This window comes from Cajanus cajan, chromosome 5, assembly GCF_000230855.2.
Source record: "Cajanus cajan strain Asha chromosome 5, NIPB_CcT2T_4, whole genome shotgun sequence".
In the NCBI taxonomy this organism is placed as follows: domain Eukaryota; kingdom Viridiplantae; phylum Streptophyta; class Magnoliopsida; order Fabales; family Fabaceae; genus Cajanus; species Cajanus cajan.
Window position 1 is genome coordinate 56,659,770 of NC_138521.1, and position 120,833 is coordinate 56,780,602.

A 120,833-nucleotide genomic window follows, 5' to 3' on the forward strand; every position below is an offset into this window, starting at 1 on the left:
TGTCGTCTCCATAACTCGCCATGATACCTGCACATCATTAGTCAAAATCAATGATAACGTAAGAATTTAAACAAGTAAGAAAGCTACTATACCGATTAACTCTTCTGTCACGTTAGCCGACTCAAACAGTCGAACCAACGGTCGGCACGGCAAAGGCCGAGGAAGCTTCTCCAAAAAATTCAAGCTAGACCGCTCCTCCGGGGACATTCGGGACTTCGACACCGTATCGTATTTGCGCGGTTTCCGGGTCCAGTAAAGCGGGAACATCGGCCTCTCCTCAGCATCAAAAAAGTATTTATTTCCCGTCGTTGGCCGAATCATTACCTTGATGAACCCTACCTTGAACTTCTTATAGGAAGTGGTAAACGGCTGTAACAAACAGTCCGCGTGCCGAACCAAAGACAACCACTTAACCTTCTTGGTAGGCCGAGATGAATAGAAGTATAGGAATAGGCGAGGAGTGGGCCTGATGCCGAGAGCCAGACACAACTGTCTGAACCCTTGCATCGCGACCCAAGTATTTGGATGGAGTTGGGTCGGAGCCACGTTTAACAACCGAAGTATACCAGCAAAATACTCGCCAAACGGCAGCGTTACCTTCAGATCGCGAAACATGTAGTCGTATACATAAAAGAAATGATATTTACAATTCCCTTGATTCAAGAAGACGAAGTCTGGATTCGGCCCGCCATCGCCTCGGCACGGTTGAAAGAAAATCGGAGAAGGCTCCTCTTCTTCGGGGGAAGGTTAGAAACTTCACAGCCGAAATGAAGAGCGCAATATAGTTCTTGTCAGTATACCGAGAGTGAACACTGCCCTCCTCCCCATGCACCCATGAATAACCAGGAGTCTCGATGGGCGCAAACTGCCTAGAAGCCGTAGTCGGCCGGCCATCTGAAGCTACTACAGATGAGGAGTCACCCTCACTTGCTGTGCGCCCCGACCCCGAAGCGGATCCCGCGTCGCCTGACCCGTTGGAAGCCGAAGTCGATACACGGTGTCGGTCCGATGCTGCTCCTGACCCGGCGCCTGCAGAGTCACCTGTATCCCCAGAGGAGCCGATATGAACAACATTAACATCTGCCATTACGTGCCTAAATGTGGAACTTAATCGGTGTTGAAAGATACTTGAACGCTGCAACTCAGTTGATCTCAGCTCGGAGTAGACAAGTTACATTAGGGTCCCCCCCACCACGCCTATTTATAGGCCTTCCTTGCAATCATTTCAAACGCCACACCCCCTTGAACACCGTTGGATCAACTTGATCCAACGGTCTACAGCGTGCAACCCTTCGTATGCGTCATTAATGCCCAACGGTTACAACCCTTAGCATTCCACGAGCAGTTGTAACCTCTCGCACGCGTCATCAATGCCCAACGGTTACAACCCTTGGCATTCCACCAACAGTTGTAACCCCTCGCACGCGTCATTAGTGCCCACCAGTTGTATCCCAAGAAACACACCCCATGGTCACGATTCCCCACATTTTCAAGCAATTCTCGTGACCGACACATCCTATTTACCCTTCGCGTCGTTCCACTCCTAAAGGCTGGGGGCTTGTGTACCGGAGGGATCCTATCGGTCACATGGACCAACACGTGCCGTTCCGTTAGACACCCACGCGAATTGAACCACGCCCCCACGAACCTCGACGTTAACATCGGCTCGGCATACAGCCGAAGGCAGAGAAGAGTTCGCTAGTAACCCCGGCTCGGCTGAAGACCGATAAGAATAGCACCACGATGCGTCTCCATACGCTATGTATCGGCTCGGCCGAATGCCGATAGAGCTTGGCTAACCGAACAAATGCCTGTCGGCCCGGCCAACGGCCGAAGACACCCAGCAACCCAAGCATTTACCTGTCGGCTCGGTAATGAGCCGAAGGATAAAGCAAGGATTACGCCAATGATCACGATCAGCAAGGACAAATACATGATTAAGGCATAATCAGCCGATTAACATCGTATTACCTAATTCGGTAAGTGTCAGAGAAGGCCCACCATGTTCAGGCCCATGTCAGGTATTATAAATAGATCACACGTAACGAGGTATGTCACTGTTCAATTATTATCCTAGAAAATCGTGCTTGTCCTGACTTGAGCGTTGGAGTGCCTTTTGTAGGTACCTCCCCTCTCTGAAGAATCCACCTGAAGCTCCCGTTCGGCCCTTCACCACAGAAGATTACGAGTGTGCCCTCAGACAAGTACAGTATAAAAGACTATCAACATATTTCACAATTATTAAAGAATAATCATAAATTTTTAATTTTTATATTAAAAAAATCATTTACAAATTTAAGTTGATATTCTAAACAGTATTTTTAAACACATTTTTTTATTGGAAACCACTGAAATGATTGATTTTTTTTTTCGTTTCCCATACATGTTGTATATCTACATTAATTTTCCGTTTTATTCCTATATATGAAATATTGTTTTACTTTATACAGAAATAATTTCTTATCTTTTAGTATCAATTGTTAGTTTTTTCTAACGGAGTAAAATTACTATAAAATAGAAGCACAAGGATTAATATAATTTTTTTTATACGTGTAAGAACTAATATATAAAACTTTTAAATATATATAAGAACTACAACAAAAAGTTAATACAAAATTAGAAAGTAAACATGGTTGAAGAAAAAAAAAATTTAGTTTTGGCACACGTGTGGTCCTAAAATACTTTGGGTAGACACGTTCGATCTGGTGTGGTCGCCAAAAGCCATAGTGATAAGAAAGATATTTGGCAAGGCACCCCGCACCTGACCCGAGTAGAGTGACCATCTCTTTCCCGCTTCCAGCTCAAGTTGTAGAAAGAGCTCCTTGCAGAAGCAGAACCCCCCAACGCCTCTCACCATTATTAGGGTTTTCATTTTCAACTATCAAAATTGCACTCTCTCTTCTCTCACCCTATCCTTAACACAATGGCCACTTGCACTTCTCTTTCCCTCTCTCCTCACACCTTCTGTTGCCGCCATCGCCCTTACCCTACGCGCCGTTCCCTTACTTGCTCTCTCTCCTCTTCGCCCCTCCCAGGTACTCCATCTTCGCCATTTCTCTTTCCTTTTGAACAAACTTTGATTAAATGGATGCGGTTCCGTTGAGGTCTTTTCCAATTAAGGTTTTAACCTTTGAAGCGGGATGGTTTTTAACTAGGAGTTCTAATGTATGACGTGAGAGTTTCCGAGACACTAAAGTGTGATATTAGCACCTTTGAGAGAGGTTTTGTTTTGGTTTGGAATTCGGTTTGGCTTAAATGAGTATAAATGAGTGATACTGCAACCAACTGAACCAAGCCTGTTGGTCCGGTGGTTGTAAGTTTTGTCTTAGCAAGGATCGACCTGTTGCTCTCAGGTATCGATTCATGCAGCGATAAAATAAGGTTTAATCAGCATAAGTCGTGAGTGTATATTAGTCATTGATTGTTAGTTTTGAGATACCGTGATTACTCTGTAGACCATGTTTATTGACAAACAAAATTTGAGTGATACTGCAGGCATCACTCTGTGTAGATGTGGCTTAAGCTTAAATCATAATTTTGTTTCTTTTCTATTCCTTCCAGTAAATAGGCAACTATTTTAGTCTCGTGTTTCATTTGTTTTATCATTAATTTTAATCTTATGCTTGATCTTTATACTATGTTTATGCTGCTTTTTTATGTAGATACGGATGGACCGAAAGTACTACGTAAAAGATCAAGAAGAACAGAAGGTCCTAAAAAAAGCATGGAAGACTCTGTTCAACGCAAGATGGAGGAATTTTATGAAGGACGGGATGGGCCACCCCTCAGAGTTCTTCCTATTGGCGGGTTGGGTGAAATTGGGATGAACTGCATGTTGGTTGGCAACTACGATCGGTATATCCTCATTGATGCCGGTGTCATGTTTCCAGAGTATGTACAATTCTTACCCCATTCTCCACTGCGTGTTTGTCAAGCATACTTGAACTGTTGTATAGAAATTTTGTTATGAAAGGCTTTAAAAATGTAAATATTAATCAAAGTTGGCATCTCGTTCTATAGTTGAGAACAGATAATCTTTTCTATATGAAATCATTTGAAATTTTAAATATCTTTTAAAGTCATAATCAAATTGTCAATGCACAATTGTTGTTTGCTCTGATTTCTTTTTCTTTATAGGTGAACTGACCTTGATTTATGCATGAATTGCATATTCAGCTATGATGAGCTTGGGGTCCAGAAGATCATACCTGATACAACATTTATAAGAAAATGGAGACACAAAATTGAGGCAGTTGTTATAACACATGGCCATGAAGATCATATTGGTGCATTGCCTTGGGTAATGCTTTCGTCTCCTAGGAACTGCTGGCTTGAAAAATACTCTTTTGTCGACTAGTTCTCTTTGATGGATTCCAATATATCTGTTTGTGTATTTGTAATGAGATATAATAGCCCCGTGTTTTATGTATTCTGCTATAATAAATTGAGACTGAACTTTAAAGAAGCACCCTCAGTTTCCTGAATGAATCAATATCTGGTGCCTTTGCTGCTATGACAATTAAAAGGTAATGTTTGAAAAATTTGCCACCATTAAATAAATCAGTTCTTTAATTCGTAGCTTTCAGTTTGTAGCAGGTTTCAGGACTAACTAGGGCTCCTGGATACATTGCTGACTATTTTGTAGTATATTTTTTCACTAGCTTTGGCATATATGTGATGTAATAGTTGAGTGTACTTTCTTTTGCCATGTTTGGCTGTTTTCCTTGCTTGTAACACTGACAGAAACTTAAAACAGTCATATGTACAAATCCTTTGTGGAATAGGATTGCTTCAGTTCTCCATGCTTTTATTTCTTATTGAATCTAAAGAGTTATTTTTTTTAATATAAAAGTATTTTGATCTTACTGTTTGTTAACTAGTACTCTATCTTTAATTTTTATTATTTTTATTTTTTATATCTTAACATTTAATCTAATTCATTATTATTTTATTTGGTATAAAATAGTATTTTGTCATTTTCTTACATCTGCTCATGCTTTAACTTTGACTTGGTCCATCAGGTTATCCCAGCATTAGATTCTCATACGCCAATTTTTGCTTCATCCTTTACAATGGAGGTAAGTACAATTTTTTCAGTCTTAATACTCTGTTGGTAACATGCCATTTTTCATTTGGTTTGTCATATGAATCAACAATGGGGTCCACTAGTGATATGAGTTAGATGGTAGTGTTAACATATTTTGAACCTGAAGTCAACTGATTAATTCTTGAACTCTTAATTTTGTTACTGTACTAGTATTTATTGTAACAAAAATTGGGGCACAGTTTAGCTGTCAAAGTTTGTTTGTTCTTTGCGTTGCTTATTTTGTTCATTGCAGTTCAGACTTCAGAGGTGAAACTTTTTTCTTCTTTACAGCTTATAAGGAAACGTTTGAAGGATCATGGTATCTTCGTTCCATCTCGACTCAAAGTATTTAGAACAAGGAAGAAGTTTGTGGCTGGGCCATTTGAGATAGAGCCTATCACAGTGACTCATTCTATTCCTGATTGCTGTGGACTAGTGCTTCGCTGTTCTGATGGTACCATTCTTCATACCGGGGATTGGAAGGTTAGTATCTTCCTTTATTTTTCAATGTGTTTTCCCTTTCTTCTGCCTTGAATCTGTTGCTGAGCAAGTTGATTCAACAGATTGATGAAACACCATTAGATGGCAGAGTTTTTGATCGTGAAGCTCTAGAGGAACTCTCTAAAGAAGGAGTCACATTAGTGAGTCACCTGTTTCTTTGAATTTTTATGATTTTTCTCTGTGATACATAAATAGTCCCTTTTATGGTGAATATAGCTTTTATTGATCACTGTTATGCTTATAGATGTGCTCAAAAGGGTCACATCTTTCTGCTTCTTTTAAGTTTCAAGTTTTAGTCTGTTCAGTGACTTGCTTAGAGAGTTTTTTCTTTTCAAGGATACCAATTGAGCTACAGCTTTTATTTGAATTTGGGCTTGACCCAATGTTTTACCTGACCTGACAAGGACTTTTCTTGGAGATATTGTGGTGGAGCTCAGGAAGTGGAGGGTTGGGCCAATAGGGAGATATTGCTGAGAGGGTTGGGCCATTCAAAATAACTGTATTGTGATTAGGGTTTCATTGTTGAGTGGCTACTCATTGTAACCTTCTTTGAATATAGTCAGTTTTCTCTTTATTTTTTCCCATGGACATAGATCTGCAATTCGTTGTTGGTTGAACACGCATGCTAAACTGTGTCTGTTTGTTATTCTTTTGCTATGTGCCTGGTTATGACAATATATGTTGCCTTTCTTCTTTTCTCGGATATTGACAAAGGATAGAAAAAACCAATGCTTTGTGTTACTTTTCAGATGATGAGTGATTCAACAAATGTACTCTCACCTGGAAGGACAATCAGTGAATCTGTTGTGGCAGATGCATTATTGAGGAAAATTTCAGCTGCTAAAGGAAGGGTTATAACGACCCAGTTTGCATCAAATATCCATCGTCTTGGAAGTGTGAAAGCTGCAGCTGATTTGACTGGTAGAAAGTTGGTATGTTCATCATTCTCCCAAACTCATATTTGAACTGATAAACAAGTGTTAGGGCTATAGTTTCATAACTTCATTGCTATTCCATCAGGTATTTGTTGGCATGTCATTAAGAACATACTTAGATGCAGCTTGGAAGGATGGAAAGGCTCCAATTGATCCATCTACTCTGGTAATAAGCATTTGGATACTTTCTCTGTCATTTTGCTTAATTTGTTGTATTTGATTACTGGACTTGTTTTTTATACCTTATTTTTTTAATAATATAATGTTAAGACAAGAGTTAAGTGATTGACAGATGGAAACTAGAGGTTGGAGAAGTCTAGTTCTGATCAGCTGGTATTGTATTATTTAAGGTGTTAGAGGAAATTCATTGCAATTTGCAAGTAGGCAAAATACCAGTTATGAATTTTGCTTTGTCATCTTTTGGTCCTAGTTGGCCTTACTTTATACTACTGCACCTGCAGTTAGTTTTTATAGTGTCTGCAACATAGTTGTACCTTGCTTACCAACCAGAACTTGTAGGTCAAGTGGTTCTTTTACACATTTCTATCTTGAAGTTTTGAGATAATATTTAGCGTTTACTTCTACAAATGTGAACCAATATTTATTTGTCTAAATGTACAGTTGTATCTGATTTGTTTTTCCATTTATTTTAGTAGTTAATTGTTGGATTTATTTTTTTTGTTTCCGCCTTTTGTCACTATTAGTATTTGTTTCTAAATTTTAATGATACCTGTATATCCTTGTTTGTGTAAGAGCATATGTAAGTCTCATATATGTTACCTGCTCTTGATTATTTCTAAAATTTCAAAGGTGAAAGCGGAGGATATTGATGCTTATGCACCAAAGGATTTGCTTATTGTAACAACTGGCTCTCAAGTAAGTATTTTTATGGTCCTTTAAAGGATGTCTAGTTCCATTGACTTGCTCAAGTTTATGGCATTTGACCAAATATGTGCTATTGTGTCAGGCAGAACCACGTGCTGCCTTAAATCTTGCATCTTATGGAAGTAGTCATTCTTTCAAGCTGACAAAGGAAGATGTTGTTTTGTATTCAGCTAAGGTATGCTACATGTTTGCCTTTGAATTTATCTAAAGCATGTCTAGTATAATTGTAGGCTAGTTTAGGAATGCTTAAATTCTGGGAAATAATTGTATTCTTTTTAAAATCTATCTCAAGAAGCTAGCAGAAAAGCAAATAAAATGATTATTTCCTTAAAATATGCTCATCTAAACATGCACAATGCAGTAAATGAACCCTCTGCTAATGTACCAATAGCAGTATATGAACTTACAATTTACTGTTGTTACTTTCAATTTTCAATTTTTCTGCATGACATTTTGCTTGTGTCAGATTCTGAACAATTTTCCACGTGAAGAAAAAGATAATTCTGAAATTTTCTATCTAAAAATAATGTGTTGTAAGGCCATCCTTTGCTTTTTATATCACTGTTATAGGTTATCCCGGGTAATGAGTCTCGTGTTATGGAAATGCTAAACCGCATATCAGAGATTGGATCAGCTATAATTATGGGGAAGAATGAATGTCTGCACACATCTGGTCATGGGTATCGTGGAGAATTGGTAAGCTTTTAATTGCATATATATAGTTCTTTTTTTCATGTTACTCATCCTTGTTTATTAAATTTAAGCAAGATATGCAACGTCATCAATTGAAAGAATATCCTTGATTTCTAAAGTATGTGAACACATTTACATTTCAAAGTTTTTTATCTTTTGTGCCTTTTTTCTACCTGGTTATTGCATTAGATATTGAGATAACAAAATGTCACATGGATAATCAAGCCTTTTCAAACTAATTACTTTGTCATGATGCCTTTTAGTTCACAATATATAAGCTTTCTCTTTTGATATGTATCCCTGTGTATGGTTTTTGTCTTTGATATGGCATATTATTGAAGACAACGCATATTTCTGCAGGAGGAAGTACTTAGAATAGTGAAGCCACAACATTTTCTACCCATACACGGAGAACTCTTGTTCTTGAAAGAGCATGAATTACTTGGGAAATCAACTGGCATTAGGCACACAACTGTGAGTGATTGCCTCGTTATCCAATGTTCTTATGTGATACATGAGAGACTATTGGCCCTTAACAAGATTTAGATAAACATGGTATAAGAATTGTTACATAAAATGTTGAAGCAACTGATGAGATTTATGCACCAGGTTATTAAGAATGGAGAGATGCTTGGTGTTTCTCATTTGAGAAATAGAAGAGTCCTTTCAAATGGTTTCATGTCATTTGGAAAAGAGAATTTGCAGGTTGGTGTCTAAAAGTATTATGGTGGCCTCTTTTTTAGAAATTTATAATTCTGAGATTCCCTCCCACTTTTTCATGCAGTTGATGTATAGTGATGGTGAGAAAGCATTTGGTACATCAAGTGAACTCTTTATTGATGAAAGAATGAGAATTGCGTTAGATGGCATCATAGTGGTTAGGTAAATCTTTCAAGTCCTAAATTAAATCTAAGCCAAGTATAACATGTTTAATAACATGCTAATATTCACCTCTTTACAGCATGGAAATATTTCGTCCTCAAAGCCTAGACAATCCGGATGAAAACACCTTAAAAGGAAAAATAAGAATTACCACAAGATGCCTGTGGCTTGACAAAGGGAAGCTGTTGGATGCACTCCATAAGGCTGCTCATGCTGCTCTTTCAAGCTGCCCTGTAAGCTGTCCACTGGCTCACATGGAAAGAATTGTGTCTGAGGTGTTGAGAAAAATGGTGAGGAAGTACAGTGGCAAACGGCCTGAAGTTATTGCCATTGCCATAGAAAATCCTGCAGCTGTTCTTGCTAATGAAATAAACACAAGGTTGTCTGGAAAATTCCATGTAGATGGGATATCACCATTGAGAAAAGTCGTGGATGGGAAAGAAAACCTGAGAACCAAAAAGCAAATAAGAGGTAACATCAATTTACATTTGAAGAATACATATAGAATTGTGGAGATCTGGTTGGTATGCTTTTGTTCGTTTATGTGCAATTGTGCTTCTTATATGAAGGTGAATAGGTCATGTTAATTGTATGTTTGCATGCTTCTTTTGTATCAGTTTTCTAAAAGAACTGGATCAGATTCAGAACAGAGGTAAACAATGCAGTGTTAATGATCAAACAATCCTTGAATAATAGGCATTAGTGATTCACAAAGAGATTGAAAAACAGGATAGAACAATAGGAATGCAGAATCTCCTTCTCCTGTTATTCGAGAGACCACGGCTCTCCCTCCTACCACAGGCATTCACGAGACCTGGCCTCTCTTTAATCTCAAAGCTGATCACTATTGTTTCCCTCCTATTATTTATACCCTGTTATCTACTCATCCCTAATGCTGACTTCCCACGACTTTAGGGATTAAAAGGTCTGCTAGACCAGCCTCAGAGAGGCAGACTCTGATACCAACTTTTGAAAGTTTTAGACATTATGGGAATGAGTTTTTTGAATAACTCGAGTTACTCAGCTGATCTAGTATTTATATAAACTTGGTAATAATTACAATTTTGTGTTTACAAATTACAATAGATTAATGATGATTCTAATCCCCAAGTTCATATATTGTATATTCTATGTGAAAGAATAGCTATGCACATGAATCCAAACATTAATTGCTACAAATTCCAATAGCCATTTAACTACTAATTCAAACAATGTCAAAACGCAATGAATCTCTGGTTTTTGCTGTATCATTATGTGTCTCCCTTTCATTTTTCACTATATTTGCTCTAAATATTTGTGAATTTTATTTTAACTGATATATTTCTTCTGCTATATTTTTTAATCTTTTTTCCTCACCCTAGTTTTATTAATTGATGCATATCTCATTGATGTAGATGGTCTACCACCTACTGAAGACATCACTATCTCAAGTGGATATGAGGATGACTTGTCTGAGACAGGGGATTCAGATGCAATTTTGAAACCATTTGTTGAATCATCTCCAGTTGAGAAGTCAATTAAAGCTAACAATGGTTATGTTCGACGAAAGGAAAAGTTGTCCCCACTGAGGGATGATGGTTCTGAAGACACTGAAGAATGCAATTCTGTAGATACATCAAATTCTGAACCTAAATCTTCAAAATCAGCAAAGAGAAATAAGTGGAAACATGATGAAGTTAGGAAGCTGATTGGCATGCGTGGGGAACTGAATGATAAATTTCAAGTTGTGAAGGGCAGGATGGCCCTATGGGAAGAAATATCTCAGAATTTGTTGGCTAATGGGATCAGCAGAAGTCCTGGGCAGTGTAAATCTCTGTGGACATCTTTGTTACAGAAATATGAGGTTTGTTTCTTCATCTAAGTGACTTGATTTTAATCTTATAAAGCAAATGATTCAATCCCTAGAATTAGAAATAATCGTTCTTAGTTATTGTTTTTTATGTTTAAGGAAGCCTCTACATTGGATGGTGTGGAAAGGGACAGAAATCCGTCTTCTTATTTTTGCTGCCATTTTTAACTTGTTTAAAATTTTGTTTTTCATGATACTCATCCCTGTATGTCCAGACAACCTATTCTGAAAAATTAATATAATTTTGCACCTGTCTGTTTTGGATGTCAATATGGTTACACCACATTAATTTATGATTATTTTTTTTTTCTATTCTGATAGTTAATATTAAATGCATTATTTGTCTTAACATTTTTATTTTTGCTAGCGATTTTGTTCTACCAACTTTCTTTTACAAAAGTCTGAATTCTCAGACTTATACTATTCCGAAACAATGTTTAAAACAAAGAATGAGGATTATTACACTTGACGTCTGACTGTCTGAGTACCTTAAATAGAAAGGGTTGCCTTGTGAATATAGCCTATAATACAATTGTGCAACTATTATGATCATGCAAAGGATGTATAAATGCTATTAAATAAGACCGCTACGTTTTCAACAATTGACATCTTTATTTATTTTTTTATTTTTTTTTTTTAAAGCAGGAGGTCAAGAATGTCAAGAGCAAGAAAAAATGGCCGTATCTTGAGGACATGGAAAGGATTCTGTCTGATAACGAAGCACTAGCAACAAAATGATTATAAAGGTGATGGATCAGACAAGAAAATTTTGCAAGAGTTTTCTGCATTAAGATTGGTATATGTCTGAGCATGGTCGCTGGGAAGGTAATCCATCAGTTGCATAATTCTTTCTTGCAACTTGAACTCGTTCATTGGATATCCATAGTTTCCTGAGGAGATTAACAGCATTAAAGGCCATGGCATTTTACATTAACACAAGTTAATGAGGGAGACTACGCTGGTTCAGGGGATGATTTATCCCCTTCCTCAAAACTCAAAAGGCAGCCATCCACCAAATGGCAGCACTTTAGGGTCATTTTGATGGTATTGATTGACATTGCAAAACTATTTTAATGATAATGAAGGGTTGATAGTAAACTCAAAACATTTTGTTATTTATCATAATTAGTTTCATTATTTTAGTTAGTGGCACGCGTTGATATGAAACAACCATGTTGGCTACATACGACAGTAAAAAGTGAGTCTTGATGCTTTTACTTATCATTTGCCCGCCTGCAACTCGTAGACTATCTCTTGTAACAGTTTTTGGGTCTCCCATTTAATAAAAAGAAAAGTAGAAAGGGGACAAATTAGCTCAAGCTTCATACAGAATATTTTTTATTTTTTATTTTTTATTTTTGGTTCGTCCCTTGAGTATCCACTGTCGATAGCGGTGACTAATCTCCTCGCTACATTAGAGGCACCTCAAAGGGTGAGATAGCTGGTCCCAAGATTTAACGGTATAAATATATATTTATATTATTATTTAATCATGTTATATGTGATAATTTTATAATAGTTATCTTAAAAAAAATTCATGATGGTTTATTATTAGTTGGAGGCGTAAATTTGTTCATTTAGACATTCATTCAGTACATAACAATTAAGTTTAGATTTAGCTGTAATTTTGGCAATTATATCACAGCCAATGGGAGATTTTGGTTTTTTTAATAATATTTTATTTGAATTTCGTCTTTATTATTATTTTTTATTTATAATTATTATAACCAAGTTGTTATGTCACTTTTCCTTTATGAAAGTTTAAAATTTTTATTTTTACTCAAATAATTACATGTTTAGGAGAAATTTGAGATGGCAAATTTATATGGTTCAAAAGTTATAAGTTTAACTTTTGAAAGATTTTGAGGGTAAAAATTGAGTTATTTTATTTTATTTTTTACTTTTTATTTTATTGTGTGGGTGAAACATGATGTTTTGTTGGAAGACTTTGAATGAAACAAGATTTGAAATGGTTTTATATTTTTAATCTGTGGAAATTATAAGAAAATGGTGTCATTTTAAAATTAACTAATTTTTAATTATATTTATTAAAAGTTAAAGGATTATTATAATTAAAATATAAAAAACAAATTCAAGAAAAAGTAGAGAAAATATAACATGATCCAACGTTAAAGGAAAATATGATATGTAAATTTGTTTATATATGTGTAAAGTTATCCTACATCCAACAATTTACTGTTTACATTACATTATAACTATTTATTCGTGAAATTGAAAATTCTTATTAAATATATCGTTTAGAAGTTTTTTTTTTTTTAATTTTAAAAATGATTTGATATTTCATCTCTTTAATTCAAATTTGACGTATTAAAATTAATATATATTCACATACACTATTTAATAATATTATTTTATGTATTATTTAATTATCATTATTATTTTATTAATATTGATTGAACCATATTTAGACTATTAAATTTTGAACTATCTTGATTAGTTTGATTCTAAAAAAGCATTGATCTTAACTATTTATTGTCTTAGTATCTTCTCTATTACTTGCAATAGTATCTTTTGTTCTCACAATTTTCTATTTGTAGCTTTGATATCATAATTTCTAATATAATATATGATCTAAATAGTTGTGTCTCTAATGATAAATAAAATAACTTAGTGATGTAATATCAATTAATGATATTTAATTTTGCAAGCATATACTATATGATTGTCCATTCACCAATTTAGTCTTATTTAATGTTATATAATTTTTATCATATTAAGACATACTTATTTCATGTTAAACTTTTTAGATGTCTTTCTCCTATTATATAAGATATCATTTATCTTTTATCATATCTTGATATCTTTTATCTTGATTTCTTGTATTATATATGACATTTATAATATATCTACATTTTTTTCTAAACCGATGAGAATGAAGGAACAACGACAAACCTTAAGATAAGTAGATATAGGTCTAATATTCACATTTAATTCACCTAATCATATTCATGACATAATTTATGATAAAATTATTTTATCATTAATTTATTGACATCCATAATTCATTTATAGATAGAGACACATCTTAAGAAATTTAGGAGCTATTAGATAAAAAAAATATATGTAATTTTCTTTATAAATTAATAAACATATGGGGTAAGATGTAAAGAAGAAAAAAAATTGATTGAGAATAGAATCGCCTTGCCCAAATATTATTGAAACTTATCTATTTTTTTCTTTTATAAGGAGTGTTCCCATTGAATATAAGGTCTAATTTTCTCGGAGGTAGGAAATGCGTAAATCCCTCTTAATTAAATTTGTTCCATTCACAAGACGTGAGAATCACCCGTAACTAACATTTTATATCTTATGAAAAAAAAACCAAAAACTTTATTTTCAAAGAACAACGACCATCTACAATAGGAGTTGCTTACAAGTAATTCTTATCCACTTTAAATAGATTTCACTGTGTCACATCACTTATGAGTAACTCATACTACATTTATACAATTTTTGTTTCAATGAGAGTTGTTTATAAGCACCTCCACTTTTTGACAATTCATACTACACTTTTTGATAAATTTTAAAAAATTTAATTTGGAGAACAAATCAAACCTCTCCACGTGGACTCAAGCAATGTGTTTTAGAGAAGATACATATCTTAATTTTTTAGCAAATTTCATTGTCATGTCATTCCACTCCAATGAGAGTCTGTAATAATGGACAATGCTTAACTTTTACGAACTATCTAAGCACTCTCTGCTGAAGGTGCTCTTATCACTCATGCGAATTTGAATTTGTTGTTCGTCTTCATAATTATCAAGCTGAACATGAAAAAAATACTACACTTTTTGATAAATTTTAAAAAAAATAATTTGGAGAACAAATCAAACTTCTCCACGTAGACTCAAGCAACGTATCTTAGAGAAGATACATATCTTAATTTTTTTAGCAATTTTCATTGTCATGTCACTCCACTCCAATGAGAACTTGTAATAACGAACAATGCTTAGCTTTTACGAACTATCTAAGCACCCCGTTAAAGGTGCTCTTATCACTCTCGTGAATTTGAATTTGTTGTTCGTCTTCATAATTATCAAGCTGAACATGAAAAAAAAAAATATAAGACAGAAGAAATTGTAAGTAAAGTGACTTATTTTATGCCTTTTGCTAGGTGTTCCTACAATTAAAGCCGTAAGTTGTAACACTAGTTCTCGGTATAGTTAAGTAGAGGAATTTTGAATCCCTAAAATAAATTAGCTTTTTTTAAGCATTAAGAGCAACTTCAATGGGAGTTGCTTGTCCCATGAAGCAACTCAAGTTCCGATTTCTTGTCATTGGAGGACTCTGACGTGGCAACATGAGTTGCTTGAAGAAGAGAGAGAGTTGTTTCCTCAAGCAACCGTTCCTTACTAGATTTCAAGCAGATCTTATTGAATATATTTGAGAACATTTCAAAAATAATAATGATAAAAATTAATTTCGTATAATGTTTATGTATTTATTATTGCTTTATTTTATTTTTAATATCTACTTATTATGTATTTTTTTTCCGTAATTTATTTTCTTTCATTGTAGTGCAATTATCCTTTTTAATAAAAAATTAAACTTGGTTCATAAATGATTAGAAAAAAAAATTATAAAAGTTAAATTTCTTAAAATTTCTTACCATTGGAGTAAATTTGTGTTTGAGTTGCTTAATGCTGACATAACACACTAGGAACCACTTTTTTCATTTTTCAATGCATGAAGCAGCTCAAATGAGTTGTTTCCATCAGAGATACCCTAACAATATTTTTCGCCAAAAAAAATACATTAATGATATTTATTCCTATAGTTTAAGATAGAAATTCCAATCAAAGAAATAAAAGCATAAACTGATCCGGTTCAAAATTAATTAAAAAATCTTCTTAAATACACATCTATTAATTAATAATAGATACCCTTTATCCTTTATTTATTTATTTCTTAAATATTATTTTTTAGAAAATTATTTTTCAGAGAAAAAATATACTTTCAAAAAATAGTTTTTGAAATACAAAAAGTACATTTATGAAAAGTACGTTTTAGATCCAAAAACATTTTCTGGAAGTATATAATCTTTGCTTCTACAAATTGCTTTCTAGAAGATAAAAATATATTTTCAAATAAAAATTTTTAGAAGAGAAATATTTTTACTCCTTAAAAAAATACTTTCCATAAATGTGTTTTAGCACCCCCAACTTGAAGAGAAAAATATATTAATAGAAAATATTTTTTGAAAAAAAAAATATATACTTTTGGGACGTACTTTTTGGAAGATAAAAATATACTAAGGAGAAAAAATATATTGAAGAATTTTTTGAAAGAAAAATATTTTTACTCTTCATAAAAGTACTTTTAAGAAGTATAGTAATGATACAAATATATTGTTTCTAATCAATAATTTATTATAAAATCAACAAGTCATATTTTTAGAAACGTCTTCATAAATTTTATAACTTTGTATCTAATATACATATATATATATATATAATATTAAAAATAGAGTAAAAATTAGAGTTTAAAAATATTAAAATTAAAATGCAAAAAAAAATAGAGTTTAAAAATAATAAAGACAAGTCAATGAATATTGTTGAAAAAAAATTTAAAAAAAGAAAAAGAGGATAGCTTGAAGAGTAATTAGAGAGATGAAATAGGAAAATAAAATGAGTGAAAGAATAAAGGGTAAATGAAGAATATAATTTTATTAAAATAAAATAAATTAAAAAGTATTTAAGGAGATTTTCTTTTAAATATTGAGAAGGGTACAAGGCCCAAATTTTGCAGCCCAACTAGAAATCAACAAAAGCGTGTTGTTGTCTAACAAAACCAAACCCAACCTATTTGTTTGTAGCCTAACAATTCCCTCACATTTCAAAACCCGACCCACATTCCCGATCCGAACCGACCCATTTCCAAAAGCAATCATCATTTTGTTCCTTCTTAAACCCTAAACCTCGGTAGCCGGTAGGCCGCAGCAGCTTCCTTCAAATACCTTTTTCTTCGGATGTATTTCAGTTTTAGGGTTTGAGTTTAGGTCTTCTTCCATGGCCTTGTTCTTGCTCTACGAATCCGCTTCCGGCTACGCCCTGTTGGAAGCTCATGGCCTCGACGAAATCGGCCAGAACACTGAAGCCGTTCGGAACTCCGTTTTGGACCTCAACAGGTTCGGCAAAGTCGTCAAGCTTCGTTCGTTCAATCCTTTCACTTCCGCTCTCGATGCTCTCAAGCAGTGCAATGCCGTCTCCGAAGGTAACCGACCACCGTCTCACCATCACACTGTTATTCTCTGTTTGCATCTCCATGTTACTACGTGTTTTAGGCGTTATTGAAGTTGTATGTTATAGGGATTCAACCCGTACCAAGTGTTTTTTTTTTTTTTTCGCCTTGTTTTTCTGCCATGTGTTTATTTATTTATTCATTTTTTTTTTGCGTATTGAGGGTTGCTAATATGCGTGATATTGGTTGACATTCAGTAAGGTGTTGTTTAGATAAACTTTTTCACGTGTGCATATAGGAGAAGAAAGTAAGAAGGTAAAATGGATTGAACTTCTCTGAAGTTATAAGTTGATTTTAACTTCAGTTCTTTTTACCTTCTTATTTTCTCTGGAAAAGCTTTATTGAAACAGGGCCTGAGTTCTAAATTTGTCTTGTGAACTTGGATTCCTTTTGTCTGCTTTTGTTTGTTGCTCATTTGTTTTTGGGTGTTCAGGCATATTAACTGATGAGCTGAGGACTGTTTTGGAGACTAACTTGCCTAAAGTGAAGGAAGGCAAGAAGTCCAAGTTCAGTTTAGGTGTGTCTGATCCTAAGATTGGTTCACAGATATCTGAGGTGACTAAGATTCCATGCCAAAGTAATGAGTTTGTGAGCGAACTTCTTCGTGGGGTGCGATTCCATTTTGACAAGTTTGTCAGTGATCTCAAGGTTAGTGTTTCCTCTGGCCTCCTTTTGTATTTCTGTGGGTTGAATTATATTTATATCATTAATTTATGTAAACTTTTTGTCCTGTTTGATTTTCACAGTCTGGAGATTTGGAAAAGGCACAACTTGGTCTGGGGCATAGTTACAGCAGAGCTAAGGTGAAATTTAATGTTAATCGGGTTGACAACATGGTTATTCAAGCTATCTTCCTTCTGGATACACTTGATAAGGATGTCAATTCGTTCTCAATGAGAGTCAGGTAGTGCGTTTCAACATTGGATACTCAATTAATTCTTGGATTTTGCATTTAAAATAATTTGTTTCCTTTGAGAGAATTTGTAAGCTTGAAGAATTCATTCTCTATTGGCTTGTCAATTATGAACAGAGAGTGGTATTCATGGCATTTTCCTGAGCTGGTGAAAATTGTAAATGATAATTATCTGTATGCCAAAGTTGCAAAATTTATTGAGGACAAGGCAAAGTTGACTGAAGACAAGATTCCAGACTTAACTGACATTGTTGGAGATGAAGATAAAGCAAAGGAGATTGTGGAAGCTGCCAAGGCCTCCATGGGTAGGATTCCAATCCTTTTTAGGTTTAACTTTTGTTTCATTCTTTATCTTATTCTTTTTTCTCATAATCTTTTCAGGGCAGGATTTGTCGCCAGTGGATTTGATCAATGTCCAGCAATTTGCCCAGAGGGTAATGGACCTATCTGAGTACAGGAAGAACCTATATGATTACCTGGTTGCTAAAATGAGTGATATTGCACCAAATTTAGCCTCTTTAATTGGTGAAGTTGTTGGTGCTCGTCTGATTTCCCATGCTGGTAGCCTTACAAACTTAGCTAAGTGCCCCTCTTCAACTCTTCAAATTCTTGGTGCAGAGAAAGCTTTGTTCAGGTTTAACTTCACCTCTTGTTTTGAAGTTTTTTAAGTTTGAAGTAGCAATTTGTTCATAGAAACCAAAACTAGATGGCTTCATTTGTGAAAGTGAAACTGCAAGAATTTGGCATTTCCGTTGTTGTAGGTTATGTGTTTTATCAGGACAACAGCTAAAATGGTCTAATATAACTATTTCTGTGTGCTCACTGCTAATTTATATTGTATTGCCTGCTTTATTCAGGGCACTAAAAACACGAGGAAACACCCCCAAATATGGTCTGATATTCCACTCTTCATTTATTGGTCGGGCATCTGCTAAAAATAAAGGCCGTATGGCTCGTTATCTTGCAAATAAATGTTCAATTGCATCACGGATTGACTGCTTTTCTGGTTTGTTGCTTACATATTCTATTTAGCAACATCTCGTGGCTTGTTTTTAGCACCTTTGTCATGATTTTGTTGTACTTCAATGCAGAAAGGGGTACTACTGTTTTTGGGGAGAAACTCCGTGAACAAGTTGAGGAAAGACTTGACTTTTATGACAAGGGAGTTGCCCCTCGCAAGAACATAGATGTCATGCAGTCTGCTATTGAAAGTGTTGAAGACAAAGGTACGGATGCAGGGAAACGAACTGTCCCTTTTTCTTGTTTTCCTTGAGAAGAAAGATATAAACTTTTTTGTGATTGTGAATGTATTGCAACTTATGACTGACCACTGTATGAAAAAACTATTTCTTTTTCTACTTCAGCTGAGGTGGTGGAGAGTTAGGTTTGTTTTAATGTTAAGAAGCATATATGTTGCAGTTCCTAATTTGTTTTTGGTCATGGGGTGGAAGCTGATGTATACTAATTATTGCAGATACAGATATTGAAGCTTCAGGCAAGAAGGCCAAAAAGAAGAAACAAAAAGCTGCTGCTGCTGCTGAGGGTGATGACATGGCTGTAGATAAAGTTCCAAATGGTGATGCGGAGGATCTTAAATCAGAGAAGAAAAAGAAAAAGAAAGAAAAGAGGAAATTGGAACAGGAGTTGGAGATTCAGGATCTGGCTGAAGATGATGGGGATGCCAATGAGCAAAATGGAACAGCTAAGAAGAAGAAGAATAAAAAGGATAATAACGGAGAAGTATTGGAGGCTGCTGACGAGTCTAAGAAGAAAAAGAAATCAAAAAAGAAGAATAATGAGTAAATTATGATGTATTTCTTTTAGCTTTTAGTGTCGAAATCGAATTTGTCATGTTATAGTTTCGGACAATGTTAAATTTTATTTGCTTGAACTTAACCAATTGTTGCATGTCTAGATTTATGTTGACTTGTCATTTGACGTACAAATTTTGTCCTAGTAAGTTTCCCCATAATTTCTGTATTATCGCATGTTTTTAATCTACTCTTTATTCTTGAACCGTTTCATTGCATCAATCCTGGGTTGGTTTAAGCAATTATTAAAAAATAAAATATTATATTGAAATTATAAAAGTGTACTAAATGATTTATTTTACATTTTTAGTAATTTAAAACGAGTGTTAAAGATTGGTGACAGTTCATATCTATATAACTGTTGTAGTTAAAGAATTGTATACTTCTATGATCTCATCAGTTAATGCCTGAAATAGTTTTTCCTTAATCACGATAGTTGAAATTTAAGTACTACCGTCGTGGTGAAACATTATTAAAACACCAGGTTTCGTTTCGCTTTATGGTTGATAAGATTTTTAGTTGTGTGGCTAACGAGCTACAAGCTTGGGTTTGCACCTCCAGTATACTTGAAGTCGTGTCTATTTGATGGCATACCAGATTTATGGGTCTCACAAAGAAGTCTACACATCTAAATCTGGATTAGTTGACTTTGGAAACTAGAACTTCCAGAGAACTCTTAATTCTTTCTGTGGCAAATTTGTCATAGAACAATCCCAGTGAAGCAACTCCTTGTGGAAAAACATATTTCACAAACTAGCAACTGCCCACGATGCCTAGTGGAGGCTGAGACCATTAACCACTGCCTGTTTAATTGTTCCTTCGCTGAGGCAGTTTGGGAGGCCCTATGGATTTGCGAATCTAAGAGCCCCACAGGATGACAGGGACCTCACGCCTTGGCTGTGTGATACTAACCTGACTAATGCAACTCTGGTTCCAACAACTATGGCTCATTGAAATGCCCTTGTTTTCAACCATCAACCCAAGTTGGTATCGACAATGTACGTAACGATTGTTGCACAAACACATGTATTGGAGGCTTTTACAAATAATACTAATCATAATAAACTCCCGCTGATAATTAGTGGGGTTGCCCCCTCGGAGTCTTATTGGTTCTGGGATTGCTAGTATTGGTGGCCTATGCAGAGATAATACTGGTCGGTTCCTTATGGAATTTTTTTTTTTTTTTGAAAAAAAATGATGTGACTCATTAAAAATTTATGTTTAATTTAATTACCCTATTAATCTAATTAATTATTTGATAATAAAGAATTGTTATAGAATAATAATCAACTATTATGAATCATAATAAAAATATTTTTATTGATTTTTAATGGAGAAATTAATGGAGGGTTATTATGATAATAAAGTAAAAGGTTCCTTGTCTTATCTATAAAAAAAATTTGTAGTATATCATTATTTAATGAACTTGAGGAAGAATAAAAGAAAAAAAATTATTTCCATAAATATCTAAATATTTTATAACAATTTGATAATAATGAATACAAGAAGTAAGTTTTCGTTATTATAAGCTATATTATATGATTTTAGTTTTTTTTTATATATAATTTTGTGGTAAAGTGGGGACAGTAACTATTCTCCAAGTAGAAATTTGAGCCTTACTGAAAGGCCTTGAACTATTCTGGAATGTTAGGTAGCGATATGTGATATGTTACTCATGACGGTTGTTGAGGTGGTGCACAAGAGTGTTGGCCACCATCATCCTTACTCTAACGAGATCATGCTTTTAAGAAGGTTAATCCAAAGAAGTTGGACGTGTTCCGTGAGAGAAGGGAATATTTGTGCAAGTCCAAAGACACAAATGGCAAGCAAATTAGTAAAGGAACAAGTCATATATACGCTTTACCCAATGAATCGTCTAAAACCCAAAGAATCTGATAAACACCATATATTATATGCCATAATGCTTAGTGTCATACCTCAAATGAATCTAGATGACACCAAATGTTGCCATTGCCCTTACGCCATTATCCAATCCATGGTATCACAATCTAAAATTTGCATAACGAATTCCAGTACAATATATACTTTCCAGCATTTTTTTAAGTCTAAAAAATGTCAAAAGTACTACGATCGTCTGTAATCAAAGTGCACCAAGAACAGGAGAATGATGTACAAGCGTGAGAATAAAAACACCCTGTTAATTTCCTGTTTAAGTGTTATAAAATGACTTGGACAGTTGGACTTGTGTAGCAAAATTTAATTAAAGGGACAGAAAAGGAAACATGCTACAACATATTATTTTTGTCCATAAAAATCTTTCACAATGTCAAAAACTTCAAATGTGTTAGAACTACTAAAGTCATTCTAGTAGTAGGTAAATATTAGTCGATTTAGTTGTCATTATAATTATAATGAATTAAAAAAAATTTAAATATGTTTTTATTTTTAAAATTTATAATAATTTTTTTTATCTTTAATTTTAAATTATTTTTTTATAGTTTTTGCAATTTTTAAAAATCTTGTTTTAATCTTTTAGATCATTTCACGTGTAGTCCAAATTAAAAAAAAAAAAAAAACTCAATACAATTAAACAAACAACTTTTCATTTAACTGTTGTATGAAAAGTAATATACAATTTCTTTGTATAAGAGAAGCATCTTAAATTAAAAGAACTATTAAAAAAGAGCACAAAATTAGATTAGTTGGTGAATGGCAACTACCAACTGGCAAGTTGGGATGCAGATCTACAATTTTAAATAGAACTTCACTGTGTGCAGTCACATCTAACGGCCTTTGAAATAGTGTTTACAGTTTTTTTTACTAGCCTGTGTTTATTGGGCCAAAATTTAATCTCTATCAAAAGTTGTTTGTTACGGTAAAAATTAAATATAGGATTTTTTAATTAAATATATCATCTTTATAATTTTTTAACAGAAAAAAAAAGTACTTGGTACTCATACTTTATGTTTATTATTATTTTAAAGTTTTAGAAAGAAAAAAAAAACGGTTGTAAAAGAAAAAAAGTTCAAAAAAGAAGTATAGCTGTTATAATAAATATTGACGAACACAACATGCCTAATCAATATGTTTTATAATTTTTTATTGATTAAAATATTTTTTTTTATAATTTCACTTATTTTACCTTTTAATTTTTATAGTTTAAAATATATTTTTAGTCCTATATTTATCTTTTTAAATATTTTTTCCCTATAATATAAGACATAATTTTTTAGTCTCTATATTTATATATTATAATTTTTTTTAATTTTTATATTTTAAAATAAATATTTTTAATTTATATATTTATAGTTATAAAGTAAAGTAAGTGATATTGAGAAAAAAAAAACATTTTAACTTTTTTTATTTGTTCACAAACTAACTAAACAATAAACACTTTAATGGCCATGATTGGGTGCAGTTGATTTACCAACGGTTGGCGATCTGAAACGTTGCCCATCAAAATCATCTAAACAGATCAAAGAATTCTTCTAAAAACAATTTATCAATAATATATATTAGTTTAAAAAATGATTATACTTTTTTAATACTATATTCTAATTTTTTTTCTCACTAATATATTTTTTAAGATGGAACAAAATATACCACTTTCGCTATTCACTTTCTAAAATACGATTTTTCTTATATTATATTTTTTCTTACTAATTTGTCTTTTTAAGACAAAATATAAATAAATAAAAAAATTATCCACTCATTAATTTTTTCATAGATAAACTTATATTTATTTTAAGGAGGCACATAGTGATTTATTCGGCGTTAGTTTTTATCGAATCGCAAATAATTAAATAATATTTTAATTTTTTAAACTCTTAATATTGAATATTTAATGAGAATACAATTGGGGAATTGACATTGAAGAATATTGATTAAGCCGGAATAAGCGATGGAAAAGCAAGTTGGTAGAAAGTAGAAAGGGTTGGCGTCTGCACTGCACCTAGCGAAGAAAAATATTAAAATAATAATAAACGGTTGAAAGGAAAAGAAAAAAGAAGCAGTCACCTAATACTTGTTAAGGTTAGAAGACGGCCCAAAGTGATTCTCATTTCTCGTTTGTGAGCATCGGAAAGAACAATGGCCAACACCAACTTAGAAGATGTTCCTTCTCTCGATCTCATGACTGAACTCCTTCGTCGTTTCAAGTGTTCCTCCAAACCTGACAAGCGTCTTATTCTCATTGGTATCTCTCTCTCTCTCACTCTTAATTCAGATCCGGAAATGCTTCTCTTAAATACTTCGCTCTTTTCCTACTCGTTGGGTTCGAATGTTGATGCGCTTTCTAGGGTTTATTTCACGCTGCACTCGGTTGTGTTTGCTGTAATAGGGAAAACGCCCAGAAATTTTAGTGCTTTTAGCTCTGCAGTTCAGGATGGAGATACACCGTGTACTGGGAAATTTTTCACTTGCCACAGAAGAAAATGAGAGAGATTTACTTTTCAGTTTACGGATTTTTTTGTTGGTGTGTTATTCTGCTGAACTTTTTTTTTTTTAACTTCCTTTTAGTTTTCATTTGGTGCTTGTATGATTTTCGAAAGTGTGTGCTTGTGGGTGTTATGCTGTGAAGTTATTGCCTGGCTTGGTGCCTGGTGATTTGAACCCCACGAGGCATGGGGTCTTTCAAAAAGTAGTTCTTCTTGTCGCTTCTGAACTGATTTATGCTTGCCATTTGAATATGATTCTTTATATTGCCGAATCAACGCAAATCCATTCCTTAGAAAGGTTTGTGTTTGTGTTCCTTCATTTTAGGCTTGATAATTTTTGTTACCCGCCTCGTAAAATACTTGAGGTGTGTAAGCTTTACTTTTAGACAATAGAAACTTGTACGTCTGTGGCAAAGATTTTCTTATAATTTGATTGGATAATAAACTAGTTTAAAAGTGTTTCCAAATTCCTGTACAAATTCTTGTTTTTTTCTTTTTTACATTTATTCTAACTTTAGTTTGTTGAGTTGTCTGTGTACTCTTTGGTGGCTTTTTCTTTTTTGATTTGGTTTCAAGCAAGTTCTGTTGATTTTGTCTCTAGGACTTTATACTCACTTGATTATCATTTGAAATTGCACTCTTCCATAGAGCCTATGCTTTCTTAGCATGTTGCATCTTATAATTATTAGCAATTATTTTGCTACTAATACAATTTCAGTCATTTTGTGACACCTACTCTCTCTATTTGCTAAACAGAAAAAGGAAGCTCTAAATTGAGTTGCCCCATTGTACTTTCAAATTGAACCTGTTTATGTCACAAGAGTTAGGATAGGAAATTTAACGTGTGTATTCCTATAATCCTGTTATTAAAGGGAGGTTTCATCGATAATAGATCCTTGTCCTCCTTTTTTTATGCTGCTCTTTTATTTAGTTTGAAAAATAAAAACAGTGAAACACAGTAGTGGAGTATAACTTGAAAAAATGTGAATGCAGGCCCACCTGGATCTGGAAAAGGTACCCAGTCCCCAATCATAAAGGATGAGTACTGCTTATGCCACTTGGCTACTGGTGATATGTTAAGAGCAGCTGTAGCAGCTAAGACTCCTCTTGGTGTCAAGGCTAAAGAAGCTATGGATAAGGTAAGGCCTTTATGTATAGAATCTCGCCTGAGGATTTATTGCTTTATTATGTCTACTTTCTTGAGACATTGCTAATATGATATTATGTTGTAATTTTTCAGGGAGAACTTGTTTCTGATGACTTGGTTGTTGGCATTATAGATGAAGCAATGAAAAAACCATCCTGTCAGAAAGGTTTCATTCTTGATGGTTTTCCAAGAACTGTGGTCCAAGCACAGAAGGTATAATATTGTTTGACATCCGAGTTTCTTTTGTTTGAAATATTGGGCTTGTGTAACATTGAATTACTTGATTATATGCACTGTTTTACATGCTGTTCATCTACATCTTTTGAACCTGCATTTTCTTTCTTTGCAGCTTGATGAGATGCTGCAACAACAGGGAGTTAAAGTTGATAAGGTGCTCAATTTTGCAATTGATGATTCAATCCTTGAGGAACGAATTACCGGTCGCTGGATACACCCATCCAGTGGCAGAACATACCATACAAAATTTGCCCCTCCTAAGGCTCCTGGGGTTGATGATGTAAGTCTGCATCTTTATTTAAACCCTGCAAAATGTTAGTTGCCTAAATATGATTTCTGCGTATAGGTGCTACAGCATTTATGGGAGTTCTGTAAAAGCTGAGTATCATTCAAACTTGAATATTGTTAAGATGTCTAGCATGGCTATAAATATGGCCATGCACTTTTTATAAGAGTTGCGCAATTCTCCACTGTAGAACTTGCGTCAGAGATTGATTTTGGCACAATACCTTTTTAATATGAAATCAAAGCCTATTTGATCTTGATGTTACGCCACTTGCAAATGTCTAGTCACACAAACTCAAAGCTTGTGTCTAGTCTTGGGTGTGAGATGCCCCACATTGGCCAAGAATATGGCCATGATACTCCTCTAATAAGACTTGGGCTATCCTCTCCCCTTAAGCTTGTATTTGGCGAGTTAAATCCTAGTTCGTTTTAATTAATATAATAATGAGGTGCCATATTTTTTTGTTAAAATGTTCTATTCGGAAATGAATTTGGTTTTAGGGCCCTGCTGGTTTTAGTTGCTGGCAGTCCTGAATCCTGATAGTCTTTACAAAAGTTTTTTTGTTCTTTTTTTCTGTTGCCCATTTTGGATGAATAGAAATTTTAGGGGAAGTGGGGGATGCCTAGTTTTAAAGGTTAGGGCGTGCCACAAGCTTTGTTTTGTTAGCTTAAGGAAGCACTAGCCCTGAAACACTTTCATTGTTGAATTTGTTTTCCTCAGGTTACTGGCGAACCACTCATTCAGCGCAAGGATGACACTGCAGCTGTTCTTAAATCGAGACTGGAGGCATTTCACAAGCAAACCGAACCGGTATGATTCTGAATCCTTTTTCTAATGGACTTGGATTCCCTTATGTTGTTAAGTAACATTATAATTTATATGGTCATGTTGGAGAAAGAAAGAGAGACAGTTGTAATTAAATTTAGTGGGTCCTACCACCAATTATGATGGATCCTTGTTTGATAAAAATGGTCTCTTTTTAACTTTTCCATTATTATGTTACTTAACATGACCGGATCCAAATTCTTTTTTCAACTTAACAAGTAAAATTTCAAAGTTTGGACATACACTTACTGTCAGCAAGATAACGGGTTGTAATGTTCTTGGTTATACTTAGGTTTGATTAAAACTTGATTTAATTTCTCTCCTCTCACCATTTGGGCAAATTTATAGCATCGTTTCAATTTTTGTTTGTGTTCTGATGCTGGTTCTTTATGGCTATGGTAATTATTTGAGGAATTGTTTCTCATTTATCTTTTTTAGAATTTTCTTTGTAATTTCATGGGTCTTGATTGAAAATTTGCGCATTGAACATGCAGGTAATTGATTACTATTCGAAGAAGGGAATTGTTGCTAATCTTCATGCTGAGAAACCTCCCAAAGAGGTGAAAGTTGAAGTGGAGAAGGCGCTGTCTTAAATAGAGTTCACCTTGGATCCTCGGGCTCGAACTGCAATTGTTCTTTCGTTTTTCCCCTATAGGAAGACTTACATTGCTAATTTGTATTTTAATATACTCTGAAATCCGCTATCCTTTCAGCTTTACTGCAAATGCCGGCTGTTCTCAAACCCAGATTCTAAGAGCTACTTTGATGAATAAAAAGTCAATTGAATTTAAATTTTGTTGTGTTTATTTTTTTGCATGAATTTTCTCTCGACATTTGCAGGTGTTTTTGTACTCGTGGTAGGTATTGGTTTCATTAAAATTTGTTGGCAAAATTTGAGCTACGCACAGCATGTTTGTGGGAAAGCATTTCTGCTCATCATACTTGCTTTTGATGGTGTGAAACGGGATTTTGCGAGAAATTGTCGCATGTTTTGTTTTTCACAATCAAGTTTGCTCCTAACATGTTTGATTAAAAGCCAATAAATGTAGTTTTTACGTTGGGGTAGGATTATTATAATGAATTGCTGTATATTTTTAATTTATGATTGAAAATATTCATATATAAATTATTTTTCTATTATTCTAAATAAATAAATTTTGTAAAACTGAAGTGACTCAAAAATAAAAATATGATCGCTAATTTTGTATAATTCAGGTTACATTTATATTTTTTACTTAAAAAAATTGATATCATTTCCAGATTATAAAAATGACATTAAATGCATGTTCAGGTAATGGGTGGTAAGAACTAAAAATACCATTAAAAAAAGGCATGGAGCTTTCTAAAACCTATACCATCTATTTGTATGGGTTTACAAAAGATTAGTCCATGCATTGGTATGGAGCTTCCTCTAACCCTTTATGCCTGCCTAAACAGAAACCTATTTAGTTTTTCAAGCTGGTTGTAAACCTCTCTGAAAAAAGGGCAACCCGTGAAAGAAAGAGTAATAACCTTCCAAGAGGAAGTCTAGTTTGAGTATGGCTCAAGATATATTGGTAACTTCTTTCTTCTTACGACCATGTAGAACAAGTTTTATGTATGAGTCTGACACTTGTACATAAAACAAACAAGAGTCTTGTTAATCAGTATACTAATGACATTTATTAAAGAATTAATATGTAGAAAGTTTTCATTGAAAATTAAAAAAAAGTTACACAAAAAATAAGTAAATACACTTTCAATGAAAATTTACTATTGCTGATTTTTTAACCAGTGCACTAAATTTCCAACAAGAAATAAGGAGAGGAGGGATTCATTTATCTAATACTCGGAATGTAGTGAAATACTCTGATGCCATTAATTAACACTGTCATCATAGAACAGAAGATATACACACTCTTAATTACTGGGATAAAATATTGGTCAAAGCCAATCTCCAATACCGTATCCACTATCCAGAAGAGAATCCTAACAATGGCAATCACAGGTTTTCCCAGGATCTATCTTGATAGCTACCTCTTTTTTCCCTCATGGAATGAAAAATTTCCTAAGCTACAACAATATTGTTCGAGCTGTCTTCTAGGAGCAAAACTACACTTTCGTAATGATTTCTCTAAATCACATTACATGATAAACAGATGGCCCTATACTGGAAGATGCTGAGAGGATTTCCAATCTTGGGAATAAGGAAGATCAATGTTCCACTGATGTCCTTAAATCTCTCTTGTTTCTCAGACAGAACCTCTAATAACTTCTCAGTTAGCTTGGAAAAAAATAGAATGTAACCCGTGATAGCTGGTGGCTTTAAAGATCCCATACTACATACTACAAATCGGACCTCATCCTCATAGTCATGGTCCAAATCCTTCGAATAAAGCAAAGGAAACATCTTTGTCAACATGTGAGGCTGGCCTTTAAAGAACCACACTTTTTTATCACTTCTTTGCCCATGGGAATCCTAAATAGCTTTTACACAATTTCTCTTCCTTCTATCCACATCAGTTAAGAGGAAAAATTTGGTGTTACCATCACCAAGCTTCAAACAATCACACATAGCCTTATGATACAAGTAGGCTTCCTCTTGAGCGATAAGAAAGCTATACTTCTGCCAAAGACTCTTCTAAGCCTCTGTTTGTTTTCACGTCACTCTAAATACGTGGATCAACATGAAGCAATAAATACTTGCTTTGTATTAATTTGTCATTTTTTATTGGCAAACATGGATCCTGAAGGCCAGTGGCAGAAACCGGACATCATCTAGGAGTCAATACCAATATTTTATTATTTATTTTTTTGGGAGGGCTACAATATATTTTTATATACAAATTTTGGAGTAGACCATGATACCTCCAATCCCCCTAATCCAAACATGCACTAAATCTTCTCAAGATAATCTTCTAGCTATGCTTAGCTTGTTATTTATGCCTTCGAACTTGGCCCACACCCTTGAAATAAATTCCCATAAAAAGATAGTTTCAATTCAGTTGCTTGTTCCTGAAACCTGTTAACAACTTTCATCCATCATTGTCAACATTCCAAACATAAGCACAAGATGATGAAAGGAGGGGTCAACCAACATCCTCCAAGGTCCATTTGAGAAGACCCCTTATTATCAGACTTAAGAGAGGGTAAATGAAAAATAGTTGAATCCATGTCACTACAAATTGCAAACCCCATGATCCAAACTCTCTCCTTAACCCTTCTCCCCCTTCCCAAGTGAAATTTAATCTTCAACAAAATGTTTTTTTATATAACATGCTTCTTTCCATCTCTTTCCGCTGTATCCAAACACGGCATTTTTACCTCACTTTCTCCTCATTTGTATCCGTTCGTACTCCTGTGTTTATTATATATTTCTTATCTGTTTCGCTCATCTGGACGTATAAAAGTTTGTATGACACTGGTTCTCTTACAATGAGATCATGTAACAGATTGTCGTACTAATGTTTTAAGTTGAATATACGTTACTGTGAGACCCCCTTATTATTTCCTTCTCCCCCGAGGCCCATTCTCATTTCCTTCTTCCTTACATTGCTAACCCTCTCCTCTCGCTCACTTCTCGTTGTACTTCTCTGAGGCTGACTTTGTGCTCTCTTGCTGGTGCTCCACTCAAATTCAAGGTACCGACTAGGTGATTCTCTTCTGGATCCAGACCGTGCGGAGCTTCTCATTTTTCTTCTTCTTCTTCGTTTTCCTTCTCGAAGCTCGAATCTTCAAGCTAAGGTAAGGGAAGCTAATTTCTTTTGCAGATTAATTGCTGAAAATGAGTTCTAGTAGCTCATTGTTGTTTGAACGTTGGATGATTTGAGCTGAGGTTGATGAAAATGGATTTTTCCGGGGTTTCGGGGTTTGAGTGAAAATTTGGGGATTTTCCTTGTTTGATGTTGCATGTTGAAAAAGCTGGTACTTTTGGGTTGTTTGATGAAAATGTGATGTTTTGGACTGTTTGCATGTGGATTTTTGGTTGATTCTTGCAGGTTTTGTGAAATTTTCGAATCTGGGGGCAGTTGCAGTTTGAATTTGCGCCGGGCTCAATTTAAAGTCGCGTCTCTGTTGAGTTTTGAGCCGGGCTTGATATTAGCGCGCCGGGCGTGAGTATTTTGAATGTTGTAGCCTTGGATGTTAGCTTTCCAATGGCGCTGGAATCACTCAAAAAGGAGTTTTAGAACTCTAGATGTGGCTGTTTTAGTGAAGAGGGGTCGAGCTGTCAGCTTTGGTTATAGCTGTTGCGGTTTTCATCATTTTTAACAAGGTAGATGAAGGAATTTGGACTTGGTGTCTTAATGAGAGTTGTAGAAAATTTGATTATCTTTCATATGAGATAAGGATGAGCATGGTAGGAGTAGTATAACTCCCGATGCGCTGTTTGTTGTGATGGTTGCCATTTCACATTTAGTGATTTGGTTAAGTTGAAAGTTGTTTTAGGTGCTTAGGTGTACTTTTGTTGTTTGGGTGAGTAATTGGACAAGATAGATGAGTTGTAAATAAGATGGTTGGGTCGTATTAGGTGTTGATCATGTTGTTTTAAGCGGTTAGTGATGAATTATTATTGAGCTGAATGATGATGTTGATGTGATGCGCTGAGCGCGGCCCTTGTCGCGCCGGGCGTGAGACTCCTTGGGAGTCTCTGCCTTGTGGGCGCTGGGCGCAATTGGTATTGCGCCAGGCGTGAGTGAGCCTTGGGCTCTCTGGCTGGGTCCCGCCGGGCGCGGGCATGCTTGCGCTGGGCGCGCTTGCCCCCTGGTGCTCTCTGGTTGCACTGCGCTGGGCGCAACCACGAGTGTGCCGGGCGCGGGGATGTGACTTCACTAATGGATGTTAGAGGTTGTTTATGTTGAGTTTAAGGAGAAGCTGTTGATTATGATGTGATGACTAGCTGAAATTGCTGTTTGATGATGTTGAGCTGTGTTAGGTGTATGTTGCTATAAGATGCTTAGATGTACTGTAAGACGATAGGCTGTGCTGATTAATGTTGCCAATGTTGTATGATGAAAAGTTGTGTTGTGCGGTATGTTGTTAATGATGTAACGCTGGGTTGTGCTATGTGATGCTAATGCTAAACTTTATTATTTGAGTCGAACTGAATTATAGGCTGATCATTTTTGAATTTTGCTGTGATTGCTGAGCTGAGATGAAATTGATAAATAAGTTGTGCTGACTAGATGTAAATGTTGAAAGATGATGTTAAGCTGTAATAGATGTGTCTTGCTATGCTGAGCTGGGCTGTTATTGATGATTTTAAATGCTAATTTATAATATGGTTGTACTCTAGAATGATGAGCTGAGTTGTGAGTAGTAAGCTGTGTCGAATACTACTTGGCTGTGCTGTATGCTGATTTTGCTGTGCTGTGTTGTGAGCTGTTTTGTTGTGCTGTTTATTGCTGAGATGTATGCTGTGTTTAGCCACTAGTGTGGTGCTGTTATAGCCGCTATGTCGGTGCTGTTAGCCACTATCGTGGTGCTGTAATAACCGCTAGCTGGTGCTGATGTGTGCCTAGTAGAGAGGCCATTATAGCCACTTGAGGTGGTGCTGATGATTGCCGCTAGGCGGTGCTGTTATAACCACTTGAGGTGGTGCTGTTGTTGCTGTTCTACAGTGTTGATGTAGCCACATCGTGGTGCTGGTATTGATGCGTGATATAAGCTGTGCAGATGAGCTGATACTCATAATGATGAAATTTAATTACATTACTATGTATCTATTTGTATGCTGATTTTTAATTACACTAGCTTACCCTTTCACTTTTTTTTTTCCATGGTGTTTGGACTGCGATGATCATACTGTGTATGGGAGCAGAACAGGAATAGGTGGGCGTCTAGTGGTGAGTCTCCGGCGGACCTTGGAGCTGTTTTGCTTGTGTGGATATTTTGCTGGTAGCTACTTGGGATAGTAGCATTTGGTTGTAATTTTCTTTGGTACACTTTAACCCTAGTCAGACTAGAACTTTGTATATTTATATATTCTAGATCCTATATTTATATACTTGTTCTATCTGTCTGGAGTTTCTAGTGTGCGATGCCGTGTGTAGTAACTAGTCGGGTCGTTACAATTACCATTCACAGGGACGGACACCTGTGATAACACCCTACACGATCGAACCCAAGCTGAAACGGGTTATTTATTTTAGTATTCCACTATATATAATATGCTGTCCTATAAGAAATAAAATCTTAAATTAGTCCTCAAAATTATTATATAATTAAAGATTATAATTTCTGAATTTTTTAAAAGGCCCCATTAAACTTTTACTTCACAAAAACTTGACCATTTTAGCTAGCTATCACTTTATTTTAGCCATTCTACAAACAATGATGACGTTTTTATTTATTTATTGAAATTGTAATGACAAGGTTTGAACATAACACTAAAATCATGATAGGAGATTTTTTTTTCCATCTATATCTAAAACATAATTGTTAAAAATAGTTAAAATCTATTTGATTATTTATAAAGGTTTTTGAAAATATTTATGAGATTTTTAAGAATTAAAGATTTTTATGTTTAATTACAAAGTATATTTTTGGATATACAAATATTTTTCATAAAAATATCATTTATTAAAATAATATCATCAAATATATTTTATTACTTAAATTTTACTATAAATATGAATTAAATTATTTTAAAAAATTAAAATTATTTAAATACAGGATTCAATAAAATAATTAAAGAAAGAAAATGTTACATGATAAAGACTTTTTTTTTTAATATACTATTTTTTTTATTTAAATAACCTAAACTCAAATATATTTACCTAAATATACCACTTAGTTTTTTAGGTGAGAAATCGGTTACTGGGTAACTGATTTCTCAAAAGGATTTTTGCAAATTTTTGAAAAATCCCTTTGAGAAATCGGTTACCCAATAACCGATTTTTCAATGGGCCATTTTTTTTTTTCGTTTTGTGTTTTGTGTTTTTTTTTTTGAATTTTTTTTTCTAGATTTGTAATTTTATTTTTTTCGTATTTTAATTTTAAATTTTCAGATTTTTTAAATTTTTTTAGTAATTCTAAATAAAATAAATTAGTTAAGTTTTTAGAATAAGAATAAATAATGAAATAAATATTAATTTAAATTTATTAAAAAAAAAAGATAAAATATTTATTTAAAATAATAGTAAACAAAATACAACATTTGGAAGGTTTGATGACATTTTAAGTTTGGTGACTTGAACTCCCTTAACGATAAGCAAGGACGGAGCCAAGGGGGGACCTACGGGTGCCACGGCCCCCCCAACAATTTTAATTTTTTTTTATATACATATATATTACTATATGGCACCTCCTATTTTTAATATAAACTCATATGTATAATTAAATGAATAACCCAAATTTATTTTTTTATTCAACTTTTGGACTTCTGGTACGGCCTGCTATGTGGTATCACTTTGGAATTTTTTTTTTTTTAAAAAAATGTAGCGCCTCATTTGATCATTCCAATTCTCGGCCCCCCAGTATTGAAATCCTGGCTCCGTCCCTGACGATAAGGACATTTCTTCTTTGAGTGACCTACATTTCTGCACAGAGAACATTTTCTTGGTTGTCCTGATTCAACCATATCCATTTCAGTGTGTATTCTGGATGACTTTGGACGACCTTTTTTATTTCTAATTTTTTTCAGATTTGGTATGATTTGCGGTTCTTCACAATCCGGCCAATAAGATTCATTAGGCAGTTCACTAAATAATTTGTTATACACATTTGAAACATATTGTTTTGTGTATACCGGATCTATGTAAGATTTATAATCGTGGTGAACATGCTTACATGCAGTAACAACATGGGAGCATGACATGTGTAGCTTTTGGAATTTTCCACAGTCACACCAGTTGTCATGTAGTCTAACCGTGAAAGTTCCAGTAGGTCGTGTTTTCCTTGGGTTAATGGTCTCTTGCATCAGAAAACGTGTATTGACGATCAAATTCGAGGACATGATGACTATTTGCCTTTGATTCTGCATCTCTCATGGCCCTATTCACTATTTCCGTATAAACTTGGTCAGCCCTAAGTTTAGCATCGACTTCCTTCCCCCTTTGGATGAATAAGGCATTACATCTCTTATAAGTCGACATGATGATTGTAGAAATTGACAAATTTCTTATTTTTTTAAGAATGGAGTTAATTGCCTCATCCAAGTTGGTAGTCATGTGTCCCAATCGTCGTCCATCGTCCCATGCAAGAGTCCATTGTTCTTTTGGTATGGTGTTGAGCCATTCAATTACACCTTCAATTTTTGGTTCGCCCCTTAGCGTGTTGTAGTAGTAATTGAATCTTGGCTCAGTCATCCCATAAGCTGTGAAATCAGATTAGGAAAAAATAAACAATTTAGTAATGTTGAAATATGGTGAAACAAATTAAAGTAATTAATGATGCTAAGTAAGTACCCATATTGATGATTAATTTTTTCTGTTCTGTATTCTTGAAATGCCTCATGAAGTTTTGAGCTATATGGCGAATATAGAACACATGCACTGAATTCTCGGGTGTCCAACCACTGCCTTGTCTAGTGTAGGCATTTTTGATAGACTCGTGCCTGTCCGAAATTAAGCAAAGGTCATCTTGAGGGCAAACATGTCTTTTGAGATAATGTAGAAAGAAAAACCATGTTTCTACTGTTTCACCCTCAACAATTGTAAAGGCAATTGGAAAGATTTTGTTGTTACCGTCTTGAGCCACGACCACAAGGAGAGTTCCTTTGTATTTTCCATACAAGAATGTGCCATCAACTTGAACAATGGGTTTGCAGTATTTGAACCGATCGATACAAGGTTTAAATGTCCAAAATACTCTATGGAATTGAACATAATGATGAACCATCTCACCTTGTTGGTTGTATAGTGGCCTTGTTTGCTTCTCAACAACAAATCCATTAAGAAATCCACTCATGGCACTGAGCAACTTGGGTAAATCATGGTAAGATTGTTCCTAGTTACCATGTAAGTCTTCAATTGCCTTTTGTTTTGCCATCCAAGTTTTGCGATATGAGATCGTGTACCCTTCAGCACTTTTGATGTGTGCTATTATTGTTGGAATAGAAATGGATGGATCACTCTCCACCAAAGGAATAATACTTTTGCTAATATATACATAGCCAAGGTTAACATGATCTTGTGTAATAATAGGTGATGAACAAGAATGTTCACCTGATAGCTTACGAAGCTCCCATTTTTGGCTTTTAGTAATAAAAGCTACTATGCACCTCCAATCACATGTACTGTTAACACAGCGTGCAACAATTAATGTTGGTGACGATTTCTCCACCCTGTAATACAAACCTTTCTTTATATGGTATGCATTTAGAACATGTTAGACTTCCTCCTTTGTGTTGAAATTCATGCCTTGAAATAGGCTGTCAAGAGAGTACTCGACGTCAACATGGTCAAGTGCATGTTTATACTCTGGGTTGGTGAAATCTGTTTGCAAATCAACATTATGCATGTGTGAAGGAAAACTGAATGTGCTTACGTGCTGAGATTGTTGTACAAGACGATCTTGTTCATCTTGTTCATCGTCTTGTTGAAGTCTTGCATCATCTTCCCCCTCACTGAAAGGACCAACTTCTTCTTCAGGAACTCCAACTTCAGGGACTCCTTCCTGTTGATCTTCTTCCTAGTACAAAGCATTCATGCCTCTGCACAAAGCATTGATTTTTCTGACGCTCTGGGACAAAGCATTGATGACACTACATCAATGACACACTGCATCAATGACACTCTGCACAAAGCATTCATTTTTCTGACGCTCTGGTACAAAGCATTCATGACTTTGCACAAAGCATTTATTTTTCTGACGCTCTGGGACAAAGCATTGATGACACTGCATCAATGACACTCCGCACAAAGCATTAACTTTTTTGACGCTCTGGTACAAAGCATTCATGCCTCTGCACAAAGCATTGATTTTTCTGACGCTCTGGGACAAAGCATTAATGACACTGCATCAATAACACACTGCATCAACGACACTCTGCACAAAACATTAATTTTTCTGACGCTCTGGTACAAAGCATTCATGACTCTGCATAAAGCATTGATTTATCTGACGCTCTAGGACAAAGCATTGATGACACTACATCAATGAAACACTGCATCAGTGACACTCTGCACAAAACATTAATTTTTCTGACGCTCTAGTACAAAGCATTCATGACTTTGCACAAAGTATTTATTTTTCTGACGCTTTGGGACAAAGCATTGATGACATTGCATCAATGACACACTGCATCAATGACACTCTACACAAAGCATTAACTTTTTTGACACTCTGGTACAAAGCATTCATGCCTCTGCACAAAGCATTGATTTTTCTGACGCTCTGGGACAAAGCATTAATAACACTGCATCAATGACACTCTGCACAAAGCATTAATTTTTCTGATGCTCTGGTACAAAGCATTCATGACTCTGCACAAAGCATTGAATTATCTGACGCTTTAGGACAAAGCATTGATGACACTACATCAATGACACACTGCATCAATGACACACTGCATCAATGACACTCTGCACAAAACATTAATTTTTCTGACGCTCTGGTACAAAGTATTCATGACTCTGCACAAAGCATTGATTTATCTGACGCTCTGGGACAAAGCATTGATGACATTGCATCAATGACACTCTGCATCAATGACACTCTGCACAAAGCATTAATTTTTCTAACGCTCTCGGACAAAGCATTGATGAGTCTGCATTAACCATTAATTTTTTCCACTATATATGCACTACATACGATCCAACCCTAAACACACAACAAAAAATCAATTCTATTCAGCTATTGCACTATTGAATTTCGTTGCTATTGTTTTTCAAGAATGTCTTCTTCATCTTCAACTATGTTGTGGAAACAACACCTCCATAGGTCAAATGAAACTCATCTTATGGTAAGTTATTATACATTGCATAATGTTTACAACTAATATTATTCATTACTAACATTTCAATTCTACCATTTTCGTAGACAACAAGTGATCAAGTGATTCAATCTTACTATCATTCCATGCCTACACCTGACCCAAGAATTGAGAATTTGTTGGAGGTTGTTGGCTTTGGTGAGGTTGCGAAAATAAGACATTTTAAAATCGATGATTGTTTGATAACGTCTTTGATGGAGAGGTGAAGACCTGAGACACATACTTTTCACTTCCCAGTTGGTGAGTGCACGGTCACTTTGGAAGATGTCGCACTACAATTGGGTTTAAGGATTGACGAAAAACTAGTAACAGGACCAACTTTCTTTGACTGGATGAATTATGTTACGAGTTGTTAGGCTTCGTACCTCCGAAAGGGGAAGCTCTAGTTGGCTCAAGCATAAAACTAAAATGTTAAGAGACCATACAATTGCACTACCAGATGAACCCACTGAACAACAATTGCTCCAACATTGTAGAGCATATATCTTAGGATTGATCGGTGGTGTCATTATGCCAGACAAGTCAAGTAACAGAATTCACTTAATGTATTTACCATTATTGGCTGAATTGGAATGTGAAGGACGATATAGTTGGGGTTCTGCTTGTTTGGCACATTTGTACAGAGAAATGTGTAGGGCAATCTATCCATCCTTAAAGAAAATGGGTGAATGTTCTTTGCTTCTACAGTCTTGGGCTTGGTATCGCATGCCCTCAATCCAACCAAGAGTCCAACGGGATATTACATTTCCACTAGCATCGTGATTTGAATTAATTTTTATACCACTTTAATACATCGAACAAGTAAAATATTTAACCTAAAATTTTATAAATGTACAAATGTTTTAGGTGGTCAGGAAGAGGGCTAAGATTTTCAGGCACTCCCCATGGAGACTTACTTGGCTACAGATTAAGATATGACAACATGAACCATAACGAGGTAATACAATGTAAACTTCTCTCAAACATACTCTTTTATACTCAATTCATTCATACCTTAAACCTTTTTCTTTTCCAATTTCAATGGATGCCATATAGGGAATTTCAGTCCTCACTACCAACACGTGCTTATAAGGATTCTAGAATATGGATTGCTTGTACTGCTTTAACTTCATTTGCAGTTGTAGTCTGGCATCAAACTGATAGAGTCCAATTACAATTTGGATTATGGCAACCAATCCCCAATAAAGCTCATAATCTTGATAAAATGCACAAAATAGACATGAGAGGACATAGCGACACCAACTGGGCTGAACAACATGCAGACTGGATTTTCATTTGGAAAGACAGACGCAAACATGTTATTTTTAGGGAACCACTTCAGGGGCCTCTCCAACACACTCCGGAGTATTTACAATGGTTTCGTGCTAATTCTAAATTATTTCTTTGTAGCCAATATTCTTCATCACATGCATCCACTTCTAGTACATAACTCCCAACAACAACTGCAACAACATTCCCAATGGTTGGAGATAATCACCCACCTTATAGTGTGGAACAACATCCCCAGTCTTATCCATCATTTCATACGTACCATGAACAATTCATGTACACACCACCATCAACAACAACTCCAACAGGGCACTTCATGAGCAATCTTTTTGACGTCGACGTACACACGCCACAAAGTGCATATAATTACATACAAAGCATGAATTTCCCTTCATTTTTGTCTTATCACTCTGAGGTCGGTGGAAGTGGTTCATCAAATCCAGTCACCCATACTATTAATATAGAACATGACGAGGACCAAGTTGAACCACAACAACCACGCATTGGTCGTTGAAACCCAACAAGAAACCGACAACCTCCAAGGTGTGGAACGGGTGGGCATATACATCATTAAAGTTGGATTGTAATTTACTGGATTGTAATTTTGTTGTTCTTTTTTATTCGATCTCCTATTCCATTGTTGTATTTTATTTTTATTTCAAGTTGTTCATCTCAATTAATGTTTTTATCTAAAATTATCATTTATCATAATATTTTCATTTTTATATATTCTATTTAAAATTAATTTTATTCAATTTTATTCTTTAAATTTTATTTTAAATACATTTTTATAATCTAAAATAAAAAGAATAACTAAATTAATTTTTTAAAATTTCATTATAATTTTTTTTAAAATCTAAATATTTTAAACTGAAAAACTAAAAAAAAATACAAATCTGGAAAATAAATATTTCAAAAATCAAAAAAAAAAACACAAAACACAAAACGAAAAAAAAAAATGGCCCATTAAGAAATCGGTTACTGAGTAACCTATTTCTCAAAGGGACTTTTCAAAAATTTGCAAAAATCTTTTTGAGAAATCGGTTACCAGTAACTGATTTCTCACCCAAAAATCTAAGTGTATATTTAAGTAAATATATTTGAATTTAGATTATTTAAATAAAAAAAATGATATATTAAATAAAAAAGTCCATAATAAATGAGAAGAAAAAATATAATATAAAAAAGAAAAAGAAATAAAGATATAAGAGAGAGGGGGTGGAGAAAGGAAGAGAGACAGAGTGAAACTGAAAGAAAAAAGAAAAAAGAGAAATAAGAGAAAGGGAAAGAAAGAGAAGAGGGAGGAGGGGAGTGAGAGTGAAATTTTCACTCTCCAAAATAATAATTTTGAGAAAATATGTTAAAAATAATTTTCAGAAAACTACATTTCCAAAATAAAAAAATATAAATGATTATCAATCATGAAAAATCAAAATTCTTGATTTAAAATTTTTAAAGAAGTAAAATCATTTCACGTGTCAAACGCGATTAAGAGTTATAAAATCTCGTAGACTTGCTTGTCTGAAGGTAAGCTATGATACAGTTTAAATACATACATCCCTTCAAACGTAATATAAATTAGATTAAAAAAGGGCATATTGATATTAAATGTTTTACAGTCAACTCCTTTCAATGACAACCAAGGCACGAGAAGAAGTATGCAATGACCGCTCAATTGTGATAACAAATTCAATTCTTAGTGTATGGGGAAAACATTTAAGGATAAATTAAAATTCAAATAAAACTCAATAACTTGATTTAGAAAAGATTGTGATTTCTAATTAAATCAATGAATAATAGTGTTATATAGGGGTATTAAGAAGTGTCGGTAACAATTCTCCTATGCATAAATCGTAACACACGTCTTATTCAGACGAATAAAATTGTAAATCCGTCACCGGTATTTCTTCTTAACAAGACCACTCTGTAATTGAGAACTATAAATTACAATCACCACGGGAATTTTAATACGAAAAAACAAATGACCAACACAAGGGTATTTTAATACAGCAATTGCAGTGGAGTTCTTTCTCTCACCACCTTCTAGCACTGCCTCAGGAGCTCCACAAGCTTTATGCCTGGCTTCGCCATAGCTCAAACACTTCCTTCTAACCAGCCATTTTCCAGTATAAAAAAGTCCACAACCTAAACTCATTATCACATCGTTGTAATCTAACAACCATATTTTTGGAAAAAGTGAGGAAGAACATGGAAGCTGGCCCCATCCCCAAAATCATGCACACTATCATTTTAATTCAGCGACTAACTTTCGAATAGAGAGAAACTTAACTTCGTTACCTGTTGACCATGTTGAAAATAAAAATAACTTTGACTTGATTAATTTTTCTACAACAGCTACCAATTGCTTCGCGAATCAATGCACCCAAAGTTTTTCGGAGCATTTCCTGGCGTAAGAATCAAATGTAGGAGAAAAGAAAACAGAACTCAATAGGCCCCAATCAGTATTGTTAAATAGCCACTACATTCAAGGTTGTGCAACTATAGTGGCATGTCAATTTTTATTTGCTTACAACTTATATTTTAAATTGATATATATATATATATATATATATATATATATATATATATATATATTGTATATCTTAACTGTTATGCAACTTCCGCTGTTTTGAGAGACGCTATCAACTATGTGATATAGCAGATAACTGGCTTTCCGCCATTTTCCGCAATCTGCAATTGATAACACCGGTCCAATTAAATGAGACAACAAATCAATACTCTCGCATCTTCGTTAACTTAAGAACTATATTTTGGTTAAGGAGAATGAAGCATTGCCGCAAAATGAGAAAGAACATGGAAGCTACTCCCGCCCCAAAAAACACTTGAACACAACATTTTATTTCGGGAACTAACTTACAAATTGAGAAACTTTACAACGGTACCTGGCCCATGTTGAAATTGAAAATCCCTTTCACTTGATTTATTTTTCTACAACATCTACCAACTGCTTGGCGAACCAATGCACCCAAAGATGTTAGGAGCATTTCCTGTTGTAAAAATCAAATGTGGGAGAAATAACAGAACTCGAAAGCCCCCCGGTTAAATGGGCCAGCAATCAGAATAAGAACAAACCGTAGCCAAAATTGGAAATAGATGATGGCACAGGATAAAGACGTACCATAGCAAAAATCCATCACTTATTACTAGTTGTCCTGAAATATATGTACATTGTTTTGACCAGCTAAAGAGGATACATTTGAGTTTCAGTCAAGAAAAAAAAAATCAGGTGTAATTCCATACCTTCTCAGGTCTATACATCAATCTGCCGCTTCTAATTTTATAACAAACAAGAGCCTAATGAAGTCCATTATCCTGTTCCTTGCAATCATATCATTCTTTGTATATGATCATTAACAAGGTAAGACAATGTTGGAAACAAAGTAAAAATAGTATTGTTCTTGGTATTTCATGCATCCTGCAAGTGTACCTGACCTAGCACTGCCAAGAAGGAAAAATAGGCTTGAAGTCAGATTTGGGAAGTGGGGCTTCATGGAACCAATCATGAAGGAGGGCATCTTCAGCAGTTATCCTCTGCAATAAGTAATAAAGAAATTATATATATCCAGTTTCCTGTCAAAGAAAACCAATCAGAATTTATTCCATGAACAATATATATACCTTTTCAGGGTCATAAGTTAGAAGGTTCTTCAACAAGTCAAATCCCAGCTCAGATAAAACTGGCAAACCAGTGAATGATGTGGCTGGAAACTTCTTCCTTAGCATATTATACCTGAAATATCAATAACTTAAAGAGTCAAACAGTTGAAAAGTATAAAACCATCACCACCCATAACATTAGAATTCTAACTAAGAAAAAGAACACAGGCTTACGGTTGCTTAACAAATTTTGCTTTAGCCCCAGGTAATTTGGATAATCCTGGCCAAATTTTCTCATGTGGGGTACCCAAGGTTCGAAAAATCTACACAGTTAACAAACAAAGAGAAGTGTTACAAGGACAGCAGATTCATCACATAATATAGATGATTGTGAATAAAAAAAGTAATATACGAGTGATTTCAGTAGTAATAACCTTATCAAGTTGTTCCAGCTCACTTTTACCCCTGAATAGAGGCTCCTTGGCAATTAATTCAGCCATTATGCAACCCACTGACCACATGTCAATAGCTGTTGAGTATTCTTTAGAACCCAGCAAAAGTTCAGGTGCTCTGCACAAACCAATACACCATTCATGAGTTTGAGGCATATACTTCTCTCTACCAGTATAATTGAAATTTGCAAAAAACTAAACCAGATATATCTATAGAGATAATGTTAATGAAAACTATAATAATTTTATAATATAATGCTACTCACCTGTACCATAGAGTAACCACAACAGGAGTATATGGCTTTAGAGGGCTTCCATATTGCCTTGACAATCCAAAGTCGCATATTTTAAGCTCCCCGTCATGGTTCAGCAGAATGTTAGATGACTTCAAATCCCTATGGATAACCCAATTATCATGGAGATACTTGACACCTTCAAGAAGTTGCCTAATCAAGGATTTAATTTCACCCATGCTGAAGGGCTGCTTCTTGGCCTCCATCATCCCCTTAAGGTCAGACTCCATGTACTCCATTACCATAAAAGTACCATCAAAATCATCAACTACTACTTCTTTAACATTCACAATGGAGGGATGATTAAAAGACAAAAGAATGTTTATTTCCCTCAAGGATGACAAAGGAAAGCCATCCCTCTCTATGTTCATTTTCACCTTCTTCAATGCAACTACTTCTCCAGTCTTCTTATCCCTAGCTTTATAGACAATGCCATAAGTTCCTTCATTTATTTTCTTAATCATCTCAAACTCGCACACACTTCTGCAACTCTGAAGCATGTTTATATTTCTCTGCGCGTGCATCAAACTACCACTCTCATCCGAATCTGACGAAGAATCACTAAAATTACTTTGTTCCTCAACATCAACCATGGAGACAACTAAATCCTTTTCGGAATCGGTGTCATCAGTAGAAGGACCCAGATAAAAATCTCTTCCACTGCTTCCTGATGATCTAGTGACTGTGCTCTCCGAACATCCACTGCCATCATGGGATTCAACAAGTTCAGGACTGGAGCTCAATTTGCCATGCTTGCGTTGATCATCAGCACCCATCGGTGAGGGAGCATCACAAGCCCATCTTGACTTTTTGATGGTCCATCCTTGCACATCATTCTCTTCCTCCACATCGGGTTTAAAGCTTCGGGGCAACACATCAGAAGAATCTGGTGAAGACTCCTCCATAACATCCCCACCATAAACACGATTAGCTCCAGGACTGGTCGGAAGAGAAGCACGAGAGAGAGACAGATCAGCAATTTGCGAGATCCTACTCTTTGAAGCAGTCCTTCCCTCCCCCTCTGCTAGGTCCCACACAATTGGAGAAAACTTCCTTTTCTTCTCTGGCGGTGGCAAACCATATGAGTGCTCATATTCCCCATGCTCTTCAACACAGATCTCACCGGGCTCTGTCTCCTCTTTTCCACCATGAAACCCACTCTCTCCGGAACGAACGAAGTGATGGCTGCGATATCCACAACCTTCCACGGCCAAAGAGCCATTCTTAAAGTGATCAAGCACCTTGGTGGAACTATAATAGAACGAGTCTCTCTTCAGAGAAACACTTTTTCGCCCTGCCGCCATGTGATTGACAAGCACAAGTCCTCTCAATAAGCAATTAAGAACCGAAGAAAAATGTATGTCAAACCGAAACCCTCAAAATCCCCAAATTTCCAAACCCTAATCCTCCCAAAAAAAAAGATACAGAACAGGGATTCAAGTTCTTTTTTCAATGATTCACACAACCCTAATCAATCGAACAAACAGTAATAATATTTTGTTTTTCCTGGATACAATGAAGAGCGAACCGATGGAAAAGGAAAACAAAAGAGGGAAACAAAGAAGAAAGCAAACAGGCAAAGAAAAGAGGAAGAAAGAGAGGATGATGGAAACCCTAAAGGTGGCAGCGTCTGGGTAGGGTTCAGAGGTATCGAATGGCCTTACCGACGACGAAGAAAGCGAAAGCAGAGGATAGACACGAGAGAAGCCGCCTCCTTTGACGCGTATGGTGTGAGAGAGAATCAATTAGGGTTTCCCACCTAAATAATAAACACCTTTCTAACCGATTGTCGGCGATACCTTCAATTATTTGGTGGATTTCACGCGTTTTGACAGATTTTTTTTGCCCAATTCTCTTTTTAAATATCTTTTTTGTTTTTGTAGAGATCTTGCAATCGAGGAGTATTAAATGTTAAATACCATATTGAATTAAATATATCTGCTGATAAATAACCTAAATTATATTTACTAGTAAAGATGAGCTACTTTGTAACTCTATTAGATATAAAATAAAATAAAAATTAAATAATAAATATATATTAATTTAATATTATAATTAGTTAATTAATTTTAAGTCTAAATTTTAATAAAAATATTATTTTTTTTAATTTTTTAAAATGAAAAAATATAATAATCAATAAAATATAAAGATCAATATGGTTACTAAAAAGAATATCTCTTCTATATATTAATATATGATTTTAATTTTGATAAAAATATTATTTTATTTAATTTTTTTAAAATAAAAAGATATAATAGTCAATAAAATGTGAAGATCAAGAAAATTATTAAAAGGAGTATCCTTTTTATATATTAATTAAAATTTGAGCGGTATAAATAAATTTATTATCTCAATATATTAATCTTTTTTATCATCTCAATATACAGTTTATTTTGGGAATTTTATATATTTATAATATTATCTGGATCTGTTTTTTCATTAAAAAAATAGTAAAAGAATTATATTTTGTACTTCTATATAATTTATTTTCAAAAAATTATATAAGTAGTAAGTGAATGTAAATATAATCATTGATAAAAAATATCAGTGTAAAAACAAATTAGTGTAAAAATGAGAAAAAAAATATAAAAATATTTAAAGACAAAATCATCTTAATAAAAAGTAGTTCGGTTGAAAGTGTCTTTTTATATATTGTTATACATTTATATAAATGTTATAGACATTAGGATTTATTTTTTTCATTAAGTTGCGTGTTTTTTTCCTATAAATCTCGTACCTTTTATATTTTTTTATTCTTTGTAAATATTACTAGTATTATTTGGACTTGATCGTTTTTAATTTTAATTTTTAAGGCATCATTTAAAATTAATAGATTTTTTAAAATAAAATTAGTAGATAGAGATTATGTGATTTTAGTTAAATGATTTATAATTGAATTAAGATATATTTTTATAGTGTAAAGATATTTTATATAATTATTAATATATAATTATAAATTATTATATCATTAGTTTTAATGATTGAAAGTCACATTTTAAAACAAATTTTTATTTTTATTTTAATTACTTAATAATAAAAATCATTGAACTTGAATATTAAATTGAGATTTCGAAAGTTATGTATTTTAAAACTATATGAATAGAATTATTTTTTAGATTTTTTAAATGAATTGTTGTTAATATTTTGTAATTTTAATTTTGATGGATTTATAAGGACAAAATTATTTTTCAAAAAATTGAAAGTTTTTTAATGTATTAGAAAATGTAAAGATAAAATAAATAAAAATTATATTTTAATATATAAGATATTTATGACATCAGCCAACAAAAAGGAAGTAATTGAGGAATGTTATTCTTTCAAACTTGGAGGGATTAACTATGCATTACACTATGTTTGGCTAAGAAATCAACACACAAAATAACTTTCTAGATGTAATGTTTAATGCTATTGATTCAGTTTAAAGAAGCAAAAGTGATTAATCCTCTTTGTAAGCGTGTATTATGAATGAAAAATATCGACATTTTTCTTTTTTAACTTCAAGATTCTAATAGAATTTTGTTCACAAATAAGGTTGTGAATATTATCATGCCAAGCATTCTAAAGCCTATGAAAGATACCTAGCATTTTTTTTAGGCCGATAAAGACTATACAACAACCCAAAAAACCTAAAATTCTTTGTTTATTATGATCACAAATTATATCTTTAAACCTAACATCTCTCTAAGTTTTCCATTGAAGTATTGTTGATGTTCAATTTCATAAGATCTAGAAATACTCTTATTGTCTCCCATTTATTTATTTAGATGAATGTTGAAGCAAATAAATGTCATATAATAAGAGCATTTATAACGATCTTCATAGGCAACCAAGCTTGTTCTTGTGCCTTATGTTGAATAATCAGAGTTAAAATTTTCACACAATTAAAATATTTGAATAAACAATAGTAAAATTACTATAATTTTCCAATCTTTTAGCATATAATTGATATTAACTTCAAGTATTTCTAAATAACATTTTCCCATACATTTTAAGTTATAATAGCATTTGTTCATTAACATCCATTTCAAATTATGGTGCTCATTAACTATTATCATTGAAAATTATTCATTTATCAATTCAATTGAAAATTTTTTAAAACAATTATTTTTTATGAATAAAATTATGTAATGTTATACATACTAACATAAATTTAACTCGTGTTTTAATTAAAAATGAAATTTTTGATTTAAAAATTGCAAAGTGTGACTGAGAAATATCAAATATTTTCTAGATCACATTTTTTAAGGATACATTAAAAATATTGAACAATTCATTTCTATTTTGAGAGTATTTACTTATTACAATGACTGACAAAATCTTTTGAAGATAGGGCTTGCTTATAGGTTGCATAAGTAGTGGTTTCATAGCCCTATAGCCTTGATAGGGGAGTAAGGCTTTGATTACTTATGACAGTTGGGACCATGTTCTAGAAAGCATGAAGAACTAGATATGGCAGACTATCACGTTATGAAATATTAACTTTGTATATATAATTGTTGTTAATTAATTATTGAACATTTACTAACAAAATTGTTATATATGCAACTCACTTATGACACATCAAAGGAGGATGTTGCCAACAAGGCATCATTAGAGGCGTAACTATACATTGAGAACACCCCAAAGCAATTGGTGGCCATAGGTAAGTTGGGATCAACCATCCAACACTAGGTGATTCTAGATGATATGGTGTGGGTAGAGGAATAAAGGCACTAAGATGAAGCAACATTTGATAAACCAATTCAAACTAGGAGAACAGGAGATGTACTTAGCACCTTGTTTGATTGAAAATTACTTGTATTATATTTTATTTAAAGTTCATGGTAACTTAGTAATTTCTAACACTATTGCTAAATACAGTCTACATTGACAACTCGTTATAATTATGAGACAAATTGTTATAGTTCTCTCGTGTTCATTATACAAGAAAACTATTGATATACTTATCAGACACCTCATTGATTTGTAAGTATCTACTTTCAATCTTGTAATTTATTTTTCTTTTTATAATTTAATAAACCAAATAATAATTCCATTGTTTAACTATTTTTGATTTATCATTCATTTTTATAGGTCTTTGGATGCAAGCTAGGGCCAATTTTAAGGATAATTTGGATGTGCATCTGCTTTAGGGCCATCACTAAGATGAACCCAAATTTTTTTTGACAAAAATTATATAATTTTGAGATAAATTTTTATATTATTTTAGACTTCTAAAAATAAAATTATCTCTTATATACTTCTTTTTTATATCTAAATATAAATTTGTGATATGATTTTAAATTCTTGTTATTTTTATTATCACTTTTTCTATGTATTATATTCATTAAAAAGTAAAATATGTTTTTAGTTTTTATAGGATTTTTCAAGTTTGATTTTAATCCTTCAAAATTTTGTTCTATTTTGATCTTTCTAATTTGCAGACAAATCATTTTTTTATAAAAATAAAGAAATAAAAAGAAAATGCATCTCTTTTATATTTGTTAACGTTGTGTTGTGTATTTAATGTAATAAAATATGTTATTTTTAATTAAATCATGTATCTATTTTTATACTATAAATATTTATACAAGGGATCAAACTAACAAGTCATAATTTGAGTGATATTATATTCAATCACTTTAAATAAGGCATTGGTTAACCAACTATGTTTTGCAATAGATATTAATCATTAATGAAGCCCATGAATATCATATCAATAACATAGTTATTAAAAAATTATATAAAGGTTTATATTTATCCTTTTGCCTAAGACTCATACAATGTCGGGACCAACCCTGATGCAAGGTTGATCTTGTAGGGCTTTCTCGCAGCTCACAAGAAGCTTCGATATATAGTATTGAAATTAAGTCAAATGTCAACCTAATAATACTATAATTGAATAAAATATATTATGATTTATTTATGTTTTGTATTCACTAAATTATAGTGCCAACGTCAACCAAATAATCATGAGTACAATTATTATATGATGAAACACATGATCACCATTATTATTGACAACATTAAGGACTCGTAAAAAGGGATAATATATTTTTAAATCAATTTAATTACTTTAAACGATTATTTAACTATTTAATGATCGATTAATATTTAACTTATCTCTATTTGAAATTAATAGTACATATTCAAAAATCCAACTCCACTTATCCATGAAGACTTAATAGCTATTCACAAAAGATAGACATGTTTTTCTTAAAAGTCAATTTGAGGGTTGATTTATATTTTTCTACATTATTTTTTTTTTTTTTTTGTACATTGACTAGCTTACTTTAGATCCGTTGTTATTTGATAACACTGATACATTCTTATAATAATTATTCATTGTTATTAATTAATGACAGTTATTGTTAATTTTAACTTTATTGTTATCTCTTTTTGATTGTTAGGTAGTTTAATTTGTACATTATCTCAATTTAAATGATAGATATTATATTCGTATAAATGTTTGTATTTAACTTAACAATAATATGTTGTATTGAGCTGCTTGAATGTATTTATGTTGTACAAGTTTGAAAAAAATTCAAAAAATGAACAAAATATTAAAAAAAGTGCTTATTTTGTAGCTGATTAAGGTTTTATGGCAAGTAAGATTACAACTACCACAATATTCTATGATAAATATGACCACACACAACATATAATATTCTCTTTTCATGTTGTGTGTACACACTTATCATAAAATTTGAGTGACAATGTGATTAATAATTAATTTAGTATACATACTATGATAGACAGTTGACTACCAAACATAAAACATAAATTTTCTTTATTACATGTTGATCCATTATAAATTTTTTAAATATTTTATATCGTCAAAATTTATGTCACAAAAAACAGAAAATATAAATATAAAAAATAACTAATATAAAATATTTCGTGCAAAGTAGTATCTGTATCACAATCTTATTCCATACAAACTTAAAATCATAAATTAGTTTTAAAACATTAATGACATAATTTAATTTTTTAGTGACAAAATCATAAATTTCAAATTTTTTATATTATAATTTTATTTTCAACGATGGTAAACATACAGCACAAGTTGTATCCCTCCTTCAAAATAGCTACAATCACGAACTTTATTCTTTCTTCCACGCATAACTAGGAACGTCCCAAGGACGCAGGACACAAGACACAACGAACTGGCTTCTCAGTTCTGAGTTCAAAGCTTTGATGATTCGCTGGGGTGATGCTCTACTATGTAATTATAGGCCTCGAGAGTGAGAAAATCATCAAGCGTTGGCGACGTGCATTGCCGAGTGAAGATCTTGCAAGCCTCCATGTACATTCCCTTATTGAACCTCTCTGTCCCCACTTCCTTTTCAATCCTACCCATCTCTTCTTCAACCACTCTACCAAAGAGTTCTTTGCTCACTTTCACTCCAACCCCATCCCCATTTAGTTCCGCTCCATACTTGAGCCACTGCCAGTTCTGCACCCTGCTGATCTCAGCAGTGGCAGCATCTTCCATGAGGTTGTAGAGAGGCACCGAACCTGTTCCACTCAGCCATGCTGCCATGTACTGAATTCCCACCCTTGTGTTTAGTCTCAGGCCTTCCATGCTTCGGCCTCCTATTGGTATCTGCAAGAGGTCTTGTTCGGTTATGTTTGCAGCGTCTTCGCGTTTTGCTGTCTTTATCTGGTTCGGAGCATTGCCTATGTTGTTGTCGAAAACCTCCATGCATGCTGGAACCAGACCAGGGTGTGCTGCCCAACTCCCGTCGTGCCCTGCCTTCACTTCTCTTAGCTTGTCCTTCCTCACAAGCTCCAGTGCTGCCTCGTTAGCCACTGGGTCATCTTTGATTGGAATCTGTGCTGCCTGTTCAACAAATTGAATTTTCGTCAAACACATCACAATCTATTTAGCACCGGAACCTCGTGTTGGATCTCATTTGTGTACAAATGCCCTTCAAACTAGTGGCTGTTACAGTACAGTGAATGAGATAGGACTTTAGACTAGTAGGCAAGAATACTGCCCCCAATAAAAAGACATCTTCTATGTAAATTATTGAAAAAATAAAACAATGTTGTAGTTTGATCCCCAAGATCTAGATTGTAAGAGGTTTTCTCCTCTCCAACATACACCTCCTATACATTGAGAAATAGAGTATAAGATTTGAAGGATTTAACATCTATCCGTCACAAAAATCCAATAAATAGTTCGATAAATCCAACAATTCATAAGAAAAACTTCGATACTATCTTGTAATTTGATACTTCTCTACTATAAATATATAGTGTTTTCAAATAAAAGTTCTCAAGATCGTTTCTAAACTTATCCAAACAAGCTCTTATAATCAAAGTGGTTCTATTACATACCATTCCTCCCATAGCATGCACACCGCGTCTATGACACGTTCTAATGAGGAGATCGGAGTAACTCTTCATGAAGTGTTGAGTCATGCCAACCTGGACCCTGTCTGGTAGCAGGCGATCAGGGTGAGCCCGGAAGGTCTTGACATAACTGAAAATGTAATCCCAACGCCCACAGTTCAGACCCGCCGAGTGATCCTTCAGCTCATACAGAATTTCATCCATTTGAAACACCGCAGGAAGTGTTTCTATCAGAACAGTTGCTCTGATGCTTCCTCTTTCGATGCCTGCTACATTCTCAGCCTTCTCAAACACGCTGTTCCATATCTTAGCTTCCCTGTCAATCACAAGGTTCTCGTATTACACTTCTATAATATAGAATAAAACTCAGATGTAATTTCTTAATTAGTATCTCAGTATTATTTTTCAAATGTAGAGTTTTACCTAGATAATACAAGAGTCTTATATTACAATTTCAAAATATAGGACAAAACTTAGATTCATTTCCTTAAATATGTTTGACTCTGTTCTATGATCAAAATTAGAATTTCAAACTACAATTTTAATTAGAAAATAACATGAGAAGTGTTCCAACCTTAGGTTGGACTGCTCCAATTGAAGTTAAAGTATTGTCCATTTTAATATTAGTTGAATCATCATGAGTTTGTCTTTAAAAAGACTCTTAAGTGAGTTAAAGGATAAAAATGTTTTTAGACTTGACCTCAACTCTTAAATGATATATTAGTTTTTTGACATACCTAAACAAGTACTTAGAAGAGATGTATCTAAGTTTTGTATTTCATATATTAAACTACAAAACCGAATTCTAGCTTCCCATAAAAGCTTAAAACTAGTGAAACTACTAAAATTGTAGCTTTGTCCTGTGGCTCGTGTTATGAGTGCATAGCATAGTGCTTACCTTGAATGCTCCATTTTGGGAAGGTAAAAGAAAGGGCCAAAGCCAGCACCTTGAGTGCGCCGGAATGTTGAGTGATTGTGGTAGAAGTAGAGGCCAAAATCAACAAGGCAACCAGTTGCAGGTTCACCATCAATCAGAATATGTGCCTCGGGTAGGTGCCAACCTCTTACTCTCACAAAAAGCTTTGCTGTCTGATCATTGAGCTTGTAAACCCTGTTTCTGACCTTGTCATGGAAGCTTATGGTCCCAGCCACAGCATCCCTCAAGTTCACTTGCCCTCTCATAAGATTTTCCCAGCTCGGTGACAGTGCATCTTCAAAATCAGCCTTAAAATTCAGAAAAACAACAACTTTCAGTGCTTTAGTTCCGGGATAAACCAAATTCAATCAACCCTTATATAAGTAAAACCGAAAAGTTACATTTCCAATCCCTTTTCACAAATGTGAAAGTTTGATATCTTAGGTTCTAAACTTTTCAAGTATTTTCTTATTTTAAAATCAGGTCCTCCATCCTGAACATCCTCAATGGCAGATGAAATCAGGGAAGAAGAATCTGATTCTGAATGGGAGAAAACTTAAATTTTTAATTGACACAATTTAAGCTTTTTATGGACTTAAATCACATAAAAATACAAGTCTACACAAATTTTTTTATGGATTTAATGGTTATATATTGTTATTGTAATTAATCAGTTTTCTCAACCAATTACAAATCATTATGAGTATGAGTTTTAAAATAGTTATTGTAAAAGTCATCAAAGCATAGTCTTGTTTCTCATTTTTTGGTACATGTCTTAAGCTTAACTCAATCAACCTTAGTCAAATTACAGCATAGTAGTGTAGAGTAGATATACTAACCATAAAGGCTTTAGCTCCAGAGTTGAGAGCATTGATGATCATTTTTCTGTCAACAGGGCCAGTGATCTCCACTTTCCTATCAGCAACAGCTGGTGGAACAGGTGCACATACCCACTCATGCTCTCTTATGTGCCTAGTAGCAGGATCAAACCCTGGCACAGCCCCTTCATCGTACCTCCTCTTTGCCTCTCTTCTGCACTCTAATGCATACTTGATATGGTTCCTGAACTCACGTTGCAGGTCAGCAACGAACTTCAGAGCATCTTTTGTGAGGATTTTTGCAAACTCTTCATCGTATCTTCCACGAATATCCACTCCTTCTGGCACATCATAGTAAGAGTCGATCTTTTTCTCTGCTGGTGTAGGATTGCCATAGGTTCCCAGGTCCATCGTCTTTCTTTCTTCCTTCAATGGTCCTACTCTGTTACTCGTGTGAAAATAGATTGTGCTATGAAGCAAGGGCTGTGTAGAATTTATATAGAACAAGTAGCACAGAGTGATGTAATCTCTCACAATCACAAGAATAAAATTGTTACTTTGTTGTTATAATAATGACAATAAATATCTAGTGACAATCTTTACTACGTTGAACCATTGGAACACAATTATTAGGTCCAATTCGTTAAAAATGAATTGAATCGGATAAAAGAATGAAAAATTTTATAATAAATTAAAAAATATAACCCGGTTCACTTTTGACTCAATCCACCAAGGTTGAGTATGTAGTGGGTCAGAGTATCTTCCTAACCCAATTGCCATCCCATTAATCCAATTCACTAATAATCTACTTAACTATTTATTATTATTATATATGTATTATTTTAATAAGATATTATTCTTTTTATAAATAAAGATAAAATTAATGTTAAACAACATGAAATAAGTATAAATTTATCTATTAAAATTTTTAATAAAATTTAATATTAATGAATAATTACTCTCAAAAAAGAATTTTTATTTTTTATTTTAATTTTTTAAGTTATACATTTTTTAATTTAAGTTTAGTGTTATATGCATAATACTTAGTTTAATAATTTTTACTTTAAATTAGAAATTATTTTATATTAAAATTTATTTTAAATTATTATTTTTTAAAAAAAAATAGGTGAGTTGGTGGACCGATTCGTTTAGTCCACCAATCTATGATGGACCGGGTCGGATTAAAAAATTTTGAATAATAAATTTGATAGGTCAAACCAATTCAACTCACTTAAAAAATAAATTAAGATAGATCAAGTTAAATGAATCAAACTGACTCATTTTGATAACTTTAATAATTATAACAACAAAAGTGATGCTAACTTAATAATAGTATTTTAAAAGTTGTATTATCTTTTCATAACTTTTTTAATTGTAGAAAAAGTTTTGAAAAATGTTCTATAAATAAAATTCTTATTTCAAAAGTGGGAGTAGAGAATTGTCGGTGAAAATAATGCAACGAAAAAGTTTCTTAATATAGAGACCATATTTTCTCAGACAAAATTTACGCATCTAATTAGATTATTTATGGTTTAATTTTAAAAGAAATAGAAGAAAGAATAATTAAACGGTTTCTTTTTTTGTCTTATATTTTTTTACAGCTTCTTAAAAATAAATAAAATAAAAATGAAGTGTTTTTTTTATATCATTATAAACACGTAAAATGAAAATAAAAATATATTAAACAACACTTGTGTTTTCTATATATTTTTTTAAACAATATTATCTCCGCCTTTTGTCATTTTTTAAGAACTTTTTTATTATGTCATTTTAAAACTTCAAAATAGCATCGATCGCTAGTTATCTGATTATATAATATATAATTCTTACTAAAAGAGAGAGAAGCCGTAATACATGGAATGCTAAAGCAATAAATGAAAATTAAAAACATATGAAAAATTATATAATTTTAATATTTTTTATCATATTATTGATGTAAAATATTTATCTAACTTATTAGTGGTTATTTTCGTAAAAGAAAATATTGTTGATCACTTTAATGAAATTTTTTCTCCTGATCATTCCATTTATAATACATGAAACTGAATTTGGGTGTGCTGAAATTAATTACTTGTTGGTTTATAATTGTGATATAAATGATAAGATTAATTAGTTTTTTAATTCATATGATGAAATTTTAAATGAAGAGCAGAAACTGAGAGGAAAAAAAGTATTTTCTGAAAATGAAATCAGGGAAATTAACTTGAACTTTATATGGATATGGGCATTTGAAATTGAGGAGTGTATGGGTTTGTGTCATTGCATGCGTCAGATGAGCAATTGAGCATAACAAGACAATGGAGGATAAGAAGACGGAGGCGTTATTAAATCTTGTGAGTTGTGCCCTCCTTGGGTACTGTTCAGTCTGTGCCACACTGCCACTTACCATGCCTTTTTTTTTTTTTTTTTTTTTTTTTTTAAGTATTTCTAACAATTTTATTAAAATTTAAGCAACTCATAAATTTGATGTGGCATAATGTGATATTGAGAATTATTTATAAGAATATTTTTAATAAGGGTTACTTATAAGTAACCCCCTATATCATATCACTGTCACATCAGTTCTGACCCATTTTATGGATTGTTCAAATTTTTGCAAAGTTGCTTCTACCCTAAACTCTAAACTCTAAACTTTGCTAAAATTTAAGTAATTCATAAAGTAGGCCAGAACTAATGTGACAGTGATGTGGCACAGGAGTTACTTATAAGCAACCCCTATTACAGATGCTCTAAGCAATTTCACTAGAGAAGTTCTTAGACTACCTAATCATATATTTTTATCGCTACTCTTCCTTTTAAATTTATTTATATATAAAGAAAATAATATATTAAATATATTTAATTTTTATAATTTTATATAAAATATATATTATATTTTCTAAAATATTTTTTTTAACTATACTTATAATAGATTAAAAACATTAAATAAAATACTTCAATGAAATTTCCTAATAGTAGTGTTTAGCCAAGAAGTAAGAATTCGAGATAAATGTCTTTTTTATCTCATTTCATGTCTCATATTTTTGACGAATCAAGCTGACAAACAAAAATTCAAAAGCTCTTAGCTGGTTTTAAATTTGAAATTTCTCTTTGTTTCCTCTTTTAGATTCGTTTATCATTGTGAAAGATGATAATGCGTTGCTCGTCAGTTTATAAGGTATGTTTCAAAAGTATTAGTTGAAGAATTAATTAAAAAAAAATATTAGTTCCATTCTTTCTATGTACTTAAATTTTTTAAGTCCCGTACAACCAGTTTCTAATAAAGGAGCAGATATTGGGATAACCAAGCCCATATACAATAGTAGAAACAAAGCCCATAGCCATTTCATTTCATTTGGCCATCCAGTAACGTGGAAAATCATTGATAAAAAAAAAATGCAATACGCAAACTCTAAGGCGTTTATATAGCCCAAAAGGAGAGACAAAGTCCCTTTATTGGATCATGGAATGCAAAAAGAGAGAATAAAGAGTATTTTCTCACTAAATATTTAATATTATTATATAAGATAATAATAATTAACTTCTATATATTAAACAAAAATCTCTATTTTGAATGAAAATATTTTTATAATTTTTTCTTAAGTTTTTAGGATTTTTTTTTCAATTTTTATATAATTTAATTTTTATTTATCTTTGTAAAATAATTTTTTATAGTTTTAAAATAAATTATTAATAAATAAAAATATTATTGTATTATAATATAAATTATTTATTATAAATCTAAAATATAATTTATATATTTAAAATATTTATTTATATAAATTTTAAATATGATTTATACATTCAAACATAATACATTTTTGTATATATAATTATTATAAATTTTAATTTTTATATGTATAAAGAGGGATCCGTTTATTTCAAGAGTAAGTCTATTTAGACTTAGGGAGGTGTATTGAATTAGGATTTTAAAGGACTTTTTTCAGTTGAAAAAGGTCCTGTTGATTTTAAAAGACTTTGCAAGATTTTCATGACTTTTAAGATTTTGTAGGATTCCACAAGACTTTCAATCAGAATTTTAATGGATTATGCAAGACTTTTAAGTTAGAATTTTAATGGATTCTACAAACTTTGTGAACTTTGCAGAATTTCATAAATTTTTGACATAAGATAAGAATTCAAGATTTTTTTCATACATTCAAATTTAAAAAGAGTCAAATATAAAAATAAAAAAAAAACAATAATGTATGTATAAATAATAATAATTTTTTGTAATATCATGTCATTCTAAATAGAATTACCCACATATCCATAGCTATATTAGTCCTCCAAACATTAGTATCTTTTCGCTCTTGCTCCTGTGTTTTAATAATAGGCTCAAAATTATGATTTTCATTAACTAGTAATATTGAAGATGAAAGTTCGTCCATCACTTAATTGGAAATTCATCATAATGACATTCTTTACGAAAAAAGTTATGTAGTCCCACACATGCTAAAAATTATTCTAAACAACATTTCAATTTTTTTATAATTTGTGGTTTAAAATATTTTTATTTATAATTTTATAAATGACTAAAAAAAATAGTGGGACAACTACCCTACTCTCTTCTAAATATGTCCCTTCATTTTATATCGGTACTAAAGTAGATATTTACAAACATCAATTGGGAGAAAAAAAATATCTGAAATTTGTTACAGGTACAAAATATTTTTTTTAATTTTTAATTGTTTTCAATTATTCACTTGTGAAGAAATATTTTTAGTATTGAATTCTAAGATACTGCAATGTCTTATGTTAATTTTATTTTTTAAAATATAAAAATCTTAATTTCATAATATAAAAATTAAAAAAAATTCATAGTAAAAAAAGAAATAAAATAATTGTTGAGTCATAAAAGGGAAATGATAACAATAACAAATTCAAGAGAAGGAGAGAGATCACAGTTTTTATTTGAGAGGGTTCTTCTCCCAACTAAGATCCATTCTTATCTCATTCTATTTACAGAAACCCTAACTCAAATTCATTTTTTACACACACACACACACACACACACACACACATATATATATATATATATATATATATATATATTGTTCGAATAAATCTAAATTGATTACAAGGTCTTCAAGATCTATAGTTGATTATAGAGATAATGATATCAATTTTAGCTTTCACCTTTCCCTTTTCTTGACGCGTGTTATAAAAAAAATTACTACTTAAAAGTTAAAATTTCAAGTGTTTTCTGTGTTATATAACTAAGGAACAATCTCAATTAAATAGAGCAAAATAGAGCAAGTCAATTAAAGAGAACGGAGAGAAAAATAGAGCAAGTTAATGACACTATCATTTACGTATAGAAATTTCACCAAATAGGAGAATGGAATGAAAACAGTAATACAGTATTATATATAAGTAGTAGTGTAGTATTATTAACAAGAGAAAAAAAATGGAGAAGACATGAGCATAGAAAAAAAAATAAATGAAAAACCCACTTGAAAATTCTTAAAGCACTTGAAAAGTCATTTCAAACAATCTTCCAAAATCTTATGGGTTTGGATGAGATTATTTTATGAATTTGTTATTTATAGATACCACTAAAAAGTCCATCAAAATCCCTCTAATACAACAATCCTTTAAAATTCCTATATTTTTGAATACCAATAGATTATTTTTAAGTTGTAAAAAGTCTCAAATGAATACCAATGAATTTTATTGGACTCTTTAAAAAATCTTAAAAATCCTGATTGAATACCACTGGATTGTTTTTAAGTGACATAAAGTCTTGATTGAATACCAACGGACTTTTTTACTCAAAAAAGTCTTTTAAAATCCTATGAAATCATAAACCAATACACCCCCCTTACTCTGTTTAATAACTCATACTCTATTAAATCTTAACGATCAAATCATTGAATTTAAAGTTCTTCATACATAGATCAAATTTTAAAAAAGTTTGAAAATTATTTAATACTTCATTTCATTAATTCTAATTGACAGATAATATGTTTTTATGATTATCTGTCAATTTGAATTAATGAAATAAATTATCAAATAATTTTTATTTTTTTAAAAAAAATTATAAATTTGATTTATGGATTAAGAACTTTAAATTCAACGGTTAGATCGTTAAAATTTGATGTAGAATATAAGTTATCAAACGAAATAAATTTAAATAAACTTAGTTATAAAGTAAACAGATCCTTTCCCCCTCTCTCTTTCTATATATATATATATATACATATATATATATATATATATATTAGATAACTATAATATTTATAATCAAAAGTGATTAATTTTTACTAGAAATCATGATTATGAATAGATACAAGATTGATACTTCTTTTTGAATATAATTTATTTTATATAATATCATATTATATATAGTAAATATGTTACATGAGTATTGTATAGAGTAAAATATTAGTAATGGTTTAAAATAGAATTAAGTGGTAAAAAGAAAAAAAAAAAAAAGAGAGGCAGGGCAGGTAGTTGTGGTAGCTTGAAAGGAAGGAAGGTGGGTGTGTCCGTCGTTTTCTCTCTCTCACGCGCGCAGCAATTATAGCCGACAATCCCCAGTCAACTCGCGCCAAATTGCTTCATCCGTTGCAAAGCCAATCAATCATCAGCCACCTATCATCTTCTACTTCTACCCTTCCCAAAACCAAAACAACCAACGAAACTCATCAAAACCATTTTGACATTTTCTTCATTTCTGGTGCGCTAAATAGTGCAAATTAAATGGGATCTTTAGACAAAGGAACACACATCATCATCAAACTTCAAAATTCCTCTATCAATGATTCTAATTACAACAAAAGTGCGGCGTCAAAATGACATTAATTATTACTTTTAACAAAACACATAGGTATCCTTTCTTGTATCCATACGAAATTTAAGTAGTGAAACTTGGAATGTGGTACAAAAGTCACACTACAATCCTACCCAAAATAATGAGGTAAAGTTGAGTTATTATCTGAGCTTTAAGTAAAACCACGCCTAAGACCTAATTAAGATGATATAAGTCTCCATTATCAAGTTTTTTTTTATAACCAAGTTGATTTAATAATAATTTTCAGAGTTCAAATCTTAATTTTGAGAATAAAATAGACTACACTAGAAAAAAAAATATTTCTTTTATGTATGTTCATATCTCACGGTTCCCAATAAAAATTAATTATTATTTTTAATAATAAATATTTTGTATTAATATCATGATTATCTAAAAAATATTAAATTTTTTTGTTACACTAACTTTTTTATGCATTTTTTTTCTTATTAATCTTTTTCTTTATCAACATAGATGATAATCAATTGAATTCGTTAAGCATAGGAAAAGTAGAATAATTAAATTTGTAGCGCCAACTCATTTTTTAGGTAGGTGGATAGAGGTTTATACAAGTTAAAGCTGAAAATATTAAATATAAATAAAATTAAAAAATATTTTTTAATTATTAAGCGGATTGAACCATTAATCTACCAATAAAAAAGGTAGAGTGAAATTTTTAAACTATTTTTCTTTATGAGACAAAATTTTCCACGAAAACATGCTAATATGAATTTAATTTCTTAATTATGTATTAGAAGAATATTTTGTTGAAAGAGAAAAAACTCATTTTGATTTACACTTTGAAAAAAAAAATTATTTTTTTCAATTATTAATTAAGGATATCTTATATATATATATATAGAGAGAGAGAGAGAGAAAGGTTCAAACGACATCGATATAACTTTTATTAAGTGTTATACCGCTCAATAACTTTTATTGCATGAGTTATTTACTTGGAGTATTACACACACATACACGTGTGTTCTTACTGGGAATTTGTCATAGAGATGATCCTCCAAGTAAGATTGGTGAGTCTCCTTCGCTAGTACGCTTGATGTTCCAAGATGGGGGTGGCACCTGCAAAAGAGACTCCGATGCTAAAGTTAGGGTTTGTATGAGTAGGAATCTCGTATAAGTAATGCACGTACCTTAGTGTGAATTAGGGTTTCGTTGGGCCTTGGGCCCGAGATCAGTTATGATCTGTTTAACTGACGAGCTGACGTCACATAGTGCGTATCCAAGGTCGCCATGCGCTGCGATGCCAAGCTAGGAGCTCGGCTTTGTAGTACGGAAAGTACACTAACCCCCCGAGCTCCAAAGACCGTGGGTCGAGGAGTTAAGACCGAGCTCGTCAAGTGGCTGTGACCCTTCGCATATGCCTGCCTGTTGAGATGCCATGTGTCATAACTGGTCATTTCCGAAACGTGCAAGTGGCGCGTTAATGGGAGTGACGGTTATGTAATGATGGTTTGCCTTTGTCATAATGGTTTTCAATTAATGTGTCATCAGATGTGTCTCTCGGTTGACACGTGTCGTGACCGTTTTGAATTTTGGAGAAACCCTTTTCTCTCTCTCGCGCCTCTTCCCTTTTCACTTTACTCATTTTTTGCTCTTTCAACTTCTTGCGCACGCTGTTTCTCTCGTTTCTGCTTATCCTCCGTCTCCATTTTCTTCGTTTCCGTCGTCGTTTCCGGTAACCCAGTCATTGTTAGGGTTGTTTTCTGAGGAAGAGTACCAGGTACTTCCTTTCTACAGTTTTCTTTTTTCCTTCTTTCGCAATCTTCTTCGAGTCTTTCTTGTTTTCTCCATGGCTAGAGGGAGTGGTGCTGGTTCCTCCGCGCCTGCCAAGGGTAAAGGCAAGGCGCGGGGCAAGGCGACGGCTACTGGAACGGCCACCGCCGGGAAAAAGAAGGAGGTGGAGCCGCCAACGGACCTCGTTCCAGGCATTCCTGGGTACGACTGGGTTCGGCGCGAGATGGCGGAGGCCCAGAGCGTGTTTCGGTCCTTTCTTGAAGTTAATGCGATCTTGAGATCGTACAGGGTTTGTGACCCTTCCATTTCCTGAATGATCCGGCTTGAACCTTGTCAGGCTGGTGAGGGCGTGTATATGGAGAAGTCTACTGACCCTCCCCATTTCTATGTTTACCAATGCTTCTTCAGGAATTTGGGCGTTTGTCTTCCCTTCACACAATTCGAGTGTGACTTTTTAAATTTTGTCAACTCGGCTCCTTGCCAGTTGCACCCCAACAGTTGGGTTTTTTTGATGGCTTTTCAAGTCCTGTGTTCGGCCCTAGGAATAAAGGTGTCTCTTCCTATCTTCCTTCATTTTAACCAACTGAAGATAGGTGTTCCGCCTTATGGCGTTCTGTCTCTGAGTGGGAGTAGGGATGGGGGTTTATTCACTTTTTACTTCCAGTCATACAAAAATTATAGACAAGAGTTCTTCCGGGTTGCCCTCGTGGATGTCGACCCCCTGGAAGATGAGGCGTTCTACTTCGGCGGGTTGCCGAAGTTCCCTTTCTATTGGTGCCCCAAACCGTCTAGGTTTCACGGGATGGGCCAATTAAAATTGACGGCTTCGGAGGCGGCCGCCATTGAGAATCTTACTGTGCTTCCTCACCCGCTGGATTGCAAGCTCGTCCCATCGCTTGCGAATTCGGCGTACAAGGAGAGGGACTTGGAGAGTGAGTATCTCGTCCTCTTTAGATTGTTAGGGTTTGTGAAACCTTCTTTTTCTGATGTGTTTTATTTTCTGTTTGCAGGCATCATGGGGAAGAACAAGTGGCGAGAGTTAAAGCATCGCTACAATGTTGCTGAAATTGAGGTCCCCGAGCCTCAAGAGGAGGAGATTTCTCTCCTGAAGGTCAACCGAAAAAGAAAGAGGGGCGAAAAAGAGGTCGGGGGGACCTCTGCCCCTCATGGAACGGAGGAGGTGACCTCCAAGGCCGCTGATGCCGATGCAGTCGACCTCACTAGGAGCCCTCCACCTGGGGAGGCTCCCCAAACGGCCGCTGCGGCGACTGCTTAACAAGTTGCTCCTTCTGCCGAGGTTAGTGTCTTGTTTTCTTTAACTTTTCTTCTATGTCGGTTTTGCTTTGTTTATTGATGCGCTACTTCTCTTTGCAGGCAGGGATAGCTACCGAGGTGGAGGCCCCGGTTGCTGAGCAGGTCACCCAGGCCACCGTGGTGAGTACCTCGCTTTTCGTTTTTTCCTCTATCTTGTGTATTGTTCTTTTCCTTCTTCTTTTTTGACATGGCACTGGTTTTTGCAGGCAGGGGACGTTGTTGAGGTCTAGGTGCCTCCGAGGTCGGAGGTGCCAGGCGTGGATCCTCCTGTTGCTGAGTAGGGGACGCTAGTTTCTGCCTCTGTTGAGGCTCGCGAAAAGGGGCCGAGTCTCGAGGTCCCCCCAGCTACGCCTGCAACCTTTGCGGCGCCGTCAGGTTCGTCCCAGGGGGCTTCCCGGAGCCAATACATAGCTCACCGCTTCGGGAAGGACCTCACCCAGGTGCGATTGGACCACGAGAGTGCCTCGGCTGACATGAACTCACTGTGGAGCGCTGGGGTGACTGCCGAGAAGTTCTTCCCCCAAGGTTCGCTGAGCTTGGAGGATCAGGGGATGATCGAAGAGCTCGGACCCGTGGAAGGCTTTGACGCCGCTCAGGTTCTTCTGCAGAGGGCTATGGCCATTGTGGACCACTAGAAGCATAGGTGGTCCAAGCAGCAAGAGGACTTGGTCAGACTGAGGGGCCGAGTTCAACCCCTAAGGGACGAAAACAAGGTCCTGAAGGAGGAGAACAAGGTTCTTCGTGCCGCCCTCGGTGCAGCGAAGTTGCAGGGTGCCGAGCTTCGAGCTGCGAGGGGAGACTTGGCGAGGGTCCAGAAGTTGCTGGAGATTGCCCTGCGCTCCAATGAGAATTACGCCTCCCAGGTGAACGAGCTGCAGGAGCTCGCCGCCGCGTGCCGAGGTCGGGTGCGTTTCTTGGAAGACGAGGTGACGTCTTCCCGAGGTCGAGTTCGCTCCTTGGAGGATGAGGTGACCTCCCTGAAGGGCGAGCTGGTGGCGGCGGCTGAGAAGTGCCTCTGTGACGAGGTCGTCCTTGGCGGAAAAGAGGAGGAGGTCGCCGCTTTGAGAGTGGAGCTGGCGAAGCAGGAGGCGGAGAGGGTGGTGTTGGAGAAGAAGCTTGAGGAAACCGAACGATCTATTGTAATTGAGCATAAAAGAGGTTTCCTCAAGGAAGCTCGCCAAGCCAGGCTCCTTGCGCCGGGATTTGACCTCTCTGCCATGCACGTGGAGAAGGTCATCCACTTCGGGAAGCTTGTAAAGGAAGATGATGTCGAGGACAACTCCAACGAGGATGCCTCTGCGTAGGCCAATTTTGTAATAGGCTGGTTTAAATTTCTCTGCTTTATTTTTCTTTCTTGAATTCAAGTGTGGAACTTTGAAAACGTTGTTGTATATATGTGTATTTTTTGTCTATTCGCCGTTTCGCTTTTCTTTACCTTTGCTTTTTGGCTTGATTTTTTGTTGTTTGCGCGTTTTGAGACACACGTTCAATGTCTGTTGTGTACTTCTATCTTTTGTTTAACTCGACTTCGAGTTAACCATGCCGGGGTTCGAATTCGACCTCGGATTTTTGTTAGGTGATTCTCGCGAAGGTTCGTACTCGACCTCGATTTGATCATACCGAGGTTCGAATTCGTCCTCAGTTCTTTGTTAAGTAATTTTTTGTGAAGGTTCGAACTCGACCTCGAGCTAATCATATCGAGGCTCGAACTCGACCTCCGATTTTTGTTAAGTAACTCTTTGTGAAAGTTTGAACTCGACCTCGAGCTAATCATACTGAGGTTTGAATTCGACCTCAGATTTTTGTTAAGTAGTTTTTTGTGAAGGTTCGAACTCGACCTCGAATTGGTCATACCAAGGTTCGAACTCGACCTCAGATTAAAGTAGAGTGAATTGTACGAAGGTTCGAATTCGACCTTGTATTTTTGTTAAGTAATTCTTTGTAATGGTTCGAACTCGACCTCGAATTGGTCATACCGAGGTTCGAACTTGACCTCAGATTAAAGTAGGGTGAATTGCACGAAGGTTCGAATTCGACCTTAAGTGAGAGCGAAAGAAGTTGGTTCGAACTCGACCTCTATTCATCATAAGACATAAAGTGATGCAGAACTAAAAATATGAATTGAACAAAATGAGTCACTTTATTGATTATGTGCCTCGTTAAAAACCCTCTCAGCCAAAACCCACTTTTCTATTTTTTGAGATAAAAGACTGAGGCGGGAAAAGAGTGCACAGCTCATTCGTACTAAATTTAGCTGAAATAGAACTTGAGATGCGTAGCATTCCAAGTTCGCGGTATAGGTTTTCTGCTGAGCTCTTCTAATCGGTACGCTCCATTTTCCAAGTCTTCTGTAACTCGGAATAGGCCTCCCCAAGTGGGTGCAAGCTTCCCATCTGACGTGTCTTTCCGTGCTTCGCCCAGCAATCGCCACACCAAGTCACCAACTCGGAAAAAGCGAGGTCTCACTCGGGTGTTGTATCTTCGGGAAACTCGGAGCTTGCAGGCTTCTTCGTGGATTTGAGCTTCGTCTCTAAGCTCGTCAACCAAGTCGAGGTCAGCTGCTAACTCTCGAGCGTTCTGCTCGCTGTTGAAAACTTGGCGTCGATGGTACGTTTCTCCGACTTCCACTAGGATCATTGCGTCAGCTCCGGTCAGCCTGTAAGGCGTCTCTTGCGTGGTTGACTAGGGGTGCAATGATACGCCCAGAGGATGCTGGAAAGTTCATCGGGCCACTGTCCTTTGGCGTTCCCTAGCCGCTTCTTAAGTTCCCGGAGGATGACCTTGTTGGCTGCTTCGGCTTGGCCATTGGTTTGGGGGTGTTCCACCGAGGTCGGAAGATGCTTGATACCGAGCTCGCGGAGGAAGTCTTCGAATCCCTGTGCGATGAATTGTCGGCCGTTGTCAGTAACGAGGGTGTGTGGGATTCCGAATCTGTAAATGATATTCCTCCAGGTGAATCTTTGCACATTCTCAGTGGTGATTTTGGCGAGTGGGCATGCCTCAATCCACTTGGTGAAGTAATCGATCGCCACTAGGAGGAACTTCAGTTGACCTTTCGCAGGGGGGAATGGCCCGAGGATGTCCATTCCCAACTAGGAGAAAGGTCACGCCGACATCATATGGTGGAGAGCTTCGGGCGGTTGCCGGTGTGTGTTGCCGAACTGCTGTCACTCTTTGCATTTTTGGATGTAGTCTTGGCAATCCGACTTCAGAGTGGGCCAGTAGTACCCAGCTCGGAGTACTCTGGTCGCCATTGAGCGTGCTCCGGAATGCATGCCACATATGCCCCGGTGAATTTCCTCGATGACGTAGGCTGCCTGAGGCACAATCAAGCACTTTAGCAGTGGAGTGGAAACGTCACGTTTGAATAACTAATCCCCAATAATGACGAACTTAGCCGATCTCATCCTCATCTTTCGAGCTTCGTCCTTATCCTTGGGCAAGATTCCTTCTTTCAAGTAACCCCAGATGCTTGTCATCCATCCTAGGTCTTCACTGTCACTGACGTTGACGACTTTATCGTCCAAGCTGGGTGAGTGCAAGGTTTCCTGGATGATGGTTCGGTGCTGTCCAGGCCTTTTGGTGCTGGCGAGCTTGGATAGGAGGTCAGCTCGGGTGTTTTGCTCTCGAGGTACATGCTGTATGGTGAACTCGTCAAAGGACGAGATCTGGTGGGACGCGACGTGGAAGTACCGCTGTAGAAGAGTGACATTTGCCTGGTACGTCCCATTGAGTTGCTCCACCATGAGCTTCGAGTCGCTGTTGCAACTCACTCTTCGAGTTCCGAGGTCGCGGGCTAGCCTTAGTCCTACGAGGAGTGCCTCATACTCCGCCTGGTTGTTTGTCACCTTGAAGCTAAACTTGAGGGATTGCTCCAAAGTGACTTGGTTTGGCCCCTCTAATATGCTACCTGCGCCACCACCCTTAGAGTTGGAGGACCCATCAACGTGTAAAGTCCATACCTGGGGTTCCTCGGCGGTAGTAGGCGTGGCTCGGCTACGAAGTCGGTCAGGCATTGAGCTTTCAGTGGTCCGCGACTTTCGTACTGGATGCCGAACTCAAACAATTCTACTGACCACGCAATCATCCGTCCGGCGAGCTCGGGCTTTCACAGAATTTGCTTGATGGGGTAGTCGGTTTTGACTACCACTTGGTGACTCTGGAAGTAGGGTCGGAGGCGCCGAGCTGTGGTTACAAGTGCCAGTGCCAACTTCTCGATCATTTGGTTCCTCCTCTCTGCGTCTTAGAGGACTCGGCTGATGAAGTAGATCGGTGTTTGCACTTTTTGGTGCTCTTGTATTATAATTGCGCTGATGGCGCTTTCTGCTACGACCAAGTAGAGGAGGAGGTCGGTTTTGTGATCCAACCTCTGTAGGATTGGCGGAGTCGTGAAAAAGGTTTTGAAGCTTCGGAAAGCTTCGGAAAGCTTCTTCGCACTGATCTGTCCACTGAAAGTCTTTTGGCTTCCGTAGTAGAGTGAAGATCGGCCCTACCTTCTCCGCGAGTTTAGGGATGAAACGGGATAGTGAGACTAACCGTTCGGCTAGGCGTTGGACCTCTTTCACCGTTTACAGACTCTGCATCTGGATGATGGCTTTACATTTCTCGGGGTTGGCCTCGATTCCTCGGCTAGTGATCATGAAACCGAGGAACTTACCTCCCTGGACGCCGAAAACGCACTTCTCTGGGTTGAGGCGCATGTTGTGCCTCCTGATCTAGGCGAACACCTCGGCGAGGTCAGTAACGTGGTCTGTGGCCGAGGTGGTCTTTACTACATGTCGTTGACGTAGACCTCCATGTTCCGCCCAATCTGCTGGTGGAAAACCTTATCCATCAGCCGCTGGTAGGTTGCCCCTGCGTTTTTGAGATCGAAGGACATCACCCGGTAGCAATAGTTGGCGTGGTCAGTGATAAAGGACGTATGCACCTCGTCGGATGGGTACATCATTATCTGGTTGTACCCGGAGTAGGCATCGAGGAAACTGAGAAGGGCGTGCCCTGACGCTCCGTCAACCAGCCTGTCAATGCTCAGCAAAGGGTACGAGTCCTTGGGGCATGCTTTGTTCAAGTCGGTGTAGTCGACGCACATGCACCACTTCCCCGAGCTCTTCTTCACTAGGACCACATTCGCCAGCCATGTGGTGTATCTGACCTCACGGATGAAGCCAGCGTTCAACAACTTCTGTGTCTCGGTGATGATGGCCTCCCGCCTTTCACCACCGACCTTGTGTATCGCTAATTTGTGGTAGATGAAGTCAGTGTCTATACCTGGCATGTCGGCGCTGGACCAGGCGAAGAGGTCGACATTCTGGAGAATCTCAGCTTCGAGCTGCTGCCGCAAATCCGGGCTCAACTGCCTGCTGATTTTCATGCACTGCCCGGGAAGTTTCCCGATCTGGAGGTCGTCAAGCTCGTCATTTGGGCTTGGCCGCTCGTCATGGGAGTCGGATCTCGGATCAAGGTCAGCAATTTCCACGTGGGTGATGTGAGCCACGGTGGGGGGATCCTTCTTGCTTTGCTCGTCAGACGAGGACATCTTCAGACTCTCGGTGTAGCACTGCCAAGCTGTCTTCTGATTTGCTTTGACGGAGATGATTTTACCGTCTCTTCCCGGGAACTTCATGGTGAGGTGTGGAGTGGACACCACAGCTCTGAGCTGATTCAACGTCGGCCTCCCAATGATGATGTTGTAGGAGGTGCTGGCTTCCACAAGGAGGTATCGGACCATAATTCTCCTTGTGCCCGGAGAGGTTCTGAAGGTGGTCAGCAGGTCCACATATCCCCGAGTGTGCACTCGCTCTCCTGCAAAACCAACTAGGGGCTCTGTGTGAGGTTGGATGAGAGAGTGGGGGATGTCTAACCTGAGGAAGGTCGGCCAATACAGGACATCTACCGAGCTCCCCTGGTCTATCAGTGTCTTGTGCACCTCCCAATTGGCTACTTCCACGGCTATGACCATGGGATCATCCTGGTTGGGACTGACGCCGGCAAAGTCATCATCGATGAAGCTGATCGGCTGGGAGCTTTGATGCGAAGCCGAGGTAGTGGAATGGACGTTGTTGATATTCCGCAGGTGTCTCTTCCAGGCCGAGCTGCTAGCGCCTCCTCCTGCGAAACCACCTACAATTGTATTGATTACTCCCCGTAGGGGAGCCGATCCTGTTTCCTGGCTTACCTCGGCTTGCACAGCTCCGCTGGCATTTTGCTGAGAGCCAGAGGGTTGGTTCGTGCGAGCTCCTGAACCACGACCTCTTCCTCGTCCTTGTCCACCATAACCTCCTCGGTGACCCAGTTGTCGCTGGACATATTGGCCGAGGTGGCCTGCCTGGATGAGATCTTCAATACGGTCTTGAAGTGTGCGGCACTCCTTAGTGGTGTGACCGTGATTCCTGTGGTATCGACAGTGCTTGGACTTGCCGACACTGTTGAGGGTGTGACCTGGTGGTGGCAGGGTGAGCAGGTTGTTGTTGCTGGCCTCCTCCAGGATGTGTACTCGGGGCGTGTTCAAGGGAGTATAGAAGTCATATCTCCCCCCTCTGTTTGCCCTAGCCGACTTCTTGAACTGGCTGTCGTTGTTGACCTTGATTTTGTCTTTGTGACCCTATTCTGGCTTCATTGGTCCTTTGCCGCGAACCTGGTCATGGAAAGCGGAGTGCTCCTCCATCTGGATGTAGCCCGCTGTCCGGGCGCGAAGCTCGTCCATGTCGTGAGGAGCCTCACGACATAGGCTGTCGACAAATGGCCCAGGCTTGAGTGCCATGAGCATGGCATGCAGGGCGACCTCGGGGTTCAGATTTATGATCTTAACCGATGTGGTCGCAAATCGATCGCTCCATGAACACCAGAAGTGGCTCGTCGTCGTTCTGTCTGAGACTGGTCAGGGCAGCAGAAGTGATGTGGTGAGGTCGGCTCGTTGCATACTGTGCCGTGAATCGTCTGACCAGATTGCTGAAGCTGTCGATTGACTCAGCGGGAAGCTGGGTGTACCAGTTGAGTGGGGCCCCCTTGAGCGAGGTCAGAAAAACCCTACACAAAATAGCATCATTGTTAGTGTAGAGGTTTACCTGTGTCGTATACAGGTCGATGTGCTCATCAGGGTCCGTCGTGCCATCAGAGCGATCGAGGTGAAGAGGCTTCCACGCCTGAGGGATTGGTGTCTCCATGATGCCATCCACAAAGGGATGACGGCGGAAGGTTGCTTGACCCCCGTGACATGAGTTGGGGCCTTGCTGATTTCATGGGCTGACTTGTTCGTCGGTACATTAGACAGATGCGTGGAAGGTCGTGGAGTCGGTGCCCTAGTCGCAGTTCGGGGCTGAGAAACCGAGTGCCCTTCTTCCTCGTGGAGGTTGCTTGCCTCAGGAGGATGATCAGAGGAGCGTCGAGGGAGCTGGGCGTGAATCCGCTCATTTTCAGCGAGTAGCACCGCTAGGTCAGCTTCATTGGCGGTCCGCATCGCCGCTAGGTCGGTTTCGTGCTGGGCACGCATGTTTCGCAGATCGGCGTCGTGTTGTTGTCGCATCTATTCGACCTGGTCGATCAGTCTCCTCAATGTGGCTTCGTTGTCCATGGTAGTTGAGTGATCTGCGTCGTCTGTTGCGCGTCTGCTATGGCTACTGATGAATACCATAAGTGTGGCCGATAAGAGCTGTGTTGATCGGTCCCACAGTGGGCGCCAAATGTTCTTACTGGGAATTTGTCGTAGAGATGATCCTCCAAGTAAGATTGGTGAGCCTTCTTCGCTGGTACGCTTGATGCTCCAAGATGGGGGTGGTATCTGCAAAAGAGACTCCGATGCTAAAGTTAGGGTTTGTATGAGTAAGAATCTCGTATAAGTAATGCACGTACCTTAGTGTGAATTAGGGTTTCGTTGGGCCTTGGGCCCGAGATCAGTTATGATCTGTTTAAGTGACAAGCTGACGTCACATAGCACGTATCCGAGGTCGCCATGCGCTGTGATGCCGAGCTGGGAGCTCGGCTTTGTAGTACGGATAGTACAACATGTATATATATATAAAGAGAGAGGAAAGTGATCCACTTACTTTAAGAGTAAATTTTGGTAGATTTATTTTATTTAATAATTCATTTAATTTAAGATGAAATCTATAAATTTTTAAATGTTTAAAAATTATTTAATATTTTATTTCATTATTTTAAATTAATAGATAATCAAAAAATATTTTATACGTTGATTTGAATTAATGAAAATAAGTATTAAATAATTTTTAAATTTTTGAAAAATTTGCAGATTTAATTTATGCAATAAAAACTTCAAATTCAACGGTTAGATCGTTAAAATTAAACCTAAAATATAAGTTATTGAACAAAATAAGTTTAGGTAGATTTATTCCTGAATTAAACAAATCTCTTACTCTCTATCTATCTATCTATATATATATATATATATATATATATATATATATATATATATATATATATATATACCATCTCTCTCTTACTTTTTTGACCGGCTGAATACAAGTATAAATAAATGTGTAACCTAAAAATAGTAACAAATGAAGATTTACGCCTAAGACAACATCTAATTAGGCAAATTTAATTAAGAGGTTATTGAAATAAAGTATCCAGACATTTCTTGTTATTGCATGGCACTTGACACTCGTCATGAGGCTATGGCTTCTAGAATCCAGATTTCTTGTTTAGGAATAGAAAACAATTAAACACGGCCATCCCTATCTAGATACATATAAAATATACCCCAATCCCTTACTATAGATATATGCTAACCACTGCAAGCTCGAACCCATATGAAGAGAAATTCTTCAATACGCGTCATGTACCTACAAGTGGCAAAAATCCAACCAGCAAGTTTCCAGCTGTAGCAAATTATTATAATTAAGAATAAGATAAAATATTAGCGCATTGAGAATAGGATACCTCATGCAATTTATATATCCCAATTTCTAAAAGTGTCTCGGGGAGTTGCTTTCATGCGTCCAATTCTGATTGGCTTCTCATGCTCTAATTATGGAGGGAGATACTCACTTGGATCTAAATATGGCAAACACAACACTGTATGTAATCAGCAGGTTGTCTGCGCCATTTTTTATTTATTTGATTTGCTTTAAATGTATACAGAAACATGATCAATGTCTTTATCTTTTAGATACCATGCAACTTGGTTTATATATGGAAAGATCTTCTCTGATTTATTTAATTCATTTTTATATTGATTAATTAATGAGGACTTCAAGTGATGAAAGAGACGCTCTTTGACGGATGACTTTAACAAGCTTCAGCTAAGATAACTAGAAGAAAGGAAGATCCAATTTTTAGTGTTTTTATGTAAATTATATACTATTATTTTTCTTCTTCCTTCTAGTTGATCTAGATAGTAGATAGAGTGTGTATCCAAAAAAAATAATAATATGAAAAAGTAGATAGAGTTAGTTCTCTTGAAATGATAGACAAAATCGTCAAAAATTAAGGCGGTGTTTAGTTTAGTTTTTTTTTTTTTTTTTCCAGCTGATGCGTTTCATTAAAAATTATAAAAGTGTTTTTTTTTTAAGTACAAAATGATAAAATATACTTTCTTTTATATACTTAAAACTTATAACAAATAAATATTTTTAATATACAAATTGTTATATATTGAAAATTACAAGAAACAATCTTTACGACTATTTAAATTGTATTTCATATTTACTACAAATAATTAAGATTGTAACATAAGGTTATTTTTAACGCTTAATTATTGACAATTAAACTGTACCAATAAAATCTAAACTGTACCCAAAAAATAAATATATTGACAATTAAAATAATTACCGAAATATATATATATTTAAAAAAAAATCTGGAGATAATTGATATCGAAATGGATTTTCTACCTTGTGGGATAATGTGTAAAGTGAACCTTCAAAGAATAGAAGATACAAAAGAGTGTCTAACACAAAGGGTAAGAAGAGTACGATCGTGAGAGTCTCTGCAATTGAGTATTATAATTTAAAATATAAAAAGATTATTTTCATTTTTCTGCGAAATATTGAAAACTAGCATAATAATATAATAATATAAACTTTTATGATTTTAAATGAAAATGTATATATATTTTTTCTGTGTAATTAACTTTGAAAAATGTTAACTAACCCCGGACAGAGAACATTTTTAAAATGAAACGGAACTAAACGTAAGTTTAAAAAGTGATACGATTTAGTTTTGCCAAATACGGGTAGAATCAGGTTAATTAACAGAGTGATACCACTCAATTATTTTTCATTGGCGAAAATACTATTAAATTATAGAGTTTAACATATATAAACCATCAATAAGTTAGAAATCATATTTGGTATACTTTTTGAGTTAACCATCCATACATTATCATACATTATTAGTATAAAGTTTTTACACTGACAATCAATTATATATTTTAAATTATTTTATTTTATTTTATTTTTATTTCATTAAATAAGTATTTGATATGATACTATTAAAAAATATGATTAGTTATCAGTGTAAAAATTTTTTACACTGACAGTATATACGTGATTAACTCATACTTTTTTATATAATTATTATCAAAATCAATAAATTTAGCATGCTTAATATTTCTCTTTTTTCTCTTTTTTGTTCTACGGTGGTGTATATACATCAATAGGAAAAAAATGTAACAATTGAAAAAATACACAAGGGAGAAAGGGAGGGATAATGCACTCACAGTGTACTCCCAAGAGTGGGTGAGTGTGGTCCACTCCTCTTTCTCCTTATCTTTTTCTAAATTTGTGATGTGTGAAGTGAAGTATGGGTGGGTTTATAGGTCTAGAAGGGGTAAAGACTCCTATTGAATCTCATGAGCTTTATCCTCGTTAATCTAACACTAACTCACTACTTACTCTTATCACATATTAAGTTCCAACATCACTCATTAAAAAAAAGTGATTTTTTATATTAATTTTTATTATTTTGATTTTGGGGATGTTACGTGCCTTGTCAAAAGTTGATTTCAAGGTAGCGGAATTACACTTATTGCTAATCAAATCCGTGACACATTGGTAGACCATTAAGCATGGCGCTTATTAATTGATTTGATGGATATCCACCATCTTAATCTACAGTTCTATACCAACAATTACATAACGAATGGTTCCCAATTCCCATGCCATGATTTAAGTTAGTTCTTTGATTTGAATCCAAAAGGAAATCATTGTGAGTCGGACAAGCAGCAAAATGAAGTCAAAGAGTGTAAAAGAATGGTTAGCTCTCACTTATCAGAAACTCCTCCCAAAGTTTCAAACTACAATATATATGTGTATTAAAATGATAATATCAAAGCATACAAACGATCACGGACAACTTAGCATGGAGGTATGTTTATATTCCAAAATGTTTTGGCCGAGATGAATTTGAACAAGATCAAATTAATGACCTTAATAAGTTGCATGGCTGAGTTTTTCTTCTTAGTTTATACTCCATAAATAACACTACAATATTTATGTGTTTGGGGAAGTGATCATTTAGTAGGAAATATCGGAGAAGAAAGGGAAAATGTATTATCAAGGAATTAAAAAGATAAAAAATAATATATATATATAGAGAGAGATAGAGAGAGAGAAACTTTAAGTGAATTTGAAAGAATGTTGTAGTGAGATTATGTGGATTTAATTTCACTTTTTTTATAAGCAAATTCGTATAAAATTTTTCAAAACAAAATTGAACAAAACTACCTTACATCATTATTTAAATGAATATTTTAAAAAAATTAATAAAAAATAAAAATGTAATTGTCTAAATATATTTTTTTACATAAAAATTTAATTATATAAAATATAAATTTCTCTCTATTTCTCATTTAATTTCATTCATCAAACAATTACAAACTTCATTATATTTCTTATATATTCTTTATCAAATTAATTGAGAGTTATTCCCTTCCTTTCCCTTTCATTTTTTCCTCTCCCTTAAACAAAGTATGTAGTAATATATGTGGATGAGAGAATGGCCTAACTCCAGTACATATTCAAAGTGAATAGACAAAAAGATCTTGTCTCCTTGAAAATATGGAAGGTCCATAATCGCTTTATTGATGCGCCAATAAGTGGGTCCAATGATACAGTATTTTTACCATTTTATGTATATAAAACATGCTTTTGGAAAGGGTAAAATGTGTTTTTTTTAGTTATTCTAAAATTTATAGAGTTCAGTTTTAATTTTTAATTTTTTTCAATTGTAATCTTTTAATTTAAAAATAAAATATTTTAGTTCTCAAAATATTTAAATAACACGTTGTAGTCATTTTTAATTGTTATTTAAATCTATTTAAGAACTAAAAATAGTACTTTTTAAATTAAAGATGCATAAATGTTAAATAGTTAAAAAAAAAACTCAAGGAGTACATTCAAAATTCAAAATATTTAAAAGGACTAATTAAACATATTTTTCGCTTTTTAGTTGAATTAGAATCTGTTTTGGTATAAAATTAGAACACTTTATGACCAATAATCGGTCAAAAATTGGTTAAAGTAGTTTAAAATCAGTGTAAAAAAAACCTGGTTGAACCCATGTGGTTTTAAAAAAAAAAACATTTTTTATTTTTTAAGTTTAATTTAAAATGTTTTAGGATAAATAAAATTACATACTCAATAAAGATTATAGATAAAAGATTAAATTATGTTATCAATCATTATTATTATTTTTAATATACAAATATAATCTAGTCATTTATATTTATTTATAATTTTTATGTCTTTATTTTTATAATTTTATATTCTAACGATTTGTTATTTTCTCTTTTAGTCTATATATATATATAGATGTATATTTGTTATTGTTAATGAATATTATTAAATTTTTGTTAAAATTTAAGTTTAAATATAATGATATATTTGATTTTGACTTTTGTAATTTAAATATTAAGAACATATAAAACGATGTTTTATTTAAACTTAAATATTAAAAAAATTTAAGAGTGTTTCCAAATTAAGTTAGGTTGAATTTCATCATACCTTTGGTACCTAACTAGTTTTTGAATTGTATAATTTTTTTTATTAAACTCCCACCCATAATATCAACCAAACAATAATGAATGGATAAAATAATATATATATATATATATATATATATATATATATATATTATTAACTATTATTAACAATACTAATATATAAAGAGGATATTTCTTTTAGTAACTATTTTGATCACCACATTTTATTAACTATTATACCCTTTCATTTAAAAAAAATTAAAAAAAAATAATATTTTTTTCAAAACCAAGATCTTAAAATTAATTAACTAATTATAATATTAAGTTAACTTATATTTATTACTTAATTTTTATTTTATTTTATCTTTCGTGTCTCGATCATACTAGTCACTATAATTTTGTTCTTATTCTTGTCACGCTAGTATATGCCCAAAATTTATTGACTGAACTTAGTTTAAAAATATACAATACAATTATGGTGCGAAATAATTCAACAATGGTATTGACACAATTTTGGAGGTGAGTGGTTAGTAAGTTAGGGTCAATAGAATTGGGCAAGAAAGGAAGAGTAACTAACTGAGATAGGAAAAAGTTAGGTCATTGAAGTTAAAAAAAAAAGTTACTAAACTATGAAGCCTAAATAACAATTGTATAGCCCTCCTGTACGTATACGTGTACACAATGTGGTGTCATGTATATATATATATATTTTTTTTTTTCAAGTACCCATCTTTTAATACACACATATTAAATTAATTTTTATTTAATATGTTGAGTTAGGTATTACACTAAAACCCAATATCCAATTCAAGGAATATCAAATTTAGTTAGGTTGAATTTTATCTGAACACTAGAAATATCCAACGAAATCTGTTTGGATAAGATTGAGTTTATGAGTACATGTACTGTGAGCACTCCTAAAGATTATGATAAAATATTCATTTAATACTATTTTATATATTAAATTAATAACGATTATTTACTGAATCAATATTAAAAACATTGCAATTAAGAAGTATTTGATCACAGCCCGTTAAAGTGCAAACTCACATCTACAACAGTAATATATATCTTGGATAAAAAAAAAAGAAAAAAAAAAGAAGCAATTATATCTTATTTCTTCTTCTTTTCTTATTTATTTGTATAATAACGATATACTGTATCAATGGCAGTGGTGACGTGCATTATTAATTCTAGTGCCTGCTAGCTTCGTGTATGAAAGGGTGTTCAAATATCATTAATAATTTGGCTAAGTTACGTACTCAGTTTCAATATGTAAAATATGATAAATTGATGTTTTAGTATCGATGATCAGATTTCAGCCACATCATGGTCTCGTGGCCCTGAGCTCCTGACCGGTAAATTTAGGGCTCGATGAACTTCATATTTAAATATCTTACAAAATTATATAAATTAATGAGATTGAAGATATTTTATTTCTATATTTTATTTAATAAAAATATTTAAAAATATTAATATCATAGATTAATTAATATTATATTTAATTTTTAAATCTAAAAGATTATAAATTCAAATCTTATTTTATAAGAATGATTAATTTGTATAATATTTAAAAATAAAATTATTTAGAAATTATGTACTATATCAAATAGAGCAATTTCTTTTATTATATGTTATGGATGTAATTTACAGTTAAAAGTACATTTAGATGAGCTTTAAGATAATTATATTTATGATAAAATTTTGTTCCGTAACATTAAAAAAATGTCATATATTAATGAAAAGAATCATTAATTATTAGAATTAACTTCGTTCATATATAACTTTTGTTTAATATAAATTTAATTTATAAATATAAACATCGATTCATCATAATACTATTATGATGTTCCGATTCTTTGTTTTTAATTTTATATCAGCAAATTGTTTTAATATGATATATTATATGATAATTATATTAATGTATTGATCTACAACCTTTAAACAAATAATTTTATTTCATTGGTGGAAAAACGAGGATAATTATCCCTGAGTTTTCTCTAGGATGTAAGAAATGCGAATTAGACATTGATTATAAACTACCATAATCAAACCGATGAACAAGCTAAGATACAGGTTGAGAAAGACGAGGTAAAATGAAAAATGCAATGCAGAAGTAGAGAGAGGGATTTGCACGAAACACATGGATGAAGAGAATGGTCATCATCAATTCAATTGAGAGTGACTAATTTCATGACTAGGGATCACAGATGTCAATGGATAGAATACTATAGTATTTTTTCTCGTTACAAGTATTTGTTCTTATGCATATTTTTTAAGAAAAAATATCCATATACAGCTTCATTTTCGTGTGGGAGGAATTTGTAATTCTTATATATAGATTCGAATTCATGGAATATTTATATACTCATATTTACTTAAATATAAAATTAAGAAATCAATAAAATGCAGATTTAACAAATTACTACAACTTGGAAAGATATTTTTAAATCAATCAAGCATAATCGTAACATATTAAGAAAAATAATAATTTAGTGTAATCAATTTTAAATATAATATTTTAATTTTTTAAATTAAAGAAGATTTAATCTAGGAAAAATTACATTGACCCCTACTTAAGATATTTTTAAATATCTCTAGTTTTTAATTAAGTGAGTATTAATCTTTTTATTTATTGATTTATTTAAGTGACACATACATCTTTTTTATATAAAATAACATCATTTATATATTATTAAGAGAAAATAAATTATTAATATAAATATCAACAATTGAATGAGACTTAATCTCTTATCTCATTTTAACTCCTAAGTTATATTTTAAATATCATGCACACTATGATTTAAAAAATATATAAATTTTAATTACAATTTTAAAAGATAGACTGAATTGTTTTTTTCAAAATTAAAAATTGATGAAAGTTTTCATTAAAATTACATAATATTGTATATAATTTAAAAAATAAATAATAAGTATATATATAATTTGCGGAACATAAATTAACTTAATGATATTATTTTAAAAGAGATGAGTGATTTTTAAAAATTAAGGAAGAGATGAGTTGGTAAGTATAGTTTTTTCTCTAATGTAACAATAAATTTCAAGAATAATTAATTATTAATTTGAACTTCATGTATTGATATTTTTCAAGATAAGTAAAAAAAGAAAAAAAAATACATTAATACTAATTAATTTATAATTTATAATAACTTAAATATTTAATTATATATAAGTACGGCATACTTCACTTATTCTAATTTGTATTTATCTAATTTATTATAATATATTTATATTTTAAAAACATCTATAAAATAATAAAAATATTATATAATGATTGTATATATGAACGGGATCAAAATTGCCTGCATTTCAAAAATAATCTGCTTATATTTTATTTAATATGTACAATTTATTTTTCATGGCTCAGATTTAATGTTGTCACTTCAGAGTTGAGAGATTCCAGAGGACGGCGTGTTCCAATATGAAAAATTTGATATCTATCCAAAGGGCCACGTAATAGATCTGTGGATGAAGTTTGACAAGAGGGTTTGTTCATGTGGAAGGTACATAATAAAATGAGAGCACAAAAATAAAGGTACATGGTTTGTGAATTCTGATCCCAAGCATGGGCAGATGATGAACATGAACATTATGAACAGTGGAAACTAAAGAACAAGTGTTACTCACTCTCAATAATGGTACCTCGTGACCGGACCATGAGATCCTCCACTCCCACCAAATCGTACGTTATGTTACACTGACAGGGCTGCTTCACCAGCAATGGACACCACGTCATTTAGTAGTAGTACTACAAGAGTAGGAACCAATCAGAAGCCAACATCAAACCAATGGCTCTGATTGCTCCATTTGTACCATGTTGCTGCATGCAAAATGCAATGGGGCCCACACAGCCGTTGCCGGAATTATTGAACTTCAAATATCGAGGGCATCCTACGACGAGACTTAATAATACTACAGTAATAGGCACGATAGCCTATGGATTTTGTTTTGCTGGGACCAATCAGGAATGAGGGCACGTCGCTACGTGGCAGCGTTCTAGAACCTCAAGGATTGCGTCCAAATAGCGGCAATGGTTATCAATAGCTACCGCTATGACTTGGACCTCTTTCATTGGCTTATTGTGTCCTAGAATGACCCAATCCACCTCCCTAACTCAAACTACCCACTTTTATAATCATTTTTCAATCAATTTCTTTTTCCTCTCTATTATTATTTGATATTTTTAAACATCTAAATATTCATTTATGATAACGTTATTGAATATTTGAATCCATCCATTTCATTAATCTCTGCAAAAGGACATAATTTATTATTTTTAGTCAAATTTCTCTCTAATTATATTTTTTCAATTATTTAAAAAATTTAAATATAAAATCTTATATAAAAAACTAACACTGATACTATTTAAATCGCTCTATCTAAAAATATTTAACATAGTATGATTTTACTTCATCATGTTATTTTACGCATAAATAAATCATCTACATTAATAAATTAGATATAAGTTAGCTAGAATTTGGTATAAAAAAAGTATTTCTGTATTTTTGTAAAAGTAACATCATAGTTTTTTTTTTCCGAATAAAATTCGTGATATCATTAGCTGAATGGGTTTTTATACATGATACAAAGGAAACACAATTTCTCACTGACCTTATTAAATAGATTATCGCGAATATATCTTGTGAAAGCAAAGTACTTAAAAATTAAGTTAAACTATCGTGTTGTTTACTCTTAAATACTTAAAGTACAATTATGTGTCTTAATATATAATGATAGTTTGATTTATTTACTCTTTAATTTTTAAATAATAAAAATAATAATAATAATTAATTATTTTTATAAATAGAAGATTCAAATTTAAAATTTTGAGATTTGAAAACTAAAAAAAAAATATCAATTAATCTAACAAATATTTGTAATTTTTAAAATATAAAAATCTTAAGATTTGTTTCGACCTTATTAATCTTAAATAATGAAGATATAAATAGGAAAAAATAATTTATAAAATAGTATTAAATATGTCTTAAAGATTTGTACATTAACTTTAAATATCAATTTTGGAGGGGATTGATTGTATCTTATGCCAAACGTGTAAGAATAAATGCATGAACAAGAATGAAGTACAATTTATCACGATTCAGTTTCACGAGACGATAGATTAATCCAAAATGTTTAAACTTCTATATTTCACTTGAAATTTAACTATTTATATTCATTTTTTACATTAAACTCTCTTCCTTTTATCTTAAATTTCAATCTTTTTTTATAAATTATTTCTGTCGAATCTTTAATTAATTTTTTCTCTTTTTTCGATCGGTTGAATCTTAATATTGTTTATATTTTCTACTCATTTATTTAATTTAATTCCACGCATTCTCTAATAAATTTATATTTTTCATTTGTGTTTTTTAAATTATACTAAAATTAAAAAATGCTTAAGCAATATATCAAATATTTGTTAGTTTAAAAAAGAAAACAAATTAATTTTACTGTTTTTTACTTCATTATAAAATCAATATAATTTAAATGTAATTATATATATATATATTATATTATATATATATATATATATATATTTGTAATTTTAAATTAATTTTTATGAAGCACTGAGTATATTTAAAAATGTATTGTTCTATAATAGAGTTGGTCCTTACAAAGACTCAATGAGCTTTCCATGTTAAGGAAAAAGACAAGAAGGGAACTATAAAATATTACTAAATTAGGTGTCTCAAAGTATATCTGTATTATTTTTAGGTTAAATCGTAATTTAAGTCTCTTATAATATTTAATATATAATTTTGATCTTTAATTTTAAATTTATAATTTTAAGCCTCCAATTTTATAAAATATGCGCTTTTAGTCTAATTATTAATTTTTAAATGATAAAATTATAATATTAACCTTAATATGATATTAACTAAATGATGTGATAACTAGGGATGAGAATGGGGTCCCATAGGGGTGAGTAATAATAAATTTCTCCCTGTCCTGCTAGATGAAAATTGGTCTCATACCCACCTCATATCTGCGCGAGTATCTATTAAACGAGTATCTATGAATTTCTTGAATACCCATAGATATTCATGGATATTTATAATTTTTTTAAGAAATTAAAAAATTACATTACAAATAATTTTAAGTTTATATTTAATGTCATTGAAATATTAAAAATAAAAATTCAATATTAATTTTGAACTTGTATTTAACATTAATTTTGTTGAAATACTAATAAAAATACATGATAATCAATAACTTAAATACATCAATCTCACAAGTAAGTGGAAGTTTCATATTACAAAGATGAGAGAGTGTAGTTTTAGGGTTACGTGGTACAAAGATAATTATGATATTTAAGAAATATTATTAAACGAGTACCCGCGGGTATAGATATCATCATGCCCGCTCCCACCCCGTTTATAAACGGGCAAAAAATTATTTGTTCCCATTATTTAGGGATACTCACCTAGTCTATCTATTTGTTATCCATAACAAATTTTATCCGCAAATACCCGTAGATGCAAGTATTTTTGCCATTCCTAGTGATAACTATTTTTTAATAATTTTTTATTTTATTTCTATATCAAGTTTCAATGCAGAATATAAGAAAAGTTAATTTAAATTTAGATCAGTAAAATTACATTATGTAAATTATTTTTCTTAATTAGCAAATTAATTAGTTAGTTATTTATATTTGAGTCCCAAGGAATTTTTTTTTTGTATAATGGTGACACTCACAAGGTTAGAACCTATGAAACCATGTATACTACTTCTAATCTCTCACTACTAATTTTAACATATTCTCGTATTGGTAGAATTTGACTAAAAATCACAAAAAAATTATGATCTCACTTTTCATTTAATTAATAATAAAATTTAATTAAAAAAAGTGAGATATCATTGTTATCTTCTTCATTATACATGGAGATGGAATGTAGGAGAAATTGTCCTCTACGGTTTGAATGGTGTACTACATTAGGTAGCACATTTATGTTAAATTATTTATACGTTTGAGGTTGGGGAGAAGTAGGGTTTGGGTTTGCGAAAGAAAGCAGCTTGCGTAGGTGAATAACCCAAAGAAGAGAGTTTAGCATAAAGTGGGTCCACCTCTAGTTTTGGTTGCTACTTTAATAGGCAATCAGAAGAAGTTGGGTAAAATGTAGTCTCATCTCATCTCACGTCATGAAAATTGAACTGGGATCGGTGTCGCTATCGGGCCGTCCACGTGGGTTCCCATTGGCCATCACACACGTGGTGGTCACCACGATCTGGAAGCCTCCCAATCCGAACCAAAGAATCCAACGGTCAAAGTTTCTGACAAGGCCCGAAGCTGGCTCACAGTCTACGTGCCGTTACCACTGTACACTCCTCACTCTCTCTCCCCCTACACAGCGACACGTTTCACTCCCCAACCAATCCCCTTCCCCACTCTTCCTACACGTGTCCCTTTCACACCTCCTATAAATCCAACCCCCCCTTCCCCATCCTAAAACATATTACTTTCATAAACAAAACGCTGCGTTTCACATGGATGGAAGAGGAGGCTGCTGCATCGCCAGGTACGTTCCCGGTGTCGACAAAATAATGCTCAGGTTCCGCCCCATCGCTCCCAAACCCGTCGCCGGACCCACCGCTTCCGACGCCTCTTCGTCGGAAAGCGGCGACGCCTTCCTCAAGAGCACTACCCCCAAGAGAAAGTACGTAAGGGATAATAACAAACGTGGAACCCGCCGTAGGAAGAACAACGTGAACACATCCACGCCGGTTGTGACTCTTCCTTTGCTCCCGGAAACTCCCGATCCGAAGGTTTCTCCGGCGAGGGATCTATCTCGCCCTGCAGCCGACGAAGAAGGGAAGAAGAAGTTGAATATGAAGGTGGCGGTGTGGCCGGGTTTGGAGAAGAGAAGCATGACGATGACGAAGGCGGAACCCTACGGCGCGATGGGAGGGCGGTGCTCGTGCGTGACGGTGGAGTGCGTGACGGAGACGTGGGTGGAGGGCGAGTGGCTGGGGAGTACGGACGAGGAGCGGAGAGCGAAGCTGAGCAGGGACACGTGTCCGGGGTTCATATCGGACGGTTACGGGAGGGTGACGTGGACGAACGAGGCTTACGGAGAGATGATGAAGGGCGAGGGGGAGGGGCAGGGGCAGGGGCGAGTGTTGCTGGTGATGAAGGTGAGTGCAGTGGTGGCGCACCCTTCGTTCACGTGCAGGGTTAGGGTGGTGCAGTACACGTGTGGGAGAGAGAGAAGCTCGCTCACCGTGCCCTGCGATGTTTGGAGAATGGACTCTGGCGGCTTTGCATGGAGGTTGGACGTTAAAACCGCGCTTAGCTTGAGATTCGGTTACTAATTATTCCTCACCTCGTACACTGTCTTTTAATAAGGTTTCACAATCTCACCAAACGGCGTCGCTCCCTCATAAGCTATAACTATTCCCTTCGCTTTAGAATTGTGAATATAACTACCGAGTCTGTAAATTACTGCGTGTACCCTATCTTTTGTTCCCTTAATTTCTCATTTGAGTTTGTAGTGAGCGAGATGAAGTATCTCCTTACCCTTATCATGTAACCCTATACTTTTGTTATGTTATGACATGGTGCTACTGCTGTGCGATCTAACATCTTTCTCTTTAATTCCTTCATCCTTTGCATTATAAACTGAGATTCGCTTTAGCAATGGTGGATGGGTGGTACCCGTTTGATTAATTCAAGTAGGTGTGTTGTAGGAGTGATCTGGTGTGGCATGAATGTAAATTAGTAGTAGTGTGTTGGGGGACAGAAAAAAGCTGCAAAATGTGTTGGGGCTTATAGGAGGTGGGACAAATGGCCCTAAGGTACGTGGTAGAAACCGTATTCAATGTTGCTTGGGATACCATTAACCTATGTGACTCTGGCGACTGGTGATTGCACCACGTTGCTACATCCGAGCCAAGCACATGGAAACTTTTACTTTTCAGCATCTGATTCAGATTTTTCTTTTAAAAGAATGGAAAATCATGAGCCTATGTATATGTTTGAATTTCATGTTACAAGAGTTTAAAAATACTTTTATTATTTCATACCTATAAAGAGAAAAGAAAGAGAAGAAGCGATAAATATAGGTTTAGATAGGTGAACTTTGATTGGATCTGCCAAACATATACAAAATAAATTATTCTTTTTACTTTTTTTTCCTGTCTTCTTCTAAATTTGAGGAGTATGTTTACGGTGTGTTAAATTATATTAAGTGAATTCAAGATAAATTTAATTATATATATCATGTCGTATAATGATTTCATGTCAATTTAAGTAATCTTTAAAACATTTATATCAGAAAATCTGTACTACCACTGCAACGGAATATTTTTAGATTTTTATCAACATCCAATAGAAACAATTTTTTACATATAGAATTAATGTCAGGTAGAATCACAAAATTAAAAATATTTTAGATTAAGTCATATTCTCTGTAGCATTAATGAAGTTAATATCTAACCGGCTTTTATTTTTATTTTTATACAAACATTTTATCTTATTTATATTCTACAATTTCGTATATATATTCATTTTACTCTATTCATAAATAAATGCTCATGAAAATAAGACTCATTATTATTTGATAGAGACATGGAATTCTTTTTCCTCTAATTGCTGATTCATATATGGGAATAACAAGAAGAAGGAAAATAATCCTTGTTTTACATTAAAACGATTTCAAAATTCACATATATATATTAGCAGATAAAAATATAGTTATTTTTCTTTTAAAAAAAAGTTTAGTGCATAGCAAGAAATGTTACATATATATTATTGATATAGAAAAAGTATCACTATCGATAAAATATACATATGTGCAGGGTTGGCTCAAGCATAAGGCTGCCTAAATCCTAACTTCAAGCCTCCAAAATATTTTTTTTATTTATAGAACTTAATGAATAAGTTGTATTAATACTAATTTTAGTTTGTTAGTTATTATCTAAGCTTAGCATTATAAGAACTGGGGTTCGATTCTAATATTATATATAATTTTTTGTTGAAAGTTTCTTTCTTTTATAGATGATTGTTGATTTTCTTTCCACTCTTTTATCTTTAAAAAGACCTAATAACTTTAAAACTCGTTTTAAGCCTCAAAATATGTTAAGTCGATCCAGTAATGTAGGTATAAATTTATAACATTTAATTATATAATTTTAGTATTAATTTTAAATTACTAGTGTAAAATATACTTTGTACTTTTTATGTCGAGTGTCATCCACATAACATGGAAAGTGTGTAATAATATACTAAAAAATATATCAAAATATCATTTAACCGGTGTTGACTTACTCATTATAAAATATATTTTTTATGATAGATAAATCAATATCAGTCATAGAATATTTTGTGATCGAGTCAAATAAAATATTTATCTAAACTTTAGCTGATCGAACCTATTTACAATCCTACGGCATTGAAGAAAAGGTTTAACATATAATTGCGATTGAGTGACTTTACTTAACTATAATTAATATATAGTTTAGTTTTTAATTATTAATTTTAAGATACTGTGTGGATCATATTTATAAAAAAAATATAATTGATATTATATAACTATAAAAAAAAAACACTTAAAAAACATGAAAAATAGTGAGACACTTAATTTTAGGAAGTTAAATGAGATAACTTTATGAAAATATATATGTATAAGAAAAAATATTGAACATAAAAAATTTAGTGGGGGCATTTGCCCCCACAATGAGAAATGTGGATCTGTCTTTAGTATTCCCCATCTAACTAGGTTTAAATTATTTGTAAGTTCCCAATAAATGAATTTTGTGGACAATTTTTAAGCACAACATAAATAATAATGTAAATAATATATATATATATATATATATATATATATATATATATATATGTTCTTACCGGAAATCTGCTGTAGAGGTGATTCGCCAGGTAAGATCGGTGAGCCTCCTTCACGGGTACGCTGGTGTTCCAAGATGGGGGTGGTACCTGCAAAAGAGACTCCGATGCTAAAGTTAGTGTTTGTGGGAGTATGAGTCTCGTATAAATAATGCACGTACCTTTGTGTGAATTAGGGTTGTGTTGGGCCTTGGGCCTGAGATCTGTTATGATCTGATTAGATAGTAGATCTCGTCTGGAGCGAGATCCCCGAGATCAGTTATGATCTGATTAGATTGCGGATCTCATCTTGAGCCAGATCTCCGAGATCAGTTATGATCTGATTAGATTGCGGATCTCATCTGGAGCCTCTCCGAGATCAATTATGATCTGATTAGATTGCGGATCTCGCTTAGGCCGAGATCTCCCAGTGCGTGCCCGAGGTTATTCCACGCTGTGATACCGAGCTCGAGCTCGGCATGGCAGTACGGATAGTACATTAGCCCCCCGAGCTCCGAAGACCGTAGGTCGAGGAGTTAAGTCCGAGCTCGTCAAGTGGCTGTGGCCCTTCGCGTACATCTTCCTATCGAGATGCCATGTGTCATAGCCGTCACCTCGTTCCCATAACACGTGGGCGGCGCGGCGACAAGATTGTATTTTTATTTGTTTTGATGGCGTGGCCTTTTTGGGCCGATGTGGTGTTCCGATGTCCATGTTTCATGGTCGAGCTAAGAAGCTCGGCAATAATGAGCTTATTGCTTGGTTAGGCTGGTAAACCTTTGACCGAGTCAGTAGTTTGGTGAAGGACAAGTCGATAACTCGGTTGGCCAGTACAATATATATATTATTTGTATGCTTAAGTAGTCCTTTTCTTTGTTATCTTAATATATATATAAATTAAGAGAAGTAGTTCTCCAATTATGATTTTCTGTATATTTTTGTTTAATACTTTATATACCCACTACAACTACTCTTTATTAAATACTTTTTTATTTTGTTTATATCCACCTAATTAATCAATTGAATTCATTTATTTAATATCATATAATTATGCACACAATTATGTCAAAATCTTCGTTTGCAGTGCTAAATAATTAAAATATTCGAGTCTCCACTAGTAGAAAAATAGTCTTTTACGTCACTATTTTCTCGTCGGTCAAAACCAAAATCGACGTAAAAAAGACGCAGTGACATTTTTGTAATTTTTGTGAACTTTTTTACGTCAAACTTAATAAGGTTCGACGTAAAATGTAAAATTTACGTCGGAAGTATCTAATGTCTCACGTAAATTTTACATTTTACGTCAAACTTTATTATATCCGACGTAAAAAAGGTTTCTATATTAAAGTGTAGAAACCTTCTTTAAACGTGCTAAGCTGGTAGGTTGGTTCTCTCCGCTGAAACAGGGCTTGAAGCCTTCGAAAAATCTTGATGTTTTTTTCTTCATACACACCAACATTGCAGATCTGCGCCTTTTGGAGCTCCACTCCGCATTTTGCTTGCGGCGCGGCTTTGGCTTCCACGACGACGGCGAGCCTGTCATTCATGCTTACGTTTGTGAGAACGGTACGTTTCCTTTTCCCATGTACACTTAAATGCAAGTTCCCTTTTTTTTTATGTATTTTTCATTTCCTTTTCCCATGTCAACTTCCATCTTCACTACTACTTGTTATTTTCTTTATTTTTTTAATATTATTATTTTAAATCTTGCTGGTGGTGAGTCAAATGCGATTTCATAGACGGAGAGAACCAACCTACCAGGTTAGTTGCTCGGATGACTAACTCATACCCGCGTTACCTAAACGTCAGTAGCATGTTGGCGTGGAGCTGGCTCTACACCCGCTCGTTTCTTCTACATCTGGAACGGGTCGTTCTGCAAGCAGAATGACCCGTTCTCCATTCAAAATGGTCTGTTCTCCTTGCAGGGGTGGGTATTAACATCCCTGGCCCCGCCCCCGCCCTCAATTTTATCAATCGGGGAAAACCCAAACCCAAACCCGAACTTGATAAACACGGGTTTTCCCCGTCCAAATCGAGGTGGGTTTGGGCAAGTACCTACGGGGGCGGGTTAAATTACCATGCCTACTCTAAACAAAGAATAGAAAGACTAGTGTCAAACAAAATTCTAAACCCTTTAGATTTTACAAATTTTGATATTTGTAACAATTGTATAAAGGGGAAACAAATCAACAAAAGGAGATTTGTGGTCAATAAGACCTTGGATGTCTTAGAACTTACACAGATATGTGTGGACTATTTCCTACGGTTGCATGGAATGGTCAACAATATTTTATAACGTTCATAGAAAATTTTTGAAGATATGGCTACATTCATCTCATTCATGGAAAAGAAAAGTCATTAAACGTGTCCAAAAATCGTAAGGTTGAAGTTGAGAACTAACTCAACAAAAGAATATATTAAAAGTGTCAAGTCTAACCGTGGGGTGAGTATTATGATAGATATGATGGTTTAGGTGAATAATATTTGAGACCATTTGTTAAATTCGTAGAGGAATGCAATATTAATTGTTCCATAATACACTATGTTAGGTTTACCCATTATGAATTGTGTAATTGAAAGACGAAACAAATTCTTAGAGACATGGTAAGGAGCATGACTAGTGATCATACTTTACCAAAGTCATTTAGGGAGAAGCCCTTTAAACTACAACAAATATCCTTAATTGAGTGCCTACAAAAGCAATTGGAAAAATCCCTTATGAACTTTAGATAGGAAAAAATCCTAGTTCAAAGCACTTGCATGTTTGTGATTGTACAGTTGAAACAAGGCCTTATAAGGCTAATGAAAAGAAACTGGACTCAAGAACTATAAATTGCTATTTTGTTGGATACTTTGAAAGATTCAAGGGGTACAAGTTTTATGATCCCACAACTAAGTCGATTATTAAATCAAGAAATGCTTGGTTCTTTGAGAATGTCGATTTTGCAAAGGGAGATATAATTAAGGACTTTGTCTTTGAAGAGGAATATGTAGATATTCCCACATGTGTTGTTGGCATTATTAAGGATCCTCTTCCTAACTTTGTTAAATACCTAACAAATCAAGACAATGTCAAACCTTTTATGCAATCAGACATCTAGATAGTGATATTTCAAGTTTTATCATGTGATCACCTTGTGTGATTTTGAGGTGAGTTCAGTTGATGATCACATATACCATGAATTTTATGGGAGAAATTAAGTATATTTTTCTTGTTTTGTATGTTGATATTTTGCTCACCAACAATGATATAGATTTATTGCATGAAACCAAGAGATATCTGGCTAAGAACTTGGTAGTGAAAGATCTTGGTAATGCTTCTTTTGTATTGAGCATACAGATACATCGGGATTGTTCTTAAGATACTATTGGATTGCCTCAAAAAGGTTATATTGAAAAGGTTTTCACAAGATATGGCATGCAAGATTGTACACCTGGCTGAGGGAGACAAGTTTAGTCTCGAACAGTGACCTAATAATGACTTTGAAGAAAAGGAAATGTAGAAGATTCCTTATGCATCAACAGTTGGGAGTCTAATATATGCTCAGGTTTGTACACATCCAGATATTGTGTATGTTATAGGGATGTTAGGTAGATATTTGAGTAATTCAGGATTGGATCATTAGAAAACAGTTAAACAAGTCATGCATTACTTACGGAGAACAAAAAACTATATGCTCATATATTAGAGGTTTGGGTATACTGACTCCAATTTTGTTGGATGCTAAGACAATATGAAATCCACATCAAGCTATATATACATGTTAACTGGAGGTGTTATTTCTTGGAAGAATGATAAAAATCCCTTATAACTTATTCTTCTATGGTCGTTGAGTTCATAATGTGTTATGAGACACCTAATCATGAAATTTGGCTGCGAATTTTTGTCATGGGACTATGTATAGCGGATGGTATAAGAAAGACTACTCAAGTTATTTTATGATAATAAATCAACAATTCTATTTTCCAATAACAATATAACCTCAACGAAGTCTAAATAGTTGGACATCAAGTTCCTAGTTGTTAAAGAAAGAGTTCAAAATAATAGTTTTCTATAAAATATATTGACACAAACTCCATGGTTGAGAATCTGCTTACTAAAGGATTACCACAAAAAATGTTTCATGAGCATATTGCATGTGTGAGTGTTATGTCTTTAAGTGATGTTCAATTTTAGTGGGAGTTCATAATTTTTTGAATGCTTCTATGACGTAGACATATTTTTCAATATATGTATGGTTTGAAGTATGTTTTTTTGCAGAAATAATGTTTTGATATATTGAAACTCTGATTGTGTTTTGGTTTGATCTTACTAACATTTAAGAAGGACATATTAGAATTAGGCATGTTCATATCACATTACATGAAAATTTCATGCTACACGTCCATGTCTTGATTCATGTTATTCATTTCTATTGATTTAGAAGTTTAATTATGATAAAATGTAACAAAGACCACTTTGAATCTATGTTGGTATGATTGATGAACTCGATTGGTAATAAATACATTTGGTAATTATATAATTACAAGGTTACACATATAGTCCAAGTGATAGATTGTTGGATCTTTAATCCAACATTTGACTTATATGTGAATAATTATATATTAATTATGGACACATTAGGTTGTGCCAAATTTAAGGATCTAATAACGTATAAATTATTTGGACAACTATGTATTTAAAAGAATATGGGGTCTTTAATGTGTAGGAGCTAAAGGTTTATATTTTGTAATGGGTAAAAATAGAAATACCAAAAGACAATCCTATGAGTGTCATTAAGTTAAGTTTCCATATTACAATATGTATTTTTTTTCTTGACATCCCATTATTAGAAGAAAACAAAGTGATAATTAAAGGATTCTCTCAAGAGAATATCTATTGATTTAGAAGGTTAAATTGCACTACTCACTTATCATGACGAATTTAGGTGCTATTTCGCTTATAATTTTTACTGATTAACATGATGTATTATGGATTATATAAACAATAATTTTCATCAAAAGACTTAAGTTTGATTTTAACTTGATGTGCTCATTGAAGGTGTTATTTTTATTCCTTTTGCAATTTGAACTTTTGATATGTGATCAGTTTAGCAAAATGAACTCGATGTTACACAAACGAAATGAAGTGTGCAAATGTAATTTAAGCTTTATTGCTTAGTGTTTAAATTAAGTTTTGTACCTGTCTGAAGGGCACACTAAGTCTTCTCGTAGTCCAAAGGCCGAACGAAGGCTCCGATCCGATACGCTGTTGAAGGGGTTGGTACCTGCAAAAGGCACTCCAACGCTCAAGTCAGGACAAGCACGAATATCTAGGATAATTAATGAACAGTGACGTTACCTTTTGTCCTGAGCTATTTATATTGACATTTATGGGCCCTGCGACATATTTACCGTATTAGGTAATACACCTTAATCGACTGATTAACCTCTAATCTTTGATTAAGAGTACCAAATGATGATAGGCCGATCCTGGTGGCCGATTGGCATTCGACTTCCTGGTTCTGCCATTCGGCGTCCGATGGGGTGGTGGCCGAACCCCCCTACCTGTACACTACCCCCCAGCCTTGAGGAAAGGTGAAGCTTTCTTTAAGGGTAAAATGGAGACAGTTGCTAGGGTAAGGTGAACGGTTGCATACCTCTAACTGTTGGATTTCGGGGATCGAACGGTTACATTTTTTCAAAACTTGAATTTTTCCCTCCCGTTTTTTGAGCTTATAAATAACTGATTGGTAGGGCCATTCACACGTATTTCTTTCAACCGAATTGTGGTAGCCGAAGGTCTGAAGCCGATCCGATCAACGATTGTGGTTCTGTGAAGAAATTGGTAAGTTTTTATCGCCATGGTTAATACTTCTGAAAGTTCTTCGGCCAGTAGCTCTCGATCATCGTCGTCTGAGGGGGCATTGTCCAGTAGTTCGAGCTTTTCTAGTGTGGTTCGGTCTTCAGATCATGCCGAAAGGCCGAATGAGACTACTTCGGAAGAAACTTCTACTAGCGGGGTTGCCGAGGTACAGGGGAAGTTGAAACGCGTGTCGAATAGGCAACGGTATGGTCCGTCCGAGGTGCCTAGCTACGAGTGGGTGAACGGGGAGGTGACCTCCTACTATTCACGTTACAAGACACAAGCATGATCACCAACCTTCTAGATTATACAAATTGCTTGACTTTTAATGCTAAGGAGAATCCGTACCCGATCGGTATTCGGTCATGCCAAAACAATGCCTTTCCGAACCCTGATACCGTTTGTCTTGATCAAAGTGGAGCGAAAATGGAATCGTTTTACATATATGATTGTCTCCTTCGGGATCTCAAAGTAAAACTACCTTTTGATGAGTTTACTATGGGAGTGTTGAGGGTTCTCAATGTTGCCCCAACCCAATTACATCCGAACAGCTGGGCTCAACTGTAGGGTTTCAAACACTTGTGCCGATGTATTCACATTAGGCCTTCCCCACTACTCTTTCTTTATTTCTAATCGTCCAAACCCTCCATATTGGCTAAGTGGTTGTCATTGAGCCGAGTAGGGGAACGACAATTGTTGGATAGATTTACATCCTCTTACAAGAATTTCAAGGCGAGATTTTTTCGAGTGACCATTCGTCCGAATGGGAGGCGTTTCTTTTTTGGTGAGGATAACAGAAGCTTGTTTCCTCTATACTGGACGCGTGCCTCTCGGCCATACGATGTAGTACTGAAGAGTCTTCTTTCGGCTGAAGAACGGAAATATTTGAAACTGTTACTCCGCCTTCCTCGGCGCTTGCCGACCCGATCTCTAATTAACCTGGTTGAGTCTCCCCTATGGGAGAACGACCTGATAGGTACGTTATCCATCCTATTTCGACTATCGGCTAAATTCCTATTGATGTTTACTTTATCTTTTTGCAGGAATTATGGTGTCCAGTGGAGCTGACGAACTTAACATCCGCAACTTGTTGGCCGCTCGAGTGAAGCAGGTTAAGCAAGTCGGGGGTGTTGGTACTTCGACTGTTGCACGCACTCCCCAACGTGAGCAGGATAACCGAGAGCTTCCTTCACCCGAACGGAAAAAAAAGAAAGGGAGGAAGGGGAAAGAGGTTGATCGGGAGCGAACAAAGAGGAAGGGTTCTGAAGAACAATCAGGGAATCCAAATCAGGGAATCCAAAGAAGGCTAAATCGGTGCCCGAGGCATCACCCAATCGGACCGTGATTGTGGTGCCGCCCCAACTAATGTCTCGGGCTTTTCTGAGTGATGATGTATCGGCCGATACCCTGATTCGGTCCGATGCTATGTCGCCTTTCGAGCAGGTGTTCCTGGTCGGCCTGGAGACGAGAACCAAGTGGAGACTTTTCTGCGAGATGCAAGCGCGTTCGTTGGCCTTGGCTCATCACCTAGCCATGGAGTCTGTCGACGAGGTGATGCATCTGAAACAAAGTCTTGAAGAGGCCGAAAAGGCCACAACCAAAGCTATTTCGGTCACCGAACAAGCAGCAGTCAGAAATCGCGAGTTGGCTGCCGAGCTGGATTCTGTTAGGCGGGAGAATGACACGCTTCGCCTGGATCTACAAAAGGCAATCAATGAAGAGCGTCACCGAACAGAGATCGCCCAAGCCGAATACAATCGCCTGAAAGAGCAGGCTAAGGAGAAGATCATTGCTCAGCATGAGGCTGGATTCAAACATGTTGTTCGACAGGCAAAGCATTTCGACCAATTTCATGAGGACTTTGAATTCGACATGACCTAGGATTTTTATCAAGGGTCATTTATGTCCTTTGCTGAGATGCCCGAGGGAGCGAATCCTGATGACTCGGCGCCGGGAGCTGCCCCCCAGCCAGAAGGAGATGCTGACGCTTCGTCTGGTGAAGAGGACGATGAACATGCCAATCCCGAACCAGAAGGGGAAACTGAGACTCATGCTCAGGATGACACGGTCAGAAATTCGGAGGAGTAGTGTTGGTATTTTACAAGGTTTTTTATAACAAGGGGAGCCGATAGAGCCTCCACTTTTTGAATTTTTGTAGCAAGGGGGCCGATAGAGCCTCCACTTTTTGAATGAAATGGCATTTTCTGTTGAATCATGTGGTGTATTTTTGAATCAATGCTAATTCGGATCGTCTCTCTTAAATTTAAAACTTAACGAATTTATTCCAAGAATGTTTTATATAAACTGTTCCGAAAGAATTGTCCAAAACGAAGTGGGGGTTACTTGGAAATGTGTGGCGTTCATAGCAAAACCGAGTGGGCGTCATTCGGAAATGCCTTGATTTCTTAGCAAAAACGAGTGGAGGTCATTCGGAATTGTCTTGATGTCTTCGCAAAACCGAGTGGAGGTCATTCGGAAATTTCTTGATGTCTTAGCAAAACCGAGTGGATGTCATTCGGAAATGTTTTCGGTTTCTAAGCAAACCGGATGAGGACTCACCCGAAAATTGTGTTTTCTGGGCAATACCGAGTGGAACTCACTCGTCATTGCATTATTTTCTGAGCAAGACCTAGTGGAACTCACTTGTAATTGCGTTGCTTATCAAGCAAGCCCGAATGAGTACTCACTCGGAATTGCATTGTTTTCTGAGCAAAACCGAGTGGAACTCATTCAGATTTGCGTTGCTTTCCAAGCAAGACCGAATGAGGACTCACTCGGAATTGTGTTGTTTTCGATTGAAGGCACATCCTTGGCCGAGTTGATCAACTCGGGAGGGAAGCCTTTTGCGTGAATTTCCGAGGCACATCCTTGGCCGAGTTGATCAACTCGGGAGGGAAGCCTTTTGCGTGAATTTTCGAGGCACATCCTTGGCCGAGTTGATCAACTCAGGAGGGAAGCCTTTTGCGTGAATTTTCGAGGCACATCCTTGGCTGAGTTGATCAACTCGAGAGGGAAGCCTTTTGTGGGTATTAACATCCCCGTCCCCGATTTTATCAATTGGGGAAAACCCGAACCCGAATCCGATAAACACGGATTTTTCCCATTCAAATCGGGGCGGGTTCGGGCGAGTACCCACGAGAGCGGGTTAGATTGCCATGCCTAATTGCATATTTAAAATACAAATACTACTTCCTATTATTTGATGTACTATATGCATAATTTTATCATAATGAAACCTAATATAAATACACCTTTTGACCGATAGATAAAATTGATTATAGAGGAACAAGATTATATGGATAGACACTACTTAGTTTAAGACAGATGCTAATTAAGTAAAAATGATATAAGTTTGAAAACTATTACAAATCAAATATGGAAAAATTACCCTAGGTCATGAAGTTATTATAGATGCTATTTTTTTATAAGACAAATGATGTTGATTATATCTTTTTTATATTTTTGTTATTTGTGACTGCATGAAAAATTGATAGTTAAATTTGTCATATAATTTATATTGTTTTTTTAATGTTTATAATAATTAACATATACTACTCGTATATACATCTATAAAACATTTATTGATAAATTGTTCACAATACATTCTTATTATATAAAAATTATTTGTAAACTTCGTATAAAAATGTTGTATAAAATTTTGAAATTAGTTTAACCAAAAACATTTTCATCATCTATATTTTCTAAAAACGAAAAACAAGTTATCAAATCAAACATGTTTTCTAAATCTTAAAAATTTTAAAATATTTTTTTTCTATACAAAAATACAGTTTGAAAGTTTTTCAAACCAAACAGCCCCTTAATTTAAAAAACAATGAAATGTTTTCATATGAAGTTTGTTTGTTTGTTTGTTTGTTTTTATTTTTTATTTTTTATATAATAAGAATGTACCAACGATAGATTTATTAATAAAAAAAAATCAAACGATATTTATCCAAAATTCCACAACTTCCTTCTAACAAAATACTAGGGAAAGTAGGTCAGGTTTAGTTTGATGTACTTGACCAACTGCTATAGTGTTATAGTTTAAAGCAGAAGGCTTCTTTAATAACCTATTTTTTTTTGTAATTATTTACTTATGTGTTTAATTTGAACATTTTGAAAATGTTTTTTTTACAACTTTGAAAATGAAAATTTTGAACCATGAGAATGGAATTTCAGAACCATGCAGTTTAAGTCCAATCTATTTTTGGTTGATGATATATACACCTCCTTTTTTCTATAAATACATATCCTTTTAAAAAAATAATTAAATTTTTAAAATATTTTTTTTAAAATTTTTTAATTTTACACCTACAACATTTTATTTAGTACCTTTTTTCACAAATTTTTCCTTTTTTTTTCTTTTCGATTTTTACATGTACTCCCTTACCTACCTTTCTTTTATCCCACCTATTTTGGTAATATGTGAAAATTGAAAGAGAACAAAAAGTGTATGAAAAAAAAGAAAGTAACAAATTAAAAGTTGAAGGTGTAAAATTAGAAAATTTAAAAAAAGAATTACAATATTTTATAATTTTTTTTAAAAAAATAAAGGAAGTGTACTTGTAAAAAAATAGAGGTGTATATATCATGAGCCTCTATATTTTCTATTTGAGTATTTCTCCATGGGCTCAGGTCTTCCGCCCCGGTCTTTCTTCTGGAACAAGTGTTGGCCCTGGTCATTGGACTTATTATTATTTTTTTTTATCTTGATTACAAGTTGCATTCTATTGGGCTTTTATATAGGCCCCATGTTTGAAATGGGGCTTGACCCAAAGCAGTTACCGTAGGAATTCGGTAAGTTACGTGTGTGCTATTAAACCTTGGCTGGCAAAGTAAAATAAATCACGTGCGTGCGGTTGAAAATCAAAATATTCATTTCGCTTCCGCGTCACGTGGCGGTGATGGTCAAGAGAGACACGTAGTCTACTCGGCAACCTTTTTTGTTTCCACGCCCTCATAACAACTCTCACAGCGCGTGCAGATTGTGACACTCGCCAGGGTAAGCATGACACGTGTAAAAAGTTTCTAGAACAGAGCAAGAACCCGTTGCGGGGAGCGAGTAGCATTGCGCTTAAAATCAAAGGTCGAGGATAAGATTAAACATTTTCCCTCTCCCGTTATAATATTGGTTACTTGTTCAACAGTGCACATAAAGCTAGGAAACAAGCGACGGTGCTCGTGCGATCCAGATCGTACGTGCGAGAGCGCCTTTGAGCACGAGCCGTGTGATGAAATTTAACGGCTGTGATTTTACAAATAGCGGCGGGGAAGGAGGCGCGAGTCTTTAAGTAGAGGACCGAACTAGCGCAATGAAATCACATTCATTTTCCACATTTCTTTCTCTCTCTTCGTTTATCTCTCTCTCTCTCTCTCTCTCTCTCTCAGGTGTGTGTGTCGGAGTATGAAGAGTTAAGGTGAGCGAGAAAGAGGAAAGGGGTTTCTAGGGTTTGTGGCGCATTTCCTGCTTGAGATCCAGGTTTTGAATTGGATTCTTGCTTAGGGTATCGCGCATACTATGTTTCCTTTTTTCCCATTTGCTTAGCTTCGATAAGTTATTTCCTTCGATCTAGAGTTATCGCTTCTGCGGGATACTCTGTCTTAATTTCTCTCTATCAATCTTCTTTTCATTCGGCACCTCTTTTCGCGTCCATTGTAATATTGATTGTTCGAATTTTCTGTTCAATTTGGCGTCGCGAGGGTGCATTGTCGGGCGTGAGCAAGTGTGTTAGGGTTTTTGTGAAGCTTGTGGTATTTATTGGGCTCTGGGAACTATTCCATTGTTCAAGCTCGCGGACATTTAGTTCATGTTCGCTATTTATCTTCCCCTTATCCTACCTTAATTATTTGGTCTGAAGTGAAGGCCTTTATCGTCAAATAATATCAAATTACTGTTATGGGAGTGCAGAGAAGACTATTACGAGCCTAAAGTTTTAGCAATTTTGATATCGGCACATAGTGATTGTATAGAACCAAAGAGCTTAATTGCTGTTGTTTTGTCTCTTTATCTGTTTGAAGACCTATTTGTTAAGATAAAAAGGAATAAAACGATTGGTTAATAAGAGAATATCCTCATCATTTGGTTTTATCGTGTTCTTTTTGTTATTGAAGTCTGGAGAATGATTATGACCTAAGTTGTACTTTAAGAATTCAGAGATTTCCAGAAATTGCTATGTGAGTGTAGAGCTCATTGTGACGGTTGATATGTGCAGATATTGCAATTTTATCTTATGGCACCAACTGTACCTATAGAATTTGCTGGACAAAAGAAATCTAGAAAGTGTTCTCTTTCACAAATGATGGGGAAAAAATCACGAAAGTACTCCAAAGGCCATGCCACCGGTTTTGTTCCAGATTTTCGTCATGCTGTAGAGACTATGGGTGAATCGGAAGGACTTTGTAGCTCGGGAAGGGTCGATAATGAGTTGACTATGTCAGAAGGCTCGTGTGCCCCGAAGAGGAAGTGTCTTACTTCTAATCTTGATGGTCATGAGAGTTTTGATGTGCCATTTCAGGTGTTGTCTTTATCTAAGATGAAACGTTCTGGGAGAAAGGACTTGAAATTGAGGTTAAAAGCTGAACTTCAAAAAGTAAAGACACTCCAAAAGAAATTTGCTGGTATGAATTCAACCACTACTGAATTATCTCCATATAGTGACATACGGAGCTGCAGTGAGGGAGAGAAGAAGCCTCCACTGGAGAGCCAGCATAGCACACTGGAATCATCAGCACTACATGGTAAGAAGCGCCCACCACCAAAGCGTAATGGCCCAAAAACGAAGGGTAGTATTTCTGGGCAATTTGAAGCTGTGAAATCTGCTGCATCAGTGGCTCCTTCATATGCTGCATTGGTGAAGCAGTCCGAGTCGTTACTTAATCGTGTGATGTCTCATCAATTTGGTAAAGTTTTTGACAAGCCAGTTGACGTTGTGAAATGGAACATTCCAGATTATTTCACTATCATCAAGCACCCGATGGATTTGGGTACCGTGAAGAGTAGACTGATTTCGGGTGAATATTCAAGTCTCATGGATTTTGCTGCAGATGTGCGGCTGACTTTCTCAAATGCAATGACTTATAATCCACCTGGCAATGATGTGCATGTCATGGCAGAGACACTAAATAAATATTTTGAAACAAGATGGAAGCCTATAGAAAAGAAGATTCTTGCCATTGATGATGTACCATCTGAGCCTTCAAAATCCACTACTTGTGTTGAAACTGAAATTGCTGACCTAAATCCTCCTGCGAAAAAGAAGAAAATAACACCTAATGACACTAATGTCAAGCCAGAGTCCATTAAAAGAATCATGACTGATAAGGAGAAGCAAAAGTTGAGTATGGAATTGGAGGCGTCGCTTGCAGATTTGCCTGAAAACATTATTGATTTCTTGAAGGAGCAAAGTAATACTGTTGGCCAGACAAATGATGATGAAATTGAGATTGATATAGATGCCCTCGGTGATGTTACATTGTTTAAACTGCGGAAGCTTCTTGATGATTTTTTGCTAGACAAGCAAACCCAAGCAAAAGCTGGACCATGTGAAATGGAGGTCTCGCTCTCTCTCATGCTTTGTGCGCACCTGTGTACATGTGCCAAACTACTTCTATTTGCACGTTTAAAAGCCATCTGTGGCATGTATGTCATACAGACTTGTAATTATTTATTGCTTGATCTTCATGCAGCCTGCCAATGAATCTGGATTTAGCAATTTATCAGTGCAACCATGTAAAGGTATCTTTTCTTTTAGTTGTTTGTGTCATTTTTTGGGTTACTTATTTTGGTACAAATGTTATATGATAGTTATGTAACTATGATGTTGATCCTATAATTTTAATTTTTAATGTATGCAGGCAATGAACCAGTTAAAGAGGACGTGGACATTGTTGGTGGGAATGATCCTCCTCTTTCAAGTTACCCTCTTGTAGAGATTGAGAATGATGGTACCAACAAAACCAGCCAACACAGTAGTTCAAGCAGCTCTAGTAGTGAATCTGGCTCTTCATCCAGTGGTTTGTGTTACTGCATACTTTTGACGTGTTTTTCCAATTTCTGGATATGTTGTTATTCGTCTGATATCCACAGTATGCAAATTCTTTATTCTTATTTCTTCTATATGGTGACTTATTGTTCATACAATTCCAAATTTATGTAAATTTTTATATAGTACTGGAAGGCTGGAACTTTTTGTTTACCAGTTTGTTTTCATGCTCTTTGAAGAGATGTTTTGGTTCATTTTACAGTATAAAGTATTTATGTAAATTTTTAGAGTGCTGGAAGGCTGGAATTGTTTATTTACCAGCTTGTTTTCATGCTTTTTCAAGGGATGTTTTGGTTCATTTTACAGTATAAACCATAATGTATTGCTGAGACTTTGATTTAAAATGTAAATTCTCCCACTGAGTAGTTGCCCTTTGATAATTTTTGAATAATCAGATGTTCTTTTATTTGTTTGAATCCCTTTACTACGTGACTAATCTTTAATTGATTAATCCCTTCACTTCATATATATATATATATATATATGTTCAGGACTCGTTATTTTCCTTTAGAGATGCTATGTAGACCTCATTGTAATTCATTTATATGTGTAACATGTTTATGTTTTTACACCTTGTTTTACACATATATTTATATCTTTAGTACAGAACTACAGATGTTGATCGGTGTTCTTCTTGCTGCATTATTATTCGTCTATAGCCAATTACTTTATTAAAGACTAACAACTTACAGTTTATTTAATTTGGACTGTTTTTTTGAACCTGCTTGTTTATTGTTGTTGGTTTGGTTCATCTTGTGTACTATAATATCTGTCATGGCAATGCCTTTCTTCTAATATCACAGTACCCTGGCCTTGAAAGTTTAAGGTATATATGATACTTGGATGTAAAAAAAATGACTCTCAACTTGACCTATAGCCCAAGAAATTATTGGTTATTAAGTAATATCATCTTTTGAAGGATAATGGTGGATTGGCAGTGTGGACAGTTTGTCATACATAATTAGAGGGTGATAGGAATCAGAATAGGAATATGGTAAGACTGAAGTAATATTGATACCAAATTAGAATAACATCAGAGGTATATCAATAGAAAACTAACAAATAACTTAATATAGAACCCTTTTTCAGAGGAAGCTCCAGCTTCTTCACTCAGCCCCACCAAATATTCCTTCTAACAAATTCCTTGATACCCGTCCTTGAGCCTCCCAACTTCCCTCTATATAGAGTTCTTTGCATCCCACTCCATTCTTCGCTTGCTATCTGTTCTTTCTGTTATGCCCCCTTCTAATTCCTTCCTCTCCCTTTAATTCCCCATACTAACCTTACGACTTCTCTTCTTTGTTAGCTCCTAACTGCAGGCTCAATAAGCCCAACAATGGGTGACTCATCTGAGGGCATAATGGTTGGGTTCCATTTGTATACTTGGTGGAATATTTGGCTTATCATGGTTATAGAACATGATGGTTTTCTTTGGTTGAGAGGTTACATTGGTTATGTTGACAAGTCAAAATATAATACTGAGGTCTTAAATAGGCATCTTACTATTGAAATTTGAAACTTTTGAGAGTTTACTAAGCAAGTATTCAGTTACTTTTCGAGTTGTGGATATTAGTAGTGATAGTTCATAGTTCCCCCCACCCATCATTAAGGTCTGACATGCCCATTCTTGCATTGATTGACCGATGTAGTGGATGCCACTGCCACCTACTTGAAAAAGGCTTGCTAGCTCCTTCCCTTGTATTAGGTATTATGTTCAGGTTGCAGATGTTTGCCTGAGGGGCTGTGGGATGGGCAACTTGATATATTGGTAAATTTTGGGGGACAGGGTTTTACGAGGGTATTCAACATTTGATGATGTAGTGGTGAAGAAGTGTTTCTAGAGACAGCTTGACGTTGAAGGTAATCTTGGCTAAAAGGGTTTGACTTGTTTGGCCATCCCTGCTTAAACTGGCGATTTTTGACTTGATGGGTTTGTTAGGAACCAAGAATAGGAATAGGAAAGAAAAACACGATTTTATTGAATTGAGTGGATAGAGCTGAAAATAGGAGAGAAATGTCTCGTCCAAGTGTTTCCTCTTCACAAAGAGCTAATGCTCAATTTACAAATGACTATACATCTTCCTAAACCCTTCAATGGTCATTCTTGCACTTTCTATATCTAATTAAGCCCTCTAGTTAACTTACTAATTAATATTCTAACTATCCTGACTAACTCCCCCTTCCCCATGTCCTAAGTCCTAACAGGTTTCATATCATCCCACCAATCTGCATAACATGGTTAGTCGACATGTTGCTTTTTTTTTCTTCGATTTCCTGTTCCCCAACTCCAAATCTTCTAAGACTAAACCTGAATCAATTCCTCAGTATTTTCTGATGGCCTTATCATTTAAAAAATATTTTAAAATTACATCATAGAATGGCCGGCTTAAAATGTTGTATCTTTTACCCCTTATTTTTGGTTTTGGAAAATCACATGCATGAAATGAGTTGGGGCATGTAATTTTTAGTTTGATTACATCGGTGGATATATATATATATATATATATATATATATATATATATATATATATATTATATTATACTTTGAAATGAGAATATAGTATGTACTGAACATTGATACGTGCATGATAGTCTAAGGCAAAAACTGCTCTTAAAGTTCTTAGGGCTTCTAACTAATGCATTGAGCCAAAGGGGGCTGAAAAGTAAATGCCTCATTGAAGATGTAACAAAATAATTATATATTTATTCATAAGAAAAATAATTAGTGTCATTGGGATTCTGCAAATAATTGTACTTAGTCAGGGTCTTGTCTCTTGTCAGTAGATATCAGTCGCATAGGCATCATCCCCTATTGTGACAAGAAAATTAAAACACTGCGTGCTACTCTGTTTTTAACATAGTAGACAACAGAGTGAGTGGTATTGTGCTCCCTACAAAAATAAGAACAGCATAAAAAAGAACCAAATAAAAATGCCAGAATGGTTATGGTTCTGAAACTACCTAAATAAGTAAGAAGAGAACAATAATAATAATAATAAAAAAATCAGTAGGTGAAATGAATATGTTCAAAACAAACAAGACAAAATAAAAAAAGATCACCTTGCTTCTTGAATACGTAAAACCGTGAATTTATCCCAGCCCATGTCTAAAACATACACGATAGAATATTTCAAAGATGTGATAATTCATTCATATGCTTTTACTTAAAAGGTTTTGTGATACTTGATTAATCGCATGGTATCGAAACCTCTATAATCATTTGTAATGATTGCTATTCCTATTTTTCTAAATGAAGGTTGAATTTAAGCTCAAGGTAATTTGGCTTGCACTTTATCCATACTTCAAAACCAATGAGTTCTTGCATGTTAGGCAGATAAGTGTAATGAAAATGAAAGTATAAAAACCATTTGTGACAAATATCAATTAAACAGTTGAAAAGGGTACTTGTTTTATACAAATCATTTGTTTCGGGCAGTTAGACCCCAGTGCTGCTGCTTTTTTCTATATAAAACTCCTAATGAAACTTATGCCTGTGCTTTGCTAAATCCTGCACTAAAAGTAAACCACTTGCCTGGGGTGCCTCTGCAATGAGTTAAAGCTGCCCTTTAAGGGCTATATGTTGAGAGTGGGAGAACCTCAACTGGAAAGAGGTGCTGATATGCTCCATTGCCCTGCCTAAGTGACTAAGATGTTTTTTTAGCACATTTAATTGCAACAAAGATTAAGGGATCAAATTCCAATATGATCATGAAGAGATTTCTGTGTGTCACATTAGTGCCTTTTATTAAGAGTTCTTCTTAGTCCTATTTAAATTTCTGTACAACATGTCTTATCTATTTAAATTGGCAGCTCAGATAAAATAAACCTCTTTTAAGAGGTGCACTGGTTGATTATTTCAAGTTCTAATAAGATGTTAGGCTAATCTGGTGTTCACAACTTTCTGTTGGTATGTGATTGATTTACTTTTGTAGACGAAGCATGGAACAAGTATCCTTTTAATGAATGTGTTATAAACCAGGGCGTAATAGAATCAGGTTGACCCTTTTATGCAAGATTACTTAGGACCACTGTTACACTATTGCATTGATGTAGGAGTCTTCCAATTTGTTTAATTTATTGTGCATGCTTGGTTGGAAAATGAAGCTGGAGTTTTTCTGTAAATTTACTAGTATTACATTATATAAATGAGATTGGGAGTTTCACCTTACTTAGGCATTTGTTACAGTATGTTCACAAATTTGCTTGATAATTCATTCGTTGTTGCTTTGTTGCTCTTATTATTCAGTAGATATATAGTATTCTTTTCTGAATTTCTTCCAATTGTGGAATGCAGATTCAGATAGTGAGTCAGACAATGCTAAAGCATCAGTGTCTTTGAATCCTATTAAGGTAATCATGATACGCTTGGTATCTGATGTGATGTTAAGAGAATGCAATTTTCTATTGCCTTGATTTCAGTTTGCCTATTAAAAACTGTTTCAGGAAAAAGTAGGATCTGGCTTGTCTCTAGATCAAAAGGAGGGGAATCTTGATAATTCAGAAACAGGAATTGGTGAGTACCTAAGTTGCTGGCGTTTTGTTATTGTGTTTTTGTATTATTTATTCTGTATATAGTTTTGATGAGTAAGCCTTAGCCATGTTTACCTTACATATTGCCTACTGTCTCTGTCCCATGTAGATTCAGTGAATGCTGGCCATGTTGAGCAGAGTTCCCAGACTAATTCCGTTAGTGATGAACCTGAAAACCATCAAGAGGGTAAGCTTGAAACATGAAGAAATCTGTCTGCTGTTAATTTTGGGGCATGATCTCACCATTCATCATGCTGTAACCTTTTAGGGGAGAATGCTCCATCTAAGAAGCAAGTATCCCCCGAAAAGCTTTACCGTGCAGCTTTATTAAGAAGCCGATTTGCTGACACCATACTTAAAGCTCAGGAAAAGGCGCTTGAAAAGGTTTGTTACGGCTGTAATATTATATTTCATGGATTTTGATGCGCTGGATCTTAATTTGGCAATCCTGATACCTATATATCAGCAAAAATTGCTTAAATTTTTTGGACTGAAACATTAATAAATTTTAATCCAATCAACTTTATTTATTGATCTTAAACCAAAAATGCCTCTAAAACAACAATCAATGGAGGCAGTATTTACATTAAATGTGATGGAGATATTTTAGGAAATGTAGTATATATTTTATATGATCAATGAAATTAAATCTATTTAATTAACTTTCTTAATCTCTGTGAAATTACCTTTCTTTTTCCTATTATATAGGTACAGAGGAAGTTGTTATATCCATTGCAATCTTTCATGCATGTTTTGCCTGTGTTACAAATTTTATTTGAAACTTGACCGATTAAATTGAACTCAGGTTGACAAGCGGGATCCTGAAAAACTCCGCATGGAGCGAGAAGAGCTTGAAAGGCGACAAAAAGAGGGTGTGTTTTCATTTTGAATCTTGAATTGTTTCTTCTGCCTTATAAATACCACTCCAGTATATAAACTTTTGACTGGTGTGTAAATTTTGTTTTTTGCATCAACAGAGAAAGCTCGATTGCAGGCAGAGGCAAAGGCTGCAGAAGAGGTTCGGAAGAAAGCTGAAGCGGAAGCAGTAGCTGAAGCCAAAAGAAAAAGGGAACTTGAGAGAGAAGCAGCTCGTCAGGCTTTGCAAAAGGTAACTTTGAAAGATAAGTGATTTTTAGAACATAGGATGCAAATTCACCTTTCTTTAATGAGATGAAGAAGACAGTGTCACTGAATAGCTTCGTTCACAGATGGAGAAAACAGTTGATATCAATGAGAGCAGTCAATTTTTGGAAGATCTAGAGATGCTGAGTGGCGTCCAAGATGAACATTTACCAAATTTCATTGAGGAAAGAAGTCCAGATCTTCCTGAAAATGGCTTGGGTAGTTTCAAACTACAGGGCAGTTGTAATCCGTTAGAACAGCTAGGATTGTACATGAAGGTTGATGATGAGGATGAGGAAGAAGAACCGCCTCAGAGTACTGCAGGGAAAACAAATGATGTAGAAGAAGGAGAGATCGACTGATGGGTTCATTATTGTTGCATCAGTTTAGCAAGATAAATTGGTGGTTTCAAGAAACAGTCGGTATAGCCAGGTTTAGCAACAATGCCTTTTCCAGCTTCGGTGCCAAAGTACTATCCCTGGCTCGGCACTTGAGAAAATGCGACAGCAGAAGCTAGAATTAAAGGGCATAAACATTGTTTTTGGTTTTAGGGTAGGATAGGAAATGGTTTGATGTTGAATAGCAAGCATTTTGGTCCTATTTATTTTGAAGGGCTTTGCTATCTAGGTGGATAGCTAGTATCAATTAGAATATTCAGTTTTGTTTGTAAATAGGAATTCATATTTGTATAGATTTCTATTTCTATGCTCTGATCTTAGTCAGCTTCACTCAATGTAAAATATTTGATAGCCGAGGCGAAAGCAATTCTTTCTATTTATTATTCCTTTTAAGAGACTTTAACCGCAAGTGTGTGGAGAGTATTATTCCTTTTAAGAGACTTTCTATTTAGAAATTGTATGTAAGGTAGAAGTATTTTGTAATGGGTTTTGCAAACATGAGAAAATTTAAATTTATTCGTTATTAACATGTACAATTATTTTGGACAAAATACATTGATTTTATTTAAAATTGAAAATTTTAATTTAATTTCTCTTTCAATTTTCTTTCTAATATTTTCTTGTAAAAACTAACTAGTATTTTCCTTCTCTTGTGAGTCGGACGAGTAAGGGGTTTGAATGAAAGATGGTTAGTGTGGAGTGTGTTCCAGGCATATGACAAGAAGAGAGAATTTTGGGGGTGAGTAAAGACAAATTTAGCCTTTTATTTATTTAAACTTAAAAAATTATTTATTTGAAATAAACTTATCCTAACAGAAGAAACAATTTTTAAAAAAATTAAAGATAATATTTTTAATTTTAAACAGTATTTTAAAGAATTTTCTTTTTCTTTTATAAATTTAAACAGTATCATATAGAATTGAAAATCTAGATTTAATCGTTATTTTAAAGGTATTAGACTTAGTATCAGGTTGAATAATTTTTTTTAAAACAATAATCACTAACTTGCATTTGTAAAACGTTTTGAAACAATTTTTTTTAATCGTTATCACGCAATCACCGATCCTCTCTTTGCTTTACAGTGTATTGGATTTACATAAAGGCAAAACTTGAATTTGAACTATTGGATAAATTTAATTTCTTTTGAGATGCGCGTCTTTCATTAAAAAGAAGCCTCTTGACTCTTCATATTCTATGATCATGACTTGGATGCAAGTCATAGTACATTAAAATCTTTAACTGCTAAAAGCAGAACTGAAGTTATCAATGCTACATAACAAAAGAACTAGAGCTAATACAAACATCTAATAACCTAAGGACCAAAGGAAATAGATGACGGAATGTCATGAAAAAAATTATCAAGTCATGCAGTCTCCTCCCTGATATCTTCACGAGTAAAATTTGTAATTCTTAGCGTCTATTATCATCTCCCTCAATCCGCCAATAGGAGCTAACACCATCAACGCCCCTCCAAATACAATGCAAAACTGAGACAAGATTAAACAATCAAACTCATTTCTAACTAAAAGCATAATATTAAACAAAACAATCATATAGTATCATAGATAATATTTTTGGTTAATAACATACCCAATTTGCACACCAAGACAAGCTAAACCTCTTTGGTTTGTAGAGGATAAGCCACATTATGCACGGTAGCTGCAAAAGATTGTGAAATAGATTAACAATAACATCAGCATTTGCTTGTATTTGTAGGACTAAGTTATTCTACTTACAAAGAATGAGGTAGGAGCATAGGCAAATCCCCCAAGGAAGCCGACAAGCCCACCAAAGAAAGGTAATGTAATTCCAACGAACAATGTAAGTACTGCATATGAAGAAACTTAAAATGATTAGATAAATTCTCTTTATACGTGGAATTAATAAGGACTAGAAAATGGGACTTGTAGATGTTAAAGCATGCAGACTCACAAACGTATAAATTGCGAATTATGAATCGAAGGAACAAATTTGGCCTGAACTTCATCCTTTTTATCATGAACGATTCCATCATATCAAACACTGGAACAGCAAAGACCTAACAAGAAAATTAATTAGATTTAGATGATAAAGCAGAAAACAAATTTTGAGAGCAAGTTATGTATTGTACCTGATAACTCCCAGTTACATGGATAGCGACAAATATATTAGCAGCTACAATGAGCCAGGGTGGTTTCTCAAGGGACAAAAGGATGTTATCATCAACGGCGTTTCCAAAAGCCCAATAACCACAAAGCGCAACAGGGAAATAGCAAAGAGCCACTATGACATAAGCAACAACAAACCCCCTCCACATGGCTACTTTGGAGGGCTTTTCAGGTGTGGAAGGTATGGTTGCTTGGATCTCCAAAACCACGTTATGGCCAGCATACGCGAAAGCCATTGCTCCCAAACCACTTAAGAACCCAAACGCATTCCCAATATCGGTTGAAAACTTTGCACCATATTGCACATCTGGTAGAGTGCCCCTGTGAAGTGATGCTATCCACGCAATGATGGAATAGCTGCACAATCAACAACCATATTTGTTAATACTCAATCAACCAAACCTCCTTTGTAAATTAAATTAACTAACCCTTTCCTGGAAATAAGCGTACCTGAGGGACATAACAGCCGCAGCCAGAGAAACGCCAGAGATGGAGTTGAAACTAGGGAGATGGGAGAGAAAGAATTGAGCCGAAGAAAACATCATGATGAAGTAAGTTCTCTTAATGGGCTTACAATCATTACAAAGAATCCGATGAATCTTCATCAGAGAGTTCCCACCAGTTATCATATAAATTATACCAATGGAAACTTCGACCATTAGTTGCTGAGGCACCACAATCCAAAGTCCAAGCTTTTCCCCAAAAGCATGCTGACCCAATTCATGATACCTATCAAACCTCTTCCCCTTCCCCGGTTCAGGCTCGTGCATCTCAATCATCTGCCATGCAGTGTACAGAGTGCAGATCCATGAAAGGATCATTATACCAATGCCAGGACCCCTGTTACACACACCACAAACAAGTCATCCATCATGCAACAACTATATTAAAGGATTCCACTTGCTACCCCACTATCACGATCCATATAGTAAAATAATATTAGATCAGCACAAGTCTGCTTAAGTCAACGCATAGTGTTTCATTGTAAAGTTTTAGATGTACAAAACATGGTGAGAACTTTATTAAGATGATGAAGAAATTACCATCCAAGCTCAGACATGGCATAGGGTAAGCCGAGAACTGCAGCTCCAACCATAGCAGTAACATTGTGGACAGCACAGTACCACCACTTTGCGTTCCGAGACTTGGTGATGGGAAGCCAATCGTTGATATCTTTTCCTTGGAATTCTTCTGCCATTATGGTAGGTCCAGACTCGTTCACTATTTCTTCCTTCGCTTTGTTCCAGGTAACTACGCTCTTATGTTAATTTATAGACCACTATTGTTGTAACTAACATATAATCAACAATACGGATAATAACTAATTTCAAATTTAGCGAGTAAAAAGATTTTGATATCTTCTATAATTCCATCTCGTTTAAAGATTAAAACTGAATCTACTTGCTTTTTTATTTTTTATTTTTATGTTTTAGTTAACAAGATTGAAATAGTTGAAAAATAGTTGTAAAGACAATATCGTTCAACTACTTGTAACTTCTTTTTTTTTTTTTTTATAAAAAAAATAATATTAATTTCAATTAAAAAATGAAAGTAAAATAGTAGATTAAAATAATATAATTAAAATATAAGGGATTATTAAAAAATCTCATCAAAAATTTGTTATTGATAAAAATAACTAAAAATATCTTGTTGAAAAATATTATCTAAAATTTATTCAAAAAATAATATATTAATCTAATATATAGAGTAAATGTCCTCTCACTTATCACGCATTAAAAATAATAATACGTAGTCGGTTCATTCCTTCAAAGTGTCATATTTATTGAAGAAATTTTTTTTTATTTGTCATTTACGAACTTTAAGATTTCATTAAATAGTATTCCGGTTTTGAATATAAGAAAATAAAAAAACTGATTCGCACTAATTAAAAAAGTTACATTATTTAATTTTATTAATTTCATCTTTTAAAAAAATAGTTATTTATTTATTTATATATACTACTTTTTCTTGAAACTTATATTAAGAAATGAATTCAATTAAATAAAAAATATTAAAAAAATACTAGAATAGATAGAATAAAATTAATTGAGATTTATTTATACTTCAAACCAACAAACATATATCCTACTTTTAAAAATCAATTATGGTCACGATATAATAGAATAAAATAAAATGATATAAGTAAGATAAAATAAGATAAGGGTAAGATACATTTTATTCATATCTAATTTTGATGCAAATTAGATAATAAATTAGATAATATTATTCTACAATTTTATCTCATATTTTGATATGAGTTGACTAGAAAATGATAATGATATGATATAAATTATGATTACATATATTTATTATTTTCGTTAAAACTACATATATTTTCTAAAAAAATTCAAATTATTAAAATTATAAAAACATAAAATTGATTATATTATAAAAATTAATTTTTATTTATTTAGTTACTTTTCTTAATATCGATTCATAATGGGTATCTAGAATATCTATGTCCTCTAGGACATAAAATATGAATAATGAAGAGAAATGAAAATATATAATATATATAATAAGAATTTGGAGGCTTTATACCTTATTTTCCTGGGATTGTATAAGAAATTAAGATTTTTTAAGTGAAAAATATTTGATAATAATTCTTTAATTTTTCATATTTTAATTAATGTACCCTTTAAGGTCACATGTTAAAATTAATATAAATATATATAAGATGATATGTTAAAAACAAATTTTATATAATACATATTGTTATATATAAATTAACATATATTACTATATGTATTGTGTTTATGGTATGTATCATATGTAATATTATTAAACTCAATATAATGTTAAAAATTGAAATAATATTTATGAAGTTATATGTTCTAATCTCAATAACACTACTTCAAATTAAAAATTATAATTATAATTTTTTATTATATATTTCATATTTATTTCAATAATTTTTAAAAGATTATCAATTGTTAAAAATAACTTTATATGACTATATAAATTATTTATTGTAATTCTAAAACATAGTTTATACGTTCAAAATTAAATTATAATAAAATATATAATACAAAATATTTTTATTTATTATAAATTTTAGTTAAAAATAAATAATTATTATGCATTACAAATGCGAAAACGATAGTTATATATAAATCTCATATAATTTGTTAACTCTTCACCTAACTCTTTTCTCATAATAAATCATAATAAAAGTCATACTAGAAAAATAAGATAAAATGTGAGATAAGATTATCATATCAAATTATAATGAGATAAAATATTTATTTAACTTAATGTTTAATGTAGACTAGATAAAAAATTAGATATTATTATTTTATCTAGTATTTGACATGTATTTAGCTAGACAATTTTATAATATGATATAAATACTTTTATGGTAAAGATGCAAAGCAAGTAAATTGTACTCTTTTGAAAGATATAAATGTTATACTTGTTTCTCTTCTTGTGTTAAATATTATAGTCTCCTCCCTTTATAGGTTTCAATATATAACTCTTTATTTATATTTTTAAATTTTTTGTTAACTTTTGTTTATACATAATTTATTTTATAATTTCTATTTTAAATTTAATTATATATTTTAAGTTTTTTTATCTGATATTGAACTAAATATCAATTAGCAATGTTAAATTAACTATTTTAAATTATATATTTTAATATAATAAGAGAATGATAATATTTAATAGTCATATTTCTAAAAGATAAAAGCGTAATTTATTTTATATTTTAATATAAAAAATAAAAATAGTATAATATATGCAAGAGTAATTTTTTTTAATTATATTAAATCATATGAATTAAATTATATACTTTAACATTAAAAAATACATTAAAATACTCTTATCTCTCTAGAAAAGATAACACAATTTACTTCTTGAAAAAAGAAATAGATAAGATAAAAGTTGATATAAGATTCCAATCAAATTACAATGAAATAAAATAGATATCCTATTCAATGTATGATGATGATTAAATAATAAATTATATAATACTTTATTCAATATATGAAATGGATTTGACTAAACAACGTTACAATATCATATATAAATATTTGATTATACTTTCATAGTAAGGGTGCAAAGCAAACAACACCTTCTTCATTCCTCTACCTAATCATGATTCTCTCAACGAAAGTTTGAAGATGGCACAGTAACAACCTAGAGAGTATTAAGTTTGACTTAATAAATTATTGATGTAAAAGAAAGCATATTGGAACGAAATTAGGTCCAATGAAGTTAAAAATATATTTATTTTCATTAAAGTCCCATTATTTTCAAAAGATCTTTGGATTATGAAAACTTTTTTCCTTCAAGAAATTTAGATTAAGATAAGGCATGACTCAAATTCAAATACTAACCTTTTCATAAAATTTTATTTTAAAATGGTATACAAATTTTTCCAAAGCATTTAAATTAATTAAAATCTCTTGTTTCATTTTAACTGTGAATATACTGTATTTATAATAAATAACTAATATAACTTAATTAGATGATACAATATATATTAATATATTTTTTGATAAATAAATAATATAATTTTTATAATAAATAAATAATATAACTTAAGTGATACATTAAAAAAAATAGGAAAAAAACACATTAAAAAAGAAATGGAAGATAAAAATAATTGCATGTTTATATTTATTTACAAAAATATAAAATTATAAATTATATACTTATTTGATAAAAGTTTTATTATTTTATTAAATAAATTTATTATTTATTATTTTTAATAAAAAAATTTGTCATATAATAATATACACACTATAATGATATTTTTTTTTTGAGGTGACACACTATAGTGATATAATATTTGTTACTAAACTTATTTTTTATCATTATTATAAATATAATATATGTTGATATATTGTTAAAAAGTGTAGATATATGCTATAGTGACATACAATATATGTTGTTAAATCTTATTTAAAATTATAAAAATCGTGTATAATTATATATTAAATAAATTTGTATCTACATATATTATATTTATAATGACTTTTTTATATATTTTATTATATATAAAATTTTTAATAAAAATTAAATAAATATTTTAAAAAAAGCAATTAACCCATGAGAATTAGAACTATGATTCTCATTGTTAATTTCACTATTTAAACTACTAGATACTAATAGTATATATAACATCTTGGAACCTGTATTGAGAGTGGTTTCTTTTTTCTCTCTTTTTTTTCAAACAGAATTGAAAGTTTTTAGCACTAAACTTCACGACTTTGTTTCTTTTTTCACTTCCCCTCTATTCTGTTGTAACTATAGAGTGGCATTGGCAACGAGATGGATTTATGATTATAAATTTAAGTTTAATTTAATTAATATTTAATGTATGCTAGAATATATATATGAGGAGGGATCTGTTTACATTAATTCAATATTAATGTATAAAATGATTTTATGATTATCCATCAATTTGAATTAATGAAATAAGTATCAAATAATTTTCAAATTTTTTAAAAATTTACAGATTTGATCTATGCATTAATAACTTTAAATTTAACAGTTGGATCGTTGAAATTTGATGTAGAACATGAGCTATTGAATGGAATATGGCTAGGTAGACTTACTCTTGAAGTAAACGAATCCCTCCTCTCTCTCGCTATATATATATATATATATATATACAAGTATAGTGGAATCTATTTTTTAGGATTATGATTTCACATGTTACTTGTAACATCTCTCAAATTTAAGGTCTCAATAGCTCCACTTCAAGACACTTCACATACATAGTGATATTTTACACAATTCTTCATTGGTACCAACCCTCCGTCGGTAGCCCTTGTTGAAATGTCTAGTCACCTTTAGGATCAATAACTGATCCCATAAACTAACACAAAATTTTTTAACATGTTTTTTATATCCTCACTTGTACACTTTTTGAGAAATTTTTTAAAGGACCACTCATATTTAAATTGCTCCAAGTTAAGCACACTTAACTATGAAATTCTTTTGTGATGAGCTATCAAAAAATAGATGCATCTTATAGATATAGGTAGTACAAATTAATTCATTTAAGTCATCATTAACTACATAGTCTCACACATGTACAATATATAAATCTATCTCATTCTGGTTTGTCCGAGTTGTTACATTACGATTATGTGACCCTTTTCCAAGTGAGAATAAAATCACAGTCAATCATGTTCAAAACACTTTCTGGTTGGAAAATAATGTACATATTTGAGTTATAGTCATACAAATGATCATAATTATAGTCATACAAATAAAATATGAAGTTCTTTTGTGATGAGCTACCGAAAAGTAAATACATCTTGTTGATCTAAGTAGTACAAATTAATTTATTTAAGTTATCCTCAACTGCATAGTCTCACACATGTACAATCTATAGATCTATCTCATTCTGATATGTCTAAGTTGTTACATTACGATTATATGACCCTTTTCCAAGTGAGAATAAAATCACAATTATGCCAACCATGTTCAAAACTCTTTCTAGTTGGAAAGTAATGTACATATATGAGTTATAGTCATACAAATGATCTTAAATTTTATAAGTAGTATTTACTAATAAAAAATTGTATGAGAAAGGACTTTATAAAAGACAATTAACCTACAATTTAGGGTTATAGGCTTTTGATAAAATTCAAATTCTTTAGACACTTTATTTACACATGATTTCTTGATTATAGAAATAAGTTTGACCTCAAAATAGTTTGGTTACATCACCTTTAGTTTAAGCCTCAACAGGAATAATAGATTAAATTTGGAACTTATTAGGAGCATATATGAAGCTTAATCGATCATTAATTATAACCACAAATTTGCTTGAGAGACTATTTATGGCTACACTAGATTGTGTAGTATTTGGTTTCAATTCAATATGTGGTCTAATTAGAATTTATGAATAAAAGTCACAAAGAAGGTCCAAAGACTACATTTTGGTTCCATCTCAATTGAGTTTGTCATGATAAAATCAATGAAAAATATTTTATTTAAAAAAAAATATGTTTTGCTTGTTGAAATCTTATAACTTACTATTCCCTAATTGAGTTTAGGAGTGACCAATGGTCGGGTACATCGATTTCAAGTTGATATAACCCAAATCACTATGACTCGCAAGTTGCATTATATAAATCCGTAGGTTACCAAATGGCCCATCGGTTTGAGTGGATCTTGGTATATATATGAATGGTTTAATGCAAGTATGAACATTATTGGACCATATTTCATTTAACTTACCCAAATAAAGTTTTTAACCCTTTTTATTTTTTTCAATTATTTTATCAAAAAAAAATTTATTCAATCTAGATTAGATCAAATATGACTAAAATTATTCAAGTTTCAAATAATTTAACTATTATAATTATTTTAAAATATACTAAAACAAAAAATATTAAAATAATAAATAAAATCATCGATTGTGCATTCACTATAAGTGTCAAGTATTAATTATATGCTCAATTGAATAGTTTATTAGGCTAAAAATAGTACTTTGTGAAGAAAAATATAACAAGTTACAAAGATCCCCAAGAAGAAAAATACATAATATTCTTATTTGTCTTAGCATAATAATAGGAAGAAATCTATTAAGAATCATAAACCATGTAGAACAATGTTGACGATGTCGTTTTGGATCAAACATGGTGCATATGGAAACCTATTATACAAACATTGTTTGGAAACCTATTAAACTGTAATTATATAAAGTGAGAAACAAACAATAAAAATTGTTACAACACAATATATATAAGTATCTTTTCTTTTTAGAGGGAGAGAGATTGAGAGCGTATGGTGAGTTGCTACATACTCTTAGCAAAATGATTTGAAATCACATAGACTAAGCCACTGAGGGATAACAGAAGGCTATGAAGTAAAGTAACAATTTCATTGATGAGTGAAACTCTTGAGCTCTCAGAAGCAACATTAAGGTTTCAAAAGTAACAAATGAGAATGAGATTAAAAGATCGATAGACTGGACTGGTAACTTATAATGTTATGTTAATGGGTTAGGTTAGAGATGGATCAAATAAACTCACTAAAACTTTGTTGCTTTCAAAGTTACTTTGGACTTAAACTTTGTCACTAAAACTCAAATAGAGTCTAATTAATTGAAATAATTCGTGTTAAACTATTTTTTAAATTTATCTAAACTAGTAACCTGTTTGAACTCAACCACATCTACCTTTTTTTTCTTTTAGTTTTTTTTAATTTTGGGTCAACTTTTAGATTATTGTTCACCACTAATTGGGATTCACGATCAATGTTTCTTCCGTCGTAAAGAAGTCTCTTAACATTCTTGATCAAATAATTAACAATCACCAAATTAATACAATATTTTTCATATATGCATATAATAATGATGATTATTTAAATTGTTCATTAAGATCAATCTTTAGGAGATAAAAATACTCAAAGATGAGTTACTCTTATCCATTCAAGTTTTTTCATGAACGAGTTCAAATCCTTAAACACTTGTTTAAAAAACTTAAGTTTATCATTACGATCAACCACAAATTAGAGCCAAATTAATACGAATAATTTGTTCCCTCGTATGTCATATCGGTACTATCGAAGAATTCACAATCAAATCAATAATAAACAAAAACAAATTGCATTGAACTAATTGTTTTATGCATAAAATTAAGAACCATTTGTTTGTTCAACCTAATGCACAAATCTAGTCACACCTATTCCCTCTTGTCTTAATGCAAATTCTGGCCAAATATAATCTTGCATTAACTATGAAAAACGGAACTTAAAAAGTAATCAATGCTACGAAACAAAGAAAGTATTACTGATAAAACTATGTGACAAAATAAGAACTAAAAGAAATAGCCAACAAAATGTCGTGATGGAAAATTTGTGAAATCTTGCAGCCTTCTATGTACAAGCGAACAAGATCACGAGAAAAATTTGTAATCCTTAGCTTCTAGTATGATCTGCCTCAATGCACCAATAGGAGCTAGCACCATCAATAACACTCCAAATGCGATACAAATCTGTGATAAGAAGAAAAATCAAACTCGTTTCTACTAAAAAGTAATAGCATGCAATATTAAACAAAAACAATTATACAGGATCGTATAGAATATACATTTTTGGTCTGCATAACATACCCAATTTGCACACCAAGACAAGCTAAACCTCTTTGGTTTGTAGATGACAAGCCACATTACGCACGGGAGCTGCAAACGATCACGAAATAGATTAACATCAGCATTTAATTATAGGCTATAAAAAATTATTGTAGACTTGTATATATTTTCCTTACAAAGTATGTGGTTGGAGCAAAGACAAATCCCCCAAAGAAGCCGAGAAGCCCACCAAAGAAAGGAAATGTAACTGCCAGCAACAATGTAAGAACTGCATATATAAAGAAACTTGTAATGGTTAGATAGAGTCTCTTCGTGCGTGGAATTAACAAGTATGTGACACTCTATTAAATAATTTCTATTTTATTGGTTGAAATTTAACTAAAAATTATAACTTTGATGGATCTCGTGTCTTTTTTAATACTTGATTTAATGGTAGAACTTAAAAAAAATGATTTTCAACTAATAGTAAAAAACCTAATAACAAAAGAGTATTAAATAGAGTATCGCTGTATTATGATAGAGCATCACTAGCATTTAATACACGAAAATGGACTTGTATGAAAGGTGGAAGTACACTCACAAACGTATGCATTGCGAGTTATGAATCGAAGTAACCGACTAGGCTCGAACTTCATCCTTTTAACCAAGAACGATTCTAACATATCAAACACCGGAACGGCAAAGACCTAACAAGAAAAATTAATTTGATTAGTGACAAAGCAGAAAATAAATTTTGTGAGAGAGAGAGCAATAATCATGTGGTGCATGTGGTGTACCTGATAACTCCCAGTTACATGGACAAAAACAAATATGTTAGCGGCTATAATGAGCCAGCGTGGTCTCTCGAGGGACAAAAGGATGTTATCATCAACATTGTTTCCAAAAGCCCAATAACCAAAGATAGCAACAGGAAAGTAGCATAGAGCCACAACGATGTAAGCAACAATCATGCCCTTCCACATGGCGATTTTGGATGGCTTTTCAGGTGTGGAAGGAATGGTTGCTTGAATCTCTAAAACTACGTTGTGCCCAGCATACCCAAAAGCTATAGTCCCCAAAGCACTAAAGAAGCCAAATATGTTTCCTGCATCGCTTGAAAATTTGCTGCCATATTGCACGCCTGGTTGAACGCCCCTGTGGAGTGAAGCTATCCAAGCAATAGTGGAGTAGCTGCACAACGGCCAAAAACATGTTAATTTGCATCACGCTGAAATCATCTCTCCTTCCTAGAGAAGTTGTTGCATAGTGTATGGTGTATAATAGCATAACACGTGCACACAGTTCTAGTTTTAGACCTATATTTGGCCATAGGATTGTATCTTATGATCACACTTTCTCTGTAAATTAATTATTTATTAAAGTAGTGTGTATAAAACCTTATGTTTAAATATTGATGTCGGTATTTTGATTCTGATAGATAGAAAAATTTCAAAAATATTTTCTCTAATTAAAATTTTTGAAAAAAAATTCATGATCATTTAAAATCACTTGAGTCATGCATCACGTGGCAAAGATGATTACTGATGAATAACTGTAAAAAATTGAAAACCCTACCTGAGGGACATGACAGCAGCAGCCAAAGAAACACCAGTGATGGAGTTGAAACTAGGGAGATGGGAGAGAAGGAATTGAACACAAGAAAACATCATGATGAAGTAAGTCCTCCTAATGGGCTTACAGTCACCACAAACAGTCTGATAAATCTTCATCAGAGAATTCCCACCAGTGATCATATAAACTATGTTCACACCAACCTCAACCATTAGTTGCTGAGGCACCACAATCCACAGTCCAAGTTTCTCCCCAAACGCATGCTGCCCCAGTTCATGATACCTATCAAACCTCTTTCCCTTCCCCGGTTCAGGCTCGTGCATCTCAATCATTTGCCATGCAGTGTAAAAAGTGCAAATCCACGAAAGGAGCAATATTACAATGCCAGGACCCCTATCACACAAAAAACAAACATTATTGTAAACTTTTTAGTATATTCTTATAATAATAAAAAAAAATGATGAAGAAATTACCATCCAAGCTCAGACATAGCGTAGGGGAAACCCAACACTCCAGCTCCAACAACAGCAGTGACATTGTGGAAAGCAGAATACCACCACTTTGCATTACGAGACTTTGTGATGGGAAGCCAGTCGTTGATATTTCTTTTTGTTTCCATTTCTTTAGCCATTGACGAAGACACTGCTTCAGTGGTAATTTCTTCTGCCATGTTTTCCTTCTTGTTCCTGATGATTAGAACTTATGAGTGACCAACCTTAGTATTCCATGTGTATTTATGGCACCTGTGCCATTGGATAAAGGGTATCTTTTAGTAACCGTTCTTTTAATTTTATTTTTTATTAATAATAAAAAAGGATATCTTTTAGTAACCGTTTTTTGCCTTCTATTCTTATAATTTCTTTTATCAGTTCTATTCTTATAATTTATATTATTATATGTACTTTTTATTTATCTTTTTAGTAGTTGCAGGTTCTGCATTGGTTTTGCTTCTCATCTCTCACTCTCAAAACTACCTTTCTCCCCACCTTAGAATCTCTGATTTAGTTTTCAGTTACACTTTCATTTTATTGTTTATTTTACTATGGAACTATTACTCATAATTAAATGTTCATAAAATTAATTACTTGCAAAGCAGATATTAAGTGTGTTTTTTTCCTGTCAGTAACAATAAATTCAAAATTCTAGGAGAAAAATATTTTGATATGATATCATCTACTGACAGTTTAAAACTGAATATCTTTAT

At 33.9% G+C, this 120,833-nt stretch overlaps 10 protein-coding genes across 15 annotated transcripts; 5 read left to right on the forward strand and 5 right to left on the reverse strand.

The window, feature by feature from the left end:
• Window positions 1-2,723: 2,723 nt before the first annotated feature.
• Window positions 2,724-12,055, forward strand: LOC109800834 (ribonuclease J). 4 transcript variants are annotated; one of them, XM_020361735.3, is made up of 17 exons: window positions 2,724-3,035; window positions 3,663-3,891; window positions 4,177-4,300; window positions 5,022-5,078; window positions 5,378-5,569; window positions 5,650-5,727; window positions 6,337-6,519; window positions 6,608-6,688; window positions 7,333-7,398; window positions 7,490-7,582; window positions 7,978-8,103; window positions 8,461-8,574; window positions 8,710-8,805; window positions 8,885-8,982; window positions 9,062-9,453; window positions 10,377-10,825; window positions 11,474-12,055. In XM_020361735.3, exons 1-17 carry the CDS (start codon window positions 2,924-2,926, stop codon window positions 11,567-11,569), a joined length of 2,586 nt encoding a protein of 861 aa, XP_020217324.1. In that variant the 5' UTR covers window positions 2,724-2,923; the 3' UTR covers window positions 11,570-12,055. The 4 variants fall into 4 exon arrangements, with proteins under 4 accessions (XP_020217324.1, XP_020217325.1, XP_020217326.1 ...); XM_020361736.3 differs by having other exon boundaries at window positions 2,727-3,035; window positions 11,477-12,055; XM_020361737.3 differs by lacking the exon at window positions 2,724-3,035 and having other exon boundaries at window positions 3,751-3,891; window positions 4,138-4,300.
• A 4,716-nt stretch (window positions 12,056-16,771) lies between these two features.
• On the forward strand, window positions 16,772-20,021 carry LOC109801500 (nucleolar protein 56). Its single transcript, XM_020362583.3, has 8 exons — window positions 16,772-17,065; window positions 17,526-17,740; window positions 17,839-17,996; window positions 18,123-18,310; window positions 18,387-18,639; window positions 18,863-19,011; window positions 19,097-19,231; window positions 19,480-20,021. The coding sequence occupies exons 1-8, from the start codon at window positions 16,861-16,863 to the stop codon at window positions 19,806-19,808; spliced, it is 1,632 nt and encodes a 543-aa protein (XP_020218172.1). The 5' UTR covers window positions 16,772-16,860; the 3' UTR covers window positions 19,809-20,021.
• A 3,697-nt stretch (window positions 20,022-23,718) lies between these two features.
• On the forward strand, window positions 23,719-27,500 carry ADK1 (adenylate kinase 1). The gene is made up of 6 exons (XM_020360464.3): window positions 23,719-23,972; window positions 25,207-25,352; window positions 25,454-25,573; window positions 25,710-25,877; window positions 26,604-26,693; window positions 27,203-27,500. The coding sequence occupies exons 1-6, from the start codon at window positions 23,867-23,869 to the stop codon at window positions 27,299-27,301; spliced, it is 729 nt and encodes a 242-aa protein (XP_020216053.1). The 5' UTR covers window positions 23,719-23,866; the 3' UTR covers window positions 27,302-27,500.
• Window positions 27,501-34,588: 7,088 nt separating this feature from the next.
• Window positions 34,589-35,594, reverse strand: LOC109800052 (uncharacterized). The gene is made up of 2 exons (XM_020360733.1): window positions 35,093-35,594; window positions 34,589-35,001 (listed from the first exon to the last, which is right to left on the reverse strand). Exons 1-2 carry the CDS (start codon window positions 35,592-35,594, stop codon window positions 34,589-34,591), a joined length of 915 nt encoding a protein of 304 aa, XP_020216322.1.
• A 5,118-nt stretch (window positions 35,595-40,712) lies between these two features.
• Window positions 40,713-45,027, reverse strand: LOC109800075 (Protein kinase superfamily protein). Of its 3 annotated transcripts, none has more exons than XR_014434128.1 (6): window positions 43,226-45,027; window positions 42,942-43,077; window positions 42,742-42,830; window positions 42,529-42,640; window positions 42,151-42,441; window positions 40,713-42,062 (listed from the first exon to the last, which is right to left on the reverse strand). XR_014434128.1 is itself a non-coding variant. In XM_083075437.1 (5 exons), exons 1-5 carry the CDS (start codon window positions 44,554-44,556, stop codon window positions 42,343-42,345), a joined length of 1,767 nt encoding a protein of 588 aa, XP_082931563.1. In that variant the 5' UTR covers window positions 44,557-45,027; the 3' UTR covers window positions 40,713-42,342. The 3 variants fall into 3 exon arrangements, 1 of the variants encoding a protein (XP_082931563.1); XR_014434127.1 differs by having other exon boundaries at window positions 40,713-41,580; window positions 41,793-42,441; XM_083075437.1 differs by having other exon boundaries at window positions 40,713-42,441.
• A 5,209-nt stretch (window positions 45,028-50,236) lies between these two features.
• MLS (malate synthase) lies at window positions 50,237-53,853 on the reverse strand. The gene is made up of 4 exons (XM_020360796.3): window positions 53,345-53,853; window positions 52,488-52,813; window positions 51,575-51,905; window positions 50,237-51,074 (listed from the first exon to the last, which is right to left on the reverse strand). The coding sequence occupies exons 1-4, from the start codon at window positions 53,732-53,734 to the stop codon at window positions 50,418-50,420; spliced, it is 1,704 nt and encodes a 567-aa protein (XP_020216385.1). The 5' UTR covers window positions 53,735-53,853; the 3' UTR covers window positions 50,237-50,417.
• Window positions 53,854-83,558: 29,705 nt separating this feature from the next.
• LOC109800914 (uncharacterized) lies at window positions 83,559-84,700 on the forward strand. The gene has a single exon (XM_020361838.3). It carries the CDS (start codon window positions 83,608-83,610, stop codon window positions 84,430-84,432), a length of 825 nt encoding a protein of 274 aa, XP_020217427.1. The 5' UTR covers window positions 83,559-83,607; the 3' UTR covers window positions 84,433-84,700.
• A 13,390-nt stretch (window positions 84,701-98,090) lies between these two features.
• Window positions 98,091-107,281, forward strand: LOC109800164 (transcription factor GTE10). Its single transcript, XM_083075438.1, has 11 exons — window positions 98,091-98,265; window positions 98,999-100,339; window positions 100,473-100,521; window positions 100,641-100,799; window positions 105,123-105,178; window positions 105,272-105,341; window positions 105,468-105,545; window positions 105,627-105,742; window positions 106,164-106,230; window positions 106,336-106,466; window positions 106,567-107,281. The coding sequence occupies exons 2-11, from the start codon at window positions 99,017-99,019 to the stop codon at window positions 106,840-106,842; spliced, it is 2,325 nt and encodes a 774-aa protein (XP_082931564.1). The 5' UTR covers window positions 98,091-98,265; window positions 98,999-99,016; the 3' UTR covers window positions 106,843-107,281.
• Window positions 107,282-108,006: 725 nt separating this feature from the next.
• LOC109800938 (lysine histidine transporter 1) lies at window positions 108,007-110,287 on the reverse strand. Its single transcript, XM_020361876.3, has 7 exons — window positions 110,069-110,287; window positions 109,476-109,865; window positions 108,989-109,382; window positions 108,811-108,916; window positions 108,615-108,706; window positions 108,469-108,537; window positions 108,007-108,365 (listed from the first exon to the last, which is right to left on the reverse strand). The coding sequence occupies exons 1-7, from the start codon at window positions 110,221-110,223 to the stop codon at window positions 108,267-108,269; spliced, it is 1,305 nt and encodes a 434-aa protein (XP_020217465.1). The 5' UTR covers window positions 110,224-110,287; the 3' UTR covers window positions 108,007-108,266.
• A 6,507-nt stretch (window positions 110,288-116,794) lies between these two features.
• On the reverse strand, window positions 116,795-120,407 carry LOC109801416 (lysine histidine transporter 2). Its single transcript, XM_083074175.1, has 7 exons — window positions 120,103-120,407; window positions 119,633-120,022; window positions 118,855-119,248; window positions 118,659-118,764; window positions 118,255-118,346; window positions 118,100-118,168; window positions 116,795-117,982 (listed from the first exon to the last, which is right to left on the reverse strand). Exons 1-7 carry the CDS (start codon window positions 120,297-120,299, stop codon window positions 117,884-117,886), a joined length of 1,347 nt encoding a protein of 448 aa, XP_082930301.1. The 5' UTR covers window positions 120,300-120,407; the 3' UTR covers window positions 116,795-117,883.
• Between the last annotated feature and the right edge of the window lie 426 nt (window positions 120,408-120,833).

What these genes read in the sequence shown, in the direction of transcription:
- ADK1 (XM_020360464.3), top strand. Translation starts at nt 23,867, where the DNA reads ATGGCCAACACCAACTTAGAAGATGTTCCTTCTCTCGATCTCATGACT. An exon ending in CTAAAGAAGCTATGGATAAG is followed by an intron (nt 25,353 to 25,453) that starts GTAAGGCCTTTA and finishes GTAATTTTTCAG; the next exon opens with GGAGAACTTGTTTCTGATGA. An exon ending in AGGCTCCTGGGGTTGATGAT is followed by an intron (nt 25,878 to 26,603) that starts GTAAGTCTGCAT and finishes TGTTTTCCTCAG; the next exon opens with GTTACTGGCGAACCACTCAT.
- LOC109801416 (XM_083074175.1), bottom strand. Translation starts at nt 120,299, where the DNA reads ATGGCAGAAGAAATTACCACTGAAGCAGTGTCTTCGTCAATGGCTAAA. An exon ending in AACTCGCAATGCATACGTTT is followed by an intron (nt 118,347 to 118,658) that starts GTGAGTGTACTT and finishes TTATATATGCAG; the next exon opens with TTCTTACATTGTTGCTGGCA. An exon ending in TTGCTCCAACCACATACTTT is followed by an intron (nt 118,169 to 118,254) that starts GTAAGGAAAATA and finishes GATCGTTTGCAG; the next exon opens with CTCCCGTGCGTAATGTGGCT.
- LOC109800834 (XM_020361735.3), top strand. Translation starts at nt 2,924, where the DNA reads ATGGCCACTTGCACTTCTCTTTCCCTCTCTCCTCACACCTTCTGTTGC. An exon ending in CTCCTCTTCGCCCCTCCCAG is followed by an intron (nt 3,036 to 3,662) that starts GTACTCCATCTT and finishes TTTTTTATGTAG; the next exon opens with ATACGGATGGACCGAAAGTA. An exon ending in CTAAAGAAGGAGTCACATTA is followed by an intron (nt 5,728 to 6,336) that starts GTGAGTCACCTG and finishes GTTACTTTTCAG; the next exon opens with ATGATGAGTGATTCAACAAA.
- LOC109800052 (XM_020360733.1), bottom strand. Translation starts at nt 35,594, where the DNA reads ATGAGTGGATTTCTTAATGGATTTGTTGTTGAGAAGCAAACAAGGCCA. An exon ending in AAAATTAATCATCAATATGG is followed by an intron (nt 35,002 to 35,092) that starts GTACTTACTTAG and finishes CTGATTTCACAG; the next exon opens with CTTATGGGATGACTGAGCCA.
- LOC109800914 (XM_020361838.3), top strand. Translation starts at nt 83,608, where the DNA reads ATGGATGGAAGAGGAGGCTGCTGCATCGCCAGGTACGTTCCCGGTGTC.
- LOC109800164 (XM_083075438.1), top strand. Translation starts at nt 99,017, where the DNA reads ATGGCACCAACTGTACCTATAGAATTTGCTGGACAAAAGAAATCTAGA. An exon ending in TGAAAGGCGACAAAAAGAGG is followed by an intron (nt 106,231 to 106,335) that starts GTGTGTTTTCAT and finishes TTGCATCAACAG; the next exon opens with AGAAAGCTCGATTGCAGGCA. An exon ending in CTCGTCAGGCTTTGCAAAAG is followed by an intron (nt 106,467 to 106,566) that starts GTAACTTTGAAA and finishes CTTCGTTCACAG; the next exon opens with ATGGAGAAAACAGTTGATAT.
- LOC109800075 (XM_083075437.1), bottom strand. Translation starts at nt 44,556, where the DNA reads ATGGCGGCAGGGCGAAAAAGTGTTTCTCTGAAGAGAGACTCGTTCTAT. An exon ending in GTGGTTACTCTATGGTACAG is followed by an intron (nt 43,078 to 43,225) that starts GTGAGTAGCATT and finishes TGGTTTGTGCAG; the next exon opens with AGCACCTGAACTTTTGCTGG. An exon ending in TAACTTATGACCCTGAAAAG is followed by an intron (nt 42,442 to 42,528) that starts GTATATATATTG and finishes TACTTATTGCAG; the next exon opens with AGGATAACTGCTGAAGATGC.
- MLS (XM_020360796.3), bottom strand. Translation starts at nt 53,734, where the DNA reads ATGGACCTGGGAACCTATGGCAATCCTACACCAGCAGAGAAAAAGATC. An exon ending in CTGGAGCTAAAGCCTTTATG is followed by an intron (nt 52,814 to 53,344) that starts GTTAGTATATCT and finishes CTGAATTTTAAG; the next exon opens with GCTGATTTTGAAGATGCACT. An exon ending in TGCATGCTATGGGAGGAATG is followed by an intron (nt 51,075 to 51,574) that starts GTATGTAATAGA and finishes TTTGTTGAACAG; the next exon opens with GCAGCACAGATTCCAATCAA.
- LOC109800938 (XM_020361876.3), bottom strand. Translation starts at nt 110,223, where the DNA reads ATGGCAGAAGAATTCCAAGGAAAAGATATCAACGATTGGCTTCCCATC. An exon ending in AATTCGCAATTTATACGTTT is followed by an intron (nt 108,707 to 108,810) that starts GTGAGTCTGCAT and finishes CTTCATATGCAG; the next exon opens with TACTTACATTGTTCGTTGGA. An exon ending in ATGCTCCTACCTCATTCTTT is followed by an intron (nt 108,538 to 108,614) that starts GTAAGTAGAATA and finishes AATCTTTTGCAG; the next exon opens with CTACCGTGCATAATGTGGCT.
- LOC109801500 (XM_020362583.3), top strand. Translation starts at nt 16,861, where the DNA reads ATGGCCTTGTTCTTGCTCTACGAATCCGCTTCCGGCTACGCCCTGTTG. An exon ending in GTGCAATGCCGTCTCCGAAG is followed by an intron (nt 17,066 to 17,525) that starts GTAACCGACCAC and finishes TTGGGTGTTCAG; the next exon opens with GCATATTAACTGATGAGCTG. An exon ending in ACGGATTGACTGCTTTTCTG is followed by an intron (nt 19,012 to 19,096) that starts GTTTGTTGCTTA and finishes ACTTCAATGCAG; the next exon opens with AAAGGGGTACTACTGTTTTT.